At 40.9% G+C, this 144179-nt stretch overlaps 4 protein-coding genes and 2 long non-coding RNA genes across 10 annotated transcripts in view; 3 read left to right on the forward strand and 3 right to left on the reverse strand.

Annotated features, from left to right (window-relative positions):
- Window positions 1-1887: 1887 nt before the first annotated feature.
- LOC121643834 (dual specificity protein phosphatase CDC14AB-like) lies at window positions 1888-35274 on the reverse strand. 4 transcript variants are annotated; one of them, XM_041991389.1, is made up of 14 exons: window positions 30482-30546; window positions 28761-28851; window positions 14285-14360; window positions 14106-14198; window positions 13937-14016; window positions 13388-13454; window positions 13226-13288; window positions 12990-13077; window positions 11980-12210; window positions 11757-11895; window positions 8961-9162; window positions 8767-8858; window positions 3282-3413; window positions 1888-3197 (listed from the first exon to the last, which is right to left on the reverse strand). In XM_041991389.1, exons 1-14 carry the CDS (start codon window positions 30516-30518, stop codon window positions 3149-3151), a joined length of 1440 nt encoding a protein of 479 aa, XP_041847323.1. In that variant the 5' UTR covers window positions 30519-30546; the 3' UTR covers window positions 1888-3148. The 4 variants fall into 4 exon arrangements, with proteins under 4 accessions (XP_041847323.1, XP_041847325.1, XP_041847324.1 ...); XM_041991391.1 differs by lacking the exon at window positions 30482-30546 and adding an exon at window positions 35190-35274 and having other exon boundaries at window positions 1888-3413; XM_041991390.1 differs by lacking the exon at window positions 30482-30546 and adding an exon at window positions 32872-32966 and having other exon boundaries at window positions 1888-3413.
- Window positions 35275-46899: 11625 nt separating this feature from the next.
- Window positions 46900-119415, forward strand: LOC121644276 (xenotropic and polytropic retrovirus receptor 1 homolog). Its single transcript, XM_041992128.1, has 16 exons — window positions 46900-47296; window positions 82175-82226; window positions 95760-95861; window positions 95950-96173; window positions 100510-100659; window positions 101545-101628; window positions 102694-102775; window positions 104286-104375; window positions 104491-104588; window positions 106627-106806; window positions 108295-108457; window positions 108531-108725; window positions 109594-109781; window positions 109857-109996; window positions 110147-110368; window positions 116060-119415. The coding sequence occupies exons 1-16, from the start codon at window positions 47228-47230 to the stop codon at window positions 116112-116114; spliced, it is 2094 nt and encodes a 697-aa protein (XP_041848062.1). The 5' UTR covers window positions 46900-47227; the 3' UTR covers window positions 116115-119415.
- LOC121644278 lies at window positions 69852-70908 on the reverse strand. Its single transcript, XR_006011250.1, has 3 exons — window positions 70863-70908; window positions 69979-70141; window positions 69852-69878 (listed from the first exon to the last, which is right to left on the reverse strand). It is a non-coding gene; the product is annotated as an uncharacterized LOC121644278 (long non-coding RNA).
- LOC121644277 lies at window positions 72206-74289 on the reverse strand. The gene is made up of 3 exons (XR_006011249.1): window positions 74260-74289; window positions 72902-72982; window positions 72206-72231 (listed from the first exon to the last, which is right to left on the reverse strand). It is a non-coding gene; the product is annotated as an uncharacterized LOC121644277 (long non-coding RNA).
- An 8901-nt stretch (window positions 119416-128316) lies between the features above and the next one.
- LOC121643866 lies at window positions 128317-136969 on the forward strand. Of its 2 annotated transcripts, none has more exons than XM_041991450.1 (10): window positions 128317-128970; window positions 129197-129274; window positions 129820-129954; window positions 130127-130261; window positions 130347-130415; window positions 130517-130611; window positions 131884-132010; window positions 135665-135782; window positions 135857-135933; window positions 136735-136969. In XM_041991450.1, exons 1-10 carry the CDS (start codon window positions 128692-128694, stop codon window positions 136843-136845), a joined length of 1224 nt encoding a protein of 407 aa, XP_041847384.1. In that variant the 5' UTR covers window positions 128317-128691; the 3' UTR covers window positions 136846-136969. The 2 variants fall into 2 exon arrangements, with proteins under 2 accessions (XP_041847384.1, XP_041847385.1); XM_041991451.1 differs by having other exon boundaries at window positions 129200-129274.
- A 5066-nt stretch (window positions 136970-142035) lies between these two features.
- Window positions 142036-144179, forward strand: part of ttpa (tocopherol (alpha) transfer protein) — a 16932-nt gene continuing 14788 nt past the window's right edge. The window contains exon 1 of the mRNA XM_041992644.1: window positions 142036-142671. Within this exon, the coding sequence (XP_041848578.1) occupies window positions 142492-142671 (180 nt within the window). The 5' untranslated portion in view covers window positions 142036-142491. The remainder of the gene's footprint in view (window positions 142672-144179) is intronic.

Genomic DNA, 144179 nt, shown 5'->3' on the forward strand with positions numbered 1-144179 from the left:
GATTGAATGAATGAATGAATGATTGAATGAATGCCTGAATGAATGAATGCCTGAATGAATGAATGAATGAATGAATGATTGAATGAATGCCTGAATGAATGAATGCCTGAATGAATGAATGAATGAATGAATGATTGAATGAATGCCTGAATGAATGAATGCCTGAATGAATGAATGAATGAATGAATGATTGAATGAATGCCCGAATGAATGAATGCCTGAATGAATGAATGAATGAATGAATGATTGAATGCATGAATGAATGAATGAATGAATGAATGAATGAATGATTGAATGAATGAATGAATGAATGAATGAATGATTGAATGCCTGAATGAATGAATGAATGAATGATTGAATGAATGAATGAATGAATGAATGAATGATTGAATGAATGAATGAATGAATGATTGAATGAATGATTGAATGAATGAATGAATGAATAATTGAATGAATGAAAGAATGAATGCCTGAATGAATGAATGAATGAATGAATGAATGAATGAATAATTGAATGAATGAATGAATGAATAATTGAATGAATGAATGAATGAATAATTGAATGAATGAATGAATGAATGAATGAATGAATGAATAATTGAATGAATGAATGAATGAATGAATGAATGAATGAATGAATGATTGAATGAATGAATGAATGAATGAATGAATGCCTGAATGAATGAATGAATGAATGAATGATTAAATGAATGAATGAATGAATGATTAAATGAATGAATGAATGAATGATTGAATGAATGAATGAATGAATGCCTGAATGAATGAATGAATGAATGAATGAATGATTGAATGAATGAATGAATGAATGCCTGAATGAATGAATGAATGAATGAATGAATGATTGAATGAATGAATGAATGAATAAATAAAAACTATTTACACATTTTCTATAGAAGAACATGGTTAAACATGAACAGAAAAAAATCCTTTTTGACTTTTTAAAACCTTTTTTTTAAACTGTTGTTGTAAAACAAACATATATGATATAAAGTGTCTGTGCCTTGTTTAATTTAATTAACACATTTTCACTAATTACTGCCTAACATTTTTAATGCTGCTTGTCTTTGGTCAAAATACCTGTGATTTACTTATATTTTCTTAGTTTAACGATGAAGTGAATTTGCTGTTAGATGTCAAATGGCATTATTTGTTAACCCATGGTCGCAAGTCCATCCTGGGGCCACCTCAAAGACGAACAGATCATCTGCTGGCTTACATGCATGTTTATGCTGGGTGACCCAAAGCTGCATGCAGCCTCCACACAGCCGGTTTAAAATCAGGAACAGTCTTCCTGTCACAGCTGAGCAGTCCCTTGCTGCTGCAGCTAAAACAATCCCAGCTCCAAAACAAGCTGCAATGCCGTGTAGCAGCTATTTGTACTATTTGTTTACAAGAAATGAAGCAAGTAAGATGACTTTTCAGTCCGATCGAGGCCGATTGCATCAGCCGACATGTTCACATGACGCGTTTTTATTCTGATTAGATGTTCGATCGGATCAAAAGGGCTCCATGTAAACGCAGCTCATGTCTGTGAACACAGTTTCTGTACATCAGGTAAAGAAGAATCCATCCAGAAATGTTGCTGTCTCTTCATGTAATGAGCTCGTTTACATGGGCTGAGGCAAAGTGGAAAACTGACCAATCAAAATGTCAGTTTCTCTCAGAAATTTAGATGGTAACCCCTGATGTAGACCCAAACTGTAGCTTAGTGCAAGCGTGGTTGGATTGCAGGGTAGTCCTGCTTTAGGTTAGGAATTGATCCCCTTCCCTTACCGCCATGCCATTTTTCAGTGAGGTGAAAGAAAAGAGCTCGGATTAAATCGGATTAGAGGTCCTTTCTTTGGCTGTTTGACTGTAGCCAGACCACATACTGCTCCTTCTTTGAGATGTGTTGAATTTTAAGATGAGCTGATATTTGAATGAAATCATTCTTGAACAAATGATGTTTTCTGTGTTCTAATGTGATTAAACATTGGTGACCTGTAAACCCTTCACTTTTATACAGTGAGCAGCATCCCAACTTTTTTGGAAACTGGAGATACATAATAAGGGTAAAATTCCAAAAAGAGACTGACAGTCCCCTTATTTATTTTAACTTGTTCATTTATTTAAAAGCATAAAGTAAAGCCTCCCATTTGATTTTGCAGCATTTTCTTCATCCAGAGCGTCTTATGATGCAAACTATCACTTTAAACCGAAGTTTGGTTTGTCTGTTGCCTGAAATACTGACAGCTGAAGCATTTTTGTGTTGTTTGGTATTTTTACGATGTTCCAGCAGCATTCATCAAAATAGTGATATGAGGTGTAGGCTTTACTATTTCATTTTCTATAGATGAATATCTCCTAAAATAATGAATTATTAAAACATTATTGTTCTTGTAAATGCAGTAAAACATGTCAAATTGCTCCTGAACAGGTTGTGCAGTGATTGGGAACATTTTCCAGCTAAAGGCCCCTCTCCCATCCGGAATGGTGCATACAGTCTGAACAGGTCTGGACATGTGACACGGATCAGGCTGACATCCATGTGAATGTCATTATTCAGCAGAAAATTGAACCTCTGCCATCTCGTCCCCGGCTTAAAATCTCATCATTGGACTGGCTGCACCCTTGCAAGTCTCTGTGATTCAGATCTAAAGCTGGTCCACATGTGGCTGGCACTTCTGATGAACATGGGCACTACTTTTATTAAAACTAACAAGCATCAGGCACTCAACACCTGGAAGGTCCACGGCCTGTCCCTCCTCAGGAGCACCAACAAGCTCAGCTGTTTTGAGTTGATCCTACTTAATAATTTAGGAGAGTTAGTGCTAAAGGAAACGGCTGTTTGACCAGGACGTTTCTAGAGTTTTAGACTTCCTTTAAGAGTCCAGAATTACACAGCATCTGCTTTTCATGGACTGGAGACAACGAGGTGGTTTACAGGATTCGTCTTTTCAGACTTTTTTGTTTTAACCTTTAAAGTGTTTCATCAACCTTGAGATGACTCTTCAGAAGACTTTGTTTCTGTGGCTGTACATTAAAGCAGTTTTATCTAACATTTGAAAGAATGTTTGACGACAAAACGTTTTAAGTCCAGTTGAACCAGTTTATCTTCAGATGAGTCGACTTCGTCCAGAGGACGGAGTCAGTGAATTAATGCATGCCTTGTGCTGAACAGTCCGAGGTTGAAGGGACTGAGGAGAGATATACAGAAGAGAACAAGGTAAGAGAAAGTACTTTTGTTGTTAGATTTACTGACTGAGGCCATGGACACCCACCTCTTGATTTGTATGGCAGAGGAGGAGCTTCGCATGTGCTTTCTAGAAGAAGATGGAGACAGGGTGAGGGGAACTTTAGGTGACTTTGGGGGTGGTAAGATGGAGCACTGTGAGGTCTTGGACAAGTTTAACCTGAGAAAAAAGGAAAGAGCAGTTTAAATATATTTACACTATGTTTTCTAATGGTACCCCAGTCTTAAGGGCTCATCTTCCAGTCCTAATACTGCAGATCCTTTCCTTTATAGTTTCCATTCAGTTCTTTAGAGGCTTGGTGTAAGCGTTTGCATTGAATATTAATTCCTCAGCGTGACGACAAGAGTAGTTGTTGCTCCATAAATGAATGGTTCTGCCATGTCTGACCATTATTTTTAAGCTCATTATCTCAGATCAACCCTCGTGGAGCTAAATGGACTTGGGAACAAGTCAAGAACAAGGACAGAAACATTCTTCATAGCTCTCAGAGACCAGGCTTCATTTCTTCATCTAAATTAGAGGTGCCCAAGTCCAGACCTCAAGATCTACTATCCAGAAATCAGAAATACTTTATTAATCCCTGAAGGGAAATTTGTGTTTCCAGTACAACCCATCCAAGACTAGACAATAACAACATATAACACAAACAGGATCAGGCAAACTGAGGCAGCAGCCGTTTGTACAGCACTCCTTGTCTTAGATATAGGTGAAAGGTAACGTTAGGGGAGTAAGATGTAAGCAGGGCAAAGTGGGAGAGGGAGGGAGAAGAAAAGCGTCTGCCTCGGTTGAGAGCCGGAAGAGAAAATCCTATCCTGCAACTTCTGGATGCAACCCTTCCCCAACACACCTGAATCAAATGAGTGGCTCGTTACCAGGCATCTGCAGAGCTGAACGACATGTGGATGAGGGAATTGAGCCATTTGATTCAGATGTATTAGAGAAGGGTTGCATCTAAAAGTTCCAGGATAGTAGATCTTGAGGACTGAACTTGGGCACCCCTGATCCAAAGGATGCATCTGTCCCTAAAAACTCTTCCTCTCCTAAGCCTCCTCTCATCATCCACCACCAACGTAGACCGGCTGTTCTAAGAATGGCCAGGACATTTTCCAAGAGATCTGATTGGTCAGGAGGTGGAGCTTTCATGCTCGTTGATCTCTGATCTAGAACATAAGCTGCTTGGAGCAGGTTAGCCGTTACCATGGTGATACCCTGTCAGAAGTGAGCCAGTGTTGTAGGTAGGATGGAAAACCCCGGGATAACCCCGAAGTTACCTCCGTAACAGAAATTCCAGCTTCGTAGTGCCTCAGTTCTCATTCCAATGCATCAGGTTTCTCTTTAAAAAATGAAAAAAAATCATGGATAGAAAACTTTGTGTTATTTTTTTAAAAATATTGATAGATTCTTAACTAGATGCCTTTTAATTTGCAACCATTTGATATAAATATATGCTGATGTGTGTGTCTTATGTTGTTTTTGTCCCTGTTATTATATGTGTTGTGTTGTTGTATTTTACTGTTTTTATGTCCTTCTATCTGCGTATGGAAATCAGCCAATGTCTGTAGTCTTACACATGTACATTAAAATGTACATAAATATGCCTGGTCTAAATTAAATTAAATTTATTCAAATTAACATAGAAATTTATTCTCACCTGCAACTAAATCAGATCCACCTGTTAACCTGCTGTTAACACCGTTTTTACCTGTCACTTTATCTCAATCCACTTTATTTTTACTTTATTTCAGTGTTTTATTGTAGCGGATTCCAGCATCTTCTAAATAAAGATTGGAACTTTTGTTTAATCCTGACAGAATTAAACATCTTTATTTTCCTCCTTAAAAACGGTCTCGCTCACTCCCAAAGTGGGGGTCTGACTCAGATTTATGACTTGGTTCCACAGCTCAACAAAGGCCGACTCTCCGTCCTGGACTGGGGAGTACTTCGTTAAGTTATATACAAGATCTGGGAAATTTCTGAACTTTAATCTTCTGCAATATATCTGTCTTTTTAGTTGACAAACTGAATGGTTTATGATCCCAGGTGCAACTCCTCGTCCAAAATGTCCACTTTGAAACAGTTTCTTTCTAAAGTTGTGTTTTTTCTTCAACTGATAAAGAAAGCCCCCTTTCCTGCAGCTTTCAGCTGCCTTCAAACGTTTATCTCACATACCAAAGAGGGTAATAAAGTGATTTAATGTTTCTCTGTGTCCCAGCACAGAGAGGACAAAGACTTTGTATGAAGTAGTAAAATATTATACTCATTATTTTAGAAGGTTAAGTTAAATATACATATATACATACCATTTACATGCATTTAACCATCATCATTTTTGTACAAGGTTTAATCAACAAGCTTGATTAATTTGTGATCTGAAACTTTATTACTGTGTGTGTTTGAGATATAACCTTCTTACTGTTTTATTGTCTTTTCAATGATTCACTGATGATTTTCATGATGTTTCATTTAAGGCTTTAATAACAAGCAAAGATATTCACAAAATGTTTAATTTGATGCTCTTTACAAAATGATCAGACCAGCTGTACATCTGCTATCTGACCCAAAACCAGCCCACAAGACTGTTTATTGGTCAAGATAATGGTCCCACATCCTTTCATGGGCCACCAAACTAACACTTTTTGAACTCAGAACAAAGAGTTTAGTTCGCTCTTCGAGTCTGTTCTTCAACCTCCCCCTCGTCAGACATGGCTCTTTTCCAGAGTTAGGACACTTCGTCTGAACGCAAGAGAGAGAGAGAGAGAGAGAGATGCTGCCGGAAAATGAAGTTTGCAGTGATGTGAAGTACATCACCAGATACTGAAGTTTGTGCCTGCATTCAAGATGCAAGATTGGTTTAGTTTTTCTTGACTGATTGACTCCGTAGTTCATTTCTTTTTCCAGCTGATACTTCTCTTTTCTTTAGTTATGTTTTTCTCTTTTGGACTTTTAATGTTGATCCTAGATTTTGATCTTTAGTTTGGATGACTGGTTAACACAGGCTGACCAAAGCTTCAGAACCAGTTCTACAGAGTTTCTTTCTGGACTGATCCAAAGCTGGACTTTTTATCTTATGCCATACCACTGCAAACCATTCAATGTCCATCATCCTCGACACCATCTGGCGAGCCGCGGGAGAGTCCGCATGAGGCTGCCTGATCCAAACCTTTGAACCACCACGTGACGCATCTTCTGGCCTTCTTGGGAGTCGTTCGGGAGCCAAACCACCTGTGCCAACTTTCTCATTTGCCCAGGAGAGTCACCACAACAGTCGTAAGTCGGCTCGATCCAAATAGAACTGGACGAGTCCTGCTCGGATCAATTCTCTGCTGGTCTGCCAAGGAATGATTGGTTATCTGACGGTGACCTTAGCCGTTCTACATCTTAGTTAAACTTTCAGCTTTAAACAGATGAGGTTCTGTTTTCCCTCCTTTTCTTTTAGGATTCAGAGATCCTTTTTTTAGTTGAATTAACACCGCAGGTTAATTAACTTTTGTTTCATTGCTTGCAGACATTTCATTCATTCTGACACATTAGACTGAAATAAGATTCTGGTTTGAACATATTCTACATTTTACAATGTTTGATTCATTTTCCCAAGCAAAGTCCCTTGTAAATATTTCCTTTCATTTATGCCTGATTAGACTAGTAATAAATATTTAATATTTATCCTAAACTGGTCTGGTTATTGTGAACTCCTCCTTTGAGCCACGTTATGGGTCCCTTCGATTGATTGATAACTGACTGATTTGACTAGCTTAAATGAATTAATTAAATTAATTAATTTAGTACTCTAATGGTGTCCACACAGCCATTAGATTAGTATACAGCTATCTGTGTGGTGGTGCTCCCGAGGTAATCAAAATTTTGACAAATAAGGCATAATTTTATGAAATTATTAAAATTAATATTTTTATTAAACATCTTTAATGTTTAATGACGCTAAATCGCTACAATTACTGTTGATTTTCTGTATTGTTTTCCATGCTGCCGAGTCCCAAAATTTCCAATAAAGTATATATTCGGTTCGGGTAATTTAGAATAGAAATACTTTATTAATCCCTTTGGAGAGTCCTCAGGGAAATCTGGTGTGTTTTTTGATTTTGATGTATGATGTGAAGTGCTTTGGGTATCATTCCAGGTACAGTAAAGTGCTATATAAATAAAGACCATTTTCCATTTCTTTTACTACATCCATCCATCCATCCATCCATCATCCATCCATTCATCCATCCATCCTTTAGATACTTAGTTTGATAGTTTTTGTTTTTGTTTATTTGCTCATATCTTTGTATTCCATCACAACGATGTTTGAGAACCGTAATTTAAATTCTCTGTTTGTCTTGAATATGCTGCAAAATTGACAATAAAGCTGACTTTGACTTTGAAGACCTGCTGAAGTTCAAGCTGAGTATTTACTGGGATTTTCACCACCATCCTTCACAACCATCTCTAGGGTTCACAGAGAATGGTCTGAAAGCAGCTTTGGGATGTGGTGGAACGGGAGATTCTCATCATGGATGCAGCCTGCAGCAGCTGTGTGATGCTGTCATGTCAAGAGATAATATTAGGTCATATTAGGTCACTAAACCAAAAGAGGGCCACAAACTGTTGCTACCAGTAACAGTCAGCCAACGTCGTATTTCCTTCTAAATGACTTTATTAATAGCAACAATATGAACTCCCTCGTGTGATGATGATGGCTGGCTTCCACTCAGTGGAGGTCCAGGTGGTACAAACTGGTTTACCAATCTAATCTCAATGGGCTCAAAAATTGTAGTTGCTGGTCAAAATATTGGATTTCTTCTCACAATACGTGGGTGTCGCACCCATGGGGGATGTGTTCTCTCGTCCTCTGTCCTCCTTCCCTACCTCCCCTTCCCTTTATCCTGTTGTTCCTTGAATCATGATGCCAGCCATCAGTGCGATCAGCTTTTCTGTCACAAGTTTCTCGCTTGTGTTTGCTTTTTGTTCGGCTCATGCTAGAAGGAAGAAGCTAGCTTCATGGTTCACATGGTAGTTTGTTGAGCCATTTTAACATTAAACCTGCATTTAAATTATAAACTCTTAAACCTTCATAAAGTTTTGTATGTACATTACAGTATTTGTTGCTGTTAGTGAATAAGTTTATTGAGGAAAAAACATGAAGAAAGTCCTTTTCTTTCCCGTGTGGACGAGGTAACTGGCGCAGACACAACACGCAACATATATTCACCAAAAAGTATTGTTTTTGTGGACAAACCAGCAAAAATAGGCTAAACTTCATACTCTTGTCAGCATGAACAACGTCGACTTTAAACAGCAGCAGCTCGTTTTTATCAGATTTTTGTATTTATTTCATGATATTACTTTTCAGTGTTCTCTGAGGCCAGCTGGTGTCATTGCAGTAAAATCTACTCGTCATGAGACAGCCTTGGACATTTGAGGACACCTGGGGGAGGGGCGAAACTACACCAAACAGCCACAACATTAAAACCCACTGAGGGGTAAAACTCAGCGTCCTGTTGACATGCTGTACCTTGAAGAGGAAGAAACTGATCTCTGGGTCCGTTTTCCCTTCAGTGCTCTCAGTTTGTCTCCCTGTGTGAGACCGGTTTCCTTATAATTACTCTGGACACAAAACAAGAGAAAACAGCTACATTCGTACCAAATTCTAACGATCCTCGTTTAAAAGACGCAGTTTTAAGAATGCAAGAAAGTTCCACCCCTCACCTCATCCAAGCTGTATGATTTGCAGAGGGTGGTGTTGATTGACAGGTCGTCCATGCTGGACAGCAGATGGGACATGGCTTGCTGCTTGTCTCGCTCCGTGGACTCAAAGTTGTGAAGATGCTGCCGTCGGCTCAGCCTCTGCTCAGCCAGTTTCTGTTTGGAGCGATGCACATCTCCCTGCACCCACAAGCTGTGCTGCTTCCTGTACACACAGACCATGCTCACATTAATAATGCTAGCATGCTAACATGCTAGCATGCCGATGTTTAAAGGAATTGTTTAATGTTTGCAACGTGCACCGTCACAGTTAAACATTTCGTCTTAAAGGGAGGAAAACATCAGTGGTTTCTGGAAGTCTTCCTGAGTCAGTGCAGTGGTTTCCAGTAGAGAATCATGTCTGCTTTTAACCCATAAGAGCCCAACGTGACATTATATGTTACATACAGTTTTTGACATATTTTGCTTCAATTTATGGTATAAACTTGGCTCAAAATCCTCTTAAACACAATCAGATACTCGCCTTCTGTCCCCTAATAGATTCCCAGAAGCAGAAAACCATATTATAATATTTTTAATGTATTGCATGGTAATAAATGGTAGATATCCCTCCCATTTTTTTGTTACATTTGGTTAAAGGGCCAAATAAAAACTAAAATGGGACTTTTCTTACAATGTTTTCATTGGTTGGGCCTTAATGGGTTAATGCAGAAGATCAGGCACACAGAGATTCCTCCTGACTCTCTGAATCTTCTGATGATATTCTACACTGTAGATGGTGGCTCTTCAAAGTCTGAAGAACATTTTTTCTGAGATTGTTCCACAACTTTCAGAGCCAGTTTGTCTCATGTTGATGAACCTCTGTCCATCTTTCCATCTAAGAGACTCTGAAAGGCCCCTTTTATACCCAGTCATGTTACTGACCTGTTGCCAATTAACCCTAGAATAATGCTTATATTTGTGCCTTCATTGTAGGAATTCCCTTATAATTAGTGTCTATGGTCACCGATAAACTTCAGAACTATTTATAATGTCTAAAAAGCTTTTTATACAAACAAATAAAATCACATTTAACAAATGTTTCAGAAAGCAGGAAGAGGGCATTTTTTAGGTTTACCGTGCTTGTTGGAGAACAACGTGCCCTATTACACCATGTTCTGATTTACATAAAACAAAAATTAAAGCCAACGTGTTTTAGATATGTTTTACAGAAATTAAAATAGCAAGAACTTTCTGGAACTATACCCACGTATAACTATTGCTACTACTGCTATATCATAAGAAATCACACTGTCCTTCCACATCGCCTTCCAACTCGGACAAAACTCCAAATTACTATCACTCCCTCATCTTGGAGGATCAGATCAAGGAAATGTTGCTCATTAAGGGCCTGATTTACGAAAGATTTTCCTTTGTAAAAACATGCAAATTTGATTGCACACTCATGTTGCAGTTGATTTACTAACCGAGGATTGCGTCCATTAAATGGACAAAATAATACACCTGATCCAATTAGTGTGTTTGCTCTTGATCATTGTGTAATATGAGCACCTCTGCAGCAGCACAAATGGCTGCAGGTGTTGTTGTGAGGAGGAGGTGTGGAAAGACGACAGAGAGACCACATCTTTTCTGATCATGTCAATATTGCTGGAATGCCAGAGGCAAAGATAAATGAAACATATGGCTGTCGCTGTGTTGAATGTTGTTACGCAGGATGGCCTGTTGCTGCTACACTCTGGGTCTGCTGGCATTCAGAGCCCTCACCACCTCCTGGACCCCTTCCATCCCTCATTGATGGCATTAATGACCACCGTCAGTCCACTGACCAGCTGCCTCCTGTGTGCTCCAATTTATTTAGCTCGTTTACTGATACCTGCATCTCCATCAGGTCGAATTTCATTTTGCATTTGTGACCTTCCTGCCCTACTTCCAAACTCTCCATGGCAACACGGGAACGCACGCCAAATCCTCGTTTGAATACTGCTGTTTGCGCCTGTTTTTAACTGCACCAGCATTCTGAAAGTTGATCACCCGCATAATCATAAACACATGCAATCTATTTGCCTGCACAAACAATTTTTGCGCTCTTTATCAGGAATCTTAGTAAACCAGGCCCTAAGTCTTCCTGCCATAATGCCAGTCACTGCAGGAGCTGCGCATGGACCTTTCCAAGGTTATGGACCCAGGCATCATCATCCCAACCCAAACTGATCACAATGCGTTCATTTGTACGTTCTTTTCTTTTTTTGCTTTGCAAACTTGGCTTGTTCAGTGTCAGTTTCAAGATTTTTTAAAACCACACAGGTAGGTCAAAAATCCATCCCAGATGCTGTGAAGTTTCAACTTCAAAAACAATGTTTATGGTGATTTTATGTTGTTAAATGTCAAAAAAGGTCAAATTCACCTTGAATAGTAATGTTCCTCCAGGTGTTTCTGGTACCAGGTACTTTTCCAGCCTTTTGTTGCTCCTGTTCCAACTTTTTCCATCAGATTCACTATTAGCTCATATTTTCATCTCGTCTCCGTTTCATCCTCTGAGATGTTGTTTATCTTCTACTGAGAATAAAATATGATTTCCTGAGATTTGGAAATCATTGCTTTCTGGTTTTATACACAGTGTCTCAACTTTTTAAAATAAAAAATGGGGTTGTAAATATTTGCTGTTTTCATGATTAGCTTTCCAGCTGCAGCCACGAGTCATCCTCCTTTGGACTATTGAGTGTTTGACACCATATTAACTCAGTAACTCTATCAGCATTGCTTTGCCACAGTCACGGTGCGAACCCCCCTGAAACTCACTCCTCTAAGAAGTTCTGCTGGGGGCCAATGATGGATCCGGGTCTGCAGATTCTGATCCAAGCGATTGCCTCGGCTGCAGTGAACCGGAAGTGCTTCATCAGATAGCAGGCAATAAGGGTACCTGTCCGGCCCAGGCCAGCTAGGATTGGAAAGGGAGGAGTATTAGGACTGTGAGGACATGCATGACTTTTAGTCTGTAAACCAGAAGCAAATCCTGCCTCACCTTTACAATGCACAGCGACAGCCCCCTCTGTACTTTCACACACATGCAGGAAGCGCCTGACGATGAGGTCGGAGGGCGTGGACCCATCCAGGAAGAAGAGATCATGATGTTCAAATCCTGCATCCTCAAACTGCCTGCTCTCATACAACTTCCGGTTCAGACGGACCACAGCTGTCACGTCGTTTTGGTGGAAGTATTCAAAGTACGCCTCAGGTGCATGTAGAGGAAAACCTGGAAAAACAAGCGAGGCGTTTAAAGCAATAACATCTCACATCATACTGACGCTGCTATGTATCCTGATAAATAGCAACAGTTTTCCTTCTCAAAGCCCTCACAAATAATATATATATACTCTGTCCCCTCCAAGAGACAATGCCTGGTGTGTGAGGGAACCCTCAGCTGCAGCTCATCGTCCTGATTCATAAATATCTGGGATGGTATAGTGGTGCATTAGTCCTCATGAAACTGGAAGTTACATGTCTAAAAAGGCTCCATTAGAGCTGAAAGTCAAACACAGCTTCAGTCTTTTTCAGAGAAGATCTTGTATATTTCAGCAAGATAATTCTAAACTACACATGACATCTAAAGCTTTGTGGTAGAAACATACTTTTTCCTGTTAGCTGCCATTTAATTAGTTGCTTTTTATTTTTTGTCTTTTCCACAGAGAGCAAAGCTGCAGCACCAACAAAATCACCATCACAGCCTAAATTTGTCCAGCTCTGGTCCTCGAGGGCCACAATCCTGCAGGTTTTCCATGTGTCCCTGCTCCAACTGCATTAAGCAGCTGACGTATTTCTGATTTTGCCCCCAAGTGGCAGCAAAATACTAAAACATGTGGACGTATGTCTGCAGGAGCTCAGACATGCCTGAGTCATTCCAGGACACACTTCAACTTCAACATTTGGCTGAGCTCGAGCATATGTTTGAGTTATGGTGAGAAGCTGGGAGTGAAAAGAGTCAGTGTGGGTAAGAGTGGAAAACCTTCAAACCCCTTCAGAAGTCAGACTCACCATTTTCCATTTTGCTGCGGGGGTGAGGGCTGCTAAATGCCAGAACTTTTCCTGGGACGATCCAGTTTATGTCTCCGTTTTCAACTCTCTTAAAACAGAAAAGAAGCATAAATACTTTTATTGCTCACAAATAAAGCAACATTAGTCAATCAGGTCAGCTCCATGCACTGTAAAATGGATATTCCAACTAGTGTTTACTGTCTCTGAAATGTGCTGCATTTACTGAACATTTTCACCTCATAATGCTCATATTCCTCAGCACTGAAGTGTTCAAAGTCGAGGAAGCCGTGCTGTAATGCCTGCAGGAGAGGAAAAGAGAGAGGGTGCTCTGTAGTTTCTGTCCCGTCTGGATGTTAAAGACATTTTGGGGTGAATGAACCGACGTTTCTGACGGTTACCTTGCGTATTCCTTGTAGGCAGTCCAGGACCGTGAGATTGAAGGAGCACTCTCCTACCGCTGCATCCCTGTGTGAGACGCATACACACCATAATAACAAGCTGTAGGTAAACTCAGCTCATCAGTCAGGAAACCTCAAATGTTTCAGCCATTTTCACACATGAAAACCAGACATTTTCAGGAAAAGATTTGGACAGCAGCTGGTGGTTGCAGGACGGGCTCTTCAATGAAAACAGGTTGGAACCGCTGATATAACAGTCGTTGTTTAACTGGATTATAACTGGACTACAATTAGACTGAACTATAATTGGAATTATTCTTTAAAAATGGCTTTTATGAGACTATATGCTGTGAATTGGTGCTGTATAAAAAGCTGAGCACATGTAAAAGTGGCTTAATGTTAGCAGGAAGCAGGTAGGAATCCAGATTGGGCAAGTTTGAGAGCTGATGGCTGTTTGTTAAGCTAACTGGTGTGTGTGTGTGTGTGTGTGTGTGTGTGTGTGTGTGTGTGTGTGTGTGTGTGTGTGTGTGTGTGTGTGTGTGTGTGTACCTGAACGGCAGGTAGACAGTGTTGTTTCCTGAGATTAGTGTCCTATATGCGTCTTCTGGACTCCTTTTTAAATAGATAACCTGGAATGAGAGGGCAGAGGTTACCGCGTTCATGAACGGTTAGCTGGTCTGGCTGACTGGTGATGAGGGGATGGATGGAGGATATTTACAGCGTAGGCACCAATGAGAACAGCAGCATTGGCTCTCTTCTTCTGGTCGTAACTGGTGTAGTGGACTACTTTCTTTCTAGACGTGGTGAAGGACTGGAAACATCAAACATTCATCAGTAAGAACAGAAAGAGGCACCAATGATCTTTTTACATAAGACAGTGGCCCAGTTCTGCATTACCTTAAGCTTTTTGTTGAGTTTGCAGCAGTACCTGTAGAGCATGGCCAGGTTGAGGGGCCCAAAGTCTGCATAGAAACTGTAGCAAAACGTGAAACATAGCTTAAAAAACACATATGTGATGAAATATGAACTTCTAACAACAACACTTAGAGGTTTTCAACAGGGGGTTGCAGAGCTGATGCAGGAGGGTTGGGACATTTTTGGTTTATTAGATACATGTTTTTTATTTTCTTATATTTTTTCTACTAATTTAAATGCACATGAACATGAGAAAAACCTAATGAAGTGAACAGATGATGGAGGCAGAAGATGTTACCTTCACACATTTAGACCAGTCCATCCACCAACAGGAGGACATGGACGCTGGATTTACCTTCAAGTGGACATGTGGCATTGAATTACCAAGACCACAAAACCTGCAGATAAACCTGCTTACAGTTTTATGCAAGGTTACAAAACACATTCAGTCATTCAGCTGTATGAGGCGCCATCTCGCCATCCGTTAGAGCGTCAGGGAAACATTGAAGATTCCTGGTCTGCAGGAATATGTATGTGGGAAATATGACTCAGCGCTCTGCAGGAATTTTATTTTATTTAAATTGACAGCAACTGCTTTATTTCTTTTTCTTTTTTTATTTTGCAGATGTGCTTCGTGTTTGTTATTTTTTTTAAGTTTTTTTAAATGATTGTTTCGTATTTCTGTTGCTGAGCATCTCTGAATATTTCATGCATCTTTGCTTCCACTGTAAGAGCTGAAGACCTGAAAAATTAATTAATTTGATGTCTTTTAGTTTATTTTTTGGGGGATTTTTGTCTTTGTCATTTTCTCCTGTTAGTTTGTCTGTAATTGTACCACCCGGCACTTGTCGGACTGTATAAGGTAGGAAGTGAAGTATAAGTTACTTCGTTGTCCTAGCTGGGATTAAATCATTTTTCTGCTCTGGAAATGTCAGACTGGAAACTTCCGGCAAGTCGTGTCACATAAATCATCAATCAATCAATCAAACTTTATTTGTATAGCGCTTTACAACAGCAACAGCTGAACCAAAGTGCTTTTCAACGTGCAATAATAAGAGAATAAAAACAACTAAAAACAGGTTAACAATAACAGTTTAGACAAAAATAAAACATTTTCAGAGTAAGTTAGTGTAAGACAAGAGTCACCATGTAGTTAAGTACCAAATGCAAGTCTAAACAAATAAGTCTTTAGCTTAGTTTTGAACAAAGGCAGGTCTGTGATGGTCCGCAACTCAAGTGGCAAAGTGTTCCAAAGTCTGGGACCAGCTACAGCGAATGAACGGTCGCCCCACTGCTTGCAATTGGTCCTGGGGACCTCCAGCAGGTGTTGGCCTGCAGAACGCAGGGCTCTGCTGGGTTTATGTGCAAATAACAGTTCACATAAATAAAAAGGTGCAAGTCCATGAATGGCTTTAAAAACAAACATTTAAAGTTTAAAATCAACTCTGAAGTGTACCGGGAGCCAGTGGAGGGAGTACAGAACAGGAGTAATGTGACTGTGTCGTCGAGTGTTTGTCAGAAGCCGAGCAGCAGCATTCTGCACCAGTTGCAGCCGATTTAATGTGTACTGGTTCAGACCGATAGAAAGAGCATTGCAGTAGTCAATACGTGAGCTGATAAAAGCATGCATAGCCTTCTCCAGGTCCTTCTGACAAAGGAAGGGTTTGACTTTGGCCAGAAGACGGAGCTGGAAGAAGCTGGCTTTAACAACACTGTCAATCTGTCTGTCATGTTTCAGACAGTTGTCAAACTTCACTCCCAGGTTTTTTACATCTGCTTTACAGAGCGGACCAAGAGAACCAAGATCAGGTACATCCTCAAACAAGTTAGGACCAAACAAAATACACTCAGTTTTGCTTTCATTTAGATGCAGAAAATTCTGAGAAAGCCACATCTTAATATCCGCCAAAGAGTTTTGTATGGACACAAGTGCACTGGGATTGTTAGGACCAATGGGTAGGTATACTTGAAGGTCATCTGCATAAAAATGAAAGAAAAGGTTATGTTTGTAGATGACTGAGCTGAGAGGCAACATATAAAGAGAAAACAACAAAGGCCCAAGGATGGAGCCCTGTGGCACACCAGTGGTTAGAGGGACCATAGAGGACGAGAGGTCATTAATTATCACTCTAAAGCTCCTATCAGTCAAATAAGATTCCAACCACTGCAGGACAGTCCCACGGAGACCGACCTGTTGGGACAGGCGAGTGATGAGGGCTGAATGGTCCACAGTATCAAAAGCTGCTGTGAGGTCCAGCATCACCAGCAACACAGGCTTCTTGGAATCAAGAGATAAAAGAATGTCGTTTTGCACTTTTAACAGCCAGACTCTGTGTTATGTCGTGATCTGAATCCAGACTAAAATTTGTCTAAAACAGTGTTGTTCTCTAAAAATGATTGCAACTGAATAAACAACTTTTTCTAAAACCTTCGATAAAAACGATAAATTTGAGACAGGTCTAAAATTTGATAAAACAGATGGGTCAAGGTTGTGTTTTTTAAGTAGTGGCTTGACAACAGCGTGTTTAAAGGCAGCTGGAACCATTCCACACCTGAGGCAACTGTTAATAAAAGAGAGAAGGCATGGCCCAACAGTAATAAAAGCTTCTTTGAGCACCTTTGTAGGTACAATGTCCAAGGGACAGTAACTGGGTTTAATACTCTGTACCACCTCAGTGAGAAGTGATAGAGACTCAAAACTTTCCAAAACAGCAGACGGTGCAGGAGGAGCTCAGATCTCCAAGGCTGTCTCCATTCCACTTAAGTCCACCCTAAACCTGATCGAGTCTTTGGATCAGGCCACAATTTCCTCAAGGAACCAGATATTAGTGAAAGGTTTAATTAAAATATTTGATCCAGTCTCATGTGACTTTATCATATTTTCTTTATTTTCCCTCTAAAATTGAATCTGTGAATGGACTAATGTGACTTGTAGTGTTTAAGTGGTTCAGAAGAGTAGAAAGCATGAATAGAATCCGTTTACAGCGGTTAATTCCTGTGTTTCTGCGTCTTTACATTTCATGCAACTGGCGAACACCGTCTGCATACCTGACCGGCCTGAATGACACCGTCCAGCCAGCATTCGTCCTTAATCCATGTGCATCACGAGGGCACCGCCACTGATCTCATCTTGGCCTACATCTCACAGTGGGATCAGAACCCGTGGCTGAACATGGATGGAACCACTGGCCTGGTTTGCATTACATGATGAATATTTCAATCGAAATGGTTCCAAACAGCTGGAATTTATCTGATGGGTATGGATGTGTGAACATGTTGGTTACATGCTGATAAAAGAAAGTCCGGCGCTACAGTGAAATCCAGGGAAAAATGTTGGAATCATTAAAAAACATCACTGTCAGCAGTTTGATTAACTCCTTAAGGCATTCTTCATTAAAAAAAATATTCACCAATCAGACTACAGCTTTCTGACAGGTCTTCTGAGCAGAAAGGATTCTGGTCACCTATCTTCCATAAGTATCTGCTCAGGATGAGATCCCTACTCTTTCTGTTCTCCAGAAGTTTAATGAGGCTGATTAATCTGAGTTGCTGGAAGTCCACGAGGTTGTGGAAGAAACTCGATAAATTCATCATAAATTAGAAGAGAAAGTTCATAAAATCTTCTTTTTATTTCCACCTACATGATGAGTCTAGTCCAGCTTCCTGAAAGTTTAAGTTTAAATAGTTGCTGCTTTGCAGGAGGCTGTGGACGTGGGATGAACTGACGTCCCTGAACGCAGCAGGATGCTGGCGTGAATGTGGGATTATTTAGGACTAATAAGTTAAAGTTATATGTAATATATTTTACAGTCTAAATGCTTGTTGCTCTGCAGAGAAATGCTTCATCATCATCATCCAGAAAAATGAGCTTAGCATCATCAAACCTCTTCCTGATTGGTGGAAGGAGTGAACATCTCCTGTACAGGTAATCACCTCCTTCTCTCCGTCAACTCAGATCATCGACACTGGAGGAAATCAGATGCTAGAGATAACCCCTAATCCTTTCTTTGTGACCATGACTATGTTTCAAAGTTCCAGCAACACCTCCTCTTCGTCAGATCAGATTGATGATTGATCCCTTCTATCCAATCATCCACCGTCCATGACTGCTTCACTCCAGCTTCACTGGAACCTGCATTTCCTCTGGTTTACGTTTCATCTCCTTCAGTTCTCTCTCAAATATCAACTTTCTCTTTCTCTCTGTTTGGCTTTCATTTCTTTTCTTGGACATTTTTTATTTTCTGTCTTGTTACTTTGAGTTTTCTACAGGAGACTAAAGAAAACATAGAACTGGTCCAGGCTTTTCTATGGAGGACTGAAACTGCCAAAATAAAAAATAAACACAGAAATATAAAATGGCTCTATAAACAAATTGATGTACCAATAAATATAGTAAAAATATGATAGAAATAGTTTTTCCATTAAGAAACCTACAAAACATGACACAAATGTGTATTTCCTTTTTCATTTTCAGCTGTTTCCTATTTATTTACTTTTCCGTGTCATTTTCAGTTCAATTTATGTATTTATTTGGTGTTTTTTTATTCTTTCCTCCTTTATTTTTATGTCTGTATTTATTTTGTATTATCCTTTTGCATTTTCTTTTCCAAGGATATTCATCTCTCTGTTTCCTTTTCACATTTCTTTATGCATTTTTGCCTCATTATGTAAATGAGGGGGCGCCTTTCAAGCCGTGTCTTAGGCCAGATCCTCTCCTATTGACCAGCTGAGCCATTTTTATGTTTCTGTATTTATTTTTTTATTTTGACAGTTTCAGTCTTCAATACTTTTCTGCTTCTGGTTGGTCATATTATAAAGACTTCTGAAAGACATAAAGACCTGGACGATTCAGACAACCTCAGACAGACTGAGGTGGTTGTGTTTGGACTGAGAACCTCAGGGAGACTCTGTCTAGAGATGGAATTCCTCTGGGTGGTTTTACTTGGCTTCCAGTACTGCAGTGAGGAAACTTGGAGTTATTCTGGACCAGGATCTGTCCTTTGACTCACATATAAAACAGGTTTCTAGAACCACCTTCGTCCTACGTAATATTCCCAGAATGAGGAGCATCCTGTCTCATAGTGATGTAGGAAAACGGGTCCATGAATTTGTTCCTTCCAGGCTGGATAACTGTAATTCCTGATTATTGATCTGTCCCCCACATTGTTGTTGTTATTCATTTGTGTTTCTCTTCTTCTTCCTCTGAAGGAATCCCTGGAGTAGAGTTCTGCTGCTGGTTGACCCTCTTTCCTGTCCTCTCCACCCCCAACCAGTCCAGGAAGACGCCCGTCCTTCCTGGTTCTGGTTCTGATGGAGGTTTTCCTTCCAGGTTCTGATCCTGGAGGAGGTTTCCTTAGCTCGGTCATTATTTTTATGGTTTATATGACCACAGTTATTATAAACTGGACTAATGTGGATCATGTGATGGAAGTCATTTATTTTCTGTACCGCTTGTTCTAATTCAGAGTTGTGGGGAAAGTCTATCCCAGCAATTAGCAGGCGAGAGGCACGTACACCTTGAAAGGTTGCCAGGTTGCTAATATAAACACTGCTGACATGACAACCGAGGAAGGGGAAGAGGAGGAGTGGCCTGACCCCCCGCCGTGACCTAATGCCGACGAGCCTATAATCACAGATCTGGGTAACCTCAAGTTGGAGGAATAGCGGCTCCAGTACAATCCCCAACCCTATCCAGATGCAGTGTTTAAGTATCAGGTCCTTGTGGATCACCTGAGGCTGGAAGAAGCCAGACTCATAGCAGACGCCTATCTGAACTCACAGACTCCTTATACAAGACGCAATGGCAGCCCTGCATGAGAAGTTTGGGCAACCCCACCAGCTAGCGTTGAGAAAAATAGCTAGCGTCCTGGACAGTCCAGAAATAAAGCGTGGGGGCAGTGTAGCGTTCCAAAGTTTCTCTCTTCAGATCCAGTCACTCGTGGGCCTGCTGCTGAAACTGGGACCAGTAGGACAGGTGGAGCTGAACTATGGCTCACACATGGCTCGGTTGCTGGGCAAGCTTCCTGCGGAGCAGAGAGCCAACTTCAGGTGGGCCTAGTTCAAGCCAGCTGGAGCCACTCATACCCTCCACTATCTCTCTGACCTGCTTCGTTATGAGTCATGGTGTCAGGACTTTGACAGTCAACCAGCGGAGAGAGGTGGAAAAGACAGGCCGTACATAAGGTCTGAAGGACATTCAAAATGGTCTGTGACCGTCCTGCATGGTGCAGAGGAACCCCCTGAGCCCTCCTCTTCAGAAACACGGAGTTCGATGAGGAAGAAAGAAAAGGGCAAACATCACTGTGCCTACTGCCAGAGCGCGGAGCATCACTTTGGCCAGTGCAGCCAAGCTTTCCAGAAAACAACTTTGAGATTGGATCCAAACCAATAAGCGCTGCTGGTGGTGTGCATGACATCATCAGGCTGCTCAGTGCACCTTAAAGAAACCGTGCAACCTGTGTCAGGGAAGACATCTTCGAGCTCTTCATGAGGTGAATGCGCAGCTTGGAGACATCGCTGTCCCGGTGGCAACCAAAGAGGAAAGCTGCTTAATGAACTCCACCTCCGACTCTCTCTACCTAGAACGACCCGGAGTCGGGAATCGGGTCATGCTAAAGGTAGTTCCAGTTCTGGTCCATTATGGAGGTCGGACCTACGCAGTCCTGGACGACGGATCCGAATGGACCATGCTCCTAGCCGAAGCAGCCAATTCATTGGGAGTGAAAGGCATTCTGGAGAATCTATCTCTGCTTACAGTCCGTCACGACATCCAAGTACTACAAGGACATGCCATATCATCTGGCATCTCATCAACAGCCAAGCCTCAGACGGTGTACAAGATTAAGGGACCCTTTACAGCTGGTCGTCTGGATCTAGCTCACCACACCTATCCCACCGGACAACTTACACAGAGGTTTAAACACCTATGTGGGATTCCTATACCTGAGGTCAGAGAGGCTAAACCATTACTCCTCCTCCTGTCTGACCAGCCTCATCTGGTAACCCCTGATGAGCCAGTCCGCCTCGGGCCACCTGGCAGTCCAGCTGCCGTCCACACTAGGCTTGGGTGGGCTCTGCAAGGCCCTAGCCAGTTCATAGGGCGGCTCACATCCTCAGCTTCATGCCTGTTCACCACATCTTCACCCCAGTTGGATGAACTTTTCAGGAATGTGGAGAGACTTTGGCAAGTGGAGGCAGTGCCTCATAGGTCAGAAAAGGAGTTGACGAGATCCATGCAGGACAAGAAGGCTTGAGGCAGAAACAGCTCGTGCACTGGTGAATGGAGTCTTCAGATATGCTACGCCCCTCCTTCGTCACAAGGACATGCCACCACTGCATGCACCCAAGGAATCTGTCATTCCTATGCTTCGCAGTACGGAGAAACGGCTGCTGAATGATCCCAATCAGGCCGAAGCCTATAAGGAGGAAATGCGGAAGCTAATCACCTCCGGAGTGGTAAGAGAGATCCATCCGGAAGCGCAGGCAGAGAGAGGATGGTATGTCACCCATCCTCTGGTTAGACGCAATGGGAAGAATCGCCTTGTGTTTAACTGCTCACAACGTTACCTTGGACTGTCCCTGAACCTGTTCTTGTTGCCTGGTCCAGTCCTTGGGTCCTCGTTGCTAGGTGTCCTGTTGAGATTTCATGAGCGTCCTATAGCTGTCAGTGGCGATACCAAGGCAATGTTTCATCAGCTGCATCTCATCCCTAAGGACAGGTCCCTACTGAGATTCTTAAGGCGGGATCTCAAGGTCAACGAGCCTCCAAGAACGTTCAAATGGTTGGTCCTGCCCTTTGGTACCACCTCCAGTCCTTGCTGTGCCACGTATGCACTACAGCGCCACATCGCCAAACACAGCAAAGATGATGCGGTCCTGAGATTCTCCGTAGAGAATTGCTTCTACATCGATAACTGCCTGCAGAGCCTCTCCTCTACCAGTGAAGCCAAGGAGCTGGTCGACAAGCTGATCAAGACTTTGGCCTCAGCTGGCTTTGAGCTGTGCTAGTGGGCATGTAATCAGCCTGAGGTCCTAAGCCATCTATCCCCAGAGGCCAGAGCAAAGAGTTTGGATCTGTGGCTGGGAGAGGATAGATCTGCCCCGATGGAATCTACACTGGGTCTCAGCTGGAACTAGGAAACGGATATTCTGGGCTATAAGCAGCGACCTGTGGACTATGACATGCCCACCCTAAGGAACATATATCGGGTCTTGGCTTCACAGTACGAACCACTGGGCTACCTGCTACCTTTTACTACCCGAGCTAAGCTCATCCTGAGACAGTTATGGGATAAACCTCATGGCTGGGATGATCCTAATCTGCCCTCCCAGCTCATACAAGCCTGGTCCAGCTGGGAGGCCCAACTCCCGTCCTTGCCTCATGTTACCTTTCCACGAGCCTACCTGCCGGCGGATGTTAATCTGGAGGGTGTTACCAGAGAGATACACATCTTCGCAGATGCATCTGAGCAGGCCTACGGAGCAGTGGCCTATTTAAGGACAGTTGATCAGACAGGTCAGGTGTACCTGGCAGTCATACTCGCCAGCTCCAGAATAGCTCTAAAGCGTCCCCTGTCTGTCCCTCGCTTGGAGCTCTGTGCAGCCCTGATAGCCGCTCAGTTAAGCAGTGTGCTGAGGAGGGAGCTCACCCTAAAAGTGTCAGACATCATTCTGTGGTCTGACTCGACCACCGTTCTCACATGGCTCAGTTCTCAGTCATGCCGCTATAAGGTCTTTGTAGGGGCACGGGTGGCAGAGATACAGGAGTTGACCGAGGACTGTACATGCCGCTACGTAGACACCCTAAATAATCCAGCCGATGACCTGACTCGGGGGAAGACCCTGTCCGACCTGAGAGAACCAAATCGTTGGTGTCAAGGACCATCCTTTCTGCTCCAGAGTCAGGATGCCTGGCCCCCAAGACCTAGTATCGAGCCGAAGGAAGATGCATTGGAGCTTCGGAAGGATGTCTCCTGTGGGGTGACTCGCACCCTCCCTTCAGCTACCTACTCCAGGGACAAAATGTATCTCTTGGCAGGAGCTCTTGGACAAGACTGCCCAACAGCTACATGGACGAACCCTTGCTCCACTCAGTGCGGAGGAATATCGAGAAGCTGAGTTAGTGGTACTGCGACATGCTCAGCAAGAGTCCTTTCCTGAGGACTATGAGCTCCTGTCGGGGGGACAGCTCGTCCCATCCAGGAGTTGCCTGCTTACCCTGGCCCAAGAGATGGACAGATCAATGGATTTCATAAGAGTGGGTGGTCATCTGCGGCGACTGGAGGGTGTAGACAGGTCTGTGCTGCACCCCATTGTCTTGGATGCATCACACCCTACCACACGCTTACTCATCCAGAAGTATGACGGCGATCTACATCACCCCGGCCCTGAGCGAGTCTTCGCGGAGCTGCAGAGATCATTCTGGATCCTGCGTGGGCAAGAGGCCATTCGCAAATACCAGCGCTCCTGTGCGGACTGTCAACGTTGGAGGGCTGGGCCTGCGGTACCTAAGATGGCAGATCTTCCCACTGCCAGGCTCCGACTCTTCAAGCCGGCCTTTTATTCATGGACTGTTTTGGGCCTATGTTGGTGAAGGTGGGGAGATGGCATGAAAAGTGCTGGGGTATCATCTTTAAATGCCTCACTACATGCGTTGTGCACCTTGTTCTCCTGACTAACATGGAAACCGATGCCTTTCTGATGGCCATTCGGCGGTTCGTAGCCCGGAGAGGCACACCAGTAGAGCTCTGGTCGGACCAAGGTACCATCTTCAAGGGAGGAGAACGAGAACTCAGCGAGGCATTCAGCAGGATGTCAGAACCCCTGCAGAGACATCTTGCACGGCAGAAGATTAAGTTCAGATTAAACCCCCCTGCGGCACCCCACTTCGGCGGCTCATGGGAGCAGGAGATTCGCTCAGTGAAATCTGCATTGCATGTCTGTGTGGGTGCCCAGCCTATCCCTGAAGAGGTGCTTCAAACGGTTCTACTGGAAGTGGAAGCTATCCTGAACTTGAAGCCACTGGGGTACGTATCCACCGATGTAACAGACATCGACCCAGTGACGCCAAACAGTCTCCTCATGGGGCAGCCTGATGGATCACTGCCCCAGGTGGTATACCCTGAGACATTCTCAGGTCCTCGCGGATCAGTTCTGGGCCCGGTTCATCAGAGAATACCTGCCCAACCTACAGACTTGTCAGAAGTGGCATTCTTCACCCCCTGAGCTATTGGAGAAGGCGATCGTGATGCTGGTGGAACCGCAACTGCCTCGAGCTCGCTGGCCCATCGGACACGTGACTAAGGTTCATCGGAGTGACGATGGACACATCAAGTCAGCAGACGTGGACATACACGGACATGTGTACACGAGACCAGTAGCCCGGCTGGTGATCCTGCCAGCTATCCCATCTGGGGACAAGGACATCGTTCCGGATACAACACACCAGAGTCATACTGTTTGCCGCTTGTCTGAAAGAAGTGAAAAATTTCTGAGCAGCAAAGGGCTCACACAGTTGGAACAGTCAGAGTGGCTTGAAAAGCCATGACATGACAGCATCTGAACATGGAGAACACATCTCTTCAAGGAAAAGGACACACACTTTGGAGGAGGTTTTGGAATTCGAGCTCAAGTTGATCGTGTTTGCCAGAGATTTACAGAAAGGTATCTTTCTCACTTCCCCAGTTGGAGAGAGTTCAAAGAAGCTCACATGAGAAATTCAGAGTATTTACATTCTGTAATCACCGCAAACGTCGTTTGGGAAACGATAATGTGAGTTCATATGGGTGTCCAAGTTTAAACGCTTGACAGCAGACCTTGAAGATGTTGCCCATCAGAGGTCCGTTCTCGCTCACCTTCACAAATGGCGTGATATTGAAAACTTCTCCAAACCGGAAAAACCTGTGTTCAAAACTTGGAATGCTTTCCCCGGCGTTCATGTGAACATGAAAAAGTATGCTATGTACTTGGAGTCCTGTTGATCTTTAGATTCACATATGTTGTAGTAAAGATCGGGTTGTGGGTGTGTTGGACTGAGCCTCCGTGACTGTGTGAGGGAAGTGACGTAGGGAAGCGAGGGTTAGTTCCGGTTTTTTTAGGCACAAGTGAAACACGAGGCACGCTGAATATGCTCCCTTTGCCCACGGGAATGTTCTACAGAGTTGATGACAGTCTGTTTGTTACCCTGAGTGTTTAGTTGATGAAGTGAGTATCTCCTGTTCTGTTATATGTGACCCAAGCTAAGTTAACCTCAGGCATTTATTTGTAGTAGGAAGACGTCTCTGTTTAGGTGAATATGTATGTGTTAGACAGCAGACACGTCAATAAGTCTGTCTGTATATCCGTGTCAGTTACGCAGCATAGATGAACAGTTTAGTTCGGAACGGAGACAGCGATGTCATGTGCGGAGGGCGTGAGCGGCACGTGCTCTCATAGACATATATCCGCAACGGCCACTAGATGGTGCCAATCCACTAGCACAACCAGCCAGAGTGCTCCTCAGTTTAATGCTGACATTATGTGGAGATTAGTTATGTTTATCTAAGTTAAGTCAGGCCTGCTGATTTAGGTGCTACTGTTTAGTGCAGGTCTGTTTAAGGATATATGTTTGTAGTTATCATGTTTGTGTAATGTGTTACATTGAGACCAGCTACTGATTAGAATCTGCTCATTGTTGCAGAACTGTTAAGACACTGATGAGTGGAACACCTGTCAATGAACAGAGCTGGGATCACAGTTCAAGAAAGATCCTCGCATGCCTATTTCCTGTATCCTGACCGAGACACCGTCTTGTTACCATAAAGCACCTAAACGAACTGGCTGACCCCTCTACCTTTACAACATATGTAGCAGGTGTTCTCCATAGTGAACTTTATTAAAAGCAAACATTGCACATGCCTCACAGATGAGCTTCCAGTCCTGAGTAAAGATGAAGGTGATGCAGCCCTGATGTGCAGACGCTGTACGCTGAGGTTCAGGAGCAGAAATAACTTTAACAAGTATGATAAATATTTTAATTGCCTATTATTTTGCATATATTCATGTTTTTTCATTGTTCAGTGAAATAGTCCTTTTAATTTTTCGGGTAGACCGCTGACTACACGCGCCAGATGGCATTAAGAGAGAAGACAGCATTTTTGGTTTGCTGCCGGTGGATCATTTAAATTCGGTGCTTTTTCATAAATACAAGGACTCAAACAGAAATTGGGTATTTTCCTTGAAAGTAACCTTCAACCCAGAGTCTTTATTTTATTTTATTTTTTTTAGTGTTTTTGTTGCATGAAATATAATATCATTTTCTCTGCCGCCGTTCATTACTTTAATAAATAGAACACATTTTGTTTAGGCTATATATAAAATAAAGGCAAAGTAAAAAATGTTATATGCGGTGTTATTTAATTTTAAATGTCAGAAGGGATTTGTGGCTCCCAGTGTTTTCTTTACTAAGGGAAATGGGTCCAAATGGGTCCAAACGGCTCTTTGAGTGGTACAGGTTGCCGGCCCCTGCTCTAACCCCTCGTTCACTACATAGAGCTGCACTACATAGTGACTCATTCTCTTGGACACGAAGCTGCCTATTTTTTCCTCGCTGCAAACCACATGACTACCACAGTCACCACGGCAACCACAACCCACGTCAACATGTCATTCCAAATCCAATCCAAAGTTGTGTGTAAATATTGTTATTTTTATTCCTTATGTTGTATTTTGTTCTTTGTTTGTTTGCTTATGGGTAATTTCGCGCAGCTAAATTTTTTTGCCTCCTTGGCCATGTTGAGCTTCTGCCCGCAATGCATTGTGGTCTATATTGACCCATCTAGTGCCCATTGATACTCCCTACTTTTCAAGATGCATTGTGGGTAATTTTAAGTGCCCTACTTTTTTCTCTCTGGACATTCGGACACTCCGACAAAATGGCGTGGTCCCTATATAGGGCACTATGTAGGGGGTAGGGTGCACATTCGGACACAGCCCATGTCTTTGGACGGTGGGAGGAAGCTGGAGTACCTGGAGAGAACCCACATATACACGAAGAGATCATGCAGACTCCACACAGAAAGGCCACTGTTCAAACCTCCCCAGCTGAGCATCGAACCAGCGACCTTCTTGCCAACCACCACACCATGGCTCATCATGCAGAAATTCTTCTAACTGGAAAAAATTCTTGTTATTTAACCGTTTCTCCATGACCATTACCGGCTCCACAGTCTCCCCTTCCCCTCAGGTTCAGAGTCTGGGTGTCATCCTCGACAGTACATTGTCATTTCAATCTCATCAGTAACATTACCAGAAATGCATATTTCCATTTACGAAACATCAATCAACTCTGCCCCGCCCTCACCCCCCATCCTTGTTCACGGTCTTGTTTTCTTCCTTACTGATTACTGCAGCTCTCTCCTATTTGGCCTTCCTCAGAAGTCCCTCCACAAGCTTCAGCTGGTTCAGAACTCAGCTGCTCGTATCATCACTAAAACCCCCTTATATACCCATCCTACAGCAACTCCACTGGCTCCCAGTATTTTACTGTATCCAGTTCAAACTTCTCCTCTATACCTTCAAGGCCATCCATAACCTCACCCTCCATATCTGTCCGATACCATCCACCTCACCACCCCATCTCGCTCCTTTAGAACTTCCTCCTCCATACACCTCACTGTGCCAGCCTCAGCACCATGGGGGCCCAGCCTTCAGTCGTTCTGCTCCCCAGCTCTGGAACTCTCTGCCGCCAGACATCAGGACCCCTGACACTCCTGCCATCTTCAAACCCAGAGTTAGAACTCACCTGTTCAAAACTGCCCACTCATTATAACCACTAAGCTGCAAATTTACTCTACTATTCATCCATTTCTGTATCTTTTATGTTGTCTTAGTGCACTTTGTATGTTGTATGTTAACACAGCAGCCTCACAGCAAGAAGGTCGCTGGTTCGAACCTCGGCTGGGGGAGGTTCAAACTGGGGGGGCTTTCTTTGTGGAGTCTGCATGTTCTCCCCGTGTACGTGTATGCGTGGGTTCTCCGGATTCTCCAGCTTCCTCCCACCGTCCAAAGACATGATGTTAGGCTAATTGGTCACTGAGTTCTCCCTAGGAGTGTGTGTGTGTGAATGGTTGTGTGTCTCTCTGTGTTGGCCCTGCGATGAACACTAAATGCTGGGATAGGCTCCAGCTTACTCGCAATGGACAAAGTGGTTCAATGAATGAATGAAGTTGTTTTAATTGGATTGGAACTGAAAGTTTTTATGATTAAATTTGTTCCCTGAAGGTTTCTTTTTTGTACCGTGAGAAGCAGATTTGTGTGGATTTTCAGCACTCTGTAATAAATAAGCTTTTCTCCCGGTCAGACACCATTTCAGTTCTTCAGAGGACAAACAGGACTCCAACATTTAACTAGTAAAAAATGAATAACCCACACCGGATACACTCCACGCCGCTGACTGGAATGTGTGTGTGTGGAGGCCTACCTCTCATAGACAAGCTCCTCGTCTGTGCTGAAGTAGTGAGTGTTTGCAGAATTCTTCGGTTTGACACGTAGAGTAGAAAAGTAGAGCCGATCTGTGGCGGATAAACACAGCTTTATCACTGATGGAGGAAAACTTTCTTAACAACACATGCTGGGTAGAACTTCACTCTCAATTAGCTTCTCACCTTAAAACACACTCTTGTTGTGCCAGTTACTTAACCTGATTTAATACAACTTAATCCCAGAACTCTGATCGTAGTCAGCAACCAAAGAGCATAATCTCTTATATAAAACATGACATCTGTGTGTGTATAAAACAGCTGATTTATCCTCATTCATTGAACTAAATCTGGTTGTACCAGGACTGTAGGCTGAACTGAATCAATAATAAATATGATTAATTCAGTATTAACAGTTTTTCTAGTAAAGAACTTGTCGTCTCAACTTTTAAAAACACCTCTAATCTCAGGCAGGTTCTGCTAATAAAATCTGTTTATGGACATTTAGTCACGATGGAAGCTAAAAGGATAATAATGCTTCCACACTGTCTTTAGCCTGGATCTCTACGCTTGACCAACATACTGTCAAATGTTGGTTTAAAGAGGAAAATCAACAACAGGTCAAAATAACAGCAGCTTGATCGTTTTACAGCTGTTTTAGGGAACAACTCTGTGCTGGTTCTGCAGGAATCTGTTGTTACCCACAGGTCCTAATCCAGGACATTGTTCATAAAGCTTAAAAAAAACAAAAAACAAACTATGATTAACTAACAGGGTGATCATTGTTTACACATTACAGACGACTCAGCAAAGAACCGGTTTAAACTGGATCTTTAGGCACTTTGTCACAAAGACGCATCATCTGTTCCCATTTCTTTAGTTTCATCTGTAAAACCAGCAAAGATACAACAGTCTGACAGAAAACAGGATTTTAGCAGCAACAAGGTGACGGTTCCCAAACAGCTGGTAGCTGGAAACCTGGAGTCTCTCAGCATGGAGGCAGAAACTGGACACGTGGAGGACAAAAGAAGAAGAGTCACGACTAAAAACTATCTACAGCAAAGACCTGAACCAGGACCTGAGATATACATCCAGACCTTCAGCTGATCCATCTGCTGTTGGCCGAAGCCTCATCAGAAATGGTCTCCATAGAAACATGGATGTCGTTCTCAAGGAAGGGAAACAGGGAGAAAAAGCTGAGGTATGTCACATGACCCAGGAACTGGACTGGAAACAGGTCTGATGGAGGGATGGATCCTCCTCAGAACCCAGACTTCAACATTACTGAAGCAGTGTGGGATCATCTGGACAGAGAACAGAACAAAAGGCAGAAACATCCAAAAAAAAAAAAAAGAGTTTTGGAAAGTCCTTCAAGGCTCCTGGAGAACTGTTCCTGGAAAGTCTTTCAAGGAAGTATTCCTGAGGACTTATTACTTTTCTAAGAGGATTCAGACTATTGAGACCAAAAATTGACTTTCAAGGTCCTTAGAATCAGAACTCTGTTTTTCCACGTGAATATTGTATGTGTTTTAATAAGGATCTGAACTTATTTCCTGTTTAAAATCAAGATTTAAAGGTGGTTCATGACCTTTTCACAGCAGGCTGATTCAGAAGAATTTACTTTCCAGTTTAACTTATTTATAAGGACAGAGTAGCACACATCTCACACTCTGGTCAAAGACTCCTGCATTCACAATAAAATGCATTATTATGTGTAAGTTACCTTTAATAAACTCGGACTGTTCGTATTCTTCTGCCATTTCTCAGACTGGATCAGTCTTCTGGTCCAGTTTCTATCAAACTGGAAATATTTCTGTCTCGAGTTATCTGATGTGAGGGCCCTTCAGATGTGACCCAAAAATCTCGAGATCGGTGTGAAGCATCGTGGTACCAGGTCCTGTTTCCAGCTCTGCTCTCTGCTCTGGAGTTAGAATAAGTGAAGATCCACGAGAACCAAACGCACGTAACAGTGTCCTCAGAGGGGACGGAAAGCCCACTTCCACGTTTCCTCTCCCACAGAAGTCAGCAGATCTTTGGATTTACGGAATATTCCAGCCAACACGAGCAGAACCGAACCGTCCGGAGTCAAAGGGAGCGCTAGACTGAGCTGCTGCGCAAAGGCGCACCAGTGGCCACGCAAACACGCGCACGCAGCCTGGTGGAGGTGGGGTGATGGATGGATGAAGAGCGCCTGTTGTATAGGTTCCTCTAATCCTTTCCTGTATGTAATCTCTGCTTTTAAAGGCCGTTTGAAAACAGATTATTTTCATTTCTGGCGAAAAATTCTTCAGTGTTTCTGTAAGTTCACTGAATTTTTATTAAGATTTTAACTATTTTTAAACTTGCAGCGTAGCAGCTTCGTGGTGGTTCACATGCACACGCGCGCACACACACGCACAACAGACTGCTGACAAAGACCTGAGAGCCAGATGTCTTCCTGTCTGGCTTACATCACCCACTAAATGTCTGCTTGGTTATCCAACAGAAGTTTGGAGACTCGTAATCCTGCAGGAGATTTTTGCTCTGGACTTGAAGTTAAAGGTTAAATTTACACCAAACTGAATCAGCTGTGGTTTGGATTAAAATTCTCTGCATGTTTGTCATTCAATACTCACCCAGCTCCAACCAGGCCGGGACGCTGCGTAAAATGTAAATAAAAACAGACTTTGTGGTAAAAAAAAAAAAAAAAATGCTAAATTCACCTTCAACCCTAGATCCCTAAAAAGTTGGGACAGAATGCAATGATTTATAATTCTCATGAAATCATATTTTGTTACTGATAGCAGATCAAAACATGTCAGAGGATGAAACGGAGACGTTTCACCATGTGATGAAAATATGAGCTGATGGTGAATCTGATGGAAAAAGTTGGAACAGGAGCAACAAAAGGCTGGAAAAGTACCTGGTACAAACCAGAAACACCTGGAGGAGCATTGGACAACTAACCAGGTTACCTGGTAACAGGTCAGTAACATGACTGGTATAAAAGGAGCATTTCAGAGAGGCAGAGTCTCTCAGATGGAAAGATGGACAGAGCTTCACCAATCTGAGACAAACTGGATCTAAAACTGTGGAACAATTTCAGAAAAATGTTCCTCAAACATTGAAGATCCTCCATCTACAGTGTAGAACATCATCAGAAGATTCAGAGAATCAGGAGGAATCTCTGTGTGCTGGGGACAAGGCTGGATGCTGGTGATCTTCTGCATTAAAAGCAGACATGATTCTCTACTGGAAACCACTGCATGGACTCAGGAAGACTTCCAGAAACCACTGTCTGTGAACACAGTTCACCCTGAAACCCTGAGGCAACGTGGAAACCTGGATGAAAATGTAAAATTCTTAACACATGGACACTACTGAGAATAAAACACGGTTTCCTGACATTTGTGAATGATTGCATTCTGTTTTTATATATTTCACACAGTTTCTACTTTTAAACTGATGTTGTAATTTAATACCTTTAAATATCACAAAAACACAACTAAACATTTGTTGGGTAGAAGAGTTTATTAATATCCTGTCTCCTTTAATCAACCACAGCCCTTAGAAAATGAAGCCAGTGTGTCCTTTCAGATTTCAGATTTCAGATCTAATATTTTCAGGTTTCAGGAATGATTATGGTTCAAATAGAGGACGTCACTCATCAGAGCTAAATATTAATCTAAAGCAGAGACAACATGAATACAGCCTCGCAGGTGGAAGTAAAACTTCATTCTATATCTGCCAGATGGATTTATTTTCCTCCTCCGACTGCAGCACTGTGTGAACAGACAGCATGTTTCAGGCATAAGTAGATGTCAGCATGAGTTAGCGGCGTACTGACCTCACACTGTCCAACCTCTGACTCAGACACTCACATCCAGATCTATGGGATGTAGGCCTATTCCTGGTCTTAGCTTGAGCTGCTCCAGTTAGCCAATTAGACATCAGATTAACAATAGCAAGGACAGGAAGGAGGTGGGGGAAGCTGAGGACACTTACACCACCAGCATTAACTGAAAGGCTAGACCAGACTTGTTCCTGAAACTCTTTAAAGAGTTTAAATCTGACACACAAGTTTATCTAAAAATAAGATGGTCTGTTTCAGGTTTCAAAGGTTGTTTTGTTCACCCGGATAACCTGTTCATGTTCGATTCATTGTGAATTCTTCCACCACTGAAAGCTTTTTATCACCAGCAGAGACCCCGGTCCTGATGGAAGGTGGTCTTCCAGTCCTTAGACTTCCCCTGCTGTCCAGCACTAAGAAAGAATAAACATGACAGACAATTCATCCCATCCTCTCAAAACAGTGTTCAGAGGCTTCAATCATTATGTTTTATAACTACCTATCACTTCTTCATGAGTAGGCCTAATTACCAATTCTAATTACACAAACAGGAGGAAAAAACACAACATTAGAATTCCCCTTTGAAGACAAACCCACTAACGCCTTCGTTTATCTACAGTTATGTAAAAACAAAATAAATATAAAATGCCGGATTAGCCGTCGTTAGGAGGGATCGCAGGGAAAATCTGCCAGCGTTCAGTAGGGCTGCTTTAAAGAGAACTCCCTGTCTGAGTTTGATGTGAGGGAATCTGATGGAGGTGGGATTAACAGAAATAGCTTTTTTGGGGGGGGGCTTCTAAAATAGATTTATACAGAAGATATTGAATCTAGTCCTGATCCATGGATCAGAGGGGTGTGTCCACTAATGTCCATCCTGGTCAAGACATTCATGTCTGATTAAACAAGGACATAACTCGGTTTCTGATATTCTCTTCTGAAAGACCAACATAGTACACTGCAAAAACTTAGTTAAGGAAAGAAACTTCTCACAAATATCTAGTTAAATAATCTGCCTGGGAAGTCAGATAACTGCACTTGGTAAGATTTTCTGAAATAAGATCAAATGTTTAGGCTGTAGACAAATGAGAAATAACAAACAAGTGCTGAAACACTAATTTCAAGTTCTGTTTTAAGTAATAAAAACTCATTGATGCTTTTTCAGCATTTCCTTTTCACTTTGGGACAAAATATCTGAAAACAAAATAAACAAATTCCATCTGTGTGTGAATTTAACTGGAGGTCTGAAGCAGGTTTCCACGGATAAAATTATGTAAAAGATAAAATGTGACAATGCTTCTTGGTAATGAATCTTCCTTTAATGGAGCCACGTGATTTTTAACAAGCATTTTTTTTAATTTAATCTCATTTCAGCAACTTGTTGCTTTTGTGGCTTGTGCACTCTTTTTTCCACATGTAGGGCCTACTGTTGTAGTTTGTTCTCAGCAGAGGGCGTTGCAGCCTCCTCCTTCTGGCCCAGCTGGTCCTGATGTTGGAGCACAAGTGATAAATAAGAACGAGGAAACGAGTAAAAATGACCGCATCAGCTGTAAAGAGGCCCGGTCTCAAGGGCAAAGAGGGGGAGGGGCGGCGGAGGTGGTGATGCTGGAGGATGAGAGCGAGCATCTGTCCGCATGGTGACGTCACCCCGCAGCAGCGTTGAATCCGCCGCCATCCGAACCGTCCGGGAGGAGGGATCCGAACCTGCCTTTAACCAGCCGGTCTCTGATGTTCACAACATCCACAGAGCTTTTTTTATTTATTATTATTAATATTATTATTATTACTATTATTAACATTAATGGAATGAGAAGGAACTGAATAAGCTCGATCTACCCCCCCCTCTCTCTCTCTCTCTCTCTTTTCTTCTTCTTCTTCTCTTTTTTCTTGTTTAATCCTCCATCAAATCTTTCTACCGAAGCTGAGGGGCTGAAGGGAGGACGGAGAGGTTTCTGGATGGATCCTGGAGGAGATAATGCGGCACGCAGACGGCCAGCTCCGGGCTGGACTGCAGACATCGACGCTCCGGTGTTTTCCTGTTCGCATTTTCATCTGAGGCTGCTTTTCTGCCTGAAACAGGCTGGTGCAGGAAGCGTCAGGCGCTTCATACTGATAAAAAATGCGCTCATGTATGAAATTATTTGCATTTAAAGCGGGTTGTGTGGCAGCCCCTCCTCCTCCTGGAGCAGGTTTTGTGTTGTTATTGTTTGGCATTGCGGTGGTTTAGGCCTTTTCATGTAGCAGGAGGATCTGCTCTGCTCAGTGTCGGGAGGCTGGAAAACCTGATTTAAAAGATTACTCTTACATAACATTCCGAGAGGGACATTTTGTGTGCGTGCATGCCAGTAGAGACCTTAATATGATAATGTCTGGTTCTAATAATCCTTCAACTTGCAGGACACCCTCAGGTTAGTCCGCAGATGTGTTATTATGTTATTATGCGTTATTAGTCTTTTTGCCTGTACAGCTCATTTTACGCATGAAATAAATATGACTATTAAGGCTTGTCTGCATATTTTCGTGATAAAAAAATGAAACTATCCACATTTGGCGCAAAGGGTTTCTGTGTTTAAAAGAAGAGGAGGAGGAGGAGGAGGAAGGCTACCTGTTTATGTGCGTAAAAGTGCGTTGTTGTGATGAGCGTGCGAGTTGCTTCGGCTTTCTTCTGTTTACATGGTGAGGCTCCATCGGAGGCTCTCCTCTGTAATGGCTGCCCGCTTCATGTGTCCTTGACATGTCATAGATATCAAAGAGGAATATCAGCGCTGCTCGTGCACCTTTCGCCACTAAAGGACGCAGGCTGAGGCGGTCATGTGTCAGCCGTGGATGGTTGGAGAGGTTTTTGATGAACGTTTTTCTTCCGAGGAAGAAAAACAAAGAAAACCCTTCAGAAGCTTCAAGTTTAAACCTCAAGGTTACAGTCAGTGTGTGACTCTGGACTTCCTCTCTCAGTGTTCACAGTGGACCTTGATTTAAAATCAGTCAATTAAGGCACGCGGTGAATGCCAAGAGAGAAGTCTCCGTGCTCCACTCTCCTCCAGCGTGAAGGAATCTGCTGCTGCAGGTGTAACCTTGTGTTATTGTGCCTCTGTGCTGCAAACTGTTGCAAAAGTCATTTTTTCTGTTGCAGGATTCAGAAAACCTTCAAACGAGATGACAAGACGCTGATACACTCATGCTGCGACATTATTAAACTTTGCTCTCATCTCATGTAAATGTGAATTAATTAGGTATTCATCAAGAGGCCAAACTCCATCAAACCGAGTGTGATCAAACTGGTGTGAAGCAGGATTTGGTGAATATCAGTTACAGCTGAACACAGAATATAATTTTACTGCTCATCTCTCCCAATAAAGTCCAGAAAATGAGAAGTCCTGGAGTTATTCAGAACCAGCCCAACCCATGTTAAATGTCAGATAGTTCTGTATGTTTTTTTAATTATTTACTCCATAAACATGAATATAGGCGTTATTTATGCAGCAGATCCCCTTCAGGGACAAACAAAGTGATTTTATTATCAATGTAAAGAAATGTCCAGTGTGTTCTTGAATTGTTTTATAAATAAAAAGACCTTAACCCTGCAGAACCCTGCAGAACCAAGAACAACTAAAGATGAAATAACATGAAAACAATGTAGAGATATAAAGATATAAATGTATATACACACATATGAATAAGTAAAATGTTTACTGATTTGGAGAAATATGTTGTTTCTTTAAATAAAATCCCATCGTGTGAATTTTATACATCCTGTAAAATTGTTGCTCTAATCGTCACAGTTCTGGATGTTTCTTTGAAGTTTCCATTATTCTGTAACTAGAAGTAACAAACATTGACTTTATTCTGAGAGGGTCCGGAGCAGGAAGGTGTACTTTAACTTTATTTACAGGCCAGCAGTTTAACACGAAACAGTGTGACAACAGAAGCATGTACATCTCAAGTTAAAGCCACTTCATGGCTCAACTTCATACCAGAGGAGAAGCCCAGCAGGGCCTGAAGCGCTTCCTCTGGCTGCAGGCTGACATGTTCACTCCAGGTTTTTTGTTTTTACTACTGATTCCTGATTTTATAAAACGAAACATACAATACAATCAAAATAATGAGTGCTGCAACAGATGGGCAGATTCATCCTGCAGCAGGACCTGACCTGAAGGATCAGAGTTGCATCTGAAGTGTATTCTCAATAACAAACATCTGTTTCCCTGCAGCAAAAGAATCACCTCTAGCTGCTCTTTCACGCCGGAATCTTTGGGAATGTGATTAATCCAACCAAATAAACAGCAACACCAGTTTGGTTAACAATTAGTTTTTCATTTCCTACAGTCAAAACACCAAATATGAATTAAAATTAAAATGAAAGATAAAATGATTTTTTCTGGCTTTGATAATTATTTATTAAATAAAAATAAATGTGTTTTAGATATAAAGAGAGTCTGGTTGTCTGCTTCAGAAACTGATTGTTGCAGCTTCTGGATCAAACATCTGAGGGAAGTTCCGTGTCAAGAAGAAGCTCATGTCTGTCTCCTTTTTCTGGTTTTCTTATTGAATTGATTTTGATGAGCAAACGCTGCCTTGTTTCCCTCTGAAGAGCCTCCCGGCGTCGCTGTGGAAGCCGAGCCGGCCTGATCGGACCCTGCTGGCTGAGCATCAGGAATGACTGCTCTGCGTTTAGTTGTAGCTTCTCTGAACGTTTCCACAGCCAGACCAGTTCAAACTCTGACAAACCTGAGTCTGTCTGAACCAACGGGGTTAAAAAACCAGAAACAGATTCAGGTGTGCTTAAGCAGAGGTACGTCATCATATGACCACCAGCAGCTGCAGCTGAGGGACTGGGTTATGATATGTGACTGACACGTAAACCAGTATGAGCTGCACGGTGGTCTTCTCGTCTGTTAGCATGTACTGGTTTTTCCTGGTTCTCCCTCCAACATGCAGGTCAGGTTAACTGGTGACCGCTAACTGACTGTAGGAGCAATAGGTTTTTCTTTGTGCTGGTGACCAGTCTAAGGTGAACAAGGGCAGCTGGGATGGCTCCTCACTACACCCTAAACTGGATAAAGTGGGCTCAGAAAATCAGTGAATATGTTTAACCCTTGTAGGTCATCAGGGACTTTTTTGTCCTTTCAGGCAATTTTTGGCCACCACTTTGTTTGTATTTCCTAATATCAGACAATTCTTTTGTGGGAAATTCTTTCACTTAAACACATTTTAAAATTCTAATTAAATTAGTTTTCTTTAATTTCAACAAATAAATTTACTACAGTTAATAATAAAGTCTTCTCCCCAAAGCTGCTCGGTAGTTAGCTCAGATCTCCTAATCTAGTTCAAGTCCGATCAAAAATATTTCATTATTCAAACTGTTTTAACCCTTTAAAGGCTAATTTGATCATTTTGACATCACAGATTTCAAGAAGAAAATGAACATAAAAAAGGGTTTTTTCAAAAAATACATGTTAGGGCAGGGTTTCTCAGAAGGGGGTTACATACCCTTTGGGGTACTTTTACACACAACAGGGGCTGTGTGAGAAAATAAGAAAAGAAAACAGAACTTGTTCTGTGTTTTCCATCTTTCTGAGTTAATAGATGTTTGTATGATGAGGGGAGTCAGTTCAGCTGGTCAGGATTACTACACACATGTAGAAATGTACACGTATGTACATTTAAAATAACTTGGAGATGTGGAAAAGTTCCTCTGACCATCATGTTGAATAATGGATTTTTTCTTCCAGATACCTGGAAATCAGTACATACTGCACATAAATGTGTTAAAATATAAAATGTTAAATAAAAAAAACATATAATAAGGAAAAAAAAAAAAAAAAAAACTAATATAACAAATATGTTATAAGTCCACCAGTGTGATTGGTGAGGGTTCTGCTGTGATTTCGTGATCTTGCGGCTCCAGCTAGGCAGACTGCTCTCACAGGCGCTTCCGGTGTGGATCGACCCGCCGCGGAAGCCGGAACACACACACCGGGTGGCCAGGGGATAAGATTTAGTTGTTTTTTTTTAATGTAAAGCAGTTTGTATGGCAATTTCTTCATTTAAAAAGTGCTTTATAAATAAAGTTTGATTGATCGATTGAATAACTTAGAAAAACAGTTGAAAGTTTACTTGTTTTTTTGTTTTTTTAGTAAAGAATAGTTACTTAAATGTAAACAGCTTGATAACTTGTACTTTGTTGTGCTAAAACAGAGAAGGAATGTGAAGTTTTATTCCTTTCTCGGTTATTCTGCTGGAATTTTACTGTTCCGACCCACTGGAGACCAGATTGAGCTGAATGTGGAACCTGAACTAAATGTAAAACTACAAAATATCTACAATGTAAATGGGAATATTTCCTACCTCACTACCACATCACTGAATATTTTATTTTTGTTTTCTAATTGTTTTTCAGATTTTGTCTTCTGACATAAATAAAGTATTTTATTTTATTTTATTCTTTTATTTTACAAATATATAACTTTTCAACACTGGTTATGCTATTTCTTTCTTTATTTCTGTCTTTCTTTGCATTTTATTCTATCATAGGAATTATGATCAATGGTAAACTCTTCAATCAGCTGGAGTGGAATGAATGTAGTACCTTATTTCCACACTAGAGGGCTCTGTTTCTCTTTTAACGTCCATGATGAATCTGAGGAGCCTGTTTTCACTGTAAGATCCTGATTATTTGTTTATTCTTTTTAAAATTAAAAACACATTTTACATTACCGTCCTCTTCATCAGGATCACCTTCTAGTACCGGGTCGGACCTTTTTAATCCTGGTGTGATAGATGAAGCAGGTGGTGGAAACCTTCTTCAGAGGTTTTCTCCATATTGACATGACAGCATCACACAGTTGCTGCAGGTTTGTCGGCTGCATCCATGATGAGAATCTCCCGTTCCACCACATCCCAAAGCTGCTCTACTGGACTGAGATCTGGTGGCTGTGGAGGCCGTTGGAGTCCAGTGAACTCATCGTCATGTTCTAGAAAGCAGGTGGAGATGATCTGAGCTTTGTGACATGGTGCATTATCCTGCTGGAAGTAGCATCAGAAGATGCTCCACTGTGGTCATAAAGGGATGGACATGGTCAGCAACAACACTCAGGTAGGCTGTGCTGGTTAAACCAGGACACGTTGGTACTAAGGGGCACAAAGTCTCCCCCCACCATTACACCAGCAACAGTATATGTAGTTTTCATCACAAATAAATAATTATGTGTTGTTTACAGCTCAAAAAGCACATTTTTGTGTGAACTACCCCTTTAATAAAACTTTAAAAAGACCAGAAGCAGTTTAAAATTTGCTATAACTGGTGTCAGGAGGTTTATCTATTTATGTTCTAATTTTATATTTTTATTATTCCAGTTATTCCCCCTCATGTTCTGACTGTATTTATTTAGTTTATTTAATTTGCGAAGGGAAATTATTATTATTATTTTCATTATTATATTAATTATTATTATTATTTTGATTTTTGTGTTTATAGAAATTATAACTACTCGTAACTTACTGGTCTTTAGAACTTAACCGTCTTGGACCTTCTGATTTTCTAGACATTCTCAGTAACTACGAGCCCTCAGGCTCAGCAATACAGCGATGCCGCTGGCACCATAGCTACAAACCCTTGCAGGATAAACACTAACGCAACTAGTTGGTCTATGAAAGACTTCTGATTTCTTTTAGCACCTTTAATATCTGTAATTCCTTAAAGAGTTTTACGAAGCCAGATACTCTTCAAACGAATATGAATTTCCACGCGATGGCTCTGGCGTGGCTAGTGTTCTATTTAGTGTCCTAGCTAGCGTACGCACTCCTGCCTATTGAATATCCTTGTCCCAGGCTTTGGCCTTGTGTCTTTATTTAAATTTCTGTGTTTGGTTGCAACCAGGTGATCAGCCGGCTGCCTGGATTTCCCCAGCAACTACCTGGCTGTGCCATCACCCTTCCACAATGTGTGATTGCTTTTGATTACAGCCTTAAAGTGGACTGCTTGGTTTGTGTGTTCGGTTTTCTGAATGGCTTTAGGCCTTAAAATTTGATTTGTTAATAGCAAAAGCATTATTTGTTGCGATTGTTTGGATTTGAGTTTTTAGCGTTTTTCTTTTCAGATTGTGTTTTACCTTTAGTCTTTTGTTTGGTTGTTTAATAAACCTTTTTCCTTAACGATTTCATTTCCTGTCGTTAATGATGCCACCCCTTTTCCGTAGCAGAGCCGGGGTTGTAACACCTCTTGACTTCAACATGGAAGAAAAGTACTTCTACTTTGGAAAACCCACGACCATAGGTCCTCAAGGAGTTTACTCACCCTTTTGAAGATGGCCAGGAGGAAGGCTGTCTTCAGGGTCACTTCTTTCAGAGACACCTTTGCCACCAGTTTGAAGGGGGGTTCACATAAGGCCCACTGAACCAGTGGCAGATCCCATGTCTCCACAAGCTTTGAAGGCAACCTGCCAATGGGTGCCAGACCTTCCCATCCAGCTGGGACGAATGGTCCATGGAAGTTGCCATGGCTCCCACACTAACACACGAAGGAGAAGGGGGAACCAAAGCCTCGGTGGCCACCTCATCACCAGCAGGAGGACTTTGTGAGATAACAACCTCACCCTGTGTAGCACCGGCATCAGCAGGGGGATTGGGGGGAACGCATCCTCAGCCAGGAGTGGGCGAGGGTATCCATGCCAAACAGGGCATGTGTCTCTGCCAGGGAAAACCACCAGGAAAGGTGAATCCTGTGCCTCACGGTGAAAAGATCCACCTGGGCTTTTCTGAACTGGTCCCAAATCATCTGGACTGCCTGGAGATCCAGGCTCCACTCTCCCCGGGCTCAGCTGCTGGCAAGAGAGGACATCTGCCACAGCGTTCCTCTTACTTGACAGGTGCATTGCTCTCAGAGAGGCAAAGCGGGGATGGGCCCACATTCACATCCTCTGGGCCACCCTCAGGGACTCCAGGGACCTGGTCCTCCTTGATGGCTGATGTGGAACACCGCTAAGGTGTTGCTCTTGCTCTTGAGAAAGGGTGAGAAGTGCTTCAGTGCAAAGAAAACCACCTGAAGCACGCACTGAAACACATTGATATGCTGCCTCCGCTCCACCTGTAGTCACCATGTCTTGTTTAGCTTGAAACATGCAGCAGGAATGTGTGTCTCTACCGCCAGAGAAAAATAAGGCAGTACTGGGTGACCCTGACCCCGATTCCCCTGTGGAGCAGTGGGTCCAAGTGGATGCTTTTGAACCAGGTGTAACAACCCCAGGGAGCTGCTGTCAGCAGACTATCAACCTCTCTCCGAGGCAAAATGACCAGAGCTGGATCCTGCTCACCCTGTCCAACCTCTGCTGGGCCCGCCTGGACACAGAGTCCATGGTCAGGTCTATGGAGGAGGCCTGCTGTGTGGAAAGCAGAGAGCCTTTCCCCTGGTTCACCTTGACATGCTGGGAACCCTGCCTTTCACCACCTAGGCCTCCTGGAAGCAGAGGGCAGAGATAAGCAAGTCATCGAGATACAGAAGGATTTTTATTCAATTCAAACCTTAAATTTATTTGTAGAGCATATTTCATGTACAAGACAAATCAAAGTGCTTTACATAAAACATTAAAAGCATTACAGCGGGGTGCAGAAAGCAATAACAAGTGCATTAAAAACAAACATTAAAAGAAATAAAAATTCAACAAAAACAGAGAGAAAAAGCTAAAATAAAAAAGATAGCATGCAAGAAATAAATTTCCAGTGTGAGAAAAAAACAGTATTAACACATGATCAAGTTTAAAAATTCCAGCTTAACAGAACCATATCCAGATCTAGACTCTAAATAAAAACCAGTCCATGCAGCAGAGAACAGGTGGGTCTTTAACCTGGATTTAAATAAACTGAGGGTTTCAGCTGATCTGAGGCTTTCTGGGAGTTTGTTCCAGACATGTGGAGCATAGAAGCTGAATGCAGCTTTTCCATGTCTGGTTCTGACTCTGGGAACTGATAAGAAACTGGAGCCAGATGACCTGAGGGTTCTGGTAGGTTCATACTGGGTCAAGAGGTCTCTGATGTATTTTGGTCCTAAACCATTCAGAGCTTTCTAGACCAGCAGCAGAACTTTAAAGTCTATCCTCTGACACACCGGCAGCCAGTGTAAAGACCTCAGAGCTGGACTGATGTGGTCCACTTTCTTGGTCTTAGTTGGTGGATTTTAGGTGTATTGACTGAAGCTCTGTGGTGACACTTAATCGTTTCTCTTTGGCTCCAAAAACCATCACCTCAGTTTTGTTTTTGTTTAACTGGAGAAAGTTCAGACACACCCAGTCATTAATATCTTTAATGCATTTACCAAGAGCCTGTACGGGGCCTCGATCTCCTGGTGACATTGTAATATATATCTGTGTGTCATCTGCGTAGCTATGGTAACTAATTTTGTTTTTCTTTATAATCTGTGCCAGTGGGAGCATGTAGATGTTAAACAGAAGAGGCCCCAGGATGGAACCTTGGGGAACTCCATATTTAAATAGTCTGCTCAGATGTAAAATTACCTATTGACACAAAGTACTTCCTGTTCTCTAAATAAGATTTAAACCAGAGTAGTGAAGTGCCAGAGAGGCCCACCCAGTTTTGCAGTTGTTTACGTAATATATTGTGGTCGACTGTATCAAATGCAGCACTGAGGTCCAGTAAGACTATCACTGACATTTTTCCATCGTCTGTATTCAAACATATGTCATTAATGACTTTGGTCAGAGCATCTCAGTGCTGTGGTGCTGTCTAAAACCTGACTGGAAGACATCGTAGCAGTTGTTTTGTGTTAAAAAGTCGTTTAGTTGATGAAAAACAGCTTTTTCAATTATCTTACTTAGAAAAGGAAGATTTGAGATCGGCCTGTAGTTGCTTATTTGTGTTTTGTCTAGATTGTCCCTTTTTAGCAGAGGTTTGATTACAGCTGTTTTTAGAAGTTCTGGGAAGACGCCCGAAATTAAAGATAAGTTAACAATCTGTAACAGATCTGGTTCCAGAGTTCTTGAGACCTTTTTGAAAAGGCCTGTGGGCAGGATGTCCAAGCAGCAAGAGGAGGAGTTCAGCTCACATATGATATCGCCTAGATCTTTGCTGCTAATGGGATTAAACTGTGTCATGGTGTTTTAACCGGTTTTTAGTGGACACAGTATTGTCTGATATTTTGGATTTTTTCTGTGAAGAATTTGGTGAACTCATTGCAGGCCTTGGTGGAACAGAGTTCAGGTGCTACTGAAACAGGAGGGTTTGTTAATCTGTCCACAATAGCGAATAAGACCCGAGCATTATGATGGTTTTTGCTAATAATGTCAGAGAAATAGGACTTGTACATACATGTACATGTCATAATGAACCTGTAGATTTGTTTTTCTCCATCTGCGCTCGGCTTTCCGACACTCTTTTTCCATTTTTCACCAGTGTGGAATTTCTCCATGGAGACTTATTCCTCCCAAAGACAACCTTCGCCTTAATAGAAGCAACAGCATCCATGATACTTAACATTTTAGCATTAAAACTAGTGACAAGCTCATTGGCTGAACCCCCTGATAGGGCAGGTGTTGAAGAGAAGACCTGGTTAAACATCCCAGTCGTGTTTTCAGCTATACACCATTTTGTGATGACCTCTGTTGAGACATTAGTGTGAACAGGAATCGTACTCTCAAAGAAAACACAGTAATGATCAGACAGGCCCACATCACATACAGTAACCTTAGAAAAGTCTAAACCCTTCAAAGTCAGTAAATATAGAATGTGTCCTTTAGTGTGTGTGGGCTCTGTAATATGCTGAGTCAGCTCAAAGTTGCTCAGACTGTAACTCAGGTGTTAAGTCCCTTTGTCCTAAAGGGTTGTCTACATGGATGTTAAAAATTACCAACAATAACTACATTTATAATTTTGGTTTAACCAAGTTTCAATTAAAAACATAAAATCAAGGTTGTGCTTAGAGATAAAATCATTAATTAAAAATGTTTTTCCTGCTAATACCTAACATTTAATAAAGCTAACTTGATGGGTTTAGAATAGCTTGCCCTGTGTTTGGGGGCACGCTGTGGCTCCCAAGGTAAGTTAACTCTACTCGGAAACTTTAGAAAGCAGCTTTCTGTGTTCTGACCGAGCTACTTTTCTCCTTCCAGAAAAGTCCAGATATTCTGGAACCTTCTAATAAACAGGGGTCCAGTTGGTCCTGGAAAAGCATGGCTGTCGTTATACACATCAGTCATGAAGCTGGCATGGTGGTACAGGAGGGGCTGAGCACCCTCCCTTTAGCTGCTCTGCTGGGGGGTTGATTAGGGGGTCTGGGGGTAAATCTGAGTCCAGCATAGACCTGTTCCATCATCTGCTTAGTGAATTTCAGGTGAGGGGTGTGGGGTTTGTGTGTGTGTGTATGGTGGCGTGGTGGGGTGAGGGTCCATGTCCTGGTTCTTGGTGCTATGGAGGGGGTTAGGGGCAAATAAAGATCCTTCTTCTTGCCTCTGCCTATGTCTGTTTATGGAGGCAGAGTGGGGGCAGATGCAGTTCCTCCTCTGGGTTTCCACTGGGTTTTGTTTGGTCTATCTTACGAGATAACTCCTCTCGTATCTCAGTCTTGGCACCGAATACAGAGGGATGACGCAGGAAGTGGAAAAGGTTGGAGGTGAAAAGTTTCACCCCTGACTTGTTCAAATTTAATCCATTTGCCTTAAAAAGATGTCTGCATTCCCAAAAGATGTAAAAATTGTTAATAAAATGCATTTTGTTGTAATCACATGCCGAAATAAGCCAGTTATTTAGTGCCAGTAATCTACTGAATCTTTCCTCTCCTCTTCTGATGGGGGGCACAGGTCCACTGATAAAAACAGCTGCTTTCAGTTTGTGTGTTTAACAGTCCAGTAAAGTCCTGTTTTAGAACCTCAGGTTGTTGCTTGGACACATCATTTGACCCTGTATGTAAAACCATGGTTCTCACATCTGGGTAATCAGCCACAGTTTCCAGAACCCTCTCCTGCAGGTCACTGATTAGATCTTTAGGAAAGCAGAGGACTTTGGTGTTCTTTCCACACATCCACTGAACATTGTTTGAAGTAGAATCACCAATAATCAGAGTTTCAGGCCCAGCCTTTAGCTTTCCCTGTGGCCTTTTCCTTTCTGACCAGTTTTCAGTCCTCACCTCGCAGTCCTGGGGTAGATGGTCGTCCCATAAAGATCCCGAGTCATCTGATAGTGGAGCAAATCTGTTCTGTAGTTCCACATTCAAGCGCTTTGGTGGTTTGTTGTCAACCTTCCCAGTCTGGGTTGTCCAGTCCTGTTTCCTACCATATAGAGGGGTAGAAGAGGTCCTTTGTTTTGTTGGGAGCGGAGGCCAGTCGGTCTAATCATAGACTTCAGCTCGCTGCGCCCGGCCCGTGATGTGCTGTCCTCCCTTTTCCAGAAGGCATGATTTACTTTTTGGTTTTGCACCAAGACAGTTCTAGAGAGGATTTTTACCTGATGATTTGTAATTCACAGAGGCTACCTCTTTCTTGGTAGTGTTATCTGTGCCTTTCAGCCATCTGTTAGCTGCTCATCTCTGCTGTTTTGAATCAATGACAAGGTTGTTTAATTTTCACATCATCCATTTACTTCAATATTGACTTCAAGGTGGCAAACTTTCACCTCCAGCCCTGTTATCTTCTTAAATAGGTCTTGGTTGTTGTCTGTGGAGATGGAAGGCATCTTGCTGCTTGTTTGCCTAGCATTAGTACCTTTCCAAGCTATTTAGCTTTAGCTGAGTGCTGCGTGCAGGCTTCAGCTGTGTGTAGGCCACACACACGGAGCGCTGCAGATAAACGAACTATGATAAATGATACACTTTCTATTAAAAATGATTTAGTCCCACTACTGTGGGTGGGTTTGTAAGTAAAAAAATAAATAAATAAATAAATCAATAAAAATCAAAGCTAAAAGCAAGACCAGCAGCAAGCATGTGTATAAGGAAGCAGGAATAGAAAAAAATATTTTTCATTATAAACTCCTGCTGGTTCAGATTTTCTATCCACTGGTTTACATGATACATCTCTCATAAGAGCAACAAAACACTTGTCTTCCAGGCAACTTTACGTCTCTACTAACGTCAGAATCAAAGTGTTAGCATGTCTAGATAGATAGATAGATAGATAGATAGATAGATAGATAGATAGATAGATAGACATCAGATGACGTCTTCAGGAAAATGTTTCATCCAGAGCTTCTGTTCATGCGCGCTGACGATCCATCGGTTTTTGTATTTCCCGTTGGCCATGAAGGGCGCGTGAGGTAGAAGGAGGAACGCGGTAGATGACGAACGACGGGGAGGAGAGAGAGAGAGAGAGAGAGAGAGAGAGAGAGAGAGAGAGAGAGAGAGAGAGACCAGCACTGTAAACCTTTTCACCAAATACTGGACGCCGTTTAGAGACGTGGACACCGCAGTTTGAGTTAAATTAGATGATAAAATTTGAATGAAGACGTGATTAAACAGAACACGTCGCGCGGAGAGCTGCTAGGTCGACGTAAAGAGAAACAGGACGTCTGATCGTCATTCACACCGTACTGTAATCTGCGGATGAGAGACACTGTTTAAACGGCTGTGGACCCACAGCTCAGCCGAACCGCTCCGGTTTTGCTTACCGGAGAAGCAGCGGGGAGAAAAACCACCAAACTGTCAACATGAAATTCACCGAGCATCTTTCAGCTCACATCACACCGGAGTGGAGGAAACAGTACATCCAGTATGAGGTAAGCTAGCTCCATGTCAACCTGCCCGATGCTAACCAGGTAGCATACTGGCTAACCAGACAGGCACAAGACGTTCGCTCTGTTTCCTCATTCTTTTATTACAGAAATATTATACATGGCTGCCTTTTTAATTCTTCTTTCATCGCTATACAAACACAAATGAGGGGACTAACTGAGTTGATGTGGGCGCTAATGAAGCAGCATCAGCTGACCGGAGTTAGCTAGCCGACCGCTCAGCTAGGTTTGTTTTGCTGCTCTGCAGGTTGCCTCACAACGTCATGAGCTGAGATGTTCACCATGTCTCTGTCATCTTTGGATGATCGAAATCTGTTTAGGAGACAGAAGACTGCAGGCTGAGTTAGCGTTTATTGAACTGGTTAATCTTTTTGCTCGTTGACCCCTCTGTCTGTCCTCAAACAGCTGAGCAAGCTGTCCAAGGAGCTGCTGCTGTTTAAACATCAGGTTGGATAAAGAGATGCTGATAGCTCAATCTGCAACCTTTGCTCCATAAATGATCTTCATACGGCAGTTAACCTCATGAGCTTTCATTTATTGAGCCCTAAATGAACACAGGGCTCATTCTGTTTTCCTCAGTAATCAATGCATACAAAACACACACTGACTCACTGATGTTAACGTTGGTTACAGTTATTATAACACTCTAAAATCTATTTCTGACTTATTTTACAGCTGCTGCTTCAGACAAAGCTAGTGATGGAATTCAGTGTACCTCAGTAGTAGTTTGGTTAAGACGGGGAAGCTCAGTTACCCACTTATCTGGTTCAGAAAGCTGACCACTCAAAGTTTTAACAGCAGGCAGCTCTATAAACATGTGTTTACTATAAGGAAATAATCAATAAATACATTAAAATGAAGGGGAATTGTGTTTTCAGCATGCATGTATAGAAAAAAAGACTTTGCACTTTCAAGAGTGTGAAACTGTCCTGAAAATGAGATAACACCAAATGTCTTTTAACCCCTTAACACCTCCATTTATGTAAAGTTATGTAAAAAAAAAGTAAATACAGAAAAAATCTGGAATAACATAAAAATATTATTTAACCCGTTAAGGCCCGAACCATGAAATAATGGTAAGAAAAGTCCAATTTTTTAAAATATGAGGTCTTTATTTGGCCCTTTAACAAATAATAACAAAAAAATGAACATTTTTTGGGGGGTTGATATCTACCATTTATTACCATGTGATATATTAAATATAATATAGTTTTCTGCTTCTGGGTATCTATTAGGGGACAGAAGACAAGTATCAGATTGTGTTCAACAGGATTTTGAGCAAAGTTTTTACCATAAACTGAAGCAAAATGTCTCAGAAACTGTATGTGACAAATATGTCACGTCGGGCTCTTATGGGTTAAATATTTGATAAATGACAGTGTAGCATTTAAACCCTTTAACACCTAAGTTTATTTACATAAAAACAAAACAAATATGAAAAAATCACAAAAAAGGCCAGAATAAAGTAAAAATATGAATAAGTCTTGTTAAATAAATAAATACAAAAAATAGTAAATCAAAACAGATTCCTTATTAAATAAATATTTTAGTTAAAATAAAATGAAAAAGCCAGAAGTGTTTGTTTTTTTTTTTTTTTTTTTTTTGCAAATTTGTGAAAACTGCAGTTTTTTCTTATTTTTTAGATGCCACTGACCCCAAATACCAGAAATAATAAGCTTTAAATCACTCAAAAATAGGTTTTTATTTAATTTATTAATATATTTTTTATTTTTCTGACTGAGCAGCTTTGCTCTGTTTTCTGATGTTGGTGTCAACGTCTCGTGCTCTAAACCACTCTCACAGTTGATGAAGCTTCATCCTAATTCCACCCTGGAATATTCTCATATCATCAGGGAAGAAAGGAATTCTCCTGATTTCATTGTTTCAGCACTTTGCAGATCTTGAAGCGAGACCTGACGGTCCGACTTCTCTGTGACACACTCTGCTTTTAAACGGTCAAATTATGGTCTGCGTCAAGCAAACAAAGCAGGGAACAACGCTGATAAATGAGCAATGAACAAGAGAAAATCACCAAAAACAAAGACTTGGTGCCAAAGAGAAAACCAGCATCAATTACCTGAAACTGTTTGAGCTACAAGGAGGATGACATTGACCAAACGCATGCTCTGTGTCGACAGTGCCGTGCACGTCTTGCCACAACGAGTAGTAACAACCAGTTTGTTTGACCATTTACGTCGGCACCACACAAAAGGAATGCAAAGCCAAATCCGAGTATCACACCATGTGAAGAGGGTTTATTAAAACCTGGAAGAAAAGCGATGAACCACCAGTGGAAGAAAGTCTTTAATGAAAGTGTAACCTAAAGAAAAACCGCTAACGGAAAAAAGGCTTCAGTTTGTGGGGGAGCATAAGGATTGACCTCTGGAGCGGTGGAAAGAAGGTCATGTGGTCCAGTGAGTCCAGATTTACCCTGCTGCAGAGTGATGGTGCATTAGAGTAAAAAAGTACTACGACCACTGAGCCTGTGTTTACTGTACCAGCCTAAAAGTACGACGTTATGATCCGAGGTTGCTTCAGGTTGTCAGGTTTGATTTCAGCTACATTACTTGGCCAAAACGTGCATTTTCTTCTCCTTAGGATGGACATCATGATGTCAGAGCATAAACTCACTTAGCTAAAGTTTAGGGGGCATGAGAAAGGATTTTACACATGGATCGGCCACCAGAGATTCTTGAGAATCTTTGGGATGAAGAAGATACATCAGCAACTCCTGATGGAAATTAATGTTGTGACGCTGTGTTTGTATTTACTCATTCTTCTGCACAATCTACGCAGCTATTTTAAATGGAAATCACCAGTTCAGTGGTGGGATATGCGAGAGGTATAGGTGCCACATGTCGGGTTATTTATTTTCCCATATACAGTCTGTGTGCACATGCGTGGTGACATCATCGGTGATTGTGGGTGGCACCGTGGGTGTGTTGGCTTCACGCTCACCTTTGTCGGGCCTGGAGCATGGAGGCAGGGTGAGCTTGGGGAGATATTTTCTTTTGACTGTCATCTAAATGCACTGTTTTATTGAAGAGCATCAATCGAAGTAAGTGCTTGCTTCTTAAGATTGTGATATTGGATATGAAACAATAAAACATGGTGACACGTGCGCTGGTTCAGCATGACGCGTCTTTGATGCACATCCTCATGACTTGGCCTGCCGCGGCGTTGGTTTAAATTTAAGTTTTACGCCACAGGAAGAGGTGTGCCATTTAATTACGATTCATGGTGCTTCCATTAGATTTTTAAATGATTATCAGGATTTTCAATGCATTTTTTTTCCATATTCAGGTTTTTTTCCTCACTTCATGGCTACTACATACTTTTAAATCCATTCTGTATCCATTAATTCAAGTAGCAAACAAACATATCTCCACTCCCTTTTATTTATGTCACACCATAAATAAATGTAACACATATCGTAATGGAATCTCGAGGTACCTCAGATGGCACACCCCTGACATTATCCAGGTAAAATAAAAACATTTCTTTTTAGTTTGTATTTAATTAACTTTAAAAATTAAAATTATTTCATTACGTTTGATACAATCTCATTAGGCATGGGCCATACCAACTTTTTTCCTTTTGAAACGATACCATTAGATGATAGTACTTTTTATCGATACGATACTTTAAACAAACAGTTGTACAGTGTGCATCTTTATTGCAAGGGCAATGTGAAATATGAAATATTATAAGTCTGGTTGAAAGAAATGCTTATAAAATAATAGTAAAATATATGAAGGAGTAAATGAAGATAAAAACTTTGTTGGGTGAATGTACAGGACTGCAGCAGCGAAGAGAAAGTTTTCTCTGCACTGGAAGGAAGTTTATCTGCAGCACGATTCAGTGACGGCGTGACTCAACGTGCTTTACAGGTTACAAGAAGCAAAAAGAAGAAAGAACACTGGATAAAAACAGCTTTAAAAAATTATACGGTTTAAAAATTCCAGCTTAACAGAACCAGATCCAGATCTGGACTCTAAATAAAAACTAGTCCATGCAGCAGAGAACAGGTGGGTCTTTAACCGGGATCTAAATAAACTGAGTGTTTCAGCTGATCTGAGGCTTTCTGGGAGTTTGTTCCAGACATGTGGAGCATAGAAGCTGAATGCAGCTTCTCCATGTCTGGTTCTGACTCTGGAACTGATAAGAAACTGGAACCAGATGAGCTGAGGGTTCTGGTAGGTTCATACTGGGTCAAGAGGTCTCTGATGTATTTTGGTCCTAAACCATTCAGAGCTTTTTAGACCAACAGCAGAACTTTAAAGTCTATTCTCTGACGAACAGGCAGCCAGTGTAAAGACCTCAGAGCTGGACTGATGTGGTCCACTTTCTTGGTCTTAGTGAGGACTGGAGCAGCAGAGTTCTGGATCAGCTGCAGGTGTCTGACTGATGTTTTAGGTAGAACCTGTAAAAACACAGTTACAATAATCAAACCGACTAAAGATGAAAGCTGGACTAGTTTTTCCAGGTCCTGCTGACACGTCACATCTTCTACCTTTGATATGTTTTTAAGGTGATAGTATTTTTGTGATTCATGTTTTATGTTTTTCAAAGTTAAGGTCTGAGTCCATCAATAAACCCAGATTTCTGGCCTGGTTGGTGGTTTTTAGGTGTATAGACTGAAGTTCTGTGGTGACCTTTAATCGTTTCTCTTTTGCTCCAAAAACCTTAACTTCAGTTTTGTTTTTGTTTAAGTTCAGACACACCCAGTCATTAATCTCCTCAATGCATTTATCATAATAATATATATCTGTGTGTCATCTGCATAGCTATGGTATGGTGGGGGCGGTGTGGCTCAGCAAGGTAGAGCGGTCATCTTGTAACCTTAGGGTTGGGGGTTCGATTCTCGATTCAGTCTTAACACCATTCACTTTACTCAGCAGTTAGCAGCAGCTAGCTTCAGACTTTGTTTTACAGGGCTGCTTACTCTCACGGACTGGCCATGACACTCACGCAGTTGAGTGTCTTCTCAGGCTGTCTTGCTAAACCTCTGATTTCTCACGCTGAAATACACATCAAGAGCAATGCCGGCTAATGGAGAGGTTCGGAAGGGTTTCCAGTGGGCCACATTACTTTTGGGCCAATGTCCCAGCGTTTGTGAAAAAACGCAGCGTCGCATCACAGCAGCGTCGCGTCGCTCATAGATCAGTCTGACACGCAGCGATGAGGGAGATATTTCAGCTTCACAAACAGCAACGATGTGCAGTATTTTTTTTTTTTCCTTTTTTTTTTTTGAAGGGCAGTTTTGCTTACAGAACAGAGACTTTATTATCTATCATACTTCTTGTTTTTGGTTGTGTTTGGCTTTTATTCATTGTTAATGAGAGAATGGTGAAAAGAGAAGTGGTGGAAGCAGAGGATAACTACTCAGTTGCTTGCAGCCTGAATTCAGCAGCGTCTGTGGAGGCCTGTTAACGTTCTGCTGACTGAGGATTTTATCTGGTTTTAACGGTTTTTTATATCGTTTTAACTTTTTACCAGTCGAACGTTTAGCTCCCTTTTTACGGTGGAGAAGGATTGTTTTTAATTTTAACCAGCGAGTTCCTCGCTTTTTACTGTCAGCCGCCGACTGACAGCGTGGGAACGCTGCTGTCAACAAACCCCAGCCACTGCTAGCTATCGGTTTGAGATGGCTACCCTTCCGGATAACTGCTTGGAACCAAAAGACAAACTGATCACTAACCTGAGGGAAGATATCCGGAAGCTATCAGAAGAGCTGAGGTCCAAGAGTGAAATACTTAACTCTCTGCTGGATGTGGCCCACCAGCAGTCACTGTGCATAGCCTCGCTGAAATCGGCATTTCAGGACACCGTGCCATGGGATCTCGTTACCTCTCCCCGGCCTTCATCCAGCTCCACACCTAAAAGATCGCCACTCTGGTCCGAGGTAACATGCCGCACCAAGAAAACATCCGCCCTGGTTTTATCAAACCGCTTCGAGGTCCTGTCGGCACCGCCTCCTGACGAAGGGATGATATCCAGCTGCGCTGTCGGTCCGGAGCCGACCAACACTGCACCAGCCACCGGCTCTGCGCAGACCAAGGTGCCCGGTTCCCGGCGGTCATCCCGGGGCTCATCCTCCACAAAGCGGCGACAGCTCCTTAGAGCCGCGGTAAAGGAAAACGCCGCGTCTCGCCGCAGCCCCGCCCGGAAACACCCTGCCAGGGAAGGAGCTTCGTCTCCGCCGTCTGCTGCCTCTGATACCGCCGTGGTCTCTCCTCCTTTGGCTGCCGCCGCAGAGGCTCCCATGTTGGCTGCTGGTGCCGTGGATCCTGTGAGGCTGCCGGCTGGAGCTGGTCCTCGCGTGCTCGTCCTTGGTGACTCCATCGTTCGAAACATCCGCATGAACAGGTGCCACACATCCTCCCACTCAGGTGCAACAGTCAATGACATCTTCAACTCTGCCCACCAACTGACTCATAAACATCCCACAGCCTCAACTCTGGTAATACATGCAGGTACAAACGATCTCAAGTTCCAACAGTCAGAAACTTTGAAGGCAGATTTTATCAACCTCATCCACAACATCCAACAGCTAAATACACAGTGCATCATTTCTGGACCACTACCCTCACCACGTTTTGGAGACATTAAGTTCAGCCGAATTCGTCAACTCCACATCTGGTTAAAACATTACTGTCACTCCATTAATATCCCATACATTGATAATTTCACCACCTTTCTCAATAGACCGTACCTCTTCCAATCAGAGGGCCTTCACCTCAACTATGCAGGTTCTCAACTCCTTGCTCTGAACATTAATCTCACCCTTCAATCCTGCAAAGCTCTTTCAGACTGACAATCCGGTCAGAACACATCCTTTCCAGTTAACACCGTCTCTGTTACCCATCATATTCCAGTACACATCACCAGTAGAAATTATCAACATTCCCATTTACATTTTCGTAGCTCTGACAGATGTCTCCGTCATATACAAACAACTTCTGTATTAGATCCATCATCAACAACCCCAAAATTGGACTTACCTACAACTTTTAGAATGGCTCTTTTAAATGTAAGATCATTATCAAATAAATCTTTTATTATTAATGATCTGATTTTAGATAATAACATTGACTGTCTCTTTTTGACAGAAACTTGGCTTGGCGCTGATGCATCAGTTATTCTCACCGAGGCTTCCCCACCAAATTTTAATTTTTTATTTTCTATCAGGGGAGGTAAGAGGGGTGGTGGAACAGCTTCAATTGCTCAACGGTCATTATCCGCACAACCAATAATACTGACAAACTATTCTTCATTTGAGCATCATTCCTTTGTTTTTAGCAATCCGCCTATTTTAGCCATAACAGTTTATAGACCACCAAATCCTCCCTCTGGTTTTATTCAAGAATTTTCTGAGTTCTTATCTACCATACATATCAAATACAACAAGATTTTAATAACTGGTGATTTTAACCTACACATCGACAATAGTGGTAATCCCCATACCAGTGAATTTTTAAACCTTTTAAATAATATGGATTTTAAGCAGTACGTCACACAGTGTACACACAACAGGGGACACACCCTGGACTTGGTCATAACCTACGGCCTGTCCACTGGTGTGTCCTCTGTTGTTGACCTGGCTGTGTCAGACCACTACTGTGTATTTTTTAACATCACCAGTTTTAGCAAGCGGCAGGCCCCGGTGAGAACTGTGAGGAAACGGTATATTAATTCTGAAGTGGCTGCAAATTTTATTGACATTTTAAATCGAACTCCTGCTCAGATTTTATCTGCATCATGTGATTTTACTGTAGATAATTTTAACAGAAGACTGGCATCTGCCATTGACTCAGTAGCTCCACTTAAAACAAAAACATTAAAAACACAATCAAAAACTCCATGGAGAAATGAAGAAATTAGAAAATTGAAAAAAAGGCTGCAGGAGAGCTGAAAGAAAATGGAGAAAAACCAAACTCACAATACATTATGAAATCTTACGTGAACAACTCAAAAATTACAATAAAACTGTTAAAGAGGCAAGAACACAATACTTCTCAAACCTAATTACAGATAACAAAAACAACCCCCAATTCCTTTTTAAAACCATCGACCTTTTAATAAATATTGGGGGTAACAAGTCCACCATGTCGCCATCAGCCAACGCATGTGAGAACTTTGCATGTCACTTCGGAAGTAAAATCAATGCTATTAGATCCAGTCTTGTATCACAACAAAATTTTAGTTTTAACAGATCTGAAGCATTGTTTTTAGCCAAAGAAACACTGGAGAGTTTTGTCCTGGTTGATGCAGAGATGCTTGGTCGAGTTTTCTCCCAGCTAAACCCAACAACCTGCCTTTTAGACCCCATTCCCACATCTCTTTTAAAAACATTTTATGGTTTCTTCGAGTCTGAGCTTTTAAAAATTGTAAACTGCTCTCTTCAGACAGGTGTCTTCCCATCTGCCTGTAAAACAGCTGTGGTGCGGCCTCTTCTGAAGAAGAGTAATTTAGACTGCAACATCCTTGACAACTACAGACCTGTATCCAATCTACCATTTTTAAGTAAAATTATAGAAAAGGTTGTTTATACTCAATTACATGGGTTTTTAAACAAACACAACATTTTAGAAAAGTATCAGTCTGGTTTTAGGACAAACCACAGTACCGAGACGGCCCTTTTAAAGATTGTCAGTGACCTTAGACGTAATTTGGACTCTCAGAAACTTAATGTCCTGGTGCTACTTGATCTTAGTGCTGCTTTTGATACAGTGGACCACCAGATTTTATTAGACAGACTGAGAAGTCTGGTGGGCCTCTCAGGTACTGTTCTTAACTGGTTTTACTCCTATCTGGCTGATCGAAAGTTCTTGGTGAGTATGGATACATGCTCTTCAGGAATCTATGACATAAAATGTGGGGTTCCCCAAGGCTCAATTTTAGGCCCAATACTTTTTAATCTTTACATGTTGCCACTTGGGGACGTCATCAGGAGACACGGCATTGACTTTCACAGCTATGCTGATGATACACAGCTTTACATCGCCGTGTCTCCTGATGACCTAGAGCCAGTTAACACCCTTTTAAACTGCATTTTAGACATAAAGTCATGGATGGCAGTGAATTTCTTGCAGCTCAACCAGGACAAGACTGAGGTTTTAGTCATCGGTCCTGAAGACAAGAGAGAGATAATTTCCTGCAGACTGAAAAACTTCAAACCCTCTCAGTGTGTGAGAAATCTGGGTGTCCTTTTCGACTCTGAGCTGAATTTTATTTCACACATCAGAAATGTCACAAAGACAGGCTTTTATCATCTTAAAAACATCGCCAGAGTTCGCCCATTTCTCTCTCTTGCCAGCACGGAGGTGCTAATGCATGCTTTTATTTCCAGCAGGCTAGATTATTGTAATGCCCTGCTCTCTGGTCTTCCCAAAAAGACTATTTCTAGTTTACAGTTACTGCAAAACTCGGCAGCACGAGTTCTGACGAGGACCGGGGGGCGGGAACACATTACACCGGTTTTAAAATCGCTGCATTGGCTCCCCGTGCGCTTCAGGATTGATTTTAAGGTTCTCTTACTTGTTTATAAATGTCGTAATGGTCTTGGGCCTTCTTATTTATCTGACTTGTTTTCAAATTATGAGCCCTCGCGGACCCTGAGGTCCTCTGGTACCGGCCTTTTAACTATTCCCAAAGTTAGATCTAAAACACACGGTGAGGCCTCGTTTCATCATTTTGGTCCTCAACTGTGGAACAGCCTGCCAGAGAGCCTCAGGGCTGCAGAGACTGTTGATGTTTTTAAGAAGAGGCTCAAGACCTTCCTTTTTAGTTTAGCCTTTTGATTTGACTTTATTCATTTTCTGTTATTTATCTCATCTTATCTTATCTGTCTCATTTATCTATTTTATTTTATTATATTTTATTATAGCTTCTTAACTGTTTCCCTATTTTATCGTTGTTTTAACTGTTTTAACATTTTTAACATTTTTAACTCCAGTGTTTCTTTATGGGGATCCTAAACTCTGGGAGTCAAGCCTGCTTCGTCTGCCCTCTGCAAACATGGCTTGACTGGCTCCTGGTGTAAATGGGTCCCCAAAAATGCCGTTTCCTCACAGCAGCGCCAAGCCAAAGACAGATATTAAGAGTTTGTGTGTGTGTGTGTGTGTGTGTGTGTGTGTGTGTGTGTGTGGATGGGTGAGGGGGGTGGGGGGGGGGGGGGGTGGGAGGTGTTTAATCTGTCACATAACTGGGTGTGTAAAGGGCTTATTGTTTTTGTTCTGTGATTTTCTTTTTTTTCATTTTAATATGCATTTATACTATGTAAAGCACTTTGTGTTGCCTTTGCATGAAAAGCGCTTTATAAATAAAATTTGATTTGATTTGATTTGATTTGATAACAAGTCCTGGCTTTGGTTTGAGGGTGGTGCTGCCGTGATCCCAGTCCAGTTCAGGTGTGGAAGAGAAGATTTCCTCACGATAACTTGCAGAAGTTTCAAAAAGACCTGCGTAGGTTGTGGACCCTCAGTCCCTTCAGGGAGCCCAATTAGCCGAACAGTGCAGCATCTTCTTCTCCCCTCCAGGTTTCTACCTCCTCCAGCTGCTGGTAAGCAGCATTTTCTTCTAGTGGCGACACTGTGGTGGTGGCTAGCTGCAGTTGTATGGACACTTTGTCGTTACGTTTTTGGAAGGATGGGCTCAGACAGCAGGGCTGATCTGTGGTCAGCTAGGAGAGCTATAATGTCGCGTTTACAAACGTGTTCATCAGCCTCTGATTTTTCACCTGGTTTATTGATTTATGTGTTGAAGCATTTAAAAACACGTGTGTCAATTCTACGGGTTAGTCTCTTCACATTACCGTGTTAAGTTTGACAGCACTAGTTTTTTCATATTGGTATGAGAAAAACTAGAGGAAATGGAACCTGCAATGACTTCTGCTGTGACTTGGTGCTGTATAGAAAACCAGAATTAACTTGACCTTGTAGGTAGGTGGGGAGGGTGGGGCAGGTAGGAGAAACCTAATAACCAGGATGGACCATATGCATCTTCATTTACTAGAGCAGCTTGATGTTGTTCATGGTATTCGGTAATAACAGGAATGGATTGAGACTGTTCTGGTTCCATTCAGAAGTAATGGGACGGGAACAGCCCAGGTCAATATGTGTTTGTATAAATAAGCTATAGATTTTCATTCTGCAGTTTGTTTATGATCTGCTGTGGTGGAAATCACCGATCATGTTTCTGTCTCTACGTTGTTTGGATGCAGCAGCATCTGCAGATTTGCTCGTTATTGATGCCACTCCGCACCATCTTACCAGTAAACCAGTTACAGCCTGACTTATGCGGACATGTTAAAGATTTGAAAAGGATTTTAAATGACTCTGAAACACCTGCTTGTGCTGTTTTTTTTTTTAAATTTAGATTAATTATATTTCTCATCCCTGTCTGAGCCAAAGCCAGACAAAGTTTCTGGCTTGAAGTCAGATGATTTCAATCGTCTCCTCTAAACTCCAGACATGTTTTCATCACACGTCACATTAAATGGTCAGTAGCTGGTGATTATCTACAGCAACTACTCAGTTATAGAATCCATTTTAAGAGTAATTCCAGCTTATTTCAGCTTTAAAAAACAACAGGTGTTATCACCGAGACAAACAACCTCCAGGTGATCAACGTTCCTGAAAGAAGTCGGGCCTGAACGGTTCAGCTGATGAGGATTTTTATTCATCCAGATCAGTTACCCCTTTAAGTACTGTAATTATGGCCGTCCACCGGGTCCTTTTTTACTTTTTTTTTTCAATAAAAGTGTCAGAAAATGTCCTTTCTGTAAAGGTTCTTTTGCCCATTTTTGTCAGGACAACTGTACCTTTACTATTATAATAAGTATATGTCATTACTGTATATTATAAGTATTTGTATAAGTGTGTGATTACAAAAAGTGAAAAAACTGATGTTAATTTTCTTCAGGTTTTGCTTTATAAACAATTCAAATGCACATGAACATCTGAGATTACAGAAATGAAATTTAACAAATTTTACATCATCACAAACAGTTTGGTTTGCCTCCAGCTTTCAGAGTTTAGGTAGGATGTTTACACAATCCTGAATGTCTGGGCTGTTTTAGCCGCAGTAGTAGGTGGTAAAGCAGTTCCTGTCCGGCTGTCCTGGCACTCCATTAGGGGTGGGTAAAATATGGATTAATTGATGTATTGTAATATTTCTCCGCCCAATTCAATATCAATTCGGCAAATCCTCTGACTCGATTCTCCTGCTGATCCATGGGGGGCGCTGTGCGTCTTATTCACATTGTATAGACGGATTAGTTAAAATGACAACAAAATGGCGACCAACGCAAGCAGCAGGCTCAAACCAGCTCCTTCAACTTTTAAATCTGACTTTTGGGGTCATTTTGAATTCCTGTGTAATCCGGAACTCAGAAAATCGACAATAGCTCTTTTATAGCTCACATTAATCATGTTTAATCATAATTAATCACCATTTGCAACTATGCCTGAAATTTGGGGGGGGGGGGGATTCTACTATTTATTACCATGTGATATATTAAAAATATTATAATGTGGTTTTCTGCTATTGGGTATCTATTAGGGGACAGAAGACAAGTTTCAGTTTGTGTTCAACAGGATTTCAAGCAAAGTTTAGACCATAAATTAAAGAAAAATGTGTCAGAAACTGTTTGTAACAAATATGTCACGTCAGGCTCTTATGGGTTAATATGGATGACCACTTTAGTTGCAATAACTAGTTCAATATCACATGAAATCAAGATCTTAAAAAAATTAATCATTTGTGCCCCATTTTCCTGGCCAGTACCCCTACCTGGCCCCCCATCAAAACTTTTCTAGACCCGCCCCTCCATAGCTAAAGTATAAATCCTTTCTACCACCTGTCAGCTACTTTCTTTAGAGACCAGAACTCCCCTGATTTGTAACTTAGAGCCTGTTTATAATTTCTCTGTTCACCACATTAAATTAATTGCGTTAAAAATTTTAATGCAATTAATTATATAGGTTACCACTGTTAACGTGTTTTTAACAGCCTTAATATAAACACATTATTGTGATGGTGGCAGGATATTCAGTTCACACAAACCACATTATCCTACTGGGGTTAAGATGGTGATGCTGCTCCTCTTGTCCACCCTCTATCAGAAAACTATACTAATCCTATTATTTACAACAACCAAATATTGTTTACAAAAAGGGCTTCGTTAAGACACGGTTAAAAAACCTGCAGAATACGCTGAATCACCGTTTTGATATACCAGCAGTTTCTCACTGCCGCCACTTCAGCTGCTAACTTAACCCCGACCCCACACGCTCAAACCCCCGAAAACCTGTAACCTATGATTATAGATCATGGGAAAGCTGCGTTTCTCAGCTTCCAGAATCTGTTTGTATTACGATGACAGCGTAAACTGTTAGTGCATGTCACTTTCTATCGGCGGTGACAGGATTGGACTAAAAGAATTAAACCGAACAAGCTGCTTACCAGGAGGCTCCTGTCAATGTTTATCGCTTTTTTGTGATTGTTTCAACCTGAAATTCCTGATTTAAAAGTTGCTGTGGGTTTTTTCTAGAGGGGTTCTGACACCGATATCGCAGCCTTCAGTATTGGCCAATATCAATCCCGTACGATACAGGCCTTCCTCCAAAAAGTTATATTTTTAAAGTACAATATAACAATTCAGGGTTACTTGAGTTATTTTTTACTGTCAGTTTGTGGTAGGAGGGACATTAAAAAAACAAAAAAACACAACAGAAGCACAATTTTGTCCAACTGCTGAAAGTTAAGTACGCAGCTTCAGTTTCACTGGCTGCCCAGAACAACGTGGTCATTGTTCTTAGTCTTCACAAACAATAGTGTCAACAAAATAAACACGTCACTCTAACAACAAGCAGACAGCAGAAAGGCAGTCGGTTAACTAAAAGGATGACTACCCCTGTCCCACCGTGACGTGGAGATTCTGCTTTAAGGAGATCTCGGCATGCTGAGCTGTCAGCCTGCTCCTGTGCTCCTCAGTGAGCCGAAGCGTTTTGTGATGCTGCTTGAAATGCTCGTATCAAACTTCCCCGGTTCTGCTCCACCACGGGAAACTTGTGCATGAAAAGTCTTTTTTAGACGTTGTTGTGATAACATGGGCTCTGCATGCTGGATCCATGGATAGAATTGTTGGAGCAGAATGGACTACTTACTATATATCTGACATTTTTGATGCAGACTGAAATAGTCCAATACTGTTTATTCGGCTGATATTGGACGTATTTCCGATATCAATATCAAATCGGGACACCCCCATTTTTTTCCCTTGCAAAAGAACCTGAATTTTATTCAAATAATTAATTAAAATTCACATCGGGTAGATCTCAGAGAAGAGACTGGGTGAAGATTGTTTCATGGTGGATAAATGTCAAATTTTCATCACATGTGGATGGAGTGAGTGATTGTACAGGGTTCCCGCAGATCCTTAAAACGTCTTAAAAGGCATTGAATTCATCAATCTAAAAATAAGGCCTTAATTGGCATTAAAATGTCTTAAATTGATCTTTCAAAAGTCTTAAAAATGTTTACACATAATTAGTAGGATTTTATAATTGAAATTAGTCTCAAATCTAAAAATAAATCGTAACATTTTATCTAAAATGTACTGAATGTCTCTGATGAAGCGAACATGATGGCGGAACCAACAAAACAGTGACGTGGTTGCAGCGTCTCTAACTCGAAGAGCAGACGCGCGTTGTTAATGTAGCAACTTTGAACTACATCATGGGAAAGTGTAAATTCAGTGAAAATTGGCTGTTCGACCAGGATTTTTCTTCATGGCTGAAAGCGGTACCAGGGAATGTGTACGAGGCATGGTGTATTCTGTTCAATGGAGTCCCACAATGCACAGCGCGAAACACAAAGCGTCAAAACCGAGCTGCCAACTGCATACGCCAGGTATTTCCCAGTTCTGTTCTCCTCTCGTCTCCACCATGCCTCCACCCGCACTACCGATATCAACAACTGGGACAGCAGCACCACATCTCCGGACAAAGTTCGGGTGTACGCCTACACTGAAAGCAGAGGTACTGTGGTCTCTGAACACCCTGACAAAACACCGACCGTTCAAATCTAATGAGGGAGTTGGAGACTTATTTCGTGCGATGTTCCCAGACTCCGACATTACCTACTCGTTTGCATGCGGTTCCAACAAGACGGCCTACATCAGCAAGTTTGGATTTTTATGTGTTGTTTTCCATGTCTTCAACTCTGGAAAGTGTTATGTTTTTCAAAATGAAAGTTTTTCACAGGAACAAAAAGTCATGTTTTATGTTAAAATAAGCATTTGGGTGAAATTGTCCCCAACCACTTGTAATTGATGTGGTGTTTTTCCCCCACTTTTGTTCATTGGGAAGTTGGTCTTAAATTTATTTTCAGATGGCATTAAAAAAGTCTTAAAGTACTGAATTTAACTTGCTTTAAGCTGTAGGAACCCTGTTGTAAACAGGAGAAAATGTTTGGCAACCATCTATGTGTTTTTACTTTTCAGTTGCACCACTGAGAGTAAAATAAAAAAAAAAGGAAATTTATTGATGTTTATTAACCCTGATCTGTCGTTACAGGTGTGAGAGGCAATGTCACGTTTAGTCAGGAAACTTATCGCTGCAGCAACTTTTCCCTTTCAATAGAAAACGAGTAAAAGCTTTATGTTAACATAACAGAACATTCTTCTCACAATATTCCCTGTCATGGATTTTACTTGCTACTTGATATTTTGCCGGTGAAGCTGTGTGGTGGCATTTTTTTCTGGCAACTTACAACAGTTTTTGTTAGCAGCAGTCTGTTAGCAAGTACATCTAAATGCTCTCCCCAAGTTGTTAGTAGTAGCAGCGAAGCTTATTTTCCCAGAGGTTTCACATGGAGTCCGTGTCTTCCTGCTGTTGTTGTGTTTGGACTCAGACCAGATGTTAGTTGTTGTTCCACCCAGCTGTAGGTTTGGACCTCTGCCCGGTTAGTTTAAGTCCAGTGAAGATGTCAGATCTTTTTTCAGCGCCATGCTGGCCATGGCTGTTAAATGTCTGCCACGTTTTTCTTGTGGCAGCTGTGTTTGGCTCAGACACGTTGCAGGACAGATTCAGAAACAAAGGTAGATGCAGAGCTGTCTTAAACTGTTTTATGGAGGCAGTCAGATTCTTTGTTTTTGTGCTCAGCCAGTTTGTGTTTTAAAGCATGCTATGATTTACTACCAATCTGTCCTTCAACCTTTAAAACTCTGCTGGATCTCCATGACCCCGAGTGCTATCACTTATATCATCATCACCAGCGTCTCAGGAACGGTAGTGTGTAACTCTGTGGGGTAAATTGTGATGTATAGCCTTTAGGTCATATGTGTCAAACTCAAGGCCCGTGGGCCACATCCGGCCCGTGAATTATTTATTTTTGGCCTGCATGATCATATCTAATCACTGTTGGGGCCACTGATAGAGTGCACGCACCACCATAAAACCTCAAGTCCCACAATGCACTGCCAGTGAGTCAATCAGCACAAGATCAGCTCCCGAGAACATACCTCGCTCATTCTCTAGCAGGTGTAGCTCCGTCCGGCTGTCAACAACCCCTCTCCCCAAAAAATGACGAAATGAAAAGTGAACTCTGAAAACAGAGAATGTGTTCGTGGATGTAAAGCTGTGTCTAGGATAGGTGAGGCTGTAATGAAAGAATACAACTTTAGAAAACACTTTAAAATGAATCTCCGCGACAGGTACAAACATCTGGACAGAAAACAAAAGTTTTCAAAATGTAAAAGAGCAATTAACCCTTTAGGCCCCAGGGTTTACGATGGCAGTAAAATTACCCACAGTTCTCTCACCCTTCCTGTTCAGCCTGTACACTTCGTACTTCAGGCACAACTCGGACCATTGCTTGTCCATTATTAGATGTGTGACAGACGGGAACGACCAGGACTTCAGGGGGTGATCAGTGACTTTGTCGGCTGGTGTGAGAGCAGTGCTCTGCAAATCAATGCCTGGAAGACAAAGGAGATGGTCATAGACTTCAGGAGGAAGTCAACCCCTACCACACCGCTGAACAGCCAGAGAAAAGACATTGAGACAGTGGACTCTTACAAGTACCTGGGTGTTCACCTCAACAATAAACTGGACTGGACTGGAATTTTACCAGAGTTGACTCCCACAGGGACAGGATTGAGAAACTGGTACTTAGGTCAAGTTCTGTGTCGGGATGTCCTCTGGAGCCTCTGGTGGTGGGCGAGAGGAAGATGTTACTAAAGCTGACATCCACCATGGACAACCCCATCACCCTCTGCATGAGACCGTGGGTACGCTAAGCAGCTCCTTCAGTCAGAGACTGCAACATCTTCAGTGCAGGACAGAGTGTTTTCCACATCCTTCATCCTGACAGCAATTAGACTCTATAACGCATCACAATCATGAGTCACACTTTACCTCCACTGTCACCACTTCACACACACATAATGCACCTTGTATGTGTGTATGTGTACTTATATGAAAATGTGTAAGTGTAAGGATATACTGTATATGTATATATGTATGTAGATGTAGACAGATATTACCTAATTGTCCATAACCTTTTCCCTTTAATGCACACTGTGTATGTTTGTACATAGAACACCAGTTCCTGTGGCATATAGTTTTTATTTTATTGCATTTGCATTTAAATTTTTTAATTTTATATATCGTTAATCTGCTTTTCTCACTCAGTGTATTTGTAGTTGATTGTTTTTTTAATTTTATCATATATATATATAATAGAAAAAAATGTAGAATCACTTATCTGAGGACGGGCTAAAGAAACTTGCTTTCTGAAGTCATGCAAACTGCCAAGAAGACGTTTCTGATGCACGGTGGCGCCACAGAGCAGCTGAGCTGGAGTTGGTTTAGTGAGGATAGCAGTTAAATAGTAGCAGGAATAACTGGAAATGAGGAAAAAGTGGAAACATGGAAATAGTTTCTGTTGTGTGTTTGTTTCAATAACAATATTTTTTCTCCTGAAAGCCAAAACTTGAGAGAACGATGAGATGAGAAAAGGTTTGGTCACTGTTGATCTGTGTGTTATTTCTACAAAGTTCTGTTAGTAATAAATTCTGCTTTCTTCTTCTGGTCGACCTTTATGGCCTTTATTTAAATGTTGTTTTCCTTTTTTAACCTTGAAATTCCCAGCAAGACTCTCAGATAGGAAGTACAGAAATATAAATGCCTGTTGGTCATGTGTTCAGCTCAGCTGACTCATTGACTGGCTGAAATAAATGAACTAGACAAAATTCTATAAGAGATTTGAACTGCAGACTGTATATAAACGATGGACGGAGGCTCCGTGACGTCGCCCGTAGGTTTCTTGAAGAGCAAGTGAAGCTTGTTGGGCGGTTCCTACCATCGCCATCTTGGCAACGTCACGCCTGCCATTGTTTCCGGAAAATAAAAAGAGGCGGAGCTGAGAGGGGGGCTGTGAGCGTGGGGGTAGATGACTGACGTCTATCAAACTCCTAGCTGCCTGTAGCTAAGAGCTAACTGAGCCATCTCGGATCTTTTGTGAGCTAAACGTTATTCTAAACGTTATTAACACGTTTATTCTACAGTTCCTGTGTTGTCCAACAGCTACTGTTATGTTTACATGTACATGCACTCTAAAAACAGTTGGGTTATTTTTAACCCAATTTGGGTCATTTCAGCAACCCAACACCCAACACCCTGGGCTGATATTTTAACCCATTATCTGGGTAATTGGAACTTTTTGATGGATTATCACAACCCAGTGTGTGGGTAATACTTTTCAATGTTTTTATGGGCTTTTTTAAAGGTTAAAAATAATGAATCTAAATACACTGTATTTAAATAAAGACAATCACACACACAGAGCAATAATTCAATTACATTTATTTAACAGAACAAGGCTGCAAAATTTGAAAACTACATACCATTAAATGTGTTACATTACCAATATATTCACATGAAGCATGCTCACATTAGAAGCACCAGAGTCTGTTTAATAACACTTGGCCTTGGACTGCACGGTACACATTGAGGAAGACAGAAGCCTCAATGTAGAAGTGTACAGGAAACCCACAGACCACACAGACCTACACAAACCAGTATCTGCTGTTTGACTCTCACCACCCTCTGGAACACAAGCTGGGAGTCATCAGAACCCTGCAGCACAGAGCAGACACGGTACCCACCACCTCAGCAGGGAAGAAGATGCACCTCAAGACCGACCTGAAAACCTGTGGCTACCCCAACTGGGCTCTCACGAAAGCCGCAAGAAGGAGACCCACCAACAGCAAGAAAGAAAACAACAGGAAGAGGAAGAACATTGTTATTCCTTATGTGTCAGGTGTATCAGAAAAACTACGCAGAATCTTCAATAACCATGATATACCGGTCCATTTCAAACCCATGACCACACTCAGACAGAAACTGGTCCACCCACAGGACAAAATTCCCAGAGACAAGCAAAGCAGCATCATATATGCTGTCCAGTGCAGTGAAGAATGCTCTGATCTGTACATAGGGGAAATCAAACAACCACTCAAGAATGGCTCAACCCAGGAGAGCCACCACCACAGGACAAGACTCCGCTGTTCATCTGCTCCTCGAGGAAAACGGACACTTTGTGAGGACAACACCGTTCACATTTTAGACAGAGAAGACAGGTGGTGTGGAAGAGGAGTCAAAGAAGCATCTATGTTAAGCTGGAAAAACCTTCACTTAACAGAGGTGGTGGACTCAGACATCAGCTCTCAGCCACTTACACCTCAGTGCTGCCCTCCATTCCCAGGAAGTTTCACTCCAGATCACATGAGCGCAGCAACAACGATGGCTTGTTAGCCAGTTCCAGCACAGCGCCCCCTTCAGTCTCATAGTCGTTAGACACACACACCTATATATTTAAATATATATAATATTTTCAATATTTCCCTCCCACAGGGGGACTGTACCACATAAATATCTGTTTCCTCACCAAACTGTGTAAGAACTGCTGTGAAGCTGCTTGGATAAGCAGCAAAACTTCTTCAAGAAAACTCTACAAGTCCAGACGCCTGCTTCAACTCTTTTGAATGAAAACGACCTGGATCGACATGAGGAGGCTAACTAATACAGAATAAAATACAGACCATAAAACTAATTAAGACAAATAACCACGCAGCAGTCTGATAGAGGAGGATTCTGTTCCTGGCAGTTTGTACACCACTATCTGCAGAAACTCCCACACTGCTGCACACTGTTTAGGAAAATTAATGTCAAAAATATAGAAAAGCTTGAAACACGTGTCAACGGCAGCGAGAAGGGTGCTGTGTTGCAGTGCTCGCTTGCCAACAACAACAAATCCTTGTGAGCACTGGTTGTTGTCTCCAAGGGCAAGGATGAAGAGGAAGGGTTTAGTTCTCTCAGCCACTCCCAAGTACTCAACAATGTTGGTCCCAACCTAAGTGAAGAGAACATACGCTTGCATTAATGAGAACATACGCTTGCATTGAAATATAGGGAAAAACATAATTCTGCCATATATTAGAATGCTCTGTATGATTACTTTTTCATCAAATTAATTTGCATCTGCAGAAACACTAACAGAGAATTTTGAACTGGTAATATGTCATTAAGATAAACTAATTTTATTTAACCTCTGACTGTTTTTAGTACCAGTGAGCTATAATATAATAAGTCCAGTGCACTCTGGGTATTTATTGCCTCTTTGTAATAGATCATAAATTGGATCAGATCACAGAAAGTTGTCACTTCCTAACCCAGTGGTAGGAGACAGTCTATGGGCAATCATTCCTCAAAGGGCCGGTGTGGCTGCAGGTTTTTGTTCCAACCAGCAAAGAGCACAGTTTGACCAATCAGCTGTCTGAAGACTGAGATTAGTTGATTGAATTAGTCGAGTCTGGCATGCTGCTGCCACACCGGCCCTTTGTGGAGTAGTTTATCTGGTCTAGATAACTGTCAAATCTGGCTGACCTTGAGAAATTCACCAAAGTTAAACAACAACAACAAACAACTGCAGGTAGTTATCCAACAAAAGATGCATTTAGTATGAGGAGGTTCATAATTTTGACATATTGCACTTAAGTAAAAGTTAAAAAAATGTGGTTATTTGATAAAAATGTCTCTTCTCACAGGGAAGGCTAAAACTTGTCTGACTATATATAAACGTGAACATCTGACCGTTGTTGGCTCTACTATTGAAAATCTCAAGTACTTTGCTGGATCTTGCCTACCCAATACTGATTACTGCTTTTCACACCCTTTCAGAAGTGCAGTTTTAGATTAAAATAGATTTTTGTTAGGCTGTCACACTCATGTTTGTAATACTACACTACTTACATGCTTGTAATCGATGAACGACTTCATATTCTCATCCAGGCTTGACCATCTTTTTTCCATCTTTATAGACCGGTGTGGGCAGAATCATGGGCAGCACTCGCAATGCAACATCACCACAGGCTTCTGTTAAATGTTATGTTTGAATCTTTATTCTAAGTTTTAGATAGATAGAAATACTTTATTCATACCAAGCTGGGAAATTTAGTTGTTGCAGCAGTCAAGTACAGGCACAAGTCTGCCTCTCCCCCCACATCCTGTGATCGCCTTCATTCCAGACCACACCTCTCTCATGTTGTTTTGGCCTCCAGCTTCCTCTTGTAGGAGTCTTTGCACTCCCTCAACTTGTCCCTCAGCTGGTGCGGCACCCTCCTCAGCTCCTCCCTGTCTCCAGACCTGAAGGCTGTCTTCTTCTTGATGAGTAGAGTCTTCAGGTCGCTGGTTATCCACGGCTTGTTGTTGGGGAAACATCTAACAGTCCTGGAGGGCATGACCGAGTCCTCACAGAATTTGATGTATTCCGTGATGCTGTCAGTCATACCATTGATGTCCTCCCCATGACATGGGGCTGGCAGAGTGCATCCCAGTCTGTGCAGTCAAGTAGAACTCTATTCTCTTGAAGTACTTTTTCTTAATTTTTTTACACTGTTTTTTGATATATTTATAACTTGCCGAGTGCCTGTACAATGCTGCTGCAACAGTGAACTTTCCCGCCTTGGGATGAATAAAGTACATGTATCTATGTACCTGGAGGCAGATTATCTGTGTGGAGCAGATCTTGAGAACCCTTTTCCTGCCTGGCAAGCTGCAGTATTTTCTCTCTGAAACTTATGGTCCAAGTTTCAAAGAGCTTATCTGCATGTTGTGGGAACAGCATCGAGAAATCTTGAGAAATCTAAAATGAACAATTCAGTTGTCCATTAACTTGCACAGAAAAAATAAATAAATAAATAAAAATCAGTGGTATTGTGTGCGAAATTTACAATAACTGCATAGTTAAGAAGTTTCATAATTAACAGACAAAAGACAGAAACCAAAAGATTTTTCGTCTCAGGCAATAAAAGCACATCTGAACCTACCATGCTTGGAGTATCCGAAAGACGAGGAAGTTTGTTGTTTATCTCATCAATGGATTTAGTGCCGTTGAGCCCGGTGAATGGCTGTCTCCCTCATATAATGTTTGGCTGGCCACATGTTGTTCTTCAGCCATTCTGCTAGTTGCAGTGCCCTCTCAGATGAAATGGTTTGGTCTGTAAGTAAAATAAGCGTTTAAAAACAAAGTTACTAAACTGCATTTGAACTGTAGCACAAACTTTATTTGTTTTGTGTGTTTTTTAATATCATTCAAACCTGGTATAACCAAGGTGCTGCTTATATGTTGTTCGTTGTTTGTTGTTGAAGCAGTCTGGACTGAAAAGCGTTCCTGACGCATTTTCTTTCTGATGTTCCTCAGTCGTTCCTCCAAGAAGCCTGTGGCTGGCCGGTTCCTCCGACCACGGATGTACCATGCCTCCTACAAAACAAAAAAAGATATTCTTTCAAACAAAGATAAAGCAGTGTTGTCACTCAACATAGCTCCCAAAGACAACCACCAAACCATCATAATTTGAAGTAATTACAGCAGTCATCATGTTACAATTTACTTAATATTCTCAGAGCAAAAACTGCATCAGGAGTCTCTTTGTAGGCATGAAGACATGCTGCTTAAAACTTTCCGTCTTAGCCTAGCAGCCACGACTCTTTCCTGTTGAACAATCTCGTTAGAAACCCCACAGCTATCTCTCCTAGACACTTCCACATGTACATATTTCATCCTTTCTGATCTTTGATTCTTCCTGCTCGACAGCATTCACCTCATCCTCCCTTCTCTCCCTCTCATTTCCTCATTCATCAGCTCCTCACAATACTCCTTCCGTCTTCTCTGCACTCTCCTCACTTAGCACCTGTCTTGGATCACCCTTACCTGCTGTGCATCCTTCCCATCTCCATCTCTCTATCTCCCTAACCTGTATACATCCTTCTCTCCATCCCTTGTGTCTAACCTGGCATACAGCTCATCCTGTTTGGTCTTTGCAAACCCTCTATTCACTCTACACTGCAGTTGCTTGTATTCCTGTCTACTTCCACCAGTCCTTTCTAAGTCCTACTTCTTTTTCTGTCAGACTCATAACTTTCACCACATTCCATTATACTGTCTCCCCTTTTTGGTCATAGTGAATACAGAAAAGACATACTCACATAACCTTTCCCCTGTGTGTCCTTCAGACAAGGAAACTCTGCAGCCAGAGTTGCAGCCAAAGCTGTCTTGCAGTCAGCAGATGGGCTGGAAAGAAACACAGATCATAGAGATATTACAGATTCTGGCTTTTTACAGTGAAAGCAAGCAAACGTGAAATGCCCCACTTTCCCTTACAATAAAATCTATGATTAAAACTAACTACAAAATTCACCACAAACACGAATTACATACTTATTTTTCTCCAAAGCGCTCCACAAGATGTGAAACAAGAATTCTGACGAGTTGTCTCCGTTGTTTTAAGGATATACTGGTTTGTTCAAGACTGGCCAGAATGCTACTGCCATCACAGCTGCTTCTTAGGACCTCACGAATATTCTAAGACAAAGAAATATCTGTTTTAAAGGCAAGTATAGTGTCATGGTTGTGGATTTCTCTATTGTTTTCCCTCTGCGCTCCCATACAAATCTGGGCTCTTCCTCCTCTGACATTGGATTTCCTTCCAGTTGTTGGTCCACAGGAGGCCTAGAAGGGCAATCTGTTTGGGTCTTCTCTGGCTGTAGCTCCTACAAAAGACATGATACAGAATTACTTATTTGAAAAGAAAATTTGAAATTCTTTCAGTGTTACAGGCAATTTACAATTATTCTCTGCATGAAGATATTTCTGTCAACAGAAGTATACTGCTCTCTCATGGTTATAGTTTTTGTATTTGTTTTTCCTGTGCGTTTCCCTGTGTAGGAGGAGAGGAGAGGAGGCGGGCATTAGGGATGGATGGTTCAGGAAAAAATCCAAATCGGTACACGTGACAGGGCGTGTGTGTTGCTTGGTTCAGGACATGGTGCACAGGACAACAATTGTGTCCACACTGACCTGCTTTGGTGTGACACCCGATGTAAAAGTCCCTTGAGATGCACGTAGGATTCGCTGTATGTGAACCATGTGTCAGTGTCACATGAAAGTTATGAAACATGAAAGTTATTCTGTGTCCGTTGATAAGAGTAGCAACAGAATAAAACAATGCACAGCAAGTAGTGCAGGAAGCATTTTATCCCACTGACATGGTGTAGGCAACTTGTTGACTTTCTCGCTAAATCTGGCGACGCTTTCTGGTGTTACTGTAGACTTTTAGAGACTGACGCGAAACCACATATCATTCTGCAGTTATTCCTCAATGAGAACCGCAATGACCAACAGTCTTTCTGCATTTAAAGCAAATGTATCCCATCTCAAAAACCTTTTCAGCATTCACTCATGTAGCAGCTGCAGATGTTTCTTAAATTTTACCTGTAGGCCGCTCTTTGGAATTAGTGCTGCAATGGCTGCATCGTCCAACAAGAGGAAGCTTTCTTTGTCAATTTGTTCATCTGTAATGAGAGTGAGAGAAAAACAGGACATAAGAAAACATTTTTATTTATGTAAAAAAACATTTTGCCTAAGTTTTATTACAGTATTTGTATATGCAATACTGCTATCCTTTAAATTTCCACACCCACTGTGGCTACATTCTGAAAGCAAATTTTGATGGCCTATCCATTACAACCACAGGTCATTTTTTTGCTAGAATCATTGTTGTAGAATAGTTGCCTGAGCAGCTGTAACTGAAGCATAGTACGGCATGTTAAAAAATGGAAAATGTTTGGGAACTCCTGTCACCCTCTATGTATCTATGGGATTGGATTTTTATTTTTCATAAGTGCATTTCACAGCGTTTCAACCTCACATTTTCATAGGCTCAAATATAGCATTGTTGTCCCACCACATTAGTTAGTAAAAAACTTTTGAAACCTTGTAATATGAGATCTGAAAACTGCATTTTGCAACCTTTTTGAACCTTGAAACTTGAGTTTTGAAATGTTAAAATCTCCTGCACACATCATTTTGTATGTGAGCTCTGGGTGTAACACTGGTTTTTGTTTTTGCAGAGTTTCAAACCCCCCATTAACAACAACCCATGCTGTTTTCATCCTCATGTTTACAGAGTTTCAGATGTGTCACTGTTCTCCCACTTCATTCATCCCACTAAAAAAAACTTACTCTTAAAGATCTCCAGAAGGCCTTCCATATTCCAGTCTTTTAACTTTTCATGGACAAAGGTATCCATCCTCAGCTCACGTTCTGTGAAATGATGGGAGAGAACAGTAGGGAGTTTAGATTGAGCACCACATTCCTCACCAAGATATACAAAAGCTGGGGACACACTACACGACTTTCACTGTCTCAATAAATTTTGAAAAGACTTGGAGTTCACGCTAACAGACTGGTGAATGAGTGAAGCAGTCGATCATTATTTGGATATTCCCACTATTTTCTGTCTCCTATCCTCTCTTTTCATTGGCTGTTGCCAATGCTTTTAGATGACCGCAAAACAGATGCCTTATAACAGGGGTCTCCAACTTTTTATCTTCAGTGAGCTACTTTTACAAAATGAAAATGCCAGGGAGCTACTCATGTTTAGTAACATTTTTCACACAGCAAAGTTATATATAACTGTCTATAACTGTAAGTGATTATGCTATCTTTGCACACATTTGATGTGAAATGCCAATCCACTAGGGATGCACCGATATGAAAACTTTGGCCAATACCGATATTCGATAATAATATTGTTGTTATGGCCGATAACCGATATTTACCGATGTTGATATATATATTTTGTTTTAAAATGTTTAAGATTATCAAATTCTGTACAAAGTGAAAATAGAGCAAACATTAGGGGTGTTAGCTTCCCACCCTTGTTTGTGAAGTTCTGGATGGCAGTTTTTCAGGTGACATATCAAATTTGTGGTGCTGAACGAGTTGACACGGCATCCTCCTCGCATTACTTTGACTTTGCAGATATTGCATACAGCTTTTCAAGTACCTTCTTTTTACACCGTGAAAATGACCACACAGCTGAAATTGCTTCTTGCTTCAGTTACATCCCACAATGTAGTGCTGCATCGCTGTCACATCTCCAAACAGGGCTGCATGGCCAACCCTTCCAACACACGTCCACAATCAGCAATTATACGAAAATAAATATCGGCTGTTAATATCGGCCCAGTTTTGCTTATCGGACCGATACCGATATGTTAAAAAATGACTAACATCGGCTAATACCGATATTAATGCCGATATATCGTGCATCCCTACAATCCACATTTACTACTCACCTGAAAATCTTTATATTTTTGTCTGTCAGAACCGTTTTACCTGACACCCATTATACTGACAGAAACGCTCTGCTTACACATTAGGGCGAGGCCACATTTATCTTATATTATAACTCAACTAGCTGACAGCCATCGAAGTATTCCCAGTTTACTTCGAAGCTGACAATGTCGCCTACGACACCTCGGTACATGTTTTACTAATTCGCGCTGGAATCGGAACGGTAATAGACACAGACTTACTTTTTTTCTTCGAAATAACACACTTTCGACCGAATATCCGGCACTTTTGAGAGTTGTACACACGCTCTGTAATCCTATTAGAAAGCCAGTTTCCAATCGGACCATCGAGTGTTATCATATGACGTGCAAATATCCAATTGTAGAGCCTTGTGCTCTCACGTGGTTTGCCAGCGTAGTATCAGTGGACGAGATAGTTCACTCTTCTTGTTGACACGGTTGAATAGCGGTTCTGAATGCAATAACTGACGCGTAGAGGACACTCCCGACGCGTCACACACTGACGCTTGGTCATGGCCCTTTTTCGCGTTGTGTGCTGACGCTCTCAGCGTCTTATTCCGATGTGGGTTAGAGTTACTTTGGGCTTCAGTGCACAACGCGAAAGGGCCATGACCAAGCGTCAGTATGTGACGCATCGGGAGTGAGGCTGCGTTGGTAGAGAACCGTTATCTCTTCTAGAAAGTCCGTCATTCTGAAACCACTTCTATTACTTATTGGAAACGTACTTGGCTTATAATACTACATCGAATTATACATCGATGAGCGGGAAATAACGTTGCAGACTTTACTTTATTGATTACTTTATTGATCCCGAGGGAAATTCAAGAATGGATTATTCTAGCATTCAAGCTAGCTCTCCAGTTTACATTAAACTTCCTTCTTTCAAAGTTAGACAGACTGGAAATAGCTTACATTCGACATATATATAAAGTACATGTTTAAACCCCATTGTCTGTGTAATAAATAGAAAACAATAAGGGTAAAAATACTTACATATCTCAGGAGTGAATGTTTCCTCTGCCGTCCGTTTTTCTTCCGAAAAATGACAAAAAGAGCGGGAAACAATGACGCAATGGCATAACACACCAACCCAACAGCTGGGGTTGTTACAAATGACCCAACATGACTGAAAACCACCCAATAAATTCACCCAACGCCATCAACCCAGCAGATGGGTTAATCATTCAACCCAGCGTTTTTTAGGGTGTGTTCTTGTTTGTATTTTTCTCAATCTGTCTTTCTGTTGGTGCTCCTGATGATTGTCTGCTTTGTTTTCTGTTAAGTTTCTCTACAAGTGTAGCAGATGGTTGTCTGGTTTCTCTGCTTGGGTTTTGACTGTACTTATTACTTAATTATCAAAATGAGCTTTATATCCATAAAGTGCCTCATGGAGAGCAAATATGTTCATCACAACACGGCAGCCAGGCCATCTTTCTGCTTGTTGTCTAAATTTTCACTTGCCAGAAGCTGCAAAAACACATTTATTAACACACTTATTCATTTTTTTTAATTGAAAGGATTTATTCATTTAATGGTTAAAAAAAATCTCAATTAATTAAATAAATTGACTAAGTTATGGTAGGGTGATGTACTGAGAACCCAGTCTGTAAAACTGTGAGTTCATTTAGATAAAAATCAGCATCCTGGTTGTCTTAACTTTTTTGTAAGAAATATTTGTATGTTTTAATTAACTTACCTGTGTATTCCTGATAATTACAGTATGAGCTGCATAATTGTGAATTAATTATCTGATGTGTCAGATTTGGATGTTTTGTGACCTCTCCACATCGTCTCATGGTTATTTTTTTCTTAACACACAATGAGATAAATGGTCAATTTTAACTTTGTTAGGTAATGGAAACAGAGGTGAGGTAAGAACTTGTTAGTCAGACTTGCTTTATCTTTGTCCTGCCCAGACTCTTGACTTTAATGGAAATAAAAATGATTCTGTTACTGAACTAATCATAAAGTTGAACTGACTAAAATGATGGAAACAGTAATTATGTGATTAGCAAGCAATAAACAGGATGTTAGTGATAGCAGCACGGATCATAACTACTATTCTGTGAGCAGCAGCCTGTCCTTGTGACGTAGTTTCTGTTTGGTGTCAACTTCTCTTTTTCCATTAATAAGCTTTTTGTTTGTTTGTTTAGCTTTTTTTCCTAGTCAACAGAAATTCTCAGTTGAAAGTCCAAGCTGCAGCTGCCTGAGTTGATGGGAAGTTGGTTTGCTGATGGCAGCTAGTTTCAGGTCCTGTGAGGAGAGAAAAAGCTGACAGTAAAATGAGGGTGAAGAATCCTGTTTGTCTGCAGGCAGAATCCGAGTCACAGAGATTCAGTCTAGGCCTCAGCAGCAGTGACAGACTTAAACTCTTTAACTTACAGAGTCAATTCACAATGTTACGAAATGATATAAGTTCCTTTACCAGGTTTAAGGCTCTTTAGGCAAAGTGAAGCTCAACTATTCGTCTTAGCGTGACAATAGGTACATTTTACTTCCCGCTGGAGGGAAAAATTGGGAGGTCCTCAATCAACAGTCCTAACTGTTAATTAATTTTTGCTTTGGAAAAAAAGCCAGCCAGATCAAAAAATGTTAAAAATGGTTAAGAGTTTTCAAGTTTAATCTTCATTTTAGTAATAATATTGGAATGAGAAAGTCTTGTGGAAAGTATCGGATAGACAAGAAAGAGTAAAAATGTCAGAAGAGGGAACAAAGAAAAGTCAAAGACAGCTGATTATTGATGGCATTTACTGTCACCTGACTGGTATTAAGAGATCACACACCTCCTTATATCACATGTTGGAGTTCCATTCATGTTAAAGAGACAGTAAAACTGTTACCTGCTGCTGTATATCCCACTTTTTTTTTATCACTTTCTGCAGGATATAATTCCAAACACACACACACACACCTATAAACCTACAGGTGATGTAAAGTAAGTCCTTGAGCTTAAAAAGTTTACAAGTGACTTGCTGTGACGCAGAAGGTTTTAAAACACCATGAGCCACGTTTACACCACCAGTCTACTGCTAGCTGGAGTTTCTTTGGAGACCTCCTCTGGGCTTCAAACCCTGAGCCATAAACATCTGTATATCAGCTGTGGGACTGCTGGTTCTGGAGGACAGTGCTAAAACCTGACCACAATGTCACCAAACCTGCTCTGAAACAGACCCGGAGACTGGGTCTGTACACAGTTTACCCACATCTGAAAGCAGCAGTAAATATTTGCATATTACTCAAAATGTGACTAAAAGGTGGTGGTTTAAAGCATTTTTTTACCCACACTCCTCTTCATCAGGACCACCTTCTAGTACCGGGATCGGACCTTTTTAATCCTGGTGTGATAGATGAAGCAGGTGGTGGAAACCTTCCTCAGAGGTTTTCTCCATATTAACATGAAGCATCACACAGTTGCTGCAGGTTTGTCGGCTGCATCCATGATGAGAATCTCCCGTTCCACCACATCCCAAAGTTGCTCTACTGGACTGAGATCTGGTGGCTGTGGAGGCCGTTGGAGTCCAGTGAACTCATCGTCATGTTCTAGAAAGCAGGTGGAGATGATCTGAGCTTTGTGACATGGTGCATTATCCTGCTGGAAGTAGCATCAGAAGATGCTCCACTGTGGTCATAAAGGGATGGACATGGTCAGCAACAATACTCAGGTAGGCTGTGCTGGTTAAACCAGGCCACGTTGGTACTAAGGGGCCCAAAGTGGGCCAAGAAAATCTCCCCCCACCATTACACCAGCAGCAGCCTGAAGCGTTGATCCAAGGCAGGATGGATCCATGTTTTCATTTCTTCCAGGAAGAAATGTGGTCAGAAAAACATCCTGAATGATGGTGATCGGTGATCACTTAAACATTTGGTTGAATCCGATGGAAGAAAAACAGCAGTAGAACTCAGACCATGTTTAATAGTGAAAGTTAGAACATTTTCACCTGAACAATGTGAAGAAACTCAAGGGACTGAACAGCTGTGGAGCCAGAAGAAAACCACTAATCAGTGAGGCTAATAGAATAGAATAGAAATACTTTATTAATCCCTTTGGAGAGCCCTCAGGCAAATTTGGGTACCAGCAGCAATACAACACCAACAGTAAAGCAGGACAAGCACAAGACACAATATATACAGGTATAAAGTAAAATAGAGGCAACAAGGTGCAAGAAAAGTATAAATAGAATGCAATAAATAATAATAAGATAAGTTAAATAAAATAATATAAACAAGCATTGCACACAGTAGAGGTGGTACAGATTCCAAAGGGCTTCAGGTTGCTAGAGGGCATAAAGACTGGAGTCTGGAGCCAGAAGGTCATGTGGTCTGGTGAGTCCAGATTTACCCTGGTCCAGAGTGATGGAGCATCAGGGTAAGAAGAGAAGAGGATGAAGGGATGCAGCTATCATGTCTAATGTTACTGTACAAGCCTGTGGGGGCAGGCTATGATCTGGGGTTTCTGCAGCTGGTCAGGTCTAGGTTCAGGTCTGGGTTCAGCACCATTATGTGTCCAGAGAATGAGGTCAGCTGATACCTGAATATGAGCAGGTTATTCCATCTTCCCTGATGGAATGGCCAATTCAGAACAATACAGGATTCATGGAGCTCAGATTGTGAAAGAGTGGTTCAGGGAACAGGAGACATCATGTCCACACATGGATCAGCCACCACAGAGTCAAGACCTGAACCCCATGGAGGATCTTTGGGATGTGCTGGAATCAGAGAAACCTATATAATATAATATAATATAATATAATAGGTAAATACAAATATGAGCAAATACAACTTTCATCTGGTGTAAATAAAGTGGTTTTCGATCATAAATGAATAGGTTTAAAAACTGATTTACTGATTGATTATTGGTTATGTTCAGGTCATATCGCCACAACTGACTAAAAGGCCATGTCTCATAGTTTTTACTGCATTGTCCTTGTAGTCCTGGATAAACTCAGCTTTCCTCTGTGTCCTTTTCCAACATTAACTTTGTGCATGAGCTGTTGGAGAAGTGAGAGGGAAGCCAGAGATCTGAGGTTCCCAGAGGACACAAATGCAGACATAATCCAGTTATGACTAACATAATCCTTCTGACAGTTTTGTGTCAAGACATGAAGTGTTTGTCTACTTGTGGGTGGAGGTTAGGGAGAAAGAGCTGGACTGAGAAAAGGACAAGAATGGATTAAAGAGTTTTGGTACAGTAAGTTGTTTATAAATCCACAGAGGGGGAGAAAGTGGGAAATGTGCAGGAAAGGAGGGATTGTGGATAAACAGAGAAGGATTTCTTCCAGAGACGGTGAACCGTGCGCCAGCTTGGCTGTAGTGATAACCACCAGGCGGTGGAAGGAGGTGAAATGCTCAGCTAGAGAGGTGGATGAGAAGAGAGTGGAGGGAAAAGGACAGAAGTAGGGTAATCTGGGAGGATAAGCTGTTGAGCTGTGTGTGTTTTGTTTTGGAAACTCGAACCTAAGCACATTCTGAGCCAGCCCACTGAAAACACACCGTGGGTCTGAGGAGAAGCGTGGGAACGTCGTTTTGTGGTTAGCGACTGAACTTGGATTTTTAGCGCTTGTGTCAGCACAACATGAGGCTGGTGGACGAAGCGCTCGGTCACTCTTAGTTATTGTCATGTTAAATGACAGAACAGTTTGACTTGTGAGCTGTTGAGACATCAGGGCTGATGGAAACACACAAATACACGAGTTATCAGAGCAATAAAGCAAGATTCCAGGCTTAGAGGTCAGAGAGGCGAAATTCAGGAACTGATCACCTTAGAAGATGCAGAGCTCGTGCTACACTCACCCACTACCAAACTGATACTGGGCCAGGCCTCCACTTAAACCATCCTCAGTCACATTTTGTCCTTACTCTGATGTTTGATTTAAACAGTTTCTGAAGCTCCCGACGACATTCTGCAGGACCAGTGCCTCAGTGTGTTCCCATTAAAATGCCTGAAAAAACAGGAATAATGAGCCTAAAAGAGCAAACATTTAGTAGTAAAAGTCTTTCTATGCTGTGATTATTAGAAAACAAAAAAGCCGGTACAACACGGTTTCTTCTAGTTCTGCACAGGCTCAGCTGCTAATCCACAATTTCAAGCCACGTTGAAGTAGATCTATTTAATCCAGAACTGATGCATTTAATGTGCTGGAGAGAGGAGGAATTTATTACAATGTTAACTTCTTCACCTGCTTTCACAAGGTTTAACATCAGGTCTGTTATGTAAAAATAAACATGTGGCATCCACAGAAAGTCCAGATATCAGCTAAAAGAACTGTTTATTTCACAGTGAAAGCAACAAACAAGTAAAATAACAGAGTCTGCAGAAATATGTAAACAGAAATCATGGCTCCACCTGCTCCCCCCACAGCATGAACACAGACCAGCAACATCTCTACCGAGAGCAGAAAACTAAGTTCCATCATCTCCAACCAGGATTCACTGAAGCAGAAGAAGCTAAATTCTGCTTCATCTTCACCAGAACTTCTACCCACCAGGATAACAACCTTTACAAACAGGCTAGTGGTAGCTCAGCTAAACCCCTTCATACCAGGGGAAAGGGATGAGTGAGGACAGGGGTGGGAACCGAGAGCTGCTTTAAAATTTCCCAATTTATGTCCAAATATACATTAGCATATGCAGCAGATGTTCTTTTGACTAAAAAAGCATAAATAAAAAACAATATTCTCTCACTTATGTTTACTGTTTCTACAGCTAGACTTAGCTTGTCAGCTAATTCCTTATTTCCCATCAGTAGTAAAGCTCCATTTCAGGTTTCTTTATTGAAAATTGGGTCAATAGTCAATAAAAGGTTTGATAAAGAACCAGATCAATAAGTACTGAAAATAGTTTTATCAGTTCCCAGCCATAGTTACGCCGCAATGCTGCAGCCTGTCCAGTGAGTGGCTGCTGGTTTTATTCCCAACCCCGTGTTTCTCTGCACAGCCTGATGGGAAACAGGAGGCCTCAGCTTGGATTCATGTCTGTTCTGCTCACGCAAACATTTACATTTATGTAATAACAGCTGTTCTTTATCAGCGATGAAGGAGAAGAAGGTGAGGTCAGAGAAGGTGATGGAATGAAGAGTGTTGGCTGGAACAAACTACTCGCTGCTGTGGATTTTTCATCATAACTGTGTTTGAAAACTGTTCATCTCTAAGATTTCAGGTCCAAACAGTCTGTGTTGAACCTGAATTTAGTTCCTGAACCAAAGCTCAGGTTTTTTTAATCACCGAAAGAAAAGTGAGTGATCGGTGTCATAACAGCACCACGCAGAATAGGATAAATACATGGCTGCATGTCTTAAACCTCCACCAGATCTCCCCGAGCTCCATCACTTCTATCATCACCAGCGTCTCATGAGCAGTAGTGTGTGTATCTGTGGGGTAAACTGTGATGGATATTTAACCCTTTAAATGATCTATGGAGGTTTTCCAGCATTTCTATCCCGTCCAGGAGGTTTACAATCCAGCCACTAAATGTAGTTTTATTCAGAGACTCTATCTGGTAAATCCACAATGATCCATGATAACAGCATTATTTATCACATTTCACCATAAAAACATCACCATCACTGTTGCACAGTGAGGCCATTGTAGTGCTCTGCATAGCTGACCCTCTGAAACACTGACCGACCACTCCACTGTCCCTGGAGCAGCAGCGTATAACAGACGGTCCCGTTGTCCTTCCAGTGCTCACTGGGACTCAGCGCCCCCCCGCCCTGCCCTCCATGGCTCTGACCAGCTGCAGATACACTGCAGATTTACTGACTCTCAGCATGAAGGACACAGAGAGGCTACTTCTACTGTCTGCATACACTGAGATGGGCCTGTTCAGGATGTTTAGCAAGAGATGACAGAAATCCCAGAGTTTTAGCCTCCACCTCTGTCCACCTTTTACATGACATGAAAATAAAATGAAAAATACTTTATTAATCCCAGAGGGAAATTAAAATGTTGCGGTAGGGTAAAACTATAATAATAATAATAATAAATTAATTAAGGCTAAATAAATAATAATAATAATTTATCCTGCCCACGATCAGGAAAAGCCCACATAGTCAATGATAAAGACTTGTTGTTGACTCTCTGGATCAACACAAACAACCACATGTTCTGGAAAATGTTGAAATGTTGTTGTTGTTTTTCAGGCTTTCAAAGAGATGCTGTACGCTGCTCAGGACCAGGCGCCATCTATTGAAGGTAATAATGCACATATCTACATGCACACACACTCACACACAGTCTGTCTGGATGCTCTTAATATTATTTCCTTTAAGGGATTAATGAGGTATTTTTTGTATAATTTCATTCATTTTTTGTCATCTGGCTTTAAAGATCATGATTTGAGCAGTTTGCAGGAACTTGTGGAAACAGGAAAGTTATAATGAGAGATTAATATAAAAACAAGGGAAGTCCTTGATGTTCCAGTTGGAATTATTGTGGATGAAACCGCTGGAGGGTTTAAGCGTGATGTGGACGTCTTGCAGCCGATGGGAATGGTCCTGACAGGAAAGTGTCATCTTTACCTGCAGTTATTTCTCATCCTGCTCTGTCCCTCTGTTTTATATCAGTGAATAAAGAGCTGGTCTCACACATCTAGAGGAACTGACAGAGTTTTGTGTGGTGGTGAAACTCATGTTTTGACAGCAGCGGACATGAGGAAACACTGTCCTGTGGTAAACATCCAACCTGTCATTGAGCTGATAAGTGCCCCTCGGTTGGCCTTCGACCCCACACAGCTAAACACTGTTATGGAGAAGTGGTATTTTTAGCTTTTGCTATTTTTCACAGCTACTTTGTGCTTGGTGCACTAACCCAACCGGTGGTGGCAGATGGCCGTCCTGCCTGAGCCGGGTTCTGCTGGAGGTTTTTCCTCCCTGTTAAAAGGGAATTTTCCTTTTCCACTGTCTTCCCGTGCAGCTCAGGATAGGGGATTGACTCAAAGTCATGATGCAATCTGTTGTTTTTCCTTAACTAGGCTATTATTTATTATGATCCCTGGGATGATGTTGTGAAGTGGCGCTATAAAAATAAAGCTGAATGGAATTAATAAAAACTTTTATGAGCATGCAGTCTACACAAATCACAAATATGCACAGTTGATCATTCTGTCTTCTTTTGATGTAAAAGTAAACCCTGTTTGGATGGATGACCTACACGTTTACACATTGACCATAGTTTGACAGTCATATTTTGTCTCATTACATTACTGGAATGTGGTACGAAGCGCTTTCTCCTGCCGTGCACACCGTGGTGGGTAAGTGTTGACCCAAATGGACCACGGATGTTTTACACTTAGCTGTAGGGACGTTCTAGCGTTTGACGGCGATTCTTCTGCTCGCCAGAAATATCAGCCTGCCCTAATTTACAGAATGAATTTCCTACTACTACATTCTTTTGTTTACTCCTTACTTAACCCCACGTGTAAACTACGTTGATCAGGGATCCTCTTTCTGTAGGCTGAACATGGAAGGAATGCTTATTTATTTTTTAATGTACGTGATCCTCGTACGTGCTGCCTAATGGCAGCGCTGCTCCATTAACTGGCTTACTTTTTCTAAGTTCTTTGTAAAAAATTGTATAAATAAATGCACAAATCCAAAATAACGTTTACATACATTTTTGCATGTCGTCATACTTTATGCTATTAAATGCCTTTTAAGGCCTCATTTCAGTAACAGTACTGTGGCCTACACTGTATTAACATACCTCAGTTGATCATAGAAACTACCATTAGCACAAACCATCAAGTGTCTTTGCACGTCTCCCTCATATATATATATATATATATATATATATATATTAGCATGAAGTGCAATTCAAAACACTAGTAAAACAGCTTTTAAATATGCAAAGATATTTTCAATGAATTAATGTACTTTACATTATATACATTTCTGTTTTAATTAGTATTTACACTGATACAGTGCACACCTAGCAACAGGAAACTAGGTATACGTGGAAATCATTAAAACAAATGCAATGCAGTAAGGAAGAGGCTAACACAAAGAGATGCAGAGAACTTTTTATTGAAACATATTATTGATGTATTTCTCTCTTGCCTCCTCCTCTTCTCCACAGCAGCGTCCTAGCCGTAGGCGGTACAGCTAAATAAATGCCTCAGTGCCTTCTGGCTCGGTAGTTTGATGCCACAGTGACCTACAATGAACACACATTTGCAGTTTATATGAAAACAAACATTTATGTTTATATGTACTTATGGGAACTCTGCAGACTCTTTTATCTAAATTGATGTACAATATAAATACTACATTAGTTCTGTTTGCCAAGAACAGACAAACAAAATGCAGCTTAGACTATATTACACTATTTTGGAATTGTGTTCAGCCTATAAATTAACTATTTATAAATTATGATTTGCCCACATTCATTTGAAATTACTCAGCACCTGAAGTCACTGTCATGCATACATGCATACTGACTTGTAAGCTTCGATACTGGCATGCTTCTTCCCTATAAACAATGAGGAATTGGCTGCCCGTTAAGAAATAAGGACCTTGGTGTCCACGTCTGTAATAAAACAAATAAATAAATAAACCTGGCGGAGCCAAGTAGAAGAAGATTACACACCTCAAGCCTTTACACGCTAACAGTAATTATACTACTGCAATTTACTACAGTTATTCATAAAGCAATGTTTAGGTCATTGTAAAAGCTTTCTTTTTTTATATTCCTTTTATATCTCTTTTTTCCTTTTCGGTCTTTTCCTCATGTAATCTCGTAATGTAAACATACATCACGTATAGGCCTTCACATCAGGCAAATACATTATTTCGTCTCCGTAGTTTCCAGTCTACCGAAGAAACATGCCAGCAGATATATGTTATCATGTTTAAAAAACTTACTTGATAAAAATCTCTGTGTTGGAGCCGTCTTCCTAGATATGAAGAAAGCCTTCGATACCGTAAACCATCAAATTCTGTTGTCAAGGCTGACTCAATTCAATATCTCTGATCAAGCACTGGCATGGCTTTCCTCATATTTAACACATAGAAAACAGTATGTAGTAGTGAGTGGTGTCAAATCCCCCTGTTTGGACTGTAATGTCGGGGTCCCGCAGGGATCAATTCTTGGACCTGTTCTGTTCTCTCTTTTTATCAATACCTTACCGAAGGCATGTCCAAATGTATTTTCCCAGATGTATGCGGACGATGCTATAATTTATACTCAGGCACAAAATGTCCAGCAAGCCGCTAATACCCTGACAGCTGCATTGTCCTCTGTACACAAATGGATTACCGACTCTTGTCTCTCCCTAAATACCAAGAAGACTGTTTGTTTGTACTTCTCCAAACGTAACCTACAGATACTCCAATCTAATGTATTTCTAAATGGTATAGAACTTGATTTGGTTATGGAATTTAAATACCTTGGAGTAATTTTGGATCCTACATTAACATTTAAAAGTCATGTAAAAAAAGTAGCACAAGTAATCAAATTTAATATCCAAAATTTTCAACATATCAGAAATAACTTAAACCTAAATGCAGCCAAGATGTTTTTTTTCTCTATGATCATCTCTCACATGGATTATTGTTTAACCAGTTGGTCACTTGCCTGTCCTACAACTCTTAAAACCGTGGAAACTCTATATAAAAGATCACTGAAAATACTTGATAAAAAACCGCAATCGCACCATTACTGCAACATTTTAAGAAAACTCAAGTTACTGAATTTCCAGAATATGATATATTTAAAAAACGCTTGTCTGATTTATAAGGTGCTACACTCTCTAGCACCCCCTCCACTGGGAGATTTCATTAGACGTTGCATTAGTGTACAGAGGACAACGAGGGCCACCACTAGAGGAGATGTGATTATCCCACACAGACGTACCTCTTTTGGTCAGGGTGTGTTATCTGTCCAAGGTGGAAAGCTATGGAATAATCTACCACAAACATTAAGAGAATGTCCTACATATAACTCATTAAAAGCCCAGTTAAAAACCTGGCTTTGGTCGAATCAGGAGTGTACGTCACATGTAACATACACTGTAACGTACAATAAATAAAACTCTGAAGGGCTCTGTGAGTATGTAGTAATATTGAGCTTTGATAAGTATGAGTGTTTGTAATTGTGTATGTGTAAGTATTGTTCAGGTGTAAGTATGTAGTAATATTGAGCTTTGATAAGTATGAGTGTTTGTAATTGTGTATGTGTAAGTATTGTTCAGGTGTAAGTATGTAGTGATATTGAGCTTTGATAAGTATGAGTGTTTGTAATTGTGTATGTGTAAGTATTGTTCAGGTGTAAGTATGTAGTAATATTGAGCTTTGATAAGTATGAGTGTTTGTAATTGTGTATGTGTAAGTATTGTTCAGGTGTAAGTATGTAGTAATATTGAGCTTTGATAAGTATGAGTGTTTGTAATTGTGTATGTGTAAGTATTGTTCAGGTGTAAGTATGTAGTAATATTGAGCTTTGATAAGTATGAGTGTTTGTAATTGTGTATGTGTAAGTATTGTTCAGGTGTAAGTATGTAGTAATATTGAGCTTTGATAAGTATGAGTGTTTGTAATTGTGTATGTGTAAGTATTGTTCAGGTGTAAGTATGTAGTAATATTGAGCTTTGATAAGTATGAGTGTTTGTAATTGTGTATGTGTAAGTATTGTGCAGGTGTAAGTATGTAGTGATATTGAATTTGGTTAAGTATGAGTGTTGGTAATTGTGCATGTGAATGTACTGTTTTAGATATAAGAATGGGTATTTTTTATATTGGTTTGTAAATACAAATTGTTTCTATAGTGTATTATATTGTTCTCCCATTTCCCCCAAATCCCCGGGACAACGGATGGAAATTAGCATTTGCTATAATCCGGTATGTTTACATTCATGCTGTATAAGCCTGTCTGTTCATTAACATGCACTGTCCCGCTCAAATAAATAAATAAATAAAATAAATGTTTATGTAGAGGGTTTCTCTGAAATGTGGCAATATGTGTAACTTTATGGTGGGAGACTGTACGGCCTCACAAGTACCAGCACATGTGTGGCTTTTCTGCTGAATGGCAAAACTGTTTTCTTAAGGTTTTCTAAGCGCATTATCTTGTAAACCTTTGCAGCTACTATTTATTCAGTGGTACCATCGAAACGGGCCAGTTTTCTAGCAACTGGTGGTACCGAATTAGTTTTCAGATTAAAGAAAATTTTGTTTCCGTCACAGACGCAATGCTTAATCTGGAGGTTCAGTGGTGGAGGACTTTGTCAAATGGTGCCATGAAGCCCAACTGCATCTAAATACAGAAAGAAAAATAAAGACTTGGTCATTAATTTGAAGAAATCATCTGACTCCATCACTGACCTAAATTAGTGGCATAGACAGAGAACAGGTGGAACAGTACAAACACCTTGGGATGGTTTTAGATAACAAACTAAAATTTTATAAAAATGTGGAGGCATCAACCAAGAAGGGCTATCATGCCTTTGGGTGGGGGCGGGTCCGGACTGTTGTTTGTGCTTATGTACCAACAACAGTTCAGGGTACCCATCCTTTCTGGAGTCCTTGGATGGAGTGTTTGAGAGCCCTCCTTTCGGGGACTTCCTCCTTCTGCTGGGGTACAGAGTGAGGGGCATGATTGGTAGTATAGGCCCCCTCTGATCTGAATCCTAGTGGTGTTTAGTTACTGGTCTTCTGTGCTCACCATGTCCATAACAAACATACGAGTGTCCATGTGTGCAATTGGCACTAGGCCGCAGTTCATTGATTAGTTCGATGATATCATTGGGCTTGACCCCGCATGTCTTAGATATGCAGGTCACCTGGTGGTAACTTGGCTTAGATGGCAGGGGAGGATGTCAGTGAAGCCTGGCAGACCCAAGTGTGTTGTGAGGGTCTGCTGGGAACGTCTGGCGGAGTCCCCTGTCAGAAAGAGTTTCAAGTCCTACCTCCAGCAGGCAGGGGACACTGAGTCTGAGTGGGCTGTGTTCTGTCCTTCTATTGTTAAGATTCGCAGCCGAGTGTGACGTGGTTGGGATGAGAATTAGTACCTCTTGATCTGAGACCATGGTCTTTCAAAGTTCAAAGTTCTCTGGGTCTTGTTCACGAGTCAGGGCAAGATGGTGAAGGAGATGGACAAGCGGATCGGTGCGGGGTCTGCAGTGACGAGGACTCTGCTTCGGTCTGTTGTGATGAAGAAGGAGCTGAGCTGAAGAGAAAAGCTCTTGATTTACCAGTTGATCTACGTTCCCACCCTTGCGTGTGGACACCAGCTGTGGGTAGTGACAGAAAGAACCAGATCATCAATACAAGCGGCCAAAATGAGTTTTCAGGGTTTAGTTTTAGTGTGTGTGAGTAGATTTTATAGTTTGTTGCTGTGATGTCTTCATGTCTTTAATCAAAGTTTTCCTTTTGGCAAAACAAAAAGGACTTGAATGTATTTTTAGTTCTAAGTTTTAATCAGGCACTGATGGTCCAGCCTTGTGTACCCCTGTTGCATTGATTAGGGTAGGGCTGTCAAACCCTGTTCTAGTTCAGGTTCCACATTCAGCTCAGTCTGATGTCCAGTAAAATTACAGCATAATAACCTATAAATAATGACATCCCTGATTTAGAGGATGGTTCATTTCTTGATGTCAGAGATTATTAATATAGATTAGTAATATGTGGTAAAATGTGAGCCCAGCTTTAGTCTGTGTCATCTAAAAGAATCACAGTGATGTTTTTAAGTCTCATATAGCTTGTGGTCTAATGGAAGACACTATATAGCGTTATTATGGTTTATGTCATATACAGAAGAGCAGTCACAAGAGCTGTGATTCACAGACTGTTCTATTCTTCCCTTCTGACTAATGAATTAATCCACCCGACTGATGCTGTCTCACATCTTGTATCACTGTCTCTACTTTAAGAAAATTTCCAAGGGTTATCACTTCGGCCTGAATCACTCATCCCCAAAAATATTTTGACAGATTCCTGCCAGTGATACACCGCTAAGGATTTTGACTGTAAAATTGCATTAATTAAAGAAAAGGCATGTTATTTAGGTTTTTTCTCACTCTATAATTTTCCCTCTGTGTTAACTTCAGTCCAGTCTGTGTTCGGAGGTCACAGCAACAGCTTTATGTTCATGGAGCAAACAGATTAATATTAAAGAGCAAACATAGCCAAATACTGTGTTACGTCATCCTGACCAGGGTCTATATATAAAAAATTATACACATACATACATACATACATACATACATACATACATATATAATATATATATTATATATATGTATGTATGTATGTGTATATATATATATATATATATATATATATATGTATGTATGTATGTATGTGTATATATATATATATATATATATATATATATATGTATGTATGTATGTGTATATATATATATATATGTATGTATGTATGTGTATATATATATATATATATATGTATGTATGTATGTGTATATATATATATATATATATGTATGTATGTATGTGTATATATATATATATATATATATGTATGTATGTATGTGTATATATATATATATATATATGTATGTATATATGTGTGTGTGTGTGTGTGTATAGGGTCACCCATGGCAAACAGGTGTCTAGGGGAGGGACCAGATGAAGTGCGGCTCTAAACGCCCCTATGATAATGACAAACCATGGACCCAGGGTTCCCTTGCCTGGACGTGGCTCAACAGGGCCCCCCTCTGAAGCCAGGCCTGGAGGTGGTGCACGTAAGCAAGCGCTTGGTGGCCGGGCCTTTGCCCATCGGGGGTCCGGTTGGGCTCAGCCCGAAAGGGTGACATGGGCCCCCCCCTCCCGTGGGCTCACCACCTGCAGGAGGGGCCATAGGGGTTGGGTGCAGTGTGAGCTGGGCGGCTGCCAGAGGCAGTCTGATCCTCGGCTGCAAAAGCTAGCTCTAGGGACGTGGAATGTCACCTCTGGCAGGGAAGGACCCTGAGCTGGTACTCGAGGTTGAGCGGTTCGGCTAGATATAGACTCACCTCGACGCACGCCTTGGGCTCTGGAACCACTGTCCTTGAGAAGGGCTGGACAAAAAACAGGCAGAACAAAAGTAGCAGAAAGTTGCCGGGAGTTTTAAGGTTCGAGAGATAAAAACTTCTTTTTTTCTAACTGGGATCATAATGCATGCAGTCAAGGGTTAAACAGAAGCTGGAACAGTTGGAAGATCTGTGAGTTTAGCTGCTTTGGAGAGCAGCAGATAACAGATAACCGTCTTCTAGAAGCTTTAAGATTTATTATCTGCTATAAATGCCAAGAAAACATGATAACCTGCATATTTATTGATAGAGGGCTGGAAACTGGCTGGAGTGCCAAACTAGGCTTGTTGAAATCAATAACTGATGCCGTTGTTATCAATTTGTCAAGCCTCAAAGCCTTGCATCGTCATGTCTGAGACAATTTATCTTTTTATTTCTAGCTGAATGTTTTTCATTAACGTACATTAGGTATTTATTATGTTTATGTCTGTAGTTTCTTCAGAGGTGGTTGAAGCTTTGGTTGAAGGTGTCACAGAGCTGATCTTCAGCTGCTGCAGCAGGCTTCAAATAGAAGGGTGTAGCTAAAAAAATAACTAAAAAAACACCAATTGTGAAATGTAAAGTATAGGCTGTTAGTGAGAGAATGACATGTCATAATGATGATAATGATAATAATCATGATGACATGAGCTGAGACAGAGAGAGAAAAGAGCAGAATAAGGCCAAAAAGGGATCAGGAGATTACTGCCGTCTGACTGGTGGCTGTTTGTGAACAGGGAAGCAGTCGGGACGTTTAGTTCATTTAGTTCATTCATTTTCTAAAAGCAGCCAGTCAGAAACTCAGTAAATGACTCAGAGTGACTCAGAACCAGCTTCTTGGACTAGTGTCTGGTTGGGGGTGGAACATCATCCTCGCAGATTCTGGATGTTTTTTTTACCTGAATCTGTCCCAGGCCTAGATGAGACCTGCAGAACAAAATGTTTGATTCAGAGGTGCGAACACGACCTGATGTCAACATAATGATGCCCCACCCAGATTTGACATTTTCCATGTCAGACACAGAGAAAGAAGCACCTTGAAGAAGGTTTATTAACTGTCCACATGACCAGGTCTGCCTGTGCACCTTCCTCTTAACACTAATATCTGATCAGCCAATCACACGGCAGCATGTAGCCATGTAGACATGCTGAAGACGACTTGCTGAAGTTCAAGCTGAGCATCAGAATGAGGAAGAACGTGGCACGTTGGTCTGAGTATTTATTGGGATTTTCACCCACAACCATCTCCAGGGTTTCCAGAGATGGTCTGAAGAAGAGAAAATATCCAGAGCAGCAGTTGTCTGGACCAGGATGCAGCAGAATGCGGGTGTCAGCTAAGAACAGGAAACTGAGGCTACATTTCACACACTGGACAATAGAAGATGGAGAAACGTTGCTGGTCTGATGAGTCTCCATTTCAGCTCCACATTCAGATGCTCGGCTCAGAATCTGCTGGAAACATCATGAAAACATGGATCCATCCTGCCTTGGATCAACGCTTCAGGCTGCTGCTGGTGTAATGGTGGGGGGATGGAACACCTTGGATGGATCACATCAAGAATTTAAAAGGGGGTCCAACCTGGTACTAGAAGCAGTCCTCATTCCTTTGTATTATTTAACAGTCTAATAATGAACATTAGTAGACAGTTTTTTTTGTTTGTTTTGGTTTTTTTTCCCTGTTTTAACCTGTCTTATCAAGCATCTTAGCGAGCCAAATGATAGTCTGGTTGCTGTTTTTTGCTGAACAAATTTGCTTTGGCGGTGGGAGGTTTATGTAAATAAGGCTCCTCTTGATAATCTGATTCATTTATTTATTTACTGTTATTTATTTACTTTGAATTATGGAACCTACGTAATCTTGCTGGATCTGACCGGAGGGGACAGAAAAAGAAGGAAGACAGCATAAGGGAAAGAAGAAAGAGGACACATTAACACAACAAATAGAAGGCAACGACCCTTCAATCCAAGCCATCACCAGACAACAAATTGCTACACCAGCAAATTTCACACAGCTTTCACAAAAAACACAGCTGACAGTAATCAATACCAGATACACACCCACAGAGAAAAACTCAGTCAGGCAGCATGCAAAGTTTGAGGAAGAAGAAGTGATCAGTGATGAGAGATCCTGCAAATGCGACCACGCCTCCACAGAGGCCAGAGGCAGACTAGGGCAGCCCAGAGACCCCGGTCCTCAGCAGCAACCCCAGAACACAAACCCATGCCAACCCAAATCGAAGACGACCCCAGTCCCACCAAGAGTCATGGAGTAGAGGCCCCGGCGAGCCAGGATCAGCAGCCAGGCCCGCACCATGCCCAGGCGGACCAGGCCGCCCCAGACAACCACCCAGCGTGGGCCAGCATCCACCCCAATGTTCCAGCCTCCCATCGGCGCAGTCATTCCAGGTCCCGGCTCCCGGGGCAACCACCTTCCCCTGCCCACCCCCAGAGGTGCCCAGGGGAACAGGGGTGTGAGGGGTGAAAGAAACTTCCCTCTAGATGTTGAGCTGCTTGCAGCACTAGGCACCCCCACTCCCCGGGAGGCCCCCCAGGGCAAGACAGACCAGGAGCCATTAGTAGACTGTTAAATAATTAATCTTTTTGTTGTAATTTTGTTGCACTTGTTGCAGCGACAAGTAAAGTTCTGTTCTATTCATATTTTCCACCAAACACTGGATATTGTCATTGAATGCACGTGTCAACGGCGTTTAGGAGAGAAGTTGGTGTACGACACCAGTACAACCATGATGTCATATCCTGTTAGAAGATGTCCAGATCCAGGACTGTCTCGGGTTGAACCAGGGACAGCTTTGCTACCTGGCAGCTGTGTTAGGGGACAAGAGACATTTTCTTCCTGGAGTTATAATGTGGTGTCTTGCATGTCAAACAAGAACCCACACCAAAGGTTCTCACGTGTTTTAAAACATGGAGTTTTCCATGTCGTTCTGTCAGTATGATCACAGACCTTAAAAACCCAGAAGACTCCTGTTTCACTCCAGAATGTGGACCAGTCTTTTTACTCTGGCAGTGTAGATTTTCTTTCATTTTGCCCTAACAGGATAAACTGTACTGTCTTGACATTCTGTTTTCATTTGAGGCCATTAAGGACCAGATGAAGCTGGTTCACGGGCAGCGTCTGGCCCTCAGGCTGGATCTGTGTCTCTGTGCTGCCACCAGGATGTGTCTGTCTTCCGTTAGGTTGCTACTTAATCCTTCTTGACATCTGGGAAGATATATGAAATTATTTAGAGTCAAATCTTCTAGTTTTGTTGGCTTTGCGAGCAGTAACCATTCAGAGAAGCAGCAGGTTACAGATAATCCTGTCTACAGTAATCTATGTTAATGCAAGAAAAAACCACTGAACATGAGAAGATTCAGACTATAAGATAATTACTACTACTATGATTAAAATTCTTAACTGCGATTAATCACATGAAATGTTGCAATTAATCATGATTAATCACATAGTTACGCACAAAATATCATTTTCCTTTAAACACTAAATCAGGGGTGTTCAACCTGTGGCTCCGGAGAGCAAGTGGTTCTCTGGACTTTCCACAATACACGCTCTGAATACACGGCTAAACATGCTGAAGATAACTCATGACTTTAAATATAGATATAATGTCAAATACAGCTTCTTAGCATTTTTTCATTTTTTTCATGGAGTTATTGCATTGCAACATAATGAAACTAAAAGTACCAGATATATAATTTTTTTTCTATTTTTCTTGTCATTACGTTGAAAACATGGGCTTTTTTTTTAACACAATTTTCCACAATTATCTACATCCCATAGAAGAAAGTCTGCTCATCCTCTTTTTGCAAAAGTTTTATGTTTTTCTTTAGTTTAAAACCTAACAATAGAAATAAAAATGTGGTTCTTCAAAACAACAAATTTCCTGTAGCAGATATGATAAGTTGTCTTTTTTTAAAAGGTCTGGTCACATCTGCGTCTCTAAAGGAGTTTTATTTAGCTGGCTGAGGGAAAAACGGCTCTTTGGATTGGAAAGGCTGCAGACCCCTGCATTAAACACATAAACAGATTTAACAGCAACAGTTAAAATATTTCTTAATATTTATAAAATCAAATATTTATGAGAAAGAAGGATGAAATGTTCAGGATTTACTAACTAAAAGGTAAAAAGTCAGCAGGATGAATGTAAAGCTGTGAAGCTGCTTCCTTCTAAACACAGAAGGAACAATATGTGATGAATATCAGCATCAGGTGAACAGACAGAAAGCAGGATTAGCAGGACCGAACCAGAGGCAAAAGAAGGCCCAATTTATGCTTCACATTTGTAAAACAGGCATAAAGTGTCTCACCTTTGCTTTCTCAAAACTTAAATCCACCACGATAAAACCGCATTTATTTAGAAAAACAAAAGAACAAAAGCTAGGTTTGGCATTGTCTTTTGAGAGCAGTTTCCCAAGCAAAAATCACGATTTTCTGCCCATTTTCATGAGCTTTAACAGACAGAGTCTGTTAAATCTGTCCATCTGCATGTCTTTAGACATGGGTTCTTTCTTAAGTTCGAGACAGAAAATGTCACTTCATGTTAATAAAGCCGCTCTCTCCTGATTTCATCAGACGCACCGCTGCAGCAGGACCAGACATGGAGGAAGAGGCCTGGGCTGCAGCCTCTGCAAGTGCAAGAGCATGAGCAAGAACTTTGAGAAAAAAAAAACCTGTGTTAACATGCAATATGAAAATGAACAGCTGTAATCAATAATGCATTTACGCGACAATAACGCATTAACAGCCAGCCCTAATAATTACATACTGTAAGATTTCCTGAAATAAGAGAAAATCTTTTCTATCTCATCCAGCAGGTTTACAATCCAGCCACTAAATGAAGTGTAATCTGGTAAATCCACAATGATCCACGATAACAGCATTATTTATCACATTTCATCACAAATTTATTCATAGTGTTTAAAAAGCACAACGAGGCAGATCAGCATGTGTACAGTGAATAAATAAACATAAAAACACAGACCAGAAATTAAAACCAGGTTTGTAAAAACAGACACAAGCACAACTTTGAAAACAGGCTTAACCAAATCAAAACAACTAAACTAGATAAAGAAATACCAGACGACTAACAGTCACCCCGGGTTGAAGGCCGTGGAGGGAGGGAGCCTGTCTCTATGAAGATAGATCATTTTTGCAACCTTGGTTTTGGGAAGTCTTGAAAATAGTTTTCATTGCAAAAATGGGTTTAAAAGAAACAATTTGATTGAAAACAGTGTGTAAAATAACCAGATTTAGTATTTATTAGCTAAGTAATTAATAAAAGACATGATTGATAATCTCACACATTCTGCTTTTGTCTTGTATGTCAGTCTAAACAAAATCAGGACGACGTTTTGGATGAAAGGCCTTTGTAGAGGCCACAAATCCCTTTCAGGGTTCTCTTTCAGGGTTTCCTTTCAGGATCTGACTCGGAAGGAAGTAAAATAAAATTATTGTCTAGTTTGTATTTTCTGTAGCTCCTCTCCATATTCATGTTACCAGCATGTTGTAGCAGGTTGACCAGAGCTCGGTGTCCAGGGGGAACAGCTGAGAGTCCTGCAGCTCCCCCTGCTGGTTGTTGTCTGGACATGACAGGGTTTTACTGCCTTCATCAGCTCTATAAGACACACTGCAACTGTCCCTAAAACTTTTCTGACTTCATTTTTCATTTATATTTCACATAGTCTTCATTTTGTCTCTTTTTGCAGTCACAGATGAGGATACAGTCAAGAGGTACTACGCCAAGTTTGAGGAGAAGTTCTTTCAGACGTGTGAAAAAGAGCTGGCCAAAATCAACACCTTCTATTCCGGTAATTCATCAACAGAAGACAGCTTGTGTTTAACAGGATCAGTGGTGAGAAAACTGCTTTTACCGCCTATCTCCTGAACTCCTTACAGAAAAGCTGGCTGAGGCCCAGCGGCGGTTCGCCACCCTGCAGAACGAGCTGCAGTCCTCTCTGGACGCCCAGAGGGAGAGCTCGGCCAACGGGCGGGGCCTGAGGAGGAGGAAGACGGTGTTCGCCCTCTCACAGCAGGAGAGATGCAAACACAGGAACATCAAGGACCTGCAGCTGGCCTTCTCAGAGTTTTACCTCAGCCTCATACTGCTCCAGAACTATCAGGTACTCACTCACTAAAGTTCCTGATTTGGCTCAGGTTGTAGGTCCGGCATTAGAACATGGCAGAGGAGGGATTTTGGTCGGGGTTCACTTCTCTAAAGCTGGTGTCGTTATCAGCTTGATAGTGTGGCTTCACACACTGGTAAAGAGATTAAAGGTTTTAGAGAGCAAGAACCAATACCTGAAGCAGGAAGAACACATTATAGGGCTGGATATCGTCAACAGCCTATTTTGATTAAATCTGATTCGATTAGATATCGATTCATTTACAGATAATTATGTAACACCACCCATTTTTCTTGAATATTAAAGACATTCCCAGGTAACTCATTTACTTTATAAAATCATTTATCTGAGAGTAATCAGATTACTGTAATAATGTGATCTGATGCATCTACATGAATTTCTGACATACCACAACAATACAGGGTTCCTCCAGTTTCAGAGCCGGAAATGCTGTGATGGAAAAACCCAGTTTCATTTGCTGCCTATTATCAAAACAGCTGTTAATTCCTCACACTGGAACTTTATTTCTTGCATTTATTTTATTTTAGCTTTTTTTTCTTTTTGTTTTTATTTAATTTCTTTTTTTTCTTTTAAAGTTTCTTTTTAATGCACTTTTCATTGCTTCCTGCTAGTGGTGGGACTTGATTAAAAAAATGATCAAATTATTAGAGGCTGTGTAATTAATTAATCTTAGTTAACCGCATTTTAATCACAACACAAAATGGCCCCAAAAAGCAAAAGTTTTTAATTTAAATGGATTTTTGTGGACGACAGAATCAAAAAATAGACACAGACATTAATTTTGTAAACTCTGCTCTAGTAATGTCTGAAAAAATTAAAAACAGTAGAAAAAAATAGAAAATATCCATAGCCAAACCTGAACAGACCTAAAGTTAAAGAGTTATTTTTAGGGCCCGACTGATTAGTCGGCAGGCCTATTAAATCGGTCGATATTAGCCCTTTTCAAAATGGCCACTATCGGCTGTTGTTTTGTCGATTATACGCCGATTTATTCTTACTTTCTCATAAGACAGTAAATACTGTGAAGTGTCGGAGTCTGCAGAATGATGTCCATGCAGCGTTTGTCCACTAGATGGAGCTCTGTCTCCATCCAATCCCACAGTCGTCCCCCCGTCTTTTCAACAGGGTTAGCTAGTAGCTACAGCCAGGTTACATTGGTCTGAGTGGAGTTTCCCGACAGGTAAATTTATAAGAATGTGTTACAATTAATGACTCAGCGTGTCTCCGGTTTCAGTTTAACTCTGTTTGCCGTGTGTAATGACGAGTGATGCGCGCTTCCCTGTGTCTGTCAGCTTTTTATTTATGCTGCATTGCTAAAGTTGTGCTAAATTAGCTTAAGGCGCTCCCCGTTGTAATGTTTTGGCTAACTATGAACTTGAAGCTTGAAGTGTGAAGCACCAGAACAGGATGTGCATGTAAAATGTTAGAGCATTGCAACATTGACTTGTTGCCTTAGTAGCACATCAAGAACCGGCTGATGTCGGCAGTTCACACATATCATGTGGTTAAGTCATTCCTAAAAAATGGCCAGTCATAACACCCATCTATGTTAGCACTATTATCGCTGTTAACCCAACCTAGCATAGCACTAGCTAAGTAGCCAATAACTGCAGAAATAACGTAAATGTACAAAATATCTGAGTACAGAATGAGCGTTCATCACGCCATCAGCTGCAGGTTGAGGCGTATTTTAGAGAGAGATGTGAATGCAGAGCAGAGGAGATTTATTCACTGCAGCACTGAAAACTTATTATTAATATTACAGTCTGTCTTCAGCCATCGTCATGATGTCTCCCTTTGTTTTACTTTGTCAGAAAATACTAACGTGAGCGGCTGTAACAGCGACTCACTGTGTGTAACAATTAGTGCCAGACCATGGTGACCATTATATATAAAATAAATGCTATCAGAGATGACATCTTTTTGACATTTGAGAAAAGCATATCTGGTTTTTATTTTGGTTTGTATATGATATATGCCATGATATATTTCTTGAGAAAGAAAGTATTGGGGTAAAGAAAATGTAATTTAACATTAAAGGGCATCAGAAGGCTGCATAAATAGTGTTTAGCTAACTTCACTCGTGTTGGTTATATAAGGCATACACCTTATATATATTTCTACCTGTACTTTAACCTACTTCTAATTTGCATCAGCAAGAAGTACAAAACAAGATGTATTTAATTAATTCATCATTCATTTATACATTTCATTTATAGATTTTTTAAGGTTATATAATTTCCCAGTTAATGCTTTGTTGCATGTTTTGGGAAATTCTTCAGTTGTAAAGTTGAACATATGCGAAAGGACAAAATATTGTGAAACAGTAAAATGTTCTGCCTGTAATTCATTGTTGTTGGTGTAAGCGTTAAGGAACCAAAAATGAAGTTTATTTATTCTTTTTTTTTGTAAAAAAAAATCGGTTGATTAATCGGTAATCAGATTTTTTTTTCTTGCCAAATATCGGAATCGGCTTCAAAAAAATCCATATCGGTCGGGCCTTAGTCATTTAAAGTCCTTTAACCAGCAGCTCCACCTGTTCTCTGATGTTACAGAACGGAGGGGCCTGTGGATGGGGGAGGGGCCTGTGGATGGGGGAGGGGCCTGTGGACGGGGGAGGGGCCTGTGGATGGGGGAGGGGCCTGTGGCCGGGGGAGGGGTAGAAGCTGCTCATTGAGAAGAAATAAACATGCTTTCACCTCAGTTTCCAACAGTCTCCAATAACACTCGAAAAAGTCTCTAGATTTGTCACTAGTCACTTTTTTGCTTTAAATTATTTTGTCGATGAAAAGAGACCCCTGCAGATAAAGTTTGGGGACCACTGTGATTGTGTCAAAACAACGAAATTTGTCAAAATCAAAAATGTATCAAAATACACTGCGACCTATTTAAACTTAGAATAAAGTTTCTACGTGAAAGTTTCTACGTCTGAGTTATAGGGCTCAAAAGTGGGCTTGCTTTTTCACTCATTTTAGCAAATCCCATTTCTGTGTGGAATTTATCTGATTTTTGCAGTTTTCATAAAGACCGTGTGGTGTATCATTACTAAAAGTCATGGCACACTTCTGATCGAGCTGCACATTTTTATGTATGTGTTTGTTTGAATTTTCTTAAATCTGTGTAAAGAGTCATGCAGAATTTCATAAGTGAAGAAGTGGAATAATAAGTGGATTAAGTATGAGGGGTTGTAATGTGTGCCTTCATGCCTTCAACATACCTACCTTCATACCAACTGCACATGTGGACACTCTTATGCCTGAACAAGGTGTTCGTTATGGACAGTCCATGACGAGCACAGAAGTCCAACAACAAAACTCCACTCGGATTCAGATCAGGGGGGCCGTTCCTCCCAATCACGCCCCTCCAGGTATCGCTGTCATTGCCCATGTGAGCATTGAAGTCCCCCAGCAGAACGAGGGAGTCCCCGGAAGGAGTGCTCTCCAACACCCCTCCAAGGACTCCAAAAAGGGTGGGTACTCTCCACCAGGCTAAACCCCAACGTACAGGCGCCAAGTCGGGGGGCAATGAGTATGCCCCCACCTGCTCGGCTCCTCTCACCGGAACAAATCCAGATTGGAAGCCCCTCTAGCCCTCTAGCCCCCCTCTCTCTAGCCCCTCTCAAGGACAGTGGTTCCGGAGCCCAAGCTGTGCATCTAGGTGAGTCCAACTATATCTAGCTGGAACTGCTCAACATCGCGCTCCAGCTGAGGCTTCTTCCCGGCCAGGGAGGTGACGTTCCACGTCCCTAGAGTTGGCTTCTGCAGCCGAGGATCAGACCACCAGAGTCCCCTCCTTCAGCTGCTGCCCAGCTCACACTGCACCCAACCCCTATGGCCCCTCATGCAAATGGTGACCCCACGGGAGGGGGGGCCATGTCACCCTTTCGAGCTGAGCTCAGTCGGGCTCCTTGGATAAAGGTCAGGCCACAAGGCACACTTCTCCAGGCCTGGCTCCAGAGGGGGTCCCAGTGATCCACGTCCGGACAAGGGAAACCTGGGTCCATAGTTTTTAATCATCATAGAGGTCTGTTTAGCCACGATTTGTCTGGTCCCTCCCCTGGAGACCAGTTTGCCATTGGTGATCCTACCAGGGCCATAAAGCGCCCGACAACATAGGATTGTAAGGACGCACAAACTCCACCGTGGTGAGGTGGCAGCTCAGGGAGGAGGCAACAAAACCACAGAGCATTATTTAGCTAGTGTAGTTTATGTAATCGAATATTTCTGCTTTCTTCAGCAGCTGTATTTAATCAGCCAGCATTGATAAGTTTGTTAATTTGTCCTTTTCTCTGTGCCCCACTCCCATGGTGCAGAACCTGAACTTCACAGGTTTCAGGAAGATCCTGAAGAAACATGATAAGATTTTGGAGACATCGAGGGGGGCAGAATGGAGGTCGGCCCATGTTGAAGTGGCTCCATTTTACACATGCAAGAAGATCACCCAGCTCATCTCTGAGACAGAGGTAGACACACACACTCAGCAGAAACACCCAACTAAAAACAAGAGACATATTCCCTAAATTTAGTCATCTTCAATCAGGCAGGAAGTCGTGTTAGAAAAATTTGATTGAAAAGAATCCTTAAAAGTAGTATAAAGTTTTACCCACTGAAAGACAAGAATTTGTCTTAAAAACTCAATATTTTTAATATCCTAATATCATACTTTTAGTTTGCTCAGATTTCTTCTAGTTATTCAAGGTTAGAAGGAAACAATAAATAGAATATATATTACTTGTATATACACTTACACTGCCATCTGGTGGTGTCAAAGAATTACATACACACACATATACATACATATATATGTATATGTGTGTGTATGTAATTCTTTGACACCACCAGATGGCAGTGTAAGTGTTCCAGTTACGCAAAATTTGGAATATATTATTCAGAAAACCTAAAATGTGACATCCTTGTACGTGCATGCCAGGTCATAGGACGAAAAAAAAAAACTTTTTTATTTTCAGAATTGAACTTTAATCTGGGATTGATAATGATTTTATCAGAACCTCCACATTTTGAGTTTATTTGATTAACCAGGTTTACTAACACTGGTTCATTGAACATCACATTCTCTGATTCCACAGACCAAACGGATCGATCATGTGTCAGACTGAAAAATGTAGAAACTCAGCTTCACTCCAATGACACACCTCTATAACACCAGCACACACACACTTTCCTAGTCTGTACAAACTTTATTTAAACAACACATACATAAATAAAGAGCAACTTAAAAGTGTGTGTTTGGCCGTTCTCCATGTTAGTGAAGAGGAGCTCCAGAAAAACTCTGGAAACGTTTTTCTATGTGATTGATTGATGGCTGATTTTCCTCGTGTGTTTTCCAGACTTTGGTCACAACAGAGTTGGAAGGAGGTGACAGACAAAAGGCCATGAAGAGGCTGAGGGTGCCTCCACTGGGAGCTGCTCAAGTCAGTCACACACTTTTCATCCATGTTGTCAGAGCTTAAAGCATCTCTGTAAACCAGGAAACCGGAGGGCCCCTTTGGTCCTGTTTACTGCTCCAGAATCTAACTTTTCCCTTTACCATCTGTAGCAGCCCCATCGTTCTCTCAGTTCACCTCAGCTAACATCAAATCAAACAAGCTTTTCTTGAGGAGGTGTGAAGTTTCCATTAAGGCCATATTATTAAATCCCACACATGACAGATTCATATCATCAGACAGAACAGCTGCACAGTTGTTTATGGGAGATAATCCACTGAATCAGGACAGTATTGACCAGGGAAAACGTTAGTCCTGGTGGTTCTGCTTGCAGTGGCCACACAGTCATGAAACGTGGACTTAAAATTAACTTTCTTATATCTGAACATTTAAAATGAGCCGTGCTTTTCACACTTCTCCATATGGTGGAACATCTCTTCCTGTTTGTCTTTTACACTTTAAGCCATCGTGTTGTGAGTGGGTGAGTTTAGTTCCCTAAAGCGCGTCATGACTGGTCTTCTTCTGTGGTTTTATTAAAACCAACAAACATAAGTAATTGATACAAATGGTCTGTCTACTTTCAGGAGGTTTTTTTCATTGAAACCAAAAAGAGAAAATAGAAAAATGTGTTTTTCCTGTTTTTGTTTTTTTTTCTAAACCAGAATGATTTTAGATCAGAAGAAAAAGAAAAACACGAGAATTTTTTTATCTGAGAAAAGTCACATGACCAGAGCTTCTCTCTGCTGTGTTTGCTGCCATCAGACTCCACGTCCTAACCTGATCATGATGAATCCATCCAGAATCTTAGTTTCCACCTGTATCCATGGATACAGAACAGCTGGATTGATGGTTCCAACTGGACAACAGTTTCCTCCGTCTGTGGACGCTCTTTAACTTGAGCTTAGCCGACAGTTTGATTCCCAGATGTTACACATGTGAAATGTTTTTCTTCTGAGCACAAATCTTTCCTGTTGGTTTAGGAGATGAAAACAGAAAACTATGCTGGTTTATTCCCTCCTGATCCGGCTGTAAAGTGTTTGTGTTTGTCCACAGCCGGCTCCTGCCTGGACCACCTTCAGAGTGGGTCTTTACTGTGGAGTGTTCCTTGTCTTAATAGTTGCTGTGGTCATTACAGGTGGGACTTCATCATGAAATAAATCCTCATCAGAATAAGAAAATAATTCATCTGTTGCTGTTGTTATTTATGAGAAATAAATGATTTATTTTCCATGAAATAAGTTTTGGATGTCTGGGGGATCTGATTTAAATCAGTCCTGGATCGGCAGAGAATTTGCCAGAATATTGACTTTGATGCATCATTAGTTTTTGTGTAGCATCAATTCTGAAATTTACCATCCTTTTAATTCATGAAGGCCTAAAATATCCACTGGTAAAAATTGCTATAAAAATAGTACAAATAAATATTTTGTTCTGACCAAAACTAAAAATACTGAATAATTCTCAGGATTTTAACCCTTCAAATAAAAATGAGTTATTTTTCATATAACTGCTGTTGAGTTGCTGGTTTTTATTTTTGTTCAGTCTGTCTTGGAAAGGTCAAAGATTAACCCAGATATTGACTTGATGCGTCATTAGTTTTTATGTGGCATCACATCCAAAATCTACTGCCCTCTTGAATCATTAAGGACAAAAATGTCCCATTGAGTCTCATTAAATCCACACGTCTGATCGCTGTTAGATATTATAGTTGTGCATCCTGTAATATTAGGTTTTCAGTTTAAAGAAAAACAGTAAAATTAGTTTTTTACTCTTTACAACGATCATCTTTTCCTCCCGTTATAGCCTGGTGCATAACACGCTCATGTTCATTCATGTTTTAGTTCATATATATATATATATATATATATATATATATATATGTGTATACGTATACGTATGTATATATATATACGTATACATATATATAAATATATATACATATATATATATATATATATATATATATGTATACGTATGTATATATATATACGTATACATATATATAAATATATATACATATATATATATATATATATATATATATGTATACGTATATATATATATATATATATATATATATATGTGTATACGTATACGTATGTATATATATATACGTATACATATATATAAATATATATACATATATATATATATATATATATATATATATATATGTATACGTATATATATATATATATATATATACATATATATATATATATATATATATATATATATATATGTATACGTATATATATATATATATATATATATATAGTTGTTGAAGAGACTTATACAGAAATAAATGGTCATCTCTGAGTTTTTATAGGGGATTTGTACTTAATGAATTACGAGGGTAGTAAAACAAACCCCATACAGTTGAATTGATCTCTTTAAAAAAAATCAAAAGCTAAAGCCTTAAAAATTTGTCAAGAGAGACTTTGTTAATAAAAAAAAGACATCCCGTATGAACGAATGAAGCCAACTTGATCCCTGATGCAGAGGAAGAATTTCCTACATGGATAAAAATATAGAACTGCATGAGGGTTAATGAAACAGGTCTGACTGGCTGATCAGTGATGTTTACATGTTTTTTTGTGTTTTTGTTTTTTGTGTTGTGACTCTGTCACTGTTTCTCTGAGCAGGAGCTGTGGTGATTAATCGTTCTGATATCTGGCCCATGGTCAGGATCTACAGAGGAGGATTCCTGCTGATAGAATTCCTCTTCCTGTTAGGTATTTCTGGTGTTCTTGTTCTGGATGTAGTCATGCAATAAACAGCCGTGTCACCATGTTGTTTGTTTCGGTGTGAAGGAACGCAGCGGAGCTGATGTGATGGTTTGTGTTCCAGGGATCAACACGTACGGATGGAGGCAGGCTGGAGTTAATCATGTCCTCATATTTGAACTCAACCCCAGAAGCAATCTGTCCCACCAGCACCTGTTTGAGGTCAAAACACAAACACACCTGACTTCATATGTCTGCAGCTCATCGCTGTTCAGATAATTCTGTGTTCCAGAATATTCTACCTGTGGGATTCCAGCTAAGGAAACATTTTGTTGTAGTTTTTTCTGTTTCAGATTTATCTTGTTTCTCCATCTGTTTAGATCATGATCACAGTGTCGGGCAGGTTCGATCTTTAGTTTCTAGGTAAAACTACTAAGTTGTTCCACATTATTAAGACAGTCTCAGTTTCGGTCCAGATCTATAAAGGGAGAAAAACTCATGGTGGGACCTCCATCATCCCCTGACCTGAACCCTACTGAGAACCTGCTGAGCGTCCTTAAAAGGAAGATCTATGAGGGTGGGGGCAGTAGACCACCTTGGGAGGAAATTCTGGTCTCCTCAATCAGTTCTGAAACAAACTATCCATGGAGCTCCAGGTTCAATGATGAGAGATGTTAGGGTGATATCAGAGTAGGTCTCCACGGTAACATGGAACTGGGTCTGGAAACATGGTTTTTATTGTGCCTGATAACAGCCCAGCATCTGGTTTATCTGTCCAGACTGCAGCTATGTAGGTACTCATGGCTCTCTCCAGGATGAGCCGGGTCCCAGAATTCAAGTATTTTCCTTTTTCCTTGTTTTAATAGGCAAAAAAGGCAGATTCACTTCATACATTCTATACATTTATCACATCTTGTGTTCATTCCTCAAAAATAAAAAAAAGAATTTGTGTCTCTCCTGATGACCTCCTCCTCTCGTGTGTTGTTCCTTGACATTTACAGGCCACCTAAACACTGGGCAACGTTTATGACTTTGCTGAACTGCTGTCAATCTGTCCCTGTGTCCACTCAGAGACATGGACACCAGGACACGCTTTTCTCCAATCAGTCCTAAAAACCTGGATGGGATCATTGGCCATCTGAAAACCACCACATGCTGTCTTGACGCCCTGCCAACCGGGTTTTTAAGAATGTTTCAGGATGCATGGCCTTAGATATCTTCCAGGTTGTAAACACGTCTCTGCTTTCAGGCGTCTTCCCTCAGACCCTAAAAACAGCCGTCATCAAGCCACTACTGAAAAAGAAAAACCTGGACTCGTCCCTCATGAGCAGCTACAGGCCGATATCAAACCTCCCCTTTCTTAGTCAGATTCTAGAAAAAACTCTTTCAGCAGCTACACAACTTCCTGATACTAAATAACTATTCTGATGTCGACCAGTCAGGTTTCCAGCCACACCACATCACTGAGATGCTCTAGTTCAGGTCTTTAATGGCATCCATCTGAGCACAGATAGCGGGAAAATTTCAGTCCTGGTACTGCTGGATCTCAGTGCTGCATTTGACACAGTCGACCAGAACGTCTCACTAGACCAGCTGGAAAACTGGGTTTGACTTTCTGGCATCACAATTAACTGGTTTGAGTCCTATTTAAAAGACACGGACGACTTTGTGTCTATAGGTAACTGTAAATCTGAACGGTTTAGTCAGAACTAAACGTGGAGAGGCAGCGTTCAGCTTATATGCTCCTCCCATGTGGAACAAACTCCCAGAAAACTGCAGGTCTGCTGACTCAGCAGTTTTACATCAGGGTTAAAAACTTTTCTATTTGCTGCCTTTAATCAGAACAACTGTTAATTCCCAAAACTGAAACTTTATTTTTTATCTATTTTATTTTAGCTTTGTTCTTTCTGTTTTTATTTAAATTCTTATATTTCTTTTAAAGTTTGTTTTTAATGCGCTTGTTATTGCTTCCTGCACCCCACTGTGATGTTGTTAATGTTTGCACTTTGAATTGTCTTCTACATGAAATGTGCTATATGGATAAACTTGTCTTTCCTTATTTGTTTTTAGAAAAATGTTCTCATGTAATAAAATAAAATATGACAGGTGAACATTTTCAGTTCTTTACGACACTTTTAATGTTTAGAAACTTAAGCAGAATAACCTGAAACTAAATATCTTCTACAATGTTTTAAACTGTCTTCAGCCTTAAAGGATCAGAAACTGATGAAAACTTTGACTTGTGTGTGTTTGTGTGCAGATTGCAGGCATGTTAGGGGTGTTGTGGTGTGTCAGCCTGCTGGCCTGCCTCTTCAGCAAAAGCATCCATTTCCCAATGCAGGCCAACCCTCTGATTCTCTATGGTGTCTTCCTGCTGTTCCTCATCAACCCCTTCAAAACCTGTTACTACAAGTCCCGATTCTGGCTGCTTAAACTCTTGGTAACATCACATCCAAAATACTTTCATTCAACATTTACTACTGTTACTACATTTCACTACAGTTTACCACTGTTTACTACAGTTTACTATTCTATTCTATTCTATTCTATTGTACAGTCATTTAGCAGACGCTTTTATCCAAAGTGACTTACATTTGAGAGTAAGAACAACACAAGCAAGAATTCAAACAAGATGGGCGTCGTCATTAAGTGATAGTCAGACCGCTGTGAGTTCAGTTGGACCAGGTGCTTAGTTTTTTTTTTTTTGTTTTTTTTTAAGTCATTTTGTTTAAATACAAGATCACAAATTCATCAAACAACATCATCTTGGGCATAAGTGCAGCAGCTTCTTCAGTACTTGGTTGAGCCAAAAAGCTGGACAAATCTTTCTACCTCATTTAGTTAAGCTAAGTGTGGAAATGCTCCTTAAACAACTGAGTCTTTAGCTTGCTTTTAAAAGTGGATAAGGACTCTGTGGATTGGACGGAGTTTGGTAGATGGTTCCACCACCGGGGAACAACAGAGGAGAAGAGTCTAGTTACTGATGTGGCGCCACCTTGTGGTGGGAGCACTAGGCGTCTTTCACTGGCAGAGCGTAACTGTGGAGAGGGAGTGTAGCTCTGGATTAAGGAGTGAAGGTAGACCCGGAGCCGTTTGGGTTATTGTTTTGTAAACCAGAAGCAGACCTTTGAATCTGATGCTCTGCAACTGGAAGCCAGTGGAGAGCGATTAGCAGCGGAGTGACATGAGCTCTTTTGGGCTGGTTGAAGACCAGACGTGCTGCTGCGTTCTGGATCATCTGCAGAGGTTTAACTGAGCATGCAGGCAGGCCAGCCAGTAAGGAGTTGCAGTAGTCAATGCGTGAAATGACCAGAGCCTGGACCAGGAACTGGGCCGTGTGTTCAGTCAGGTAGGGTCTGATCCTCCTGATGTTGTAGAGAGCAAATCGGCAAGATCGAGCAACTGAGGCAACATGGTCCTTAAAGGTCAGATGGTTGTCTACCATGACACCAAGATTCCTGGTAGAAGACGTAGGCACAAGCGTGATGGAGTCAAGCTGCACACTTATCTGTGATGGTAAGGAAGGATTGGCTGGAAAGACAATAAGCTCAGTCTTGGACAGATTTAGCTGAAGGTGGCGATCCTTCATCCATGCGGAGATGTCAGCAAGGCATGCTGATATTCACATTGAGACGTTGTGTCGTCAGGTGGGAAAGAAAGAAAAAGCTGAGTGTCATCTGCATAGCAGTGGTAAGAGAAACCATGAGAGCTAATGATGCACCGAGTGAGGAGGTGTATAGTGAAAAGAGAAGAGGGCCAAGCACCGAGCCCTGAGGCACCCCTGTTGTTTACCACAGTTTACTACAGTTAACCACTGTTTTCTACAGTGTACTACTGTTTACTACAGTGTACTACACTTTACTGCGCACTGTGTGCGAGTTTTGTCTCTGTGCTTAATGGCTGACATCTTCCCATCTGTTCTCCACAGTTCAGAGTGGTCACGGCTCCGTTTCACCGTGTTGGCTTCGCAGACTTCTGGTTGGCCGACCAGCTCAACTCCCTGGTGGTGGTTCTAATGGATCTGGAGTACATGATCTGTTTTTACAGCTTCGAGCTGGACTGGACTGACCGTAACGGGCTGATCAGCCACGGTGAGGCCGTAGGATTGAATAAGAAGCAGCTGTGTTGACATGATGCTGTCCTGACACCTGTCGTCCTCTCCAGGTAACGATGTGTGTAACTCCTATTCCTACGGTGTTCGGGCGGTGATCAAGTGTCTTCCTGCTTGGTTTCGGTTCGTCCAGTGTCTGCGACGTTACCGTGATACCAAGCGGGCCTTTCCTCATCTGGTTAATGCTGGGAAATACTCCACCTCTTTCTTCGTTGTCACCTTCTCTGCCCTTTACAGCACACACAAAGGTAAAGCTGACAGAAGACAAACGACAGACACATCTGAGTTCATCTCATCCTGTTATCATCTGCTCTCTTCCTTATAGAAATGTTTAAATGTGATCACCTGAGCTGAAGTCCCAGCTTCCATCCCCATGTGGTTCTTCTATTGTGTTTTAGGGATTTTCTGTGATTTTCCTTCATTTTTCATCCATAACTGCCCAAATTCTTGGTGTGATAGATTGAACAAGGTGTTGGAAACATTCCTGAGATTTTGCTCCATACTGACATGATAGCGTCACACAGTTGCTGCTGATTTGTCACAGCAGCTTGAAGCACTGATACAACAACGTTTTCATGATGTTTCCACCAAATTCTGAGCTTAGCATCTGAATGTGGAGCTGAAATGGAGACTCATCAGACCAGCAACGTTTCTCCATCTTCTAGTGTCCAGTGTTGGTGAGTGTGTGTGAATTGTAGCCTCAGTTTCCTGTTCTTAGCTGGCAGGAGGCACCCGGTGTGTCTTCTGCTGCTGCAGCCCATCTGCTTCGAGGATCTTTAGTCATTTCTGTTGCACAGCTGTTCCCTGAGACAGAAACCCACGATGTTTGGAAGTTCTCCAAACTAAGTCTCGAGTTTTTTGGGCGACTCAGCCAGAGTGTTGACTTAGGTAGAGACCCAGCAGCTCAGACTCTTCCCATCCACCTGGACTGAGCTGACAGGACTTACCTGGAGGAGGAAGCAGCCTGAATCCAGCTCTGCAAAGATTATTTCCGCTGTAAACTCTGTGAACACTCCTGGAATTTTGTTTCTCCTTTTTCTGTCTTTGTAGATGACTGATTGTAGAATAACTAGAATCACATCTTCAGTGGAGTGACCAAATGTTGTTCTTGTTTAGCTCACCATGGCAACCCGTCAGGTGAAGCCAACACCGAAGCTCAGATCTTCTTCTACCTGTACATCAGCTGCTTGGTGGTCAGCTCGCTGTACACCCTCATTTGGGACCTGAAGATGGACTGGGGTCTGTTTGACCGCAACGCTGGAGAAAACACATTCCTGAGGGAGGAGATCGTTTACCCACACAAGGTGAGATCTGACGCTTTCACTGGGAGAGCTGCAGCTGTCATGTGACCGTTCTGACGGTGTCCTCTGTCCATACAGGCCTATTACTACAGCGCCATCTTGGAGGACGTCCTCCTGAGGTTTGCCTGGATTTTAACCATCTCCCTCACCACGCTGACTAATTATCAGGACATGTCTGACATCCTGGCCACAGTGCTGGCTCCATTAGAGGTCTTCAGGTATTCTTCTTTCTGCCTCTAATTTGGTGATCTGTTTATAACCTGATATATAAATATTGATTCTTATCAATAAGTAATAAAGACAAATAAAGCCCAGGAAATCAGTCTGACCCGGACATGTGCGATTAAAGCAGTAATGCTCTGTTTCAGACGGTTTGTGTGGAACTTCTTCCGACTGGAGAATGAACATCTGAACAACTGTGGTGAGTTCAGGGCCGTCAGAGATATCAGCGTCGCTCCGCTTAACGCTGATGACCAGACGCTGCTGGAGCAGATGATGGACCAGGAGGACGGAGTCAGGAACCGGCAGGGCAAGAAGAGTTGGAAGAGAAGCTACAGCATGAGTCTACGCCGGCCCCGACTGGCCTCACAGTGAGTCTTCATCCTGCATCATCATCATCGCAACCTCAGTTGTAAAAAGGTTTGATTATTATGTTTAGATGACCAGATTACTTACTTCACCTTAGCAGAAAGAGCCAGTAAATGAGTGTTTGGTGGATTATTTCTTTACTCAAGTGATAAATCTTATATAATTATAAATACAATAAAAAATATTATTTCTTTTTTGTAAGAATACATTTTATACTATGAAACTCAATTCAGTTAAATGTATATGAAGCAAACAGCTAAAAAGTCTAAATAAGCCTTCCTATAAAAGGTTCAAATGAAAGCTGGAATTTTTAATCCCAGTATAAACCAGTCTGTAACAACTTTTAATCCCAGTATAAACCAGTCTGTAGCAGCTTTTAATCCCAGTATAAACCAGTCTGTAGCAGCTTTTAATCCCAGTATAAACCAGTCTGTAACAACTTTTAATCCCAGTATAAACCAGTCTGTAGCAGCTTTTAATCCCAGTATAAACCAGTCTGTAGCAGCTTTTAATCCCAGTATAAACCAGTCTGTAACAGCTTTTAATCCCAGTATAAACCAGTCTGTAGCAGCTTTTAATCCCAGTATAAACCAGTCTGTAACAACTTTTAATCCCAGTATAAACCAGTCTGTAGCAGCTTTTAATCCCAGTATAAACCAGTCTGTAGCAGCTTTTAATCCCAGTATAAACCAGTCTGTAGCAGCTTTTAATCCCAGTATAAACCAGTCTGTAACAGCGTTTAATCCCAGTATAAACCAGTGTGTAGCAGTTTTTAATCCCAGTATAAACCAGTCTGTAGCAGCTTTTAATCCCACTATATACCAGTCTGTAACAGCGTTTAATCCCAGTATAAACCAGTCTGTAACAGCGTTTAATCCCAGTATAAACCAGTCTGTAGCAGCTTTTAATCCCAGTGTAAACCAGTCTGTAGCAGTTTTTAATCCCAGTATAAACCAGTCTGTAGCAGCTTTTGATCCCAGTATAAACCAGTCTGTAACAGCTTTTAATCCCAGTATAAACCAGTCTGTAGCAGCTTTTAATCCCAGTATAAACCAGTCTGTAGCAGCTTTTAATCCCAGTATAAACCAGTCTGTAACAGCGTTTAATCCCAGTATAAACCAGTCTGTAGCAGCTTTTAATCCCAGTGTAAACCAGTCTGTAGCAGTTTTTAATCCCAGTATAAACCAGTCTGTAGCAGCTTTAAATCCCAGTATAAACCAGTCTGTAACAGCTTTTAATCCCAGTATAAACCAGTCTGTAACAGCGTTTATACCCAGTATAAACCAGTCTGTAGCAGCTTTTAATCCCAGTGTAAACCAGTCTGTAGCAGTTTTTAATCCCAGTATAAACCAGTCTGTAGCAGCTTTTGATCCCAGTATAAACCAGTCTGTAACAGCTTTTAATCCCAGTATAAACCAGTCTGTAGCAGCTTTTAATCCCAGTATAAACCAGTCTGTAGCAGCTTTTAATCCCAGTATAAACCAGTCTGTAACAGCGTTTAATCCCAGTATAAACCAGTCTGTAGCAGCTTTTAAACCCAGTATAAACCAGTCTGTAGCTGCTTTTAATCCCAGTATAAACCAGTCTGTAGCAGTTTTTAATCCCAGTATAAACCAGTGTGTAGCAGCTTTTAATCCCAGTATAAACCAGTCTGTAGCAGTTTTTAATCCCAGTATAAACCAGTCTGTAGCAGCTTTTGATCCCAGGATAAACCAGTCTGTAACAGCTTTTAATCCCAGTATAAACCAGTGAGTAGCAGCTTTTAATCCCAGTATAAACCAGTCTGTAGCAGCTTTTAATCCCAGTATAAACCAGTCTGTAACAGCGTTTAATCCCAGTATAAACCAGTCTGTAGCAGCTTTTGATCCCAGTATAAACCAGTCTGTAACAGCTTTTAATCCCAGTATAAACCAGTGAGTAGCAGCTTTTAATCCCAGTATAAACCAGTCTGTAGCAGCTTTTAATCCCAGTATAAACCAGTCTGTAACAGCGTTTAATCCCAGTATAAACCAGTCTGTAGCAGCTTTTAAACCCAGTATAAACCAGTCTGTAGCTGCTTTTAATCCCAGTATAAACCAGTCTGTAGCAGTTTTTAATCCCAGTATAAACCAGTCTGTAACAGCGTTTAATCCCAGTATAAACCAGTGTGTAGCAGTTTTTAATCCCAGTATAAACCAGTCTGTAGCAGCTTTTAATACCAGTATAAACCAGTCTGTAGCAGCTTTTAATCCCAGTATAAACCAGTCTGTAACAGCTTTTAATCCCAGTATAAACCAGTCTGTAGCAGTTTTTAATCCCAGTATAAACCAGTGTGTAACAGTTTTAATCCCAGTATAAACCAGTCTGTAGCAGCTTTTAATCCCAGTATAAACCAGTCTGTAGCTGCTTTTAATCCCAGTATAAACCAGTCTGTAGCAGCATTAAATCCCAGTATAAACCAGTCTGTAGCAGTTTTTAATCCCAGTATAAACCAGTCTGTAGCAGTTTTTAATCCCAGTATAAACCAGTCTGTAACAGCTTTTAATCCCAGTATAAACCAGTCTGTAGCAGCTTTTAATCCCAGTATAAACCAGTCTGTAACAGCTTTTAATCCCAGTATAAACCAGTCTGTAGCAGCTTTTAATCCCAGTATAAACCAGTCTGTAGCAGTTTTTAATCCCAGTATAAACCAGTCTGTAGCAGCTTTTCATCCCAATATAAACCAGTCTGTAGCAGTTTTTAATCCCAGTATAAACCAGTCTGTAGCAGCTTTTAATCCCAGTATAAACCAGTCTGTAGCAGCTTTTAATCCCAGTATAAACCAGTCTGTAACAGCGTTTAATCCCAGTATAAACCAGTGTGTAGCAGTTTTTAATCCCAGTATAAACCAGTCTGTAGCAGCTTTTAATCCCAGTATAAACCGGTCTGTAACAGCATTTAATCCCAGTATAAACCAGTGTGTAGCAGCTTTTAATCCCAGTATAAACCAGTCTGTAGCAGCTTTTAATCCCAGTATAAACCAGTCTGTATCAGCTTTTAATCCCAGTATGAACCAGTCTGTATCAGCTTTTAATCCCAGTATGAACCAGTCTGTAGCAGCTTTTAATCCCAGTATAAACCAGTCTGTAGCAGCTTTTAATCCCAGTATAAACCAGTCTGTAGCAGCTTTTAATCCCAGTATAAACCAGTCTGTAGCAGCTTTTAATCCCAGTATAAACCAGTCTGTAACAGCGTTTAATCCCAGTATAAACCAGTCTGTAGCAGCTTTTAATCCCAGTATAAACCAGTCTGTAACAGCGTTTAATCCCAGTATAAACCAGTTTGTAGCAGCGTTTAATTCCAGAAAAAACCAGTCTGTAACAGCGTTTAATCCCAGTATAAACCAGTCTGTAGCAGTTTTTAATCCCAGTATAAACCAGTCTGTAGCAGCTTTTAATCCCAGTATAAACCAGTCTGTAACAGCGTTTAATCCCAGCATAAACCAGTCTGTAGCAGCTTTTAATCCCAGTATAAACCAGTCTGTAGCAGCTTTTAATCCCAGTATAAACCAGTGTGTAGCAGCTTTTAATCCCAGTATAAACCAGTCTGTAGCAGCTTTTAATCCCAGTATAAACCAGTCTGTAGCAGCTTTTAATCCCAGTATAAACCAGTCTGTAGCAGTTTTTAATCCCAGTATAAACCAGTGTGTAGCAGTTTTAATCCCAGTATAAACCAGTCTGTAGCAGCTTTTAATCCCAGTATAAACCAGTGTGTAGCAGCTTTTAATCCCAGTATAAACCAGTCTGTAACAGCTTTTAATCCCAGTATAAACCAGTCTGTAGCAGCTTTTAATCCCAGTATAAACCAGTCTGTAGCAACTTTTAATCCCAGTATAAACCAGTCTGTAACAGCGTTTAATCCCAGTATAAACCAGTGTGTAGCAGTTTTTAATCCCAGTATAAACCAGTCTGTAGCAGCTTTTAATACCAGTATAAACCAGTCTGTAGCAGCTTTTAATCCCAGTATAAACCAGTCTGTAACAGCTTTTAATCCCAGTATAAACCAGTCTGTAGCAGCTTTTAATCCCAGTATAAACCAGTCTGTAGCAGCTTTTAATCCCAGTATAAACCAGTGTGTAACAGTTTTAATCCCAGTATAAACCAGTCTGTAACAGCTTTTAATCCCAGTATAAACCAGTCTGTAGCAGCTTTTAATCCCAGTATAAACCAGTCTGTAACAGCGTTTAATCCCAGTATAAACCAGTGTGTAGCAGTTTTTAATCCCAGTATAAACCAGTCTGTGGCAGCTTTTAATACCAGTGTAAACCAGTCTGTAGCAGCTTTTAATCCCAGTATAAACCAGTCTGTAACAGCGTTTAATCCCAGTATAAACCAGTCTGTAGCAGCTTTTAATCCCAGTATAAACCAGTCTGTAGCAGTTTTTAATCCCAGTATAAACCAGTCTGTAGCAGCTTTTGATCCCAGTATAAACCAGTCTGTAACAGCTTTTAATCCCAGTATAAACCAGTGAGTAGCAGCTTTTAATCCCAGTATAAACCAGTCTGTAGCAGTTTTTAATCCCAGTATAAACCAGTCTGTAGCAGCTTTTGATCCCAGTATAAACCAGTCTGTAGCAGCTTTTGATCCCAGTATAAACCAGTCTGTAGCAGCTTTTAATCCCAGTATAAACCAGTGTGTAGCAGCTTTTAATCCCAGTATAAACCAGTGTGTAGCAGCTTTTAATCCCAGTATAAACCAGTGTGTAGCAGCTGTCAGATTGGGAGGTAAAATGATGTAAAATGAATGTATGAATAGATGTAGCAGCATAAAGGTCGGCCAGAAGAAGAAAGCAGAATTTATTACTAACAGAACTTTGTAGAAATAACACACAGATCAACAGTGACCAAACCTTTTCTCATCTCATCGTTCTCTCAAGTCTTGGCTTTCAGGAGAAAAAATATTGTTATTGAAACAAACACACAACAGAAACTATTTCCATGTTTCCACTTTTTCCTCATTTCCAGTTATTCCTGCTACTATTTACCTGCTATCCTCACTAAACCAACTCCAGCTCAGCTGCTTTGTGGCGCCACCGTGCATCAGAAACGTCTTCTTGGCTTTATTCCAGCCATAGAGGAGCATTATTTTTCTTCTTTTCACACACACATAGAACTTTCTGCTCACTGGTTGATCTCTCGCTGCTCCTGATTGGACGTTAACGTCAATCTAAGCTCTCTGATTGGTGGAAAGTCTGACAGGAAGTGGCTTCATCATCATGTCCAGGTCTAAATAGAGGTCTCAACATAGTAGTGATGGTGATGTTTTTATGATGAAATGTGATAAATAATGCTGTTATCATGGATCATTGTGGATTTACCAGATAGAGTCTAGAAATAAAACTACATTTAGTGGCTGGATTGTAAACCTCCTGGACGGGATAGAAATGCCTGGAAAACTTCCGTAGATCAGCTAACGGGTAGCTATCCTTCATAATTTACCCCACAGAGCTACACACTGCCGCTCCTGAGATGATGGTGACAATAAAAGAGATGGAGCCTTGCTGGGATTTTAAGTGGTTATTAGTTTTTAATTGTACTTTTTATGAAAATGAAAACTTTGTTTCCCGACAAAGAATAAACAAACTTCTGGTCTGAACACATATAAAATGAAGGACTTTAGTCACCAGCCTTCAGTAATAATTCCCCCAGTAAACACCTTCTCTCCTCCCTCCATCAGGTCCAAGACTCGTGACACCAAGGTCCTGATCGATGACACCGATGATGACTCCTGACATCAGGCCACGCCCCTCGCCTGGGTCCAGAATCTGTTCAAAGGAGGAAACTCTGCCTCCTAAATGAGAAATTACCCAGTGAGCGGGCGTTGAACCCTCAGACTGAGTTTGGAACTCATCATTTTCCCTCCAATGCATGAGCCTCTGCCGGGGCTCCAAATCATTCAAGGGGAGGTTTGACTTAAACCTTCTGACCAATCAGATCAGCTCCACGGCCATCTTACCTTCAGTCACAACAGGCGGTGGGCTTATCACCAAAACCCCCCCTCGCCCGCCTGGACATTGCCTCAGAGCCTCAGCATGAACAACACAACTAACCAGAGCCGACCGCCGCCATGTTTCAGAGCCACATGATTCCACCACAGAGGACGCTCCCCACCTCCTGATGTCCATCATTCCTTCAGTTCCCAGCATTTCTCAGCAACCCCCAGCTGATCCCAGCAACTCTCAGATGATCCCAGCAACTCTCAGCAGCCCCCAGCAGCCCCCAGCAGGTCCCAGCAACTCCCATCAAACCCCCAGCTGATCCCAGCAACTCTCAGCAGCCCCAAGCTGATCCCAGCAACTCCCAGCAACTCCCATCAAACCCCCAACTGGTCCCAGCAACCCCAAGCAACTCAGTCACTCCCAGCTGGTCCCACATACACAGAATGAGGCCTTGGACAAAAAGATATGGATATATATGAAAAAATATGAAGAGATTGATGTAAATTTTGGCCATAGATCAAACTTGAAACTCTTCATCATTTCAGAGTGTGTCCCTCCTCGTCCTCAGCAGATGGTGCTGATGGATCACTTCCTGTCTGTCAACTCATCACAGAGCTGCCTCCTGACTGACACGCTTTACACGGAAACACACATACAGGGATTTTTCTATGTTCTAGGACCTTTCTTCTTTTCCACACACGGACAAGGAGTCATTTCTGTTTGTAAATAGACTGAAACGGACTAAACTGGTCTGAACTTTCAGACTAAACTGGTCTGAACAGCCAGACTGAGCCGGTCTGACCCAGACTGAAACGGTCTGAATCAGACTGAACTGGTCTAAACCGGACTGAACCTGATCTCGATGTGAAAATGTTCAAAATTCAACAAGTAGGAATAAAAAGTAAAGATGGTAAACGATGGAGATCTTTGAAGCGGTTTGCAGCCTCACAGCTGGTGTGAAGAATCAGTTCTGCCGAATGTATCCTGACTTGTGTTTGGCCCAAAGACCACCAGTAGACCACCTCTAGAGCCATGAGGACTTATTTGGTTCCTACAAATCAAGATTAAAAACTAAGAATTTCTGAAAGTAAATTTTTGCTTTGATTGAAGTATGATGAAGAAAAGAGGAGAAGATCATCTGTCTGCAACCTTCAGAGATTTAACTCCTGATTGGCTAGGATCTGGTTCCTGATTGGCTAGGATCTCGGTCCTGATTGGTTAGGATCTGGTTCCTGATTGGTTAGGATCTGGGTTCTGATTGGCTAGGATCTGGGTTCTGAATGGCTAGGATCTGGGTTCTGAATGGCTAGGATCTGGTTCCTGATTGGCTAGGATCTGGGTCCTGATTGGCTAGGATCTGGGTTCTGAATGGCTAGGATCTGATTCCTGATTGGCTAGGCTCTGGGTTCTGAATGGCTAGGATCTGGGTCCTGATTGGCTAGGATCTGGGTTCTGAATGGCTAGGATCTGATTCCTGATTGGCTAGGATCTGGGTTCTGAATGGCTAGGATCTGGGTCCTGATTGGCTAGGATCTGGGTTCTGAATGGCTAGGATCTGATTCCTGATTGGCTAGGATCTGGGTTCTGAATGGCTAGGATCTGGGTCCTGATTGGCTAGGATCTGGGTCCTGATTGGCTAGGATCTGGGTTCTGAATGGCTAGGATCTGGGTCCTGATTGGCTAGGATCTGGGTCCTGATTGGCTAGGATCTGGGTCCTGATGTGGCTGATGTATGTTTATGACCTCAGAAGTCCTGACTGGTCATCCTAATAACTAATCTGCAGGACTGTAATTTCTGAAGTGATGGGGGTTTTGGGGGGGGGGGGTTGGTTCTTGGTCCAGTCTGCTTTGGTTTCCAGACTCAGCATCAGGCTGTCGGCTCATTCCTAACGATGTCGGTGAAAATGCTTCCCTGAACGACTCCGTCAGGATTCAGGTTGTTTTTCTGTCGGCTCGGTACCAACTCATGTGGCTGTTATGTCTTAACGTTTGTGTTTTTATATCCAGTCTTTTATTAATCCTGATCTGCATCCAGGACCTGATGCAGCATCTTCAGACGTTTACGTGCACTTTAATGCCAAACTTTGCTTTTCTTCATGGGTGGAAACAGTTCCTGTAGTTTTCACTGCTTCTCTCTGAATAAGTTTCAAATCGCTCCAGATCAAAACCAGATCTAGTGTCAGGTTGCTGGATCTGGGTGTGTGGATGGTGGTGGTTTTACTGAAGCTCAGTGGGGCTCTCTGAGATGTTTCATTCCTTCCAGAAAAGGACCAAATCACAACCTGCAGCAAGGAATCATGTTTGGGTCTAGAATGTATTTATTTATGTTTCCAGCTGCAGGTCGGAGCCACCACCAGCTCCACAGGGACTCCTTCCAGATCAATATTACTGTTGTTTGTTGTAAAGAAGAAAGAAAAAGGGGAGCAGACAGCTGAGCTCCTCCTCTCTTTTCTGCTGGTCACATTGTAGCGTTAAGATCTGATGACCTGATCGATCCCATCAGACATGAAGAAAAACCTGTCTGATACCAGATGCAGCTCTTTGTTGTGGTTGCTTTAATTTTGTCCTCATGTTTCGCTCCAAACTGAGTTCAATTTTAGTCCAAACTCTGGTGTTTGGAGGATTTTTAACATTTCAGGTGTGCCAGGAAGCTTCTGCAGGTATCAGGCTGCAGTCCTGAGAACTGTTGACACGGCCTGAGTTTGCTGGACCAAACTCGATTTCCTTCAGAACGTCAAATGTTTTCTAACACAAAAGAAGAAGATAATTAATGAAGCTTTCCTCGTGATGGTCATGGATGGACGGTGCAGGTACCAGAACTTCTGTGTTGGATCAAACTGTCTGTTGGACGCCAATAAAAACCTCATAACTGGGACAGGTGTGAAGAATGAAGCCGTGGAAACAGAAATGTTGTGTATATGATGCTAAACTGACTGTGGACCAAGCAGGTCAATAAAGTTGCAACATTCAATGTTGACAAATTCAATTCAACTCAACTTTATTTATACAGCACATCAAACAGGATGTAAAGGACAAAACGATTAAATCTATAAATCCTCAGAGCTTAAATAAAGTCAGTGGGACATAAACTTTATTTTGTGTAACTGACTGGATGTGTGTGATTCTTCATTCTCATTGGCTGAAACACGAAGAGCACATAAACCTAACTTCGATCAAAACATCACAACTTTCTCACAAACTTTAACCAAAATACAGAGACGATTTAATCCGAAAACAGTTTTTTTTAAAAATGGTTTTTATTTTCTTCCATTTTCTTATTTATATAAATGTTGTTAAATTGTTAGCAGAGGATAGCAAAGAGAAAGAAAGATTGTTTTATTATTTTAAATCGACCTTTTCATTGCAATATTTCTATTGTCATGAGGTAAAACCACAGAGGATAGGTCAGAAAAGAAGAACCAACAATTCCTCGCAACATCCTGAAAAGCCCGAATATGAACCAAACCAAATTAACTGCTCAGATATGACAGGAGAGGAGGACAATAGAGTGTGGGCATGTTGGTGAAGTAGAAAATAATTAGGAGAATAAAAATAAGTGACAGTGGGCTCAGTTTCCATTCAGCCTCTTCCCTTTCATTCTCCTGCAACAAGGCAGGGCAGTGTCCACGGAGTCAGTGCCGAGGATGCAAACATAGCAAGGTTAGGTGTTTGTAGCTTTGTTACTATCTTACAAAGATATGCCGGCTGATCTGGGAAATCCATGAAGCAAAGAGGATGACAGCATAGGCCCAATATGCTGCAAGTAAGGGTCCCAGACCTTGTAGAAGGCATCATCTTTCTTGAACATCTGACCAAAATATGGTGTCACATGCACTCCCAAGTACGTGAAACCGATAGGAGACCAGCGGAATGGGAAGGGCATGACCACATCTGGAGCACATCTTATCGACCCCAGGAGCATGGCCACAGATTAAGCAAAGTTAATTTTATATTACAAAAAGGTACTGAATGGTGAGACTACCTCAGTCAGGCAAAAAACAGAAGTTTTGGGTTGCAATAAATGTATTAAAATGTCATCTGCGTATAAGGTCATTTTATGTTCTGTTTCCCCAACAAAGATACCAGAGATTAGAGTGTTTTGTCTTATTGCTTGGGCCAGCGGCTCAATAGCAGTATCAAAGAGCAGGGGGCTAAGGGGGGTGCCCTGCCTATTCCCATGATGAAGGGGGAAGCTGTCAGATTTCAGCTCGTTAGAACCGGGGCAGTCGGAGTACTATATAGAACCTTAGTGCAATTCATAAAATTATCGCCAAGGCCAAATTCCTCCAGAGCGTAGAACAGACACGACCATTCGACCCAGTCGAATGCCTTCTCTGCATCACAAAACATCATGAGGGCAGGGACCTTACAGTTCTGGGATAAGTGAATAATGTTGAGGAGCCTCCTCACATTATCACAGGAGTTCTGGCCCACTATAAAAACCAGTTTGGTCCTCCTTGACTATGCAGCAGAACCTTCTCTAGGCGTAAGGCCAACATTTTGGAGAGCTGTTTTTCAGCCAGAGTTAAGTAGAGCTATCGGCCTGTATGAGGCGCAGCTATCCAGGCTTTTCCCTTTTTTAAGGATGAGGGAAATGTTGTAGTTGTAGTTTTTGAGCCTCTGTGATTTTACGGAGTCTCAAATCTGCACAAAAGTGATGCATTCGGGTCGGGGCATCGTCAGGCTGTTCTGAACTGTAAAGGTCTGTAAAGTGATGCAAAATTTTTATTAATGGTTCTAGTATCGAACTCTAACACCATTAGAGTCATATAATTTCTGCCTTGCAAATTTAAGGGACTGTTCAGAGTCCTGAATCAGAAAAGTATTCAAAGCAGCATGTGCAGTTAACAGTTCCTTAAACAAACCAGGGTTTGAGCTAGATAAGTGATTTTTCTCCAATTCAGCCAGCCGGGGTTCAAGAAATTTACGCTGACCATCCATCCCATGCCTCTCGGATGCAACAAATGATCTAATTGGTCCACGTGAGTATGTATAGGAGAGAGCATTTATCTGTGGATGGTGAGTTGATAGAATAAAAAATCTTGAATTCTGAAGTAAAGAAGATGAACTTGTCTTCAAAGAGATAAGGTTGAAATCTCCAGCGCTGTGAAAATGCCGTGTCCTCAGCGAAAGAATATACCAAATAAAGGGGGGCAAGGTCTGATAACACAATGTAGTAAGGTAAAGTTAGAAAGATATTCACAGATTCAAACTTCCGGGATCAATAAATCTTAGCTGAGACGTTCTTAAAACACAAACGATGCCTATGTGCAATTATAATAGCATAAACTACGAGCTACAAGGACCAAAATGTTGATTTTTTTCGAAAAACTGCCGTCCTCCGCACTAGACTCACAACATTGATCTCTATGCAAAGCCTTCAGCCGGGCGAGCGTCCGGGGACCGTCTGCAAATTGCAATACCACATTTTGATGCTGCAAACAAAATTCAATAACTCCACTGTTATATAGTATAGACACTCCAAACTCACTACACACATCAATGGCCTCCTCATGATCATACTACAACAGCTTTTTATGGAAAATTTACTTTTGCATAATTTTGATGATTTTTTATTGTGATTAATCAATGATGATGCCAATAATGATCAATAACTCCACTCTTATACAGTATAGACACTCCAAACTCACTACACACATCAATGGCCTCCTCATGATCATACTACAACAGCTTTTTATGGAAAATATACTTTTGCATATTTTGATGATTTTTTTATTCGTTTTATAAATAATCGATTTTATTTATGAATAAAATGTTTAAATAGTATCGGAAATGGTGCGATATGCAGTAAACAAGATTATTAACTTGTTGTTGATGACAACTGACTCATCAGCTGCTTTAGGACATTCCTCCTGGGTCTATGCGCAGAGCGGAGGCTGGGCTAGCGTGCAAAACATCCAGGAGCCATGCGCTCCCCATGCGCAAACCCCGCTGGGGTCCCTGGCAGCAGGGACATACCAGAGGGAGCTGGCACACCGATCAGTAACCTGTTCACGCCTGCCGAGAAACGATAGTGCTGAGTGGGGTGACATTGGGCTCAGTGATAACGGGGGTGGTGGGAATGCTTAAGACAGATGTATTTTTAAAATAAATCATTAATGACTTGTAGTAGTGCAACCGTCCGGGCGCTCTTGGCCATGGTTCCCATCTCCCTCGCCTTCATCCTAGTCATCCTCTCCTGTTGCCACGGGCTCCATGCGTGCACTGTCAGGTTGTGCAGCAAGGCAGCAACTGCACGGCGCTCGTTTTCGGGCCACCACTTGACATGTGGAGGCATCGAAAACGCAGCTACCATCCGATGATATGGCGAGTGAAAGCTGACACTGATTCCCTGCCTAAGGAGACTGACGTGTTACGTGTGCGTGTGATTAGCAAGGTTACACCTACCAACGCCTGGATAACGTCGCCACCCATGAACGTCTGGATAACGTCGCCCCCCCCATTGAACGTCTGGATAACGTCGCCCCCAATGAACGTCTGGATAACGTCGCCCCCCCAATGAACGTCTGGATAACGTCGCCCCCCCATGAATGTCTGAATAACTTCGTCCCGTGGGCCGAGCGTCGTTATCATGTTGTTGATTGATCCCAATCAAGAGTACGCCGTTTTTTAGGTATGGTATTAAATGTATGTTAAGTATAAATAAAGTAGTTGTTTCAAGTTTAATAACTGTTTTCTGAAAACAATGACATTTTGATCGCTACTCTGCTCAGGCAAATGCTGGACGACACATATGCGATGAACCAATCAGCTTGCAACATTAAGACAATTGGCCAATGGCAGAGGGCCGTACCAGGATCTCAAAGTGTTAGCGGCGAAGTTTTAATATAAAAAATAATTCGTTTTATTAACTTAATTTTGTGTCAAATTGAAGGGTGAAGTGTGGAATAATCAGGTAATTAATAATGTCTGTATAAGATAATGATGAATCCTCGGATCCCTTCTACAGATAATTTCAGCAGCTAAAAATTGCCATGCCAAGACAAAGTTGGACTCTGCCGGGAACAGAGTTGCACTTAGGATGATAGTTTCTTAAAAAAAAAATTCAACTTGACGTGTATATTATGTAATGATTAATAATCCGCTCAAATGGAGGTTTACAAGCATCTAGAGTGTAACTTGATCTGCCTGGTAACCTTTCAAGTGATTAGTCACATCTATTTATAGTGTTTGCATTTCAAGTAATGTCACATTGTTTTTGCCAATCCATATATGTATACCTCAGTTATCATGTATGGATCCAGTTCAATCGAACTTTATTTCAAAACCACTTTGACAACAGAAAATAATTGATACAAAGTGCTGTGCAATACACAATATTCTGAATAAAATTAATAAAATACTAAAAGACCAAACTTAAACATAAAATCATAAAGGTGACTTAGGAGGTGTGGAATGCCTATGCGAAACGATAGCTTTTTAGCAGGCTGTTAAAACCAGTGAAGAAGCCAGCCTAACAAATATGAAATATGAAATATAAAATATAAAAACATCAATTCTGAATGCATGTAACAAAACAGTAAGTTTGGTCTGGACTCTGGTCTGGACTAATTGACCTGAGTCTTTGGATCTAAGAGCTCTGCTAGGTTTATAATCTCTGAACACATCACAGATGGATTCTGGGCCTAAACCGTTCTGGGATTTATAAACAATCAGAAGAGCTTTAAAATCTATTCTATGACTGACTGGAAGCCAGTGTAAAGACTTTAAAACTGGTGTGATGTGTTCAGATCTCTTAGTCCTGGTTAAAACTCTAGCAGCAGCATCTGGATGAGCTGAAGATGTTTAATGCTCTTTTTAGGAATTCCTGTTAGAAGACCACTACAGTAATGAATGAATGCATGGATGACTTTCTACTACTATAGAATACTACTATTTTAGAGCATAGGCTATAAAATAGTAGTTTCATCGGACAGCCTGCCTGATTAACTGCATGAAGTCATTTTTTATTTCCCCGTCTAATACATGTGTTAGTCAGTGGACTCAGGCTAACTACAGAGAAAGATGTTGAAATCCAGAAAATGAACACCTTAAAAAGGCGACTGTGTGCATGAGATAATGGGACAGCACATATGGATAAAGTCACTTCAGCTTTTTTTAACAGCTGAACCTGAGACCTGCACAACCACACATATTCACCTAAAGTGCTATCTACTGGATAATTAGAATATTGTGGGGGAATTTGAAGTAAGAGTATTTTAATCGCAAAGTAGCAGTTTCAAGTAGAAATGGAATTGGGGGGATTCTGATTGGTTCAACGCGTAGGAGCGTCCAGCATTTGCCTGAGCAGAGTAACGATTAAAACGTCACTCTTTTGTTTTCATAAATCGATTATTAAACTTGAAGAAACAACAACTTTATTTATACTTCCAGGCGTTCATGGGGGACGACGTTATCCAGGCGTTCATGGGGGGCGACGTTTTCCAGGCGTTCATGGGGGGCGACGTTATCCAGGCGTTCATGGGGGCGACGTTATCCAGGCGTTCATGGGGGGGGCGACGTTATCCAGGCGTTCATGGGGGGGGCGACGTTATCCAGGCGTTCATGGGGGGCGACGTTATCCAGGCGTTCATGGGGGGGCGACGTTATCCAGGCGTTCATGGGGGGGGCGACGTTATCCAGGCGTTCATGGGGGGCGACGTTATCCAGGCGTTCATGGGGGGGCGACGTTATCCAGGCATTGGTGTGTGCAAACAGAATTTGACACGTATTTTTGAGGTATTCCGCCACTACGTCGCCGCCACCAGACGTCCATTTTTTGACGTCGCCGCTACGTCACCGCCCATTTGGCGTTAGCAATCTAGCAAAAACCCATTGAAATTTCAGACGTCCAGGTGGCGACGTGAGGGTAGGATGTGACACGTCAGTCTCCTTAGGCAGGGAATAAGTGTCAGCTTTCACTCGCCATACCGATGATGCGCTCCACGATGCCTCTGACCTAGCGGTGCGTCTCGTTGAAGGCCTCCCCGTGATGGTCTATCAGGGTCGGCTACAGTGAAGAGATATGGATGCAGGGGACAGCCGCTGTCTCCCAGAAGTCGCCACTCATCACTGGAGGCTGCGCCGACACCTGACCGCTGGAAAATAAAGGCGTTGTGGGTGTTTCCTGCATCCACTGCGTCTAAAATGACCCCTTGGTGGTCAGTCATCACCTGGCATCACACCGGTGCAAGGCTTCAGCAGTCATGCTCAGCACATGTTCATTTCCTTCTTCTGTTTACCCACAGATTCCACCAGCATTATGAATCTCCTCCAAACCCGACTGAATAGGCCAACTTTTGCGTTCCCATGCAAAAGTATTGCGAGCGCACGCAACAGTATTGCGTTGGCACGCAAAAAAAAAAAAAAAAGGCCAAGTTAGCTGGGGGGCTCCGTAGTTTGACGAGACCTCCTGCTACAACTAATAACTACTATATTAATTCGAAGAACAGCAGAAGAGAATTATTAAGTTAATTGGGAAACTTCATCTCAAGTCCCACTCCAAAGATATGTGTAAGTTACTTTTTTATTGCCGTTTTATATGCTTTCATGTTCTGTGTTATGTCGGGTGCGCGCTTTGCATTCGTTGTTGCGCATTGCAGAGCGGACTGCGCATTACACAACGAGCTAATCAGACGATGTATTTGCTGCAGTAACACAATTTAGGCCAGTGGTTCCCAAACTGTCGGGCGGGACTCCTAAGGGGGGCCCAGACATATGTCCAGTAGGGGTTGTTGCGAAAATCGTGGTCTGGTCCGGACCACTGCTATGAGTGGACCAGACCACGATTTTCGCAACAACCCCCTCTCCATATGTCAGTGTGGGCCGCAGCAAGGTTGAATAATCTAGCAAAACCGCTATTTTGCTAGTAGTTTTGCACTTTTCACTGCCAGCAAAACATGAACACATTTTTCTATAAATAGGCCTACTGATGGGCAAAACCATTATCACTCAACTACAGAGATTTCAACTGCCAAAAAATAGATAACAAATAAAAATAATAAAATATTATGAGGCATATCTGTCCCTGAGCTTGATCAGTTGATGGTTAGTCCATGGTGGGTAATGAAGAGAGACCACATTCATAGTTAATCCCAATGGTTAAGTTATAGTCATTTAAATTGACAACTACAGTAAGGAATTTCCCATTTTGGGACCAATGTTTGACAAAGGAATATCTTATCTTGTCTTGTCTAATCTTCTCTCATATTATTTTATCTAATGTATTTCCAATTCAATCCAATTTCCTTTAGCCTGATATAAATAAAAGATTTTTCTGTCCCTCTTTTCATAGCTTTTTAAAGTCACAGAAATGGGAAGGGTGAAAAAGGGACACAAAGCCCAGAGAAAAGACTTGTGGGGACTAGCAGGAGGACTGCAATTTCTGGTGACAACCCTGAGGAGTGTCAATATTGAAAAAAAAGACACAAGCTATTCCTCAGCTATTTGGTCCGAAGTTTCACTTAAGTTATTCGGAAAGGATGAAAGCAAAAACCGTCACTGGTTGTGGGTCATTTGGACCAAAAATAGATGTGGGGTGAGGGATTTTTTTCAACAGAGGGAACAGGAAATACATGAGGAAGAGTCAGAGAAGGAAAACAAAAGGAAACAATGGAGAAAGTTGCCAGTCTTACCGAAGAAGTTTGTGATCACTGTGAAATCAAAAAAATGGAAAAGAATTGCCCCGAAGCCAGGCTCAACAAAACTGAGGCAACAATGGACAACTGTGTTATATAACAGTTTCAGAAAAATAAATCCATGCTGTACTCTTTCCTTTAAGAGTCAACATGTAAAAGCACATAACAGCCGTAAAAGAAATAGTCCATATTTAAATGTAAGTGCAATCTGCACATTCCCTTCCTGCATCGCCAAATACCACTTTAAAATGAAAAAGGAGCCAGTCGGAGACAACCTGGTAAAAATATGCGTCCAACAAAAAGGCAAAATAACGCACAAAACCAAGGAAACAAAATTACGCCCATCAACCAAAAACAAAAGGGGAAAAATTGCTAGAGCTCTACATAAAGGTGTGAGCAATGTCTATTACAGTAAACGTAAAAAAACACCACAAGCCGAAATAATGTCAGGGAACATGACTCGGAGTTTGAATAAAAATGTTCTCAAAGTCATCAGTTCAGAGTTTAAAAAAAGCAAACGAATCCACGATGACGTCTTTATGGAGATGTACTTAACCCAAAACATAATGAAAGAATGCCATTCTAGATTTCATCAGATGCCCGGCTACATACAGCACTTTCAGGTTGATCCATTCGGATTGCATATGTATACGGAAACAGGACTCAGCATACTTGTGCAGCATTTACGGAAAAGGACACCAGTGACACTACACCTGGATGCAACAGGAACTGTTGTATCAAAAGTACCTGGCCAGACCAAAAGAGTCCTTTATTATTCACTCACACTTCCTGGAGGTGGTCGGAATGTACCTCCCCTCCCTGTCTGCGAAATGCTGACCAATGAGCACTCTGTTCCCCCGATAACATTCTGGATCATGCAGTTCTTAAGGAAACTTTCCCAGTACACAAAAATCAGAATCCATCAGGTAGAAACGGATTACAGCTGGGCACTGCTTCAAAGTGTTCTTCTGTCGTTTAACAAGGAGAACATGGCCAACTACCTGGACAGGACATTTGATATTTGTTCCAAAAGGAAGACATGGAAACAAATACAAATGTTCACTGTGCTGCACATGTGTGCTGCTCATGTAATCAAAGCTGTTGCACAGTCAATAGGTAGAACAACCCAGGACAAAGGCTTGAGGGAGTTTACAACATTTGCATTTGCAAGGTTGCAAAACAGCACATCACTGACCGAAGCACTGCAAATCTTCCGCTCTCTGTGTACAGTGTTGATTGCGAAACACACCACAGAAAGAGTCGTCAATCATCTCAAAGTTCTGCAGGACGTCATAAAAGAATGCGAGGTGCCCAACATTGAGCAAACCAACAAGCTTCAGGACTCCCCCTTTGATCATGAAGAAGATGAGGAACATCAAAATGCGAACACAATTATTGGGAGATCGCCTTTCAGTCGTGCATTCAAGAAGGTCCTGGAGGAGGTTCAGGATGATGTTGCAAATGATGAGGAGTCACCACCCGAAGAGGACAATCCGTATTTCTGCCCAGGTATTATTAACTTGCTTTTTGACAACTATCTGGGCATTTTCCCCCTCTGGAGTGGCCTGCTTTTGGGGAACTTAGAAAGATATGCTTCAGACAAGGAAGATATCACCTTTGGGCTCCACAAAACACGTGAAACAAACTGCCATGTGGAGAGGTGGTTTGGGATTGTAAAAAATTCCATCCTAAGAAAACAGAGGCGACTTCGGCCAGGGACCTTTGTGAGAAAAATGTACAGCTCTCTGCAGGGGAGATACAGAGAGCACATAATCTCTAACAACTTCACAGAAAACATACTACTGAAGCCAGTGAAAATGAAAGATATCTCCCAGTCTGAAGAGGGTTGGGCGAAGAGAAATGGAGCAAAGCCCAGTGGACCAAGCTCAAAATTTTACTCAGTTCCAACAAAGGTCCCAGTGCCAAAGAGGGAAAAATCAGCTCAGACCAAGGGCCAAAACACCAGCAGCAATCACCCCATGAACCTCAAACAGTCCAATCCTGTAACAGAGGTAAGATTTTGATAATTAATGTGTTAATGATCAATTATAATGCCAGCCAAGTCTGTAGTCTATGTTAGCTTTCTGCACAAGGACAGATGAACTTTACAGAATGCATAGATTGAGCAAAAACAGTTGAGACAGTGATGTTGTGAATAAGTTAAAAGTATTTTTTTAATTTATGAATGTTTTTCTATGCCTTTATTATACTGACATCTTGCTTTATCTTGTTTAATAGAAGAAAACAAAACAGCACCTTCTAAAGGCCGATCAATCCACATCAACTGTCCCAGACAATGTGGAACTGGACAAACAGGTGAGTCCCTGCCATGTAGCTTAAAGCAAGTTAATTAATGTGAATACCTGAGGTTATAAATACAGTGTGCCAGTAAAATGTCTGTGATGCTAAGAAACCACCAAGTGACTAACTGAACAAGATATCTCACCTGTCACCAAGTACATCACACGCCCTCATCTCCATTGCAACTGAATAAACAATACATAAAACCAGTTATCATTATCCACAGCACTACTTTATTGAAGGTTTTACAGACTACAATAAAGAACACAACTACAAATTATATAAATAAATGTAACTTTCAAAGACTTGCTAAGAATCTGTGATTACATTTTAATAAAATTCATTCAAGTTTCTTACAAAATACTGAGACAAGTAGGAGAGAGTCACTTTCATTTATCCATAATATCCAGAAATAGTTCTGAAACCTGATATTCCATGTTTATTTAGAATGTCTTTAATTTTGCTTTAAAATGTCTATTGGCTAAAGTACAATTTTCAAAACAATAATTTGTTCTTTATAGTCACTTATAATTTTGTACATTTTCTAAAACTATTCACAGCTCTGCACTTTGTGGAAAAAGAAAGACACAGAAGTTGTTGTCTCAGTAATTCCTTCCCAGCACAGAGGAAACAACTTTGTGATCCACCATAGCGAGCTGCGGTCACTTCGGCCACACCAGTGGCTTACAGGCGAGGTACTAATACTTAAAATGTTTATACATGCATACCTATAATGGCTAATACACTTTCTTAAATTTATTTAATTTAATGATACATTCATTATAAATGTTTTCACAGAATTTATTTAAAAGATGCTCAGGATTTCATAATATTCCATTTTTGACTGTATAAAAATGATCTCTTAAGATCATTGAAAGCATTCTACATCACACTGCCAATGTCCTGAACTTGGGGAGCACAGTGTATGTAATGAATCATTACACAACTGGTGTGATCCTCTTTGGTAACAGAGAAGAAATCCAGAGGCAAAGTTTGTCAAAGGTAATTTTTATGTAAATAAATGAAGTATTTATATATTTGAAATTAATGATAATACAGAGAGATCATCAAAGGTGTTATCTTGCAGGTTAACTTTGACAAGTACCATGCAGTTGTGTCATTTGTCAATATTGGCAATGTTCACTGGAAGTTCTTGGTTAGTTATGTTTTGTTATATATGCCACTAGATTTACAAAATTAATCTCGTCACATGCTGATTTATTTTATTTGAAATGATTTTATGTCCTTTTGCTGTAGTATATCAATGCAGCAGACAGCTGTGTGTATCTGGTTGATCCAGCACGAAGCTCCACTGAACAACAAGATTCAGACCTTGCTGCCAAAAGATTCCGGTAAGTAATACAAGTTGGTGAATTATATTTGAGGAAGAGGTAGAAAAAGATCCTGAAATATTAGTGAATCAAAGCACACCTTTGTGAATAATATGATAGTGAAAGATGAACCATTATACAAGCTGATGAAAAAAAAATAACTATGGTATAGCAGCTTTTAGGATTCCCCAGGAAATCAATAATAGGCTAGTAAAAAGAATACCCAGTCATGAAGAGGTAGGATTTTGTATCAAACATGACCTGGTCATAAGTGATCATGGGAAGCTTACAATTATGGTCAAGTACATCAATATCTGCAGTGGCAAAAGAAAAAATGTGGAGAAAATGATATTGGGTTAAGCAGACATATGGACATAGAAGTAGTGAGAACAGTGAAATATTCAAGCAAGATCTGTATAAAAAAAATTTTAGTTTAATTTGTTTTCATGTCATACATTCCCACATACTTTCCATCTATGCTGTTTACCCTTGCCATGTCCGATCCTGGTGATAACACAGTTGTTTTTTTTTTTTGTTTTTTTTTTTGGAGACAAAACCTAGTTTTCACAACTCATTTCCCTAAAAATGCAATCCTTGTTTTGTGCTGGTTGAGCTTTATCAAAGCTCTTTTTTTGTACCTGGCTGTCCTCTTCATGAATTTCAGTCCAGCTAAAATGTTTTATCATAGCATATTTTTTCACATATTGAATATTAGAAAACTAACAACTCGCTGCCAAACATATCGAACAATAAAATCCTCATACAAAAAAGCTTTGAAAATATTTTAAAGAAAACAGTTTTCTTTTAACAATTGCAGTAAATTGAAAACTAACCAGAGTGTCTATCAGAGGCGAGTGTGGAGTACTTTATGAATGTACAGCGTTCTTTTTACATAGGATCTCAATTAAAGGAACTGGGATTTGGATTAGCATCCCTGCTGATATTATAGACTGTACCACAGTCTAAAGAATTCAAATTATGGCTAAAGAGTAATGAACCAACAATGACTATTCTTTCAAGCATTCTTTATGTCTGAAGTGGTAGACTGATGTGGATGAACTTTGTCTTTGACACTGTCCTTGTATTTGCGTATAGTCTTAAATTGCCTTGATCTGCCACGGGCTTCATATGTAAAGCAGTCCATGCCTAATTGTTACATAACAACATTTTTTTATGTTCATTAATATGCATATTCCTAATTAAATAAAAACAAATGCCCACATGCCCAGCATTTTTTAACATTTCAATAAAGTTTCATCTTAATCAAAAATGATATTATTACATGTTTTTCAGTGACTACTTCAAAATGCGGAGGACCTGCCACAACAAGACAGACTGGGTGGATCTGAAACTCAAAGGTGGTGTAATTCAGCACCCAGTTCAGAGGGATGGCAGCAGCTGTGGAGTGATTGTCATTTTGGTACAGTAAACTTAAATTTTGTTTAAATAGTTGAAAACTGAAATCTTCATCAGTATCAGTGTTTTATATAAATCTTTTTTTTTACATGATATTGAGACAGTAAATGTAAATCAAAATTATATGCACTGAGCTTTTACTTTTTTTGCTAACAAGGTAAAACAAAAGAATCTTATGGTTGTTTAGTTTATTAGTTTAGTATTAAGATATTAAGATCTCCATTAGCTGCAGCAAGGCAACTGCTATTCTTCCTGGGGGTCCAACAAAATGTACACAAATGTTAAAAAAATAACCATAACTAAACAAAAACAGAAAAAAAAAACATGAATCGTAATGACCTCCAGATACAAGCAAATGTTCTTCCCTCATGTATACAATATACCATTGATTATTCTGTACCAATAATAATTACAATTATGATAATAATAATGACCATAATAACAACAATGATATCATAATTATGTTAACAAATATTCATACACATCAATACATTTTTATTATCATATAATAATAATGATCATAATAACAACAATAATATCATCATAATTATGATTTCTAATATTCATACAGTACACATCAATTTTCAGCATTTGCATTAGACCAAATTGCTGGGCAGTCGTCGAGATATGACAGTATTAAAGATTGAACTGCTGTTTTTAAGATGTTCGGTATCATAAAAGCTGCATGTCTTAAGATTAATGATATACCTCTTTCCATCTTTGCAATCATATTGTTCATGTGTTTTTTCCATGATAATTTGTCATCAACAGCCACACCCAGAAGCTTGGTGTCATGCACCTGTCTTATGTTAATATCATACATTTTTATCCTTAATATGTTATTATCCTTATTCGAATTTGATGCTATATTCATGCAATTATTGTTTGATAAATTCAAGACCAGTTTGTTTGCTTTGACCCAATTAGCCACACCCTTTAGTTCCTTATTCATAATCATTTGTAATTCATTGTTAGTTTGTGCAGACGTGTAGATGGTTTAATCATATGCATACATTACTATGTTAGCTTTATCTAATATAAATGGTATAACATTTGTGAAAATAGTAAATAATTACTGATCCAGATAACTCCCCTGGGGTACTCTACATATTGTAATTCTGGTTTCAGAGAAGCTGCCATTAAAAAACACAGTTTGCGTTCTATTTGATAGATAACTGTAGAACCAAGTTAGTGCAGACTGCTCAAAGCCATAACAAGAGAGTTTGTCTGGTAGTAGATGATGATCTATTACATCCAAAGCAGCAGAGAAATCCAGAAAAACTACATCGACTTTCTTTTTCATTTCAGTACCTCTCAGTCAATCATCATGCTGACATGCTGATCAGTGCAGTTGATGTGGAGTGAGCCTTTCTGTATACATGTTGAGAGTCACAGATTATATTTTTACTGGATAATTAGTTAGTAATTTATACATATACAAATGTTTCCATCATTTTTCCAAACACAGGTAATACGCTTATAGGACAACTATTAGGCCTAGAAAAAGGCAGTTTCTCATTTTTTGGCAGTGGGATAATTTCAGCTTGTTTCCAAGCTTTTGACATATTGAGGACCCGAAACCTAAATTAATGATATGAGCTAATACAGTAGCAATCTCCACGGCAACCAATTTTAGAAGTCTGGTGTTCAGGCCATCCATACATGCTGGTTTACCTTTATAATTTATTAAAGAAGTTATCTACTTTCTTTATATTTACATTTTCCAGCTTAAACTTAGAGTTTTTTCCATTCATAATTTCATTTCTTATCAATAGATGAGATATATCATTCCTTTGTTTAGACATATTTTCTCTTAATTTTTCTAATTTCGTTATAACATAATTATTTAGATAATTTGCTATCTCCACACTCTTAGTTCTGAATGTACTATCTGCCTCTAGAAAGGATGGAATAGGTCTATTTTTCCGTCCAGTTATATCATTCAAAATATTCCATATTTTTTTACTATCATTTCCTGCTATTTTGACTTTGTTTTCAAAATATACTTTCCTTTTTTTCCTACCTAGTTTTGTAACAGAGTTTCTAAACGTTCTATCGATGTCCCAGTCAATTTTATTTTCTGTTATAATTGCAGTTATTTTCATTTGATCTCTCATTTTTATAGCTTTTTTTAGTTCTTTGTCAAACCAGGGAGTAATGGCATTCCTGACAGCAAACTTCCTCATCGGTGCATGTTGCTCTATTAGAGGCAGAAATAAATCATAAAACTTAGACACAGCTACTTCAGAATTGCTTGTTTCAATTACTTCTGACCAACAGATTTCTTTCACAGCCGTAACATGTAGCTCATGCCTGAACCTTTTATATGATCTTCTGAGTGACCTACTATTGTAGGTCCTGGTCTATTCACCTTTGAATTTCTGAACACTATGATGAGGTTATGATCACTACAGCTAGTGGGCATAGACAAGATCTTATTTCATAATTCAGGAGAGTTAGTAAAAATATGATCAATACAGGTAGATGTCATGGTGCCGTCTTGTTTTACACATATTGTTGGTTTATCTATCATTTGAGTGAGTCCACAGGCATTTGTTGCAGTAAGCATATTGTTTCTTTGTGGACCATTCTGAGAAAACCAGTCTATACTAAAGTCTCCCATGAAGTAGATGTCCTGACCCACAGCAGTAATGTAATCCAACATTTTGCACATTCTTTCCAGGTATTAATTGTTTTCATTTGGTGGTCTAGGTTTCCTGTGCAGTAGATTTGCTTGTAACCATAATAACTCAATGTTATATTACATCATATCAGTTTGTATTTTTACAGGCACATTATCCTGTACATAGAAAGCTACTCCTTCTCAATACATTTCTATCCTTTCTATAAATTTTGTAAACCATTATATCTAGCTCTGTATCCTCAAATGAAGCGTCCAGGTGCGTCTCAGAAATGGCTAATATCTGCAATTTATATTGAACTATCAACTCAGTGACTTCATTTACTTTGTTTCTCAAACTATTTCCATTGATGTGTCCAATACTTAATCTAATCTTTGGTTGTCTGTATTGTGATGTACTTGTGTTAAAGTGTTAGATTACCCTTTGTGTAGGCATACCTTCATAATGCAGCTTATTTTGTAGTACTGGTGCGAGGATGTATGATCAGCCTGTCATGTCGAAGTTTGTCTGACAGGAAAACATATTTATGCAGTAATATAAAATTTATAAATACAGTTTTACTTTTAAGGACCGTTATGATTTTTTATAACCTCAATATGTTAAAACTTTTGCTACTTCATTGGTATTGCATGAAGAATATAAATTTTGATGGAAAATATCTTAAACTACATGCTTACTGTCTATAGTGTCTTCAACAGTCTTAGTATAAAGTAAGTGCTTCCTAATGTCTTCTCTTGATCATTTGTTAAATATTTGCACCCAACAGATGAAACGCTTTTATGTCAAACGTACACAAATCAGCACATTAGTGGCATTGTGTGGTTCTTGCCAATGACATTTTGACACACATGGCAGGATTTGTGGTTGAACCACTTACCTTATGTTTGAAAGAATGTGTTGTGGCAAAATTTGCATTTCATCGTGTTTTCATTGTTCAGTTTCTGACATAAAATTAATGTAACAAAATTATGGATACGGCATTTTCAATTCTTAATTCCATTTTTGACTGTTTTCAGATGGCCAAGGCGGTCATGAATGCATATCCTGACAAACCAGTCATGGCATTTCAGACAGACACAGCAGAAATAGCCAAGAAACGTGAGACATTGGCGAAGGAAGTCCTTGAGGCATCAGGTTTGTGATTGTTCATAACAAACTGTCATGATCTTGTGACTTTTTTCAACGATTGCCACTTTTTTTTGTTGAAGTGTTTGACATGGACAACAACTGTGCCTTATGCGCAATGGCAAAACCACCTCTCCCAGGGCCCTCCATTACTGACTGGGTAAGTTGTGCTTAGAACAGAAAATGGATGACATCAGGCCATCCATCGCTACCAAAACTGAGCAATTTCCACTGTAGAGTTGATGGTAATCCAAGTGTGATTGAAGAATTGAACTTGCACAATAAACTGGTGTTAGCAGTTTTCAGTTGATTAGAAGATTAGATTATAATAATTAGGCACATACAGCATTTTGAAAAATACATTGTTCCATCATAACAGTTTAAGTTGCATGCAAATTAACTTATCAATTTCCCTTTGAAAGACAATGAAAAAATAACCAGACAAGTATCACTAAATCTGATATTTCACAGTTAAATATATTTTGGTAATTAGATTTGGTTTTTTGCAACTCTCATCACTTTGTCAGTTCATTTGTATTCCTTTCAGTATTACTTATATAGTGCAACTCACAACATAAGCCATTTCAAAGCATTTTTAGACAATTTTATAAAGTTATTGCAGTTAAGTTATCCAGATCAAATCGATTACATTAACATTTATGGGAATTCTGTCTCTGGTACATTGAACAAAATGCAGTTATAATCCAAGGCAATATTTAGTTCTGATTACAAACTCAATCAAAAAATGTGCACAATGTTTCTATTATGGCTTTCTGTATACTTCACATCTGGTTTTTACATTAATATTTCTCTGAATAAAGTAAATTTATTTTACGTTATTTTACACACAATTATGTTGAATGGAAAAGTATAGGTATTTGAAAGTTTGATGCGACGTCCACTTTTTGGAATTTCCTTGTTTTCTACATCATAGATTCAGTGTGTGTTTTCTACATCATAGATTCAGTGTGACGACTGTGGAAGATGGTTCCATGCCCAGTGCCTCCAGATGGATGATGCAGAGCTTGCACATGTTTCTAAGGAGTACTGGAAGTGCTCTTTGTGCATTTAATATATTTTTGTTTATTTGTTGTATTTACTTCTCTTTTTGGTTATCATTTTTACTGTATAAAGTTATTCAGACAGATGCATCCAGTCTCATAATAAGACATTTAAAATGTGCACTTATTACAAAGAAATTATATTGAAAATGTGTTTTATCTTTTGTATTTTTGTTGTTGTAAAGGTGTCTGCATTATATAAAAGTGTTCAAAAGTGTTCATTTTAAGTTTCATCTTGATTTTAGATTGCTATTACTACAAAATTGTGCATTAAATTTACAAGTCCTTAAGCCTAGTGATAGTTGTGGTCATTGTGAACATCATTCAAGTCCAATTGCTTTGTCACCTGTTGTGGAAGGGCTGGATTGTAAATATGGCTATTTGACCAGATCGGTGGTATGTTCAGTTTGGTTCAATACCTGATTTTAGATGGCTTTTTCTCCAGATTTCTGCTGTAAAATTTTAGGTCCTTGGACTAAGTCATGGCTGTGGCCATTGTGAACATCATTCAAGTCCAATTACTTTGTCATCTGTTATGGAAGGGCAGAAGTTTAGCCCTAATATGGTTGTTTGACGATAACGCTGGTAAGTTCAGTTTGGTTTAATACCTGATTTTAGATTGCTATTACTCCAGACTTCTCCAGTAAAATTGCATGTCCTTAAGCCAAGCTTTAAATATCTGTTGTAAGTTCAGTTTGGTTTAATAACATTTAAAAATAATCATCAAAATTCTGCAGTAGATTTGCACATAATTTTTCCTGGTGGTAGATGGGGGGTCATTTTGAATAATATTATAATCCAAGTATTTTGTCATACTTGATAGTAAAATGATCAAGTAGGGTTTATATTTTTTACATGGAAAAATGCCATTTTCTACCCCATAACATACGAAATTTCAAACACCATGACACTACTAATACGTCAAAAATTACTGTTATTTTTGTATCTCAATAATGGGCCCTTAGGCCCAGTGTGGAGATGCCTTTTTTTTATCCTCTCCAGCTACATCTTACTCCCCTCATGTTACCTTTCACCTATATCTAAGACAAGGAGCGCTGTAGAAACGGCTGCTCCGTCAGTCTGCCTGTTCTGTTTGTGTTATATGTTGTTTTGTCTAGTCTTGGATGGGTTGTACTGAAAACATGAATTTCCCTGCAAGGGATTAATAAAGTATAAAGTATTTCTGATTCTGATTATTGGCATCAAATAACTTCACACAAAGTCAATAGACTGACAATTTATCACCATGAAAAAGCATTTGAGGAATTAATAACTATTTAGTCATTTTACATATGACCGATAACCGTGTGTGCCTTGAGAGAAGGCTTGTTCCCTGGAAATTTGTGGTCAGTATAAAGCTAGTCATGCAAATCATTATGCCTTTACTGTACACGTGTGGTTCACAGCTTGTTTATTCTAAAGTTATAATCATTGTTATGAAGAAGAATGAATTCCTATAAGCAAACACATACAATTAAATTCAGCACATTTACATAACACATTAAATTACTATATTTTGTTTAATAGTAAATGTATTTTGAGTTATGATTGGGAATATTTATCAAGATTGTATAGTTTAATTTGTTTGTTTTCCTCCATGCCCTGTCAAACCACATTTTTGTGGTTGATCCTCTGCAAGGGGCAGATGAGTTGAAGGACTCCAGAATGGTTGCTTGGATCAATATTGGCATTATTGATTAATCGCTATAAAAAAGAATCATCACGGTTCTGCCAAAGTGAATTTTCTAAAACAGCTGTTGTAGTATGATCATGAGGAGGCCATTGATGTGTGTAGTGAGTTTGGAGTGTCTATACTATATAACAGTGGAGTTATTGAATTTTGTTTGCAGCATCAAAATGTGGTATTGCAATTTGCAGACGGTCCCCGGACGCTCGCCCGGCTGAAGGCTTTGCATAGAGATCAATGTTGTGAGTCTAGTGCGGAGGACGGCAGTTTTTCGAAAAAAATCAACATTTTGGTCCTTGTAGCTCGTAGTTTATGCTATTATAATTGCACATAGGCATCGTTTGTGTTTTAAGAACGTCTCAGCTAAGATTTATTGATCCCGGAAGTTTGAATCTGTGAATATCTTTCTAACTTTACCTTAGTACACAATGTTGCCTATAGAGCGAGTGACATTTTAGAGGAGGTGATGAAGATATCATCGATTGAACTGCAAATCAGTAGGATGACGCTGCCTTCACACATCAGAATATCCAATATCATGACAGACATTAGTGAGCACCCTCACTAGCTTAGAAGGGGGAGAAATGTCCGATGGAAGTTTGTCAAGTGAGGGATTAAGGTGGCAACTGAAATCTCCAACCACAAGAGTCCGCTGAGGCCTGTCCCATAAAAACTGCAAACATCTTAGAGAGAAAGTCAAGGGAACAGGCTTGGGGACAATATATATTTATGAATGTTACCTCTGTGAGAATACCTTTACCAGTTACATAATGGCCCTAGCTGTCTTTAACACAGCCGAGACTTAAATGCCAGCTTTTTACTAATCAAGATGGCTACGCTACTACTGAAGGAAGACTATAAGGTAGCAAAGATCTGCCCCACCCAACTCCTCTGCAATTTACCATTATCCTTATCCTTCAAGAGGGTCTCCTGGAGGAAGGCGGCAGATATATCTTCCTTTTTAAAAATGACAACACCGTTGCCCTCTTAGCAGGTTTTTGGAGGCCACGAATGTTCCAGGAACAAATTTTAATATTATATAAATCCGACATGGTCATAAGACAAGATAAGAAAAAGAGTCAGGGCAGATTACACCTACACTCATCCTGTATATGCAGCCTGGAACCCACATTATCAAATATGTAGGATATTGACATTTAACAGGAATGGGAAATGTCACCCTGATGCCCCACATAGATCTAACACACATGTCCTGAGCTAAACACATGAACTACTCACCATACAAACACCTTGCCAACTCACCAAAAGCGAACTGACAGCATGTAATGAATAGCATGCCAAGCAAACTCCTCCCTATAGGAGGGATCAAAACAAGGCACCAATACTCACAGCACGAGCAGCTGTGCCACTCAGTTGGGAAGTGTTCAACATGTTCAAAACAATCAGGTTTAGGTGACATTTATAAAACGGAGCATGACCTGCCATAGCCAAACTCTCAGTTTTCAACTGCTAGCAACCTAGCCTCTGCTTCACCCAGCTGCCTGCCAGTGGCCTGGAGCTCAGTTGCATGCTTGTGGATAGTCTCGGCCAGCGGGCTGAGTTTCTCATCAATGACTTTAATAATGTTCTGAGTCATTACGTACAAAGCCTTTGCGAGGGCAGGGTCAAGTCCATCTGCAATTTCAGACTCAATCTGGTCTTCATCTTGTGTGTCATCGCCAAGACGGGACGTCTTTTTTGTCTTGATGTCCTCTGGTTCTTCCCATCTTGTCAAATGACTGTGGCCCAAAGCTTTCCAAGGACATAGCCTGTTATGGTCATAAGAAAAATGGCCTACAGCTCACGGCCGACCCCCACCCCCCATCCTGCCGATTTTAATAATATTTAATATATTTTAAATATTATTATATTTCTTTGTTTTTCTTTAAATTGGGACAATGTATGGACATTAATCACAGTGGCTCTGAATTGTTTAATAATTAAAATTAAACAAAATATATATTTTTGGGATAAAAAATTATCTCAATTGGGGAAAATGAGCTTTTTTCAAGTGAATTCAGTACATGTCTGTAGATACTAAAGTTCGTAGAAAATAGGATCAAATAGGAAAAATCTTCCTGAAAACTGTTGCTGCTGCTGATGGTGACGATGATGTAGAAGCCTGCTGTGACCAGATGGGGGTGTCAGACTGACATGGTAAATATCTTTGTACACGGCTAAAAGCAGATTCTCCCAGCAGAACATGGATTTATCAGGAGATGAGCAGGGTTACTACTACTGTCCTAGTTTTAATGTTCTGGCTGAGAACTGTGAAAACAAACTGCCAATAAATTCAATGTAAAAAGATCAATTCTTCTCATTTTAGAAGAACACCAGTGAAATTTATACACTCATCTAAAGTAACTGATGAAGACCAGAAAACCACGTCAGCATCCGTCTTCTCCATGGATAAAAGATGAACTGAGAGATGAAAGAAAGATGAAGGGTAATAATGAACAACGCAGGACCTGAAGGACGAGACTGTGTGAACATCCTTTATGTTCAGCATCTCGTTCCTCCTCCCATGATCAGCTCAGAGGGATGGCCCACATCTCCATCACAGATCTGAAACATCTTCAGCTTCCTCACTGCCGTCTCCATCACCTCCTACTCCTCTCTCATGATGGAAACTGTTCTGGTTTAGTCCTGGGTCTCCTAAAATCCACAATGTGGAAGTCTGAGGTTTACAGAGTCAAGAGATACCATGAGAGATGGAAAAATCTGCTTAAGGGACACAAAACATCATCAGAATAATGAAAATAACTAAAAAGACTGAACAAAATTGACTTTAGAGGTTTTGTATGGAGGAAGAAAAGTGCCACAATTACATTAAACGCAGCACTGAATTATTAATAAATGTCAAATTATTAAAATGGGAAAGAAGTACATGAATAAATGTATTCATTAATATCATTATTGTAATTAGAATATAATTAAATTTTACATAATATCACAGAATTTTTCAGCTGCAGCACATCATCAATTCAATTTACTCATTAAACCTGGTGGGCGGGGCTAACGTTGAGCATGTTAACCATGGATTTAATTACTTTAGTCCGAAGTGAAGGCTACTGATGAAATCCCATTCTTCTTCTTCTTCAGTTTCATTTACTTCATCACAGTAACAGATCTCGATAAATACCGCCACCTCTGGAAGTACCCAAATTCAAATACAAAGTTTACGGTTTTAAGTGGTATCTTCATCATTTTAACAGGCATGTATTGCAAAAAATAAATAAATAAATAAAAAATAAAATAATAATAATAATAATAATAAAATCACATATTTTTCTAAAAAAAAACAAAGCTTTTGGTTGTTGTGGGGACTCCTACCAGGTGACTTGTTCCTGGTTTTCCCGTTGCGGGTCACATATGCGTGTGCATGTGACGTCAAAGTCGCGGTGCATGCCCAACAACGACGCTCCCCCTGGTTCAATCTGAGCCCTGGTGGTGTGTGAATTTAAATGAAAACATCCAGCCTTTTTTATGTTTAATTACTTTTGTAAAAAAATGGTTTTAGTTATTAATAAATTTATTTATTGTGTTTCTTGACCATTTTAATTGAGTGACACATTTAATTATTAATTGGATGTTGTGTTTGTGTATATTTTGTGGCACTTTTCTACCTCCGTACAGAACTGCTGCTCAAAGTTCATTAAAAAAAAAATAAAATCCCATCTGGTACAAGACGTGTTTGTGTTCCTTTTTCTGGATGTCCTGTCACTTTGTCCTGCAGCCAAACAGGACGTTGTTTCCCTCTGAGACCCCCGCATGACAGCAAGCCCAGCTCTGGTCCTAACCCCGAATCTGGTCCGAACCAGAACCAGCCTCGAACCTGTGAGTCAGGACTCAGGACTCAGGACCAAAGTGTCCTTTGTTCCTTCATAGATGGGGTGTGCGCACATCCTCACCCTCCCTCCCCAGTCCAGACAGAGTCCACCATGAACGACAGTCTGGAGCGGATCTCGCCATGAACGGGCCTCAGCTCAGTGATCTCCCGGACGACTCGGAGCAGCTCAGGCCGCACGTGAGGCGCCTGCGGCGGCGAGTCCTGCAGGCTGCGGAGCTGTCCGCTGTCCGGAGCTTCTCTGACGGCTTCCTCATCAAGTTTCTGCGGGCCAGAGACTTCGACGTGGCGCTTTCTCTGAAGGTAAAACACAAAAACAGAGAAAACAGAAGAAAACGGACATCATGGTGGAGAAAAGATGAATAAAAAACAAACTCACTAAAATACTGAGTCAGTTTAAAGAAATTTCTGGCTCATTTTTAACTTTTAGGTTTTATTTTCTCTTTATAACAACCCTGGAAGTCTGTAGAACCCGAGGATTTCCTTTATTTGGTTTTCTTAATTTAATTTATTTACATGAGCCTTCTTCCAATGAGCTGCTGGCTGGTTCTGGTTCGGACCAGATTCGGTCTGGACCTGCACTCCAGCAGATTTGAGCTTCTCTTTGCTAATCTTTTAAACCAGTCTGACAAAAACTGAAGTTTTACTTAACTTCAGGGAATATTTCTATGATCTGAATGACAGCTGACTGGATAACTCCAACCCCAAAACTAACCCTTACCCTTAAAACTACATGTTGTTATATGTATATGTGTATATATATATATATATATATATATATATATATATATGATAAAATTGTTGGTACCCTTTGGTTAATGACGGGAAAACTCAGAATGGCCACAGAAATAACTTGAATCTGACAAAAGTAATAATAAATAAAAATTCTATTAAATTTAACCAATGAAAGTCAGGCGTTGCTTTTCAACCATGTTTCAACAGAATTATTTAAAAAATAAACTCATGAAACAAACCTGGACAAAAATGATGGTACCCTTAACTTAATATTTAGTTGAACAACCTTTTGAAACAACCACTGCAATCCATCGATTCCTGTAACTGTCGATGAGACGTCTGCACCTCTCAGCAGGTATTTTGATCCACTCCTCATAAGCAAACTGCTCCAGTTGTCTCAGGTTTGAAGGAGCCTTTTCCAGACGCCATGTTTCAGCTCCTTCCAAAGATGTTCAATAGGATTTAGTTCAGAATAGTCCATGTTTTCCTCTTAGCCATTCTTGGTGTTTTTAGCTGTGTTTTGGGTCTTTGTTGTAAGACCCATGACCTGCGACTGAGACCAAGCTTTCTGACACTGGCCAGCACATTTCTCTCTAGAAACCCTTCATAGTCTTGAGATTTCATTGTACCTGCACAGATTCAAGACACCCTGTACCAGATGCAGCAAAGCAGTCCAGAACATAACAGAACCTCCTCCATGTTCCACAGTAGGGACGGTGTTCTTTTCTTCATATGCTTCATTTCTCCATCTGGAAACATAGAGCTGATGGTAAAAACTTCCATTTATGTCTCATCTGTCCATAGGACATTCTCCCAGAAGCTTTGTGGCTTGTCAGCATGTAGTTTGGCTTTTTTATGGTTTGTTTTTAACAATGGTTCCTCCTTGGTCGTCTCCCATTAAGTCCACTTTGGCTGAAACAAGGACGGATGGTGCGATCTGACACTGATGTTCCTTGAGCTTGAAGTTGACCTTTATTCTCTTTAAAAGTTTTTCTGGGCTCTTTTGTTACCGTTCGTATTATCCATCTGTTTGATTTGTCATCAGTTTTCCTCCTGCGGCCACGTCCAGGGAGGTT

Source organism: Melanotaenia boesemani, chromosome 8 (assembly GCF_017639745.1).
Source record: "Melanotaenia boesemani isolate fMelBoe1 chromosome 8, fMelBoe1.pri, whole genome shotgun sequence".
Taxonomy (NCBI): domain Eukaryota; kingdom Metazoa; phylum Chordata; class Actinopteri; order Atheriniformes; family Melanotaeniidae; genus Melanotaenia; species Melanotaenia boesemani.

Coding starts and splice junctions, on each gene's coding strand:
- LOC121644276 (XM_041992128.1), top strand. CDS start 47,228: ATGAAATTCACCGAGCATCTTTCAGCTCACATCACACCGGAGTGGAGG. Junction 102,776..104,285: donor AGTTGCTGTGGTCATTACAG/GTGGGACTTCAT, acceptor TTCTCTGAGCAG/GAGCTGTGGTGATTAATCGT. Junction 104,589..106,626: donor CCCACCAGCACCTGTTTGAG/GTCAAAACACAA, acceptor GTTTGTGTGCAG/ATTGCAGGCATGTTAGGGGT.
- LOC121643866 (XM_041991450.1), top strand. CDS start 128,692: ATGTACAGCTCTCTGCAGGGGAGATACAGAGAGCACATAATCTCTAAC. Junction 129,275..129,819: donor ATGTGGAACTGGACAAACAG/GTGAGTCCCTGC, acceptor AACTATTCACAG/CTCTGCACTTTGTGGAAAAA. Junction 132,011..135,664: donor GTGGAGTGATTGTCATTTTG/GTACAGTAAACT, acceptor GACTGTTTTCAG/ATGGCCAAGGCGGTCATGAA.
- LOC121643834 (XM_041991388.1), bottom strand. CDS start 30,518: ATGGCAGAAGAATACGAACAGTCCGAGTTTATTAAAG. Junction 13,455..13,936: donor ACTGTCTACCTGCCGTTCAG/GTACACACACAC, acceptor CGTCTCACACAG/GGATGCAGCGGTAGGAGAGT. Junction 13,289..13,387: donor GCCTACAAGGAATACGCAAG/GTAACCGTCAGA, acceptor CCTCTCCTGCAG/GCATTACAGCACGGCTTCCT.